Consider the following 110,649-nt stretch of genomic DNA (forward strand, 5'->3'; position numbering starts at 1 on the left):
ATTAAAAGAAAACATTTTTGAACTCTCGTTCAGCAGTTTGGGGTCAGTAAATACTTTTTTATTCAGCAAGGATGCATTAAATTGATCAAAAGTGACAGTAAAACATTTATAATGTTACTTGAAAAATAAATGCAGTTATTTAAACTTTCAATTCATCAAATAATTCTGTTGTTTGCACATAAATATTAAGCAGCACAACTGTTTTCAACATTGATAATTATAAATGTGTCTTAAGCACTAAATTAGCATATTCAAATGATTTCTCAAGGATCGTGTGACACTGAAGACTGAAATAATGGCTGCTGAAAATTCAGCTTTGCCATCACAGGAATAAATTACATCTTAAAATATATCCGAATAGAAAAGAGTTATTTTAAATTGTAATAATATTTCACAATATTAATGTTTTTACTGTATTTCTGATCAAATAAATGCTTGGTACTTGGTAAGATACCTCTTTAAACACATTTAACTTATTAACCCCAAACTTTGCATCTGAAACTAAGATTAGAGATTACTAAAAAAGTGAAGACAAAGATATCGCTAGCACTTTATTTTAGTCTTGTTCCCCGTGTATACTATTCGCTTCTTATAGTTATTACAATAACTGGGTAATATCTAGGTACAAACCCTGAACCTACCACTAACCATAAGCCGTAGTTACCTTATATTAACCAGTACTTTCTTAGTACACACATTTACAATAAATGGCAAATAGAATGGAACGAATGTGTAAATAACAAATTATATGAGGTGAATCCAGTTTTAAATCAAGGAGTTATAAGTTATTATTTTGAAAACAGATATGACCAGGTTGTATAAATGAGATGCTGAATTGGACATTCAAGACTCGCTCATTCATATTTATTGAAGGAAACCGGTCTGTGATTTGTGTAAGGATTTCACGAGTGTAAAACATATTTTAATAGAATGTCCTTTTTCAAATAATATTAGACAACGGTTTTATACAGATAACTTTTTTGAATTTCTGTCGAATATTCAATTGAAAGACTCTATGTGGTGTTATTATTAATGTTGTTGTTATTGATATATATGACTGATTTTGTATAGTGATTGTTTTTAAGACAAAATTGTTAAATTATTGTAAACAATGTATTGAAGTGATACTGCTGATTGCCATGAATATAGCCATTGCTGCTGATATGGCATTAAATCATAAATAAATAAATACGTTCTTAGTACACTGTAAGTTCACATACTGTAAAATAAAGTGCAAACAAGATGCCAATCTTAATCCATTTAATTTGTTCAGATTGCCACTTGATTTTCATGTGCAATTTTACTTTTATATGGGCTTTTTTTTTTTTTTTACTAACAGTATTAAAAAAAAAAACCTGATCTTTTTGTGTCAACATTTATCAACTTGTAACAATTATGAATCCACAGATGCATAATCCTCTCCAGTGATATTGTACATCAGAATGTGCTGGAAAAGGAGACCAGCCAAGCTTGGGTGTGCAGTGATTTATAACCATGATTGTCTGCCAAACTGATGTCTGAGGTGTTGTGAAGCCCTCAAGTGGTGAGGTGAGGTAGTGTAGGTGTTAGGTTGCAAATGACTTTAAAGCCAGTGAACCTCACCACTCACCTCTGCCATGCAATAAACACTTGAGATCAAAGAGACTTCGCTCCTTTAGAGCCAGTGAATCTATGTCTGATGAAATTCTTTCAAATAATCTTTAATGTCAATATTTCACTCATCAATCAACAAATTTGACTTCTGACCCTTATCTCTTGAAGGCACTGAGCACTGTTCACAGCGAAGTCTTTTTTCACAGGCCTCTGCATCCCTCTGATGAGGCACTTAGCCCACTTCTATTTATAGCGGCAAGAGTGGCACGATCGATTATTCAACCTGACTCTGATTCTGCCTTCTCATGAACTGTTATTCAATAACCATGGATAAAATTAGACATCACCATCCTGAAGGGACAAATGGGACAGAGAGAAAAGGGAGAGAGAGAGAGAGAGAGAGATGGAAGAATGTATGGCTGTGATTTAGCAGGTCAATGTTTCTTCCTAGGGTTGTCTCAACAGGCTAAACTTCACAAACTTAAAGCTTCTTCATCCTGCACAGCAGGGCACCATCATTTACCTCAGTGCCTGAATGTGTAGCTAACATGAAGCATGCACTTACTTTATTTCACCCCCTCATTGCTGAAACAGCTACAAGAAGGAAAAAACTCAGCAGAGGCAGACATAAAAAATGGAGTTCCTGCTGCACCCATGTATAATCAAACCAAAACATCAGCATGAAGTAACCTATAAAGTAAATTCTCATTGTCAAAATGACAACTTGTCACCTAGCCAGTTTATTTTCCTTTAAGCCATCAATGCAAATTGGCAATAAATTATATTCAAACACTGAATGGGATGATGAACTACCGAAGTATTTTAGGATAGTATTCTAATAGTAGGCCTATCTCTCTGGCACCGGATTAATGCCAAGATGAACTTCATCATCTGTATTTGAAGTGGCATAGCCACTGACATGCTAGCTGCATCTGGACTCTAATTGATGGGTCTGGCCAAGGCACTTGCTGTTGAACTACGACCAGGCTTAACTTAATGAGAAACAGATGAATGTCAGTGACAAGGCTTAAGACCAGCACCTGCTTCTATCAAAGTCATCCCATGCTACAGACTACAAATCTATTTTTTTTTTCATCTGGCACAAATAATCTTCAACTTATGTTTTATGCATACATATGTTTATCTAATTTCTATTATCATCATTATGACTTTATTGTTATTATTGACACTGTGAATCAAAATCTGAAACTATGGACATTTTGCAATAAAATATTTGTATTGTATATTTTAAAATAATTTTGTTTTAGGAATTTTTTTATTTTATTGTCTCTTGATGTATATCGTATCTTAAAGGCACAATATGTAAATTTCGCTGCATTTCAATCTTGAAATGACAAACACGTGATGTTATATTCGGAGCTGTTCACGTCCTTTTGGTCCTTTGACTGTGAATAATGCGTTTCCATGGCACCACTATCAACGCCTATGAACCTACAGCGGTCAGGTGGTACAGCGACCACGTGGTATTTGTGTGAGCTTTCAGAAAACTGTAATTATAAATTTATTATAAACTAATTAATATAACTGTAACAAACTATGAGCTCTACGAGGACATGAATGCTTTTTACAAGCTAGAATCTCATAACTACAGGAATTACGAGGCCGCGTGAACGTACTTTTATTCAAAACAAAGGCGTAGCTTGATGGCGCCTAGATTTTGCGGAATCATGGGAGGTGTTGTCTTCATACCTACAGCCGGTGGAGAAGAATCCGACGAGACTTGGGCAGAAATCATATTCATGGATGAGTTAATGTATTAAAGATTTATTAACATTACTGTAGTAAGAAGCAGGGTCTGGCCAAAAGCCGCTAGAGCGGGACTAAGCCGCTGGAGCGATTGCTAACCAGCACTATACACAGCGTTTCCGCTTCTTCCGGTCATGCATATGTGGAGTAACACCAGTGTTGGGTGTAACGCGTTACTAAGTAATGTGTTACTGTAATTAAATTACTTATCCACTGAAAAAGTATAGTAATTAAGGGATTACTGTTCATTTTTAGGTAATTTAATTACAGTTACTTATAATGTACTTGCGTTACATACTGTAAATTAGTTCAACAGTTAAATCAATATTAAATTTAAAATCTAAATTTGTCATCCAAATGTAAAAGTGAATCGTTAGCTGTAGTGCAGTTGCGCGGGAGTTCTTCGCAGAAGCGAGTGGCTGTTTTGCAGAATGGAAATATTCCAATTACTTACATTTTTTGACAGGTAGGCAAGAACATTACGGTAAAATGTAAGCTATATATGTCCTAGGGAGAAAAAACTGTGCGCGCTCTCAACCGAAGTACGCACACACAGCTGCCTCTCACGAGTGTGAGATTTTCGTGGTTTATTACACATAAACGTTCAAATACACACACAGTTATGTCAAAATGCCCGTCTTGTCGTATATTCGCGTTGGTTATGTGAATGTGTAACAGAATTTTGTCTCCGTCCATTAGGTCTTAGGTCTACTAGCTGTCTGTATTATAAATGATAATCAAACAACAAAAGAAAAGCTTTAATAATTATTAATCTATATTTAATTTATACACTTATGTCTATGCAGAGTTGTTTTATATTTGATTATTCAATTTTTGTGGTATTTTTACTTACTACTATTAGAGCTGAAAAAATAGGCCTATAGCATTGTTTAATTTTTATCTTTAAATATTTTTACTGTGGTATCGACTTTGGTATCGAGTATTGTGCACTTTTGGTGGTATCGGTACCAACTACTAGATTTTTGGTATCGTGACATCCCTATTTGTTACTAAAAAAAATTAAAGTATAATATGTTTTAAACGGCTAAACTATTCCATGTTTGACTCGTATTTAAATTTTTTAAAAGAGTTTCCTTCCTATTGTCTATCCGGTCAAGGTTTATAGTGATTTTAAGAAGTAATTAGTAATGAGTTGAATTACATATTGAGTAATTAAATTACTTTTCAGAAAGAGTTATTAGAAAAGTATTTTAAATACAACATTAATGATGTAATTAGTAATTAATTAGTTTTTTGAAAAACTTACCCAACACTGAGTAACACAGTGCTGTTTTATCATTATATTACATTTGTGTGTTGAAAGTTGTTAAAATGCAACTCTGTGCATTTGCTCAGCGGCTACTAAGAGACAATTGTTGCAAACTACAGTAAGCTAAATTGATATTGGTAAAACATGGTACTCACGGAAAACCAAGAAATCGAGATTTGAACATTAAGACTTGCTGTGTTGAGCTATATAACAACACTCTAAAAAATGCTGGGTTAAAAACAACCTAAGTTGGATCAAATATGGACAAACCGAGCAAGTTGGGTTAAAGGGCACCTATTATGCCCTCTTTCACAAGATGTAATATAAGTCTCTGGTATGGTCAAGTTTCAGCTTAAAATACCCCACAAATTTGCCCCTATAGAGTACCTTAGGGATGACACGTTTTTGTAGGCCAACCCGGAAGTTAGCGGCGCACGGGTTCGCTCGGTTGAAAGCCTATGCATTTTTCCCATAGACTTTTGGAAAATCACAGAAAATAAGCTGTGTTTAACAAAGGGTTATGACACTTACACGTTTTGTCTATCAAGATAATCTTTACAAGTTAAAACAACATAAATACATTTTGAAGCCTAAATAAAGTGGTTAGATATAAAAAGCTAACAGTAGGCTATAAACGGACTACAGCACACCATGGTTGCGGATCAACGTCGTCACCACCAAGCTTCCTCAAACTGTATTTAAAAAACAAAGTTATTTAAAAACATGCTCGCTGATTATGATCTGTGCTGTTATGAATACTTTTTCATGAGAAATGCTGTCCAAATGTCCTGTTTATCATGATGACGTCTAAAGTCCCCGCCAAAGGAAGTAGTCCCTTTTAGCAATTTGTTAGCAACCGCCATTTTTAAGACATAGTAAAGGTTTAAAAAATCACAAGTGGGTTATAACTGGTGTGTTTTATGTCATAGATCAAAACGTGAAAATATTTAAATGCTTTATTAACCACAGACCTTATTTCAGGTGATTTAGCAAAAACCCTTTTAAAAAACCCATAGACTTTACGGCGTTGGAACCGGAAGTCCTAAAATGCTAACTCGTTTCCGGGTTTTGCCTACAAAAATGCGTCATCCCTGAGGCACTCTATTTGGGTGTGAGCAAAAGCATGCCTTTTACTATATTACTATATTGCTGGCTAAAAAATAAATCCAATATTTGGTTGAAAAAAAAATGGCTGGGTGAAAACAACCCAATCCCTGGGTTTGTCCATATTTAACCCAGCATTTAATGATTAGTTTTCTGTCCATGAATGTAGCCTAAACAGTTGCTCACTTGTGTAATAAAACACATAATATATTAAAGCGTCTTTGGTGTTTTCATGGTTTCTACAAATTAAAACCAGAAATCGAGGGTAACGTGGGTATGATGTCATTGAGCGACGCATGGACACGGTCCTTGTCCTGGTTAAAATTGCTTATATCTCTGGATTTAAACATTCTTGGAAACATTTGGGATAATGTAAGTACACACGTCAAGAAAATATATATCACTGTTTTAGTGGTTTTTGGATATTTTAATCCAAAAATCTTACATACTGTGCCTTTAATTAAACTGCAAAGCTTAAAGCCAGTTGAAGTACCCACATGCCGCCAAGGAATCATTGGATTTATTGTTATTATTTTTTTTTTTTAAAGAATTATGTGATCGAGTTTTGTCATCAAAAGCATTTTATACCAGCTCAAGTAGGCTAATTTATGGTTTATGGGTGTGTAACCACTCTTAGAAAATAAACTCTCTGGTTTGCCGTTTGTGGAAATTGTTTGTTAAATCCACTTTTTTATGTTATAGTAGTTTCAGACATACAGTAATTTGTAGTTTATTTTCATTATGAGTATTTGTGTGCGTATTTATTACAGAATGTTGCGGAACAACTCTACGATAGAATATGAAATACAGCAACAATAATCACCACCAGTATTTTTCAATACAGCGGACGAAAAAGAAAAGGCCATCTTCCGCTATATGATTTACCTATTTGTGTTTCGTTTTCGTCCGAAAAGCTGGAGCCAAAAGCGCGAATGCTTTGAATACCTCAAACAGGACGTGACGTCAAATCCTCGCAAAAAAAAACCCAGAAGATTCGTGTTGTTTCCGGACGCTTCGTTGCTTGTCACATCAGCTCGATACAGCGTCCCACAGGCTGAGGTTAGTCGACCAAAAACAGAGCAGCTGCCTCTGGCAGTTAAAACACAAGGTAGGTTAAGCGTTCAATATGTTTTCCAGGCTTACGTGAGAGCTTTTCTTTATGAGATGAATATGAATATTTACTGCTCGCGAGCTCATAGCATTGTTGCTAGCTGGCTAGCTCATCTAAAAGATGACAAGGTTGCCAAGTCGAAATATGAATAACAGCAAGATATATCATTGTTTAAACGTTTTGTTCTGCTGAAAGTGTGGGTAAAAAAACACAGTTACCTTTTAATTAGTCATAAAGAGAGCATTAATAGGATGTGTTAATAGTATTGTCCGTTGTTGGCTAGCTTGTTGACATAGCGTAGCTTTAAAGAGATAGTTCACTCAAACATAAACAGTCTTTTTATTATTATTATTTACTCACTTTCATTTTGTTCCGAACCTGGATGATGTTCTTTCTTATGTGAAACATAAAAGAAGATACTTTTCAGAATGACAGCCTCAGTCATTGTTCACTTGCATTGCATCTTTTGTCTATGAAATGAAATTGAATCATCTTTTGTGTTCCACTTATGAAAGTTGGTCGTACAGTGTTGAAACAATATGAAGGCGAGTAAATTTTTATTTATTTATATACTCAAGGTGAACTATCCCTCTACTACATTTATTCAATGCATTTTAGTGGCTGTCTATTTGCACCGCACCAAAATACATTGCTTATTTTCATAAATGTATATTTTTTAATTTTGTTAGCAGCTCTCTGTCTCTTACTTTGCACATGCATCCTTACCAACACCCAAAACAGTTTCCATGTTGCCCCAAGGTGTTTTTCAAACACGAATGAGTCCTGAGTTTGATTCTGGGTCATTGAGGGACAAAATAGAGGCATCACATGCTGCTGTCTGGGATTTGAAATGAAAACAGCCTGGTAGTATCAGGCGCTGCTGCTGTTGTGAGGAAATGTGACCGGCCTACAGGGTGATTTCAATTAGGCGTACATCAAAATCAGATTGAGTACTTCTTTTTTATTTGCATAGACTCATGCAGACACCAGATTTTTCATCAGGTGTATATATTCAGTTATTTATTAATGTTTTTCATATATTTCTAAGAGATAAAAAAAAAAATTAATACAATAGATCTCTATCATGCTGAATTCCTGTAATAGGCAGGTTGTCAAATTGCAGTTAACATGCAAAACTTATAATACAACACAATGCAACACAATACTTTAATTGTAGTAAGTGTGTATAACAATATAAAAGTTATTTTTATGTTTACTTTATACAAATCATTAAAAGATTTCACTGCTAAATGTAACATGTACCATGACTTGAAGGTGGATATTCTTATAATTATAGTAAATTGCTAAAAAAGTAAAATTGATAATTCATACAAGGGCTTGACATTAACTTTTTTGCTCACCAGCCACTGTGGCTAGTGGTTTTCCAAAGTTTCTAGCCACTCAGCATTTTCACTGGCCACAGTTTTGACATCAGTACCATGGGGGGAAAACTGCCATATAGATATTTTATAATATTATCTCATAATTTGGCAGCAGGTATATTAGGCTGCTGTCACTTAAAGACCTGACGCACGGATCCATTATACTGTTGCACATGCATTTTCTTTCTCATCTGTTTGTTTACTTAAAACATAACTGACTGTGTTTACGTGAATACTCTCCATGACCAGACATTATTTTGTGTATATTTGACTCTTAAGCGCAATAAGCAGTGAAAAATAACTAATTTAGTACTGAGAGGTGGCTTTATGTGCACGCACTTTGGGTGTGAGCACAAAATCTGCGGAAATTAGTAAAATTATGTGCAATACATGCAATCCCATGCCAAAATACAAGCCCTGTATCACCAACAATATTCATCCAGAGCAAATGAAACAAGTGAGTGAGGAGAGGCGGGTATGTCGACTCGCTGTCGGAAAGATAGAAGAGCGAGAAAATGCAGCTGGTATTGTGTATCTATTCTGCAGAAAATGAGTATTCGATGCGTTTCGGATATTTCAGTATCGATATGTGTTGAAAAATCTATATTTTTGACAGCACTACATTACACTTAGTTTTTATTTCAGATGCTTTTTTAAAATAATACAATTGAAAAATGTATATATTATAAATAAATGGGTGTTGTTGTCAAGTCTTGGTTCATACTAAAACTGAGCTGTCAGTCAGATGGCAAAAGGCATGTTGAAGATCATGTTTTTCAGCAAAGTTTTAATCTTGTTGATAATATAGGGTCCGTAGAAATGCATCAAATATGATACAATGGTTAGTGCCTGCAGATATGTGCTAATTATTCTTATTTTGTTGTTGTTTGTCCCCCATTTGTTTGCCAGCCATTGTAGTTTGTGGCCATGGATGATGACTATTACCTGGTTCTAGGAGTGCAGAAAAATGCATCTCCAGATGACATCAAAAAAGCGTAAGCTTCATCTTTGGTTTCATTTAGTCCTCTTTACATCCTTAACAATGCATGTTATTCAAAATTAAAGAGTAATTCAGCTGTAGAAAATAGTAGCACTAATTTCTTTTTTCAGTGGTGAATATGATCATTTGCCTAGGCTCATGTGTCATGCTGTGTTTCCCTTGCAGTTACAGGAAACTAGCTCTGAGGTGGCACCCAGATAAGAACCCAGATAATAAGGAGGAGGCAGAGAAGAAGTTTAAGGAGCTTTCAGAGGCGTATGAAGTCCTGTCTGATGGTAAGTCTTAACATTCACCAGACTAAAATAGGGTTCAACAGGGCACATGTGAGAGAAGTCCAGGCCAGTCGACGACCATAACTGATGCATCTACTCATAATGATGACAAACAGTGACATGCAATACAGTGGCCAAAGACAGTTTACAATGTCCATCGTTGATCAAAAGTTAAAAATAACACAGGAATGCATCCTGTGTGTACACCCCCTTCAAACTTTGCTGGTTTTATGAAACTCAGCATCTTGTTTTCTGTATAAATTACATGTTTTTATGAAATTATCCTTTAGGGTGTTATGTTAAAACTGTATAACATTACAGACAGGTGGGCTAAATTGGGATTGCTACTAAAGGGTGCAGAAAACTGGCCTTCCAAGACGGGTTGAAGAGCCCTGGGGTCCATTCTTGATTACTCAAATTAGCTGGATTACATTGTCAATGATTTGACATGATCCAGGATTGTTAGGTTCTTCGAAGCTCATCACGGATTTTTTGTTTGTTTTTTAAGCCAAATGTGACAGCTGATTACACAAATTGTTGAAAATCACATGCTAAACATATGTCAAACATTCCCTGTGCCCTTATGGACCTCCCAGCCTTATCAGCCTTGCACAGACTCTGCACTTTTAAGACACTCCTTCAAAGGAGAGGTTGTGTTCAGAGGTTAGCGCTGCCACTCTTTATGGCGGACTTTCCTCAAATTCTGAAAAATGAATCATGATTCATAATACAGCACCAACTGTGCAGTGTGACCTACTATGTGTCTCTGGCGCTTTCCATGTGTGATTCAGGTCTGGTGCACGAGTAATGTAATTATGAAATTATGGACAACTGCTGTGCAATAAATACGTTTGGTCTCTCACATTTTACGTTGATATTTTCTTCTTTACTATGAATCTGAACAAAATTTAGTTGCTTAACTCCTGGTTTATTCTCCTTCAGCAAACAAGAGGAACTTATACGATCGATATGGAAAAGAAGGCTTAACACCAGGTGGAGGTAAATTACATCTTACAGTGATTTATTTATTTTTTAAATGTTGTTTGGTCAAATTCTTAATTTGGATTAAAGAAATGTATATAAATATGCCAATATGATGTCAGTGAACTATGTTTAAACCTTTAACATTTTTATCATTTGGACAGGAGGAGGAAGAGGGCACTTTAATGGCGACCACTTTGGATTCACATTCCGAAATCCAGAGGATGTCTTCAGGGAATTCTTTGGTGGACAAGATCCATTTGCAGACTTCTTTGGTGAGTTTGCATTTACCTCGCTTTTTTGTGATCATTGAATGGCAGAGCAGTTTTTTAGGCAGTTCTTTAAATGCTTTTTTGTTTTACTTTTTTAGGTGGAGATCCCTTTGGCAATGACTTCTTTGGTGCCAGTCGGCGGCACCACCATCACCACCACCAGCGGGGCATGAGCAGGAGCCGGACAGGAGGGTCCTTCTTTGGGGGCTTTGGAGGATTCCCACCTTTTGGGGCAGGGTTTTCATCTTTTGATGCAGGTCAGACGATGCAAATATGTCCACTCTTCATTTCAAAGTGGAAGTGGAAACACAAACAAAACTGCTGTAAATTAAAACCAAAGTCAGGCTAAAAATTCTGAAGCTTGTATAAAGTCAAACATCAAGGGTATATGATATCTTTCATAGGCTTCATTACTTATATATTTACATCCATGTCCATCAGGACAGCTTGACAAAAATTAGAAAGCTTTTGAAATTGTATTTTTGGTGCCATTAAACATGTTTCCAAAGTATTTTGTGCAGATGTTTTGCAGACTAACATAAACAGTATGAATATGTATATATAATTATTTTTATTTTTTTTAAACTGTAGGTTTCACGCCTTTTGGGCATATGGCAGTCGGAGGTGGCTTTACTTCCTTCTCTTCAACTTCATTTGGTGGAGGCGGGGGTGGAGGTGGAGGTGGAGGCGGAGGCGGAGGCATGGGTAGCTTCCGCTCTGTGTCAACCTCCACTAAATTCATCAATGGGAGGAAAATCACTACAAAAAGGTAGGCACCTTTCTAAAGCTGTATTTTATACATTTGAGATATAAAAACAACAACAAACTAATTACATAAGCAACATAGCCTGAAACAACATTTCAAATGATTCGGCAATATAAGGATGCCAACTGCATAAATTTTGGCACAGGTGTGTATTTTTATTGGAATTTTACTATTTCACCCCCATTTCCTTGAAGGAAAAAAACTATTTTGCACTAGGTACACAAAATAGTTCCTCTGAGGATCTTTTGGACAAAAATGTCCTCATTGAAACCCATAAATTTTTAATCCCAGAGCCATTTAACTATAAAATGATGCAATCTCTGTAGGCTTCTTTTTTATTGGCTTTCAATATGTTGGCAAGGCTTCAAAATTTTAATTTCTATTATTTTTTTACCAGATAGTGCCATTTTCTCATGTTTGACCTATAAAGCAAATATTCTCTTTATCCTTGTTTTCTGCTTATGCATATTATAGAGCCATTTGGATAAATTATGCAGCTATAATTGTGTGGGTGTGTTGGTATGGATGTCAGAGTGTAGTGAAAATCTACTGCAAATCACAAATCCAACCACTGTGTATACCAGTTGAGTTTTGCTGGCATTTAATGGGGAAAATTTGGTACTGCGCCCAAACAAAATCTTACTGAACATCAACATCAGACGTCAACCTGAAATTTTGAAAACAACTTCTTTAGATTTATGGCTTTAGCAGTTTTAGAGTTCAACATGTTTAATAAAATATATATTTTATATGAAATAATGTTTTTGACATGGACATTTTTGTCCTCTATGGACCTATGTGTAACTTTTTTAATTGACGCACAAGGGTTAATGTTAAAGAACATAAGGAAAAGAGAAAAAAAGCACTTACTGATCTTGACTAAATAACTTGTCTAACTTTTATTAAGGATTAATCTATATATTATTTATAAAGTGAAGACTGTGAAGTGTTATTTTTACACATTTGATTTCTATTTCTGTATCGTAAGGTACCAAAAGATTCCCGCCCCTAATAGATGTGCTATATATTTGTTTCTGTAGAATTGTCGAGAATGGACAGGAACGGGTAGAAGTGGAAGAAGATGGACAGTTAAAATCTCTAACCATAAATGGTAAGGAACAGCTCCTGCGATTGGAACACAAGTAAGATAATGGAGCCCTTTCAGCACAAACTTGAGCTCAAACAATGTTAGTACTGTCGTTCAGATGTCTGTACATTGCGTTTTTTTTTTTGCTTGTTGTTTTTTTCCTCCTTTTATCATTTTTAGACTGTTGTTTCTGAACAATTTTTTTGGTTTATATATTTATAAATGGGGACTGTCAGTATTTTGAGCAGGATGCGTGTAATTTTAATTTTACTTGGGACCATAATGTGAGATTAGTTTTTGTTTCCGCTAGCACTTTGTGTTGCAGTGTCCTCATGATTGCACATTGCCTTTTGAATAGTGCTTTGGGCTAAAAGGAAAAGAGAATTGTGCTTTGTGCATGACTTGACCAACTGAGTGTGGATTTGGAGTATGTAACTTACTGTTCAAACCTTATGGCAACTTGTCTAATTCGTTTGTTAAACATTTGTAAATGCTGGTAGAGTGATAGATCCATTGTACTGATATGCAATTTTTATTATTTTTAATTGATGAAAATGTTTTTTTTTCCCTCATTGTTGCATGTAAGAACAAATGTTGTTTATAGTTGTAATGTTATTACTTAATAACCTGATGAGTACCGGAGTTAATAATACAACTGATTTATGACCATTCAAGGAACTTTGTGTACTTTGTAAAATAATTTGAACCTAAATAAATGAGTTTCATCCTTTTTGGGGATGTGGCAGCTCTGCAGTCTATGTAGTTTTGCTTTACCTGAGAGTGATCTTTGATTTTCTTCCAAATCCAATCATTAAGGGAGCGTGTTGCAGCTTGTTTGCTTAAACTAACAGTTTTCTACTCTTTTCTAACAAAAAATGTTTAGATTCTCCAGCATTTTCCAGAGTTTAGAGTGAGTAATATTTTTTACCTCAACTTAGCTATGAGACTTAAATTTAGGATTATTGATATTTTAAGCAGATCATCATCAAACAAGTATATTCTTACATAAACAATGCAGAGTTGCAGACAGGGTGCAATTTATCAGAACATAGTTCCTTAAGCCATTAATAAATGTTATGTGATAGTACAGAGTAATGTAATGTACATTCCGAGATGAAAACGTATGAAAGAAATGAACTTTCTAACTATTTGAATGTACATTAATAGACTGCGTTATAATGCAACACTCTTAAAGGATTAGTTGACTTCAGAATTCAAATTTCCTGATAATTTACTCACCCCCATGTCATCCAAGATGTTTGTCTGTCTTTCTTCAGTTGAAAAGAAATTATGGTTTTTGAGGAAAACATTCCAGGATTTTTCTCCATATAGAGGACTTCAACATCTACCAACAGGTTGGATGTCCAAATTGCAGTTTTAATGCAGCTTCAAAGGGCTCTACACGATCCCAGCTGAGGAGTAAGGGTCTTATCTAGCGAAACGATTGGTCATTTTCTAAAAAAAAAAAAAACAAAAAAAAAACAAATGCTCTTCTTGCACTAGCTCTGCATTTATCTGCACTAGCATTTCGTAATCATGTTGGAAAGGTCACGCATGATGTAGGCGGAAGTATCGACCCAGTGTTTACAAAGCGAATGTGCAAAGACTAAGTCAAACGCCCTTTACAAAAAAAAAAAACAACATAAAACAACGATGTCGGACGATTTTGAAGTTGGAGGACAAAAATGAGATGGAGTTTTTCGAGCGTGACCTTTCCAACATGATTACATAATGTGTGGCGCATCGCAGTGCAAGATGAGCATTTGTGGTTAAAAACTATACAAGTTTTTATTGTTTTTTTTTTTTAGAAAATGACATTGTTTTGCTAGATAAGACCCTTATTCCTCAGATTGGATCGTGTAAAACCCTTTGAAGCTGCATTGAAACTGCAATTTGGACCTTCATACCAGTTACTGTTAAAGTCCACTATATGGAGAAAAATCCTGGAATGTTCTCCTCACAAACCATAATTTCTTTTCGACTGAAGAAAGACATCTTGGATGACATGGGGGTGAGTAAATGATCAGAATTTTAATTCTGAAGTGAACTAATCCTTTAATGTTATTAATCAAAGATATTAAAAGTGATCAGTGGAAGTGTAATTTCTTTAAAAGAAAAAAAGAAAAAATAGTTGTAAAGAGAAGGGTTTGATAACTTGCTTTTTTTACATAACTATTTTGAGAATGTCTCAAACAATTTTGTCAAATCAGGGATAGTGATCAATTGAGGCTATCTTGAATCTCTATTATGTAGAAAAACATTTTTTAACTGTTTACTGCCTTTCGCCTGCCAAATAAAGCGGGCTGCAGTGCTACCAGAATGCATGGCTAACAAAACTAACAAGCTTTGTGATTTTGTTTTATGCTCTCTAAATGCATCTCTACCTCGGAATGTCAAAAGGTATTATAGGCATAATGTAGAATTATCATCATCAAAACAGTTTGGGGAAAAACTGCCTGGTAATAGAAAGTGTAACTGGTCTGCAAAACATCTTTTTATATTAGAGGCAGATATTATTACACTTATTAAATTAGTTTCTAAACTAAACCGCACCCCTCTCTCTAGGAAGAGCCCAGGAGATAGGCATGCTGGAGGGTCACAGACAGAGGAAGGAGCTTCCTGACTCCTCTTCCTCCTCCTCCTCACACTCTGCAAGGCAGTCAGCTCAGAGAGAGGAGCAAAATAAAACTGCAGGCAAAGGTCAGAAGCCCCTTTCATGTTACGTGTTAGATTCCTGGAGCTCGAGCATGATGCTTGTGATACTTAAAATTATGTATCCCAACAGAGCAAACTGGAGTCAAGAGGAAGAGAATGACGGTGAAGGGAGAGACCAAAAAGGCCAAAGAGTCCTAAATTTGTTGCTGCATCTGAACTCGTATTACTGATAGTCTGACATACTGTAGCTGTGGATATTCTGTGTTGAGGTTGGAAAAACACTCTAGCGTTTTCTTGTTTGTTTTTTATTTTTGTTTTTTTTGGATGCAAAGTTACAATTTATAATTTTTTTTTTTAAATTTTCTTTTCTGCCACTACTAATCAATAGTTATTACAAACAGTAAGTGATCACTGCTCTGAAGAACTGTGACTGACACCTAAATAAAAGAAAGGATGAATAGTTTTAATGCAAATATGTGCAAGCAAGCGTTTCTTATTCGCATGATCCACACAATTTATTAATGAATGAACAACCAATTTAGCTTTTTCAGTAATAAAAACAGGTTTTACCTTTGGTTGAATTTATAGTAATAATGACCAAATGTTGACACAATACTAGATTCTTGGTATTTGGTTTTAGCCTTGATTGTTGTACAGAAGCAAGGTCATACTGAGAAATATTAGCCATATCATCACAGTTTATGAGTAAATACAACAATTCTGTTGAAACATGAAGTTCATGACGTTTTTGAAAAACTGCAGAGTCCCTTCTTTCGGGCGGTAACTGCCCTGAGCAGCGGACCCCATTTGCTCCTGGTGAGGAGTTTCTCCTTCAGCTCCTGAAAGACTGGGGGTCCGTCGTGTTCTTCAGCCTCTGAGCTGATCTCCATCTTCTGCACTATGAGCTTTAGCAGGCTGTGTTGCTTTTCCATAGTGTCTGATATCTCCTTCAGCCTGTGAAATTACACAGCACATGAAATGACATGAAGGGCTATTGGGTTTAATTCAGGATTGAATTGAATCACTTAAAGGTGCTAAAGAGGATCTTTTCGTCGACTGTGAATCCAAAGACTGTTAGTGAGTTTTTGAAATGAGCGCATGCGTAAGAACAACCCCTTTCCTTCACAGCTCATTTCAAGGGAATGCCTCCCAAAACTCGTGAACGACTATTGGAACACGAGTGTTTACCACCGGCATTCGCTGTGCTGTGTTGTGTTAGTGGATTCATTATGTCGGACTCACCGCAGGTAACTCATAATCTGCAGTTGTTACTCCTGTCTCCTGACAAAAACATTGCATGCAGCGCTTGTAGAGTGTGGAAAGTTACTGGAGAGTGCAGCCACGCTTGTCTCTCACAAGGAATGTCACGGCAGTGATTGACAAGCCAGAGGGCCAATCGCGTAAACGTTTGGCTGATGTTTTTAAGGCCCTACCTCGTGCACAGATGATGTATATTAATATTATTCCTTTCAGTGCACCTAATAAATAGTCTTTTATCAGTTAGTAAAGACAGTTTCAAGTAATATTGCAAAAATGTATAAAACAAAACATCCTCTTTAGCACCTTTAAAATGAAAATTATCCAATGATTTACTCCCTCTCAAGCCATCGTAGGTGTATATGACTATCTTCTTTCAGACGAACACAATCGGAGATATATTTAAAAAATATCCTGGCTCTTCCAAGCTTTAAAAATTGCATCCATCCATCATAAAAGTAATCCACACAACTCTAGGGGGTTAATAAAGGCCTTCTGAAGTGAAGCGATGGGTTTTTGTATGAAAAATATCCATATTTAAAACTTTATTCACTATAATAACTAGCTTCCAGCAGACGGCCGTACGCATCGATTTGTGGCAGAAGAGTAACCTCTGACACGACGCATTATGCAATGACGAACGCGGAAGCGCAGAGGAAAGAGCACAACAAAACACTGGTCACAAACTAGAAATCTAAAACGATAATTTTTAAAGAGAAATTTAGGAGAATTTCAATATAAGAGAAGAGGAGCTTGAGTTTGTTGCCCAGCCTTATGTGTTTAAACCGCGAGAGGCGTCAAAGCTTACGTTACTCCTACATCCTCTGTCACTAATTGCGTCAGGGGTTACTCATTTGGTGCAAAATCTAGTTCTTTGAATTTATAAAGTTTTAAATATGGATATTTTTCTTTAAAAAATGCATCGTTTCGCTTTAAAAGGCCTTTATTAACCCCCTGGAGCCATATGGATTATTTTTTATAATGGATGGATGAATTTTTTTGGGCTTCAAAATCTGCCCCCCCTTTCACAACCATTATAAAGCCTGAAAGAGCAAAGATATTTTAAATAGATCTCTGATTATGTCTGAAAGAACACCACCTAGAATGGTTTGAGGGTGAGTAAATCATGTGATAATTAATAATAACTAACCCTATAAGTTTGGGATATCCCTCACTGTTTATTATTTGTCAGATTGGTGTTACCTGTATTTCTGTTTGGTTAGCTCCCGTTCCAGTGGAGTTAACTGCTGGATGGTAGGACTAAGACGGGTCCTTGACTTCCTCACCTCATTGCCTCCAAAAAACCATCTTTTCTGTTCACAAGCACATTATATTAGCTTTAATAACTGTTGGAAATTGCAATTACCAAGGTTGAACTATAATGTTGTTGTTTTTTTTAACCAAAAAATATTAAGCATTTTACAGAGAATGCTTTATGGAGCTGTTCACAAAGCTCTAATTTGTATTAATAATTACTCAATTGCATTGTGTTTGTAAACTAGAGAAACATGTTGGAGTTTGCTGCCATTCCAAGGCATTTATTGGTTTACAATCTACTGCACAATTATCAGAGTTGCTTTGCCCTTTGAAACATCAATATAATCTTATCAATATCATGTTGGGCTGTCAGACCTTTCCACTGAAACATCTGTTTGGGAATTCTCTGATGGAGACCTGGTCCACCCGCTTCATAAACCAATAGGGAAGCCTCTCCTCCAGATGAGTGTGAAGTTCAATCTGTGGAGTAGATTGACAGTAAGCCATTGTTTGTAGGGAGAAATGTTTTATTCTTTTTATTAGGACACAATATTAAGAGTTGTGTGGAATCACCTGCATTGCAATCCTCTTTAAACATGCGTTTGTCTGAACCTCTGCTATGTCGCCAACAGCCAAACCGATCTAAACTCAAAATACATTGAGTTTGATTGCAATCTGACATACTGGACTGTTGTTATATATTTAATTCAGACCATATGTTTTCTTTTGGACTTACCAGAAGGTTCATGAGAAGAATAGGCACGAGTAAGACAAACCAAATAAAGATGGCCAAAGTCAAGTTTGGAAAAGGAAGGTCTCCTTTCAGGTAGGGTTTCAAGAAATTGTCCTGGTAGTTGATTTCTCCAACCATCATGACAAAGGTTTGCAGCAGTGAGAGGAACATCCTTCCAAAATGTTGCTGTAAAATAAATTCATATTTTAAATTGAGCTTTAAAGCATTAAAGCTAGTTTTCCTAAATCTATGTTAGTCATATGAATCATTTTACGTCATATACTCACCTGTTCGATCATCAAGGAATAGAAGGATAAAGCAAATCCCAATATCAAGTAGAAGAACAACACGATAATGCTCAGCAGTGTCTGTGAGATCTCCCGAAACATTACCACATATATACCAATCCGTTCAAATCTACAACCATGAGAGATTACAGATGATAAATCATTAAAATGTTATGAAATGCTTCTGTTACATAATTCTGTTCCGTGGATGTATTGTCATTCAGTTCAATACCGCTGAAGATAGAGGAGGAGATTCATCCAGGAGGCCAGAGCTGCCAGTGCTCCAGCCTGCCAGTGCCAGGAACTCTTCGAGTTCATCAGCAACGGCACCACGAACACCAGAGAACAGATTGCAGCGGACCAGTCCATGTAGTTAGAAAAATCTCGCAAATAATTCATCCGCTTCCAAAGGCAAGCCACAGTTCAAATGATTAGGCATACTTAAACTTTCAAGATACAAATCTTTTGAAATGTATAGAATGGAGAGATTTAAGTCCAGTTCCTTATTCATGTTTATAACTGTCAATAGTCTGTATACACAGTATGACGCTTTGAGATTTTTTGTACAGTATGTGTGTTGGTGGTCTTAGAGATTATAATGCATATAATTGAAATCATCTGTGCATGGGAAAATATATAAAAAATTAAGTTGGTTGCAAGCATTTATTAGTTTGATCAGTATTTATCTACATATGAGCCTCCCTGACAGATTTCCTCACAAACTGCAACTGTTTAGGACCATTTATTTCTGTATTTATTTGGCTTAATACAGGTAAGTGCAGCATAAACAAACCTGTTGAAACATTTGCAGGATCTCTTTCCCAACTGCATACATGTTCATGGCAAGAACCAGGAGCATGCATGTTGTTGTTATATAGGACTGCTGTGTAAAGCAAAGAGAATTTGCTTCAGATTTTTTTTCTTGAAGCATACAGTACTACATACTACACCTTTGATGAATTCCCTTAATATATTGTACCTTGTACAAGGACGTGCAGACCATGTTGACTGATGTGACATTTCTTGCAGTGACCAATGTGGGCTTCAGGTTCACAATGATATAAGTTAAAGGAAACACCCCCAGCGCATACACAGTCATATTGAGCAGATGTGCTTTGATCCCATAGGCACTCCTGTAGAAAAAAGGGTTACAAAAGCTCAGGATGTTTGTTGAGACATCAAACATGCCAAATTCAGGTTTTAGCAATAGGTAACTCACCATTTCATCTCCAAATATTTCTTGCAGACTGGATGTTTCAGCAAGCTGACATGATTAAATTTCACCATAGCCTGTAGGGGAGACGGTTTCTGAACATGCCCATTCACAATGAACTAATATATATATATAGAGAGAGAGAGAGAGAGTACAGTCCAAAAGTTTGGAACCACTAAGATTTTTAATGTTTTTAAAAGAAGTTTCGTCTGCTCACCAAGGCTACATTTATTTAATTAAAAATACAGTAAAAAACAGTAATATTGTGAAATATTATTACAATTTAAAATAACTGTTTTCTATTTGAATATATTTCACAAAGTAATTTATTCCTGTGATGCAAAGCTGAATTTTCAGCATCGTTACTCCAGTCTTCAGTGTCACATGATCCTTCAGAAATCATTCTAATATGCTGATCTGCTGCTCAAGAAACATTTAATGTGTACAATTGTACAAAACATTTGTGTACAATATTTTTTTTCAGGATTATTTGATGAACAGAAAGTTCAAAAGAACAGTATTTATCTGAAATCTAATATTTTGTAACATTATAAATGTATTTACTGCCACTTTTGATTGATTTAATGCATCCTTGCTGAATAAAAGTATAAATTTCTTAAATTTCTTTTTAAAAAAAAATTAAAATAAAAATTCTTACTGACCCCAAACTTTTGAACGGTAGTGTATAATGCTACAGAAGCTTCGTATTTCAGATAAATGCTGTTCTTTTGAACTTTCTATTCATCAAGGAATCCTGAAAAAAAAAGTACACAACTGTTTTCAACATTGTAAAATAATCATAAATGTTTCTTGAGCAGCAGATCAGCATATTAGAATGATTTCTGAAGGATCATGTGACACTGAAGACTGGAGTAATGATGCTGAAAATTCAGCTTTGCATCACAGGAATAAATTACTTTGTCAAATATATTTAAATAGTACACAGTTATTTTAAATTGTAATAATATTTCACAATATTACTGTTTTTTACTGTATTTTTAATTAAATAAATGTATCCTTGGTGAGCAGATGAAACTTCTTTTAAAAACATTAAAAATCTTAGTGGTTCCAAACTTTTGGACTGTATAAATAAATAAATAAATATATATGCTTTAATGATCATCCACATTTATTTTTCAGTCTCTTTATTATGATACAAACAGAAAATGTAAAAAAAAATCTGAACAAAATTATTTCTTCAAGCAAAAGTCAGTATTTAGTGTGCCCTCTTGTCACATGTCTCCTGGACTTCCATTTTCTCAAAGAAGAAACTCTGAGAAACTTTTCATCATATTTTGACGTTTTCTTGGCCTTCCAGTCCTTTTCAGTTCCATTTAGGTTTAAGAGAGCAGGTTCCTGCTATTGCTCAAGTGTAAGGGGAGTTTACTATATACTTGCCACTTTAGCCTATAAAAGCTGTTTTTGGTTAAAAAAAAAAAAAAAGGTTTTTTAAATATTGCATACACATCTGGTTATGTTCTAATAAAGAGACTGAGAACTAATTATATATGGTCATTTTATCATTGCTAAATCAACATCTAATGGTGGCTAAGACTTTTGCACAGTACTGTATATATGTATACCTACATTTAGTGCACTGAGAGGTTTGTACGTGTTGTCTTTTTCCATGCCATCTTTTTTAAGATTTTGCAGTGGATGCTGAAGCCACCTGAAGTTGTACTCAATCTGGTGAACATAAAAGGTGTTAGTTGAAGAGGATCGATGTTACTTTAAACATTCAATACGAACGGAAACTTACATAGTAATTGGTGCTGTTGACATCTTCCTCTGATTCCCTTATGCAAGTGTCTAGAAGATGCTGGGGAAATTGCATTACTTTGCTGGTTAGCGTGTTAACCCTTCAATTTAAATGTCAAGCTTAAGCAACAGTAAAAACTCTTACTTTAAAGGACTCTGGAAGAAACTCAATCATGTCCATGACAATGCAGCGTTTTGTTGAGTTTGGTTTATACGATGTCATCACTTCTTCACATCTATATTCAACAAAGATGAAATACTGTAAATGAAGAAACTGGAAAAGACATTTCTAAAATTTATAAAACTGGTACAGCTGACCTGTCACTCTCAATCACAGTGTTGGTGACCTCCTTCCTCCCATTATGTACAGCCTCGTGCAAGAAAGTGGCATCATTCTTATTGAGGATGATCTTGGCCCCTCTGTATAACAGAAGTCTTACAGCTGCCACATGACCTGCTCTAGCAGCCAGATGCAGTGCTGTGTTCTAAAAGAGATTCAGAGTAACATGAGCAATAATATATTCAATGTAAGTGTTCCCAAAATCATCATGTTTAAAATGTTTTGAAAGAAGTCAATTATGCACCCCATTCTGATTCATTCTGAAAAACAGTAATATTGTGAAATATTACTACAGTTTAAAATAATTGTTTTCTATTTGAATATATTTTAAAATGTAATTTATTCCTGTGATGGAAAGCTGAATTTTCAGCAGCCATTACTCTAGTCTTCAGTTTCACATGATCCTTCAGAAATCACAAAAGGACAAACCAAATACTTCAATATTATGAAATTCGTTACAATTTTTGATTCAGCCTCATTCACTGCTACTAAAATAGTTAAAGAAACTAAATTAAGGGATTAGTTCACTTCAGAATTAAAATTGTGCAATCTGATAATTTACTCACCCCCATGTCATCCAAGACATTTATGTCTTTCTTTCTTCAGCTGAAAAGAAATTAAGGTTTTTGAGGAAAACATTCCAGGATTTTTCCCCATATAGTGGACTTCAACAACTACCAACGGTTTGAAGGTCCAAATTACAGTTTCAGTGCAGCTTCAAAAGGCTCTACATGATCCCAGACAAGGAATAAGGGTCTTATCTAGTGAAACGAACGGTTATTTTCTTAAATATATATATATATATATATATACAGTACAGTCCAAAAGTTTGGAACCACTAAGATTTTTAATGTTTTTAAAAGAAGTTTCGTCTGCTCACCAAGGCTACATTTATTTAATTAAAAATACAGTAAAAAACAGTAAAATTGTGAAATATTATTACAATTTAAAATAACTGTGTACTATTTAAATATATTTGACAAAGTAATTTATTCCTGTGATGCAAAGCTGAATTTTCAGCATCATTACTCCAGTCTTCAGTGTCACATTATTCCTTCAGAAATCATTCTAATATGCTGATCTGCTGCTCAAGAAACATTTATGATTATTTTCAATGTTGAAAACAGTTGTGTACTTTTTTTTTCAGGATTCCTTGATGAATAGAAAGTTCAAAAGAACAACATTTATCTGAAATACAAAGCTTCTGTAGCATTATACACTACCGTTCAAAAGTTTGGGGTCAGTAAGATTTTTTTTTTTTTTTTTTTTGAAAAGAAATTAAAGAAATGAATGCTTTTATTCAGCAAGGATGCATTAAATCAATCAAAAGTGTCAGTAAAGACATTTATAATGTTACAAAAGATTAGATTTCAGATAAACACTGTTCTTTTGAACTTTCTATTCAAAATAAACCTGAAAAAAAATATTGTACACAATTTTTTTGTACAATTGTACACATTAAATGTTTCTTGAGCAGCAGATCAGCATATTAGAATGATTTCTGAAGGATCATGTGACACTGAAGACTGGAGTAACGATGCTGAAAATTCAGCTTTGATCACAGGAATAAATTACTTTGTCAAATATATTCAAATAGAAAACAGTTATTTTAAATTGTAATAATATTTCACAATATTACTGTTTTTACTGTATTTTTAATTAAATAAATGTAGCCTTGGTGAGCAGACGAAACTTCTTTTAAAAACATTAAAAATCTTAGTGGTTCCAAACTTTTGGACTATATATATATATATATATATATATATATATATATATATATATATATATATATATATATATACACTTTTTAACCACAAATGCTTGTCTTGCTCTAGCTCTGCGATAAGCCACGCATTATAAAGACTAAGTCAAACGGCCTTTACAAAAAAATAAGGTAAAACAACGTTGTCGGGCACTTTTAAATTTGGAGGAGAAAATGTAATGGAGTTTTTCGCCCTACCGCAGTATTTCCGCCTACGTCACACGTGACCTTTCTAGTGTGATTATGTAATGTGTGGCGCATCGCAGAGCTAGTGCAAGACAAGCATTTGTGTTAAAAAGTATATAATTTTTAATTTTTTAAAGAAAATTACCAATTGTTTCACTAGAAAAGACCCTTATTCCTCGTCTGGGATCATGTAGAGCCCTTTGAAGCTGCACTGAAACTGCAATTTGGACCTTCAAACCGTTCGTAGCCATTGAAGTCCACTATATGGAGAAAAATCCTGGAATGTTTCCTCAAAAACCTTAATTTCTTTTCGACTGAAGAAAGAAAGACATAAAAATCTTAGATGACATGGGGGTGAGTATATTATCAGAAAATTTTCATTCTGAAGTGAACTAATCCTTTAAAGGTAATGGTCTCATACATTTGGACCCCAGTGAACTTTATAAAAAATCAGTAGCTATGACCAAATTGTGTCATAAGTGTTTGAGCAAATTAGACAGACTACCCCATCTCCATCGGTTTTGTTTAGAAGTTTGATGTTAGATGTCAGCAAAGTGTCCATGGTCTGAGTGTATCCTTCAGATGCAGCATGATGCAGACAAGACCATCCTCTATAGTCACTACACAAAAATATACATGACAATAGTACAGTTTTATGTTGCTCATTAGGATCAGTGTAAAGCAGGCTTGTTGTTGAATTCGATTTTACTCTGGACAAAAAGTGAACTGTGCAATCACTTGTACCTGTGAAACAGCGCCCCCTTGCGTAGAAGAAGCTCAACTACTTTAACGTGACCTCCACGAGAGGCCATATGCAGAGGTGTCAGTCCTTTCTCATCCCCCTCATTCAGCAGTCTGGTGTCTGTCACCATCTCCAGAAGCCTGTGGCACGTGTTGATCCTCCCAAATCTCAACAGATACAGAAAACGATGCACATAAGTACAAGTATTAGACTGTGTGTAAATGCAGCTTTCCTTCAATTTGTTCAGAAGACTGGCAAATACTGATTTCTTAATGCCATTTCTGAAACTCACAATGACAACAGACTTACTCGGCCGCAAAATGAAGCGCAGATTTCTTCTGTTTGGACTTTTGGTCCAGCGAGACCTCTAATCCCAGCATGTTCTTCACAGACTCTGGTATTCCCAGTCTACAGGCGTAATGGAGAGGAGTACAGCCCTCAGTATCTTCATCATTGAGGAGCTCTCTCACACTCTCGTGCTGGGGATAAACCAAAAGAGCCTTTCGGTGAACTTCACACAGTCTTCAAGCTCTTTTTTGTGACACTAACAGTAGAGGGCAGCAGTGACTTTTCTTTTAGGATCCCTATAAGGAAGCTGTGGGAATGAGAACTACAGTGGCAGATGGGTACAGTCTCGTAAAGCCCTGTACGTTTTACCTGCAGTACCTCTGTAGGCAGGTTTTTCAGACCCCTGGGCTGCAGGATGGCCAGATGCAGGAAGTTGCATCCAGATGTGTCTTTTTTCTTCAGATCAGCCCCTAAAAAACAAATGAGTTTGTAAGCATTATTCTTATTTAGATTATTATACTAAGTAATATTGTTAGACAGTAGTTCTAAACCAGGGGCCGGGCCCCACTAGGGGACATCTGATTAAATATTAAACAAAGGAAAGGGCTGTTGAATATTGTTGTCTACTTGGGGTCTAAAAGGGAAGGGTAAGAACCACTGTAACAATATATAGTAATAATAATTTTTAGGGCTGGGTTAAAAATAGCCGACAGATTTCTCTATTTTAATCGATTCTCATTCTGATGAACCGATACTGATTCTTAAATCCCGAGAAACAATCTTTTGGTTTATGCTGTTTTCAGCTTATGAATGAAAACTCCCATCCATTTAATCACAATAAGCTTTGTGCTTTGTTACTTTTGATATGAAATAAAGTCTCGGATTTCAAATTCTGTCAAGTTTGTTACAAAATTCAAACAATAAACCCTGTTTTGGTGCTCTTTAATATGGTGAATCAGATCACTGTAGTGCCTCAGTTCAAGCAAAGTGGCAGCGCTACTGTACTACTAGATACAGCACGAAATAAACATGAATAGAAAATATGCTGAAAGATACAGTACAACTTACCGAAATCCGTATCATGTTTCATGTAGTCGCTCAATCAGTGTTTCAACTCAGAATAAAACAGTTTGTAATCTGTTTTATTTTATTTCATTGTAGTTTTACTTAACCTGTTCTTCAATATTTAATGTATGTTTGAATAAAACCCAAATGTTTTTATGACAGCCACTATTTAAATGTTTATATTTCAAAGTAGAAAACATAAAAATGTCATTTAAAAAGTTATTACTATAATGTTGATAATATAAAAAACTAAGTAGCATATACAAATGAGTTAATTTTAAGCTTTAATTTTATATAATGTACCAACTGGGGTTCCCTGTATAGTTTACAGCATTAGTTGAGAGATAATCAATCAATTAATCAATATTAAATCGATATCTAAACTAATTCGAACCACAAGCTTGTGAGTCGAAATACTGAGCCATTATTATTGTTATTATTATTATAAATGATAATGAAATACTGTATTATTAATATTCATTTATTAAGGTTACCATGGGAGAGGAGCAGATTGACAGTTCTCCATGCTCCGCAACTTGTTGCCAGAAGGAGTGGAGAATGGCCTTTGCAGTCAACAAAGTCAATGTCAGCACCCTGAAACAATAATGTCTGGGTTTACAGTAACTGTCAGGATATCAAGTATAAGTATAGTTTATTCATTTAACAACTGCACTTGCCATACCTGTGATATAAGGTACTCAGAGAGTTCAAAGTGATCAAAAATCGCTGCTCTGCAAATGAAAAATAAACAAGAGGAGGTCAGTTATGCTAGTTTGTTTAGTCTTGTTAAGTCTTGTTTAGTCTGTAAAGATGAAGTACTTATGTAGAGGTGTCTGGTTGGCCCCATCAGTGATGTTGATAAGGTCACACACTTTATGGTAAGCAGAGAGCATGAATTTAACAACCTCAGTGGCACCTTGACTACATGCAAAGTGGAGAGCAGTGGATTTATCACACTGTAAAGAGAAAAAGATATGTTACAAATGGAAATATGCAATTAGAACTCATTCATGACAAGATTATCTTTTACCTGCTGCTGATCAATTTTTGCTCCATATGCAATGCAGAGTTTAATGATGTCAAGATTCCCTCCACGTACAGCCAGGTGGAGTGGACTGCTGCAAGATTTATCCACATAGTTTATATGGCTGTCAATGGACAGACCAACTTCTTCTCCTGTGAAAAATGAGAAATACAAGACACTCGATTTTTAGGCTCAAAGTACTAATATAATGTTTCATGTTCAGTGATACAACATCTCACCTTTCAGAAGAATGACCTCCATGGATTTCTTAGCTCCAGCAAAAGCAGCAGCATGAATTGCAAAATGTCCAAGTTTGTTCTGACGACAGAACTTTGCACCATGTTTGTACTGGAGGAGAGAGGTTATTATTATTAAATTACATTAAAAAACAATAGTGGGTGGGATTTCAAATAAAAATCAACTTACCAATATGACCAGAGCCTCATGGTTATCCAAAGAAGCAGCTAAAATAACAGGGGTGTTTCCCATGTCTCCTTCCAGGTTCACATCAGTTTGTTTATGTGAGACAAGTTGCTATGTAAACCCAAAAGAATAATCATGTTATCTACATGGAGAGAATAAGTAATAGGCTATGTTTCTTCCAATGATTAGGAGCATTTGTGTTTGAAGATCCTATGTGCAGAATGACCCACTTCTACCACAAAATTTTTGCCCAGGCTGACTGCCATATGTAGCGGTGCCTGCTGGCTGTTATTTAGGATGTTAGGATCTGCTCCCAGAGTCAGCAGCACAGAGCAGCTCCCTGGCTGGTCCTTCTGCACGGCCCAGTGAAGAGGTGTATTCCCCTCCTCATCCCCGGCATTGAGCTCTGCAGTGTCAAAATTGTTTTTATTACAGCAACAGATATTTTATTTTTTTATTTTCATTAATTCAAGCTAAATGTCCGAAGGTGGTTCTGTTACCTTGCTGTCCAATGACCTGCACAATAAGTCTGATGATGCGAAAGTATCCCTTGGATGAGGCGTAGTGCAGTGGGCTGGCACCGATCTGGTCGCGTATGTCCAAGTACTTGGAATGCTTCTCCAGAGCAACAGCGTTTCCTTGCTTAGCCCACTGAAACCAACAGATTTTAAAATTCAGCCATGAGGAACATTAGTCCACCTGCACAAGCTGTCATCTCACAATATCAGACAGGGGAAACTAAACCCAGCTCAAATGCATGGCACAGAATTTTCTCTTTCTGAAAAGTTATAAAATATTTTGTTACATTTTATGAACACACTATCCAGAAGCTTGTTTCCACCACTAAATAAAAAACGACTTTTTATCTCACAATTCTGACTTCTTTTCTCAGAATTACGATATAGCCTGTACACTCGCAATTCCCAGTTATAATTTCAGAATTGCGAGATATAAACTCACACTTGCGAGAAATAAAGTCAGAATTGCAAGTTATGAACTCACAATTGCGAGATATCAATTTTTTTTCAGAATTGTGAGATAATGGCAAGTTATAAAGTACAATTCTTAGGGGTAAAAAATGAGATTTTTTTCTCATAACTTTATAACACGCAATTGTGACATTATATCACGCAATTCGGACTTTATAACTTGCAATTGTGACATTATATCACGCAATTCGGACTTTATAACACGCAATTGTGACATTATATCACGCAATTCGGACTTTATAACACGCAATTGTGACATTATATCACGCAATTCGGATATTATAACACGCAATTGTGACATTATATCACGCAATTCGGATATTATAACACGCAATTGTGACATTATATCACGCAATTCAGACTTTATAACACGCAATTGTGATATTATATCACGCAATTCGGACTTTATAACACGTAATTGTGACATTATATCACGCAATTCGGACTTTATAACACGCAATTGTGACATTATATCACGCAATTCTGACTTTAGGCTATAACACGCAATTGTGACATTATATCACGCAATTCTGACTTTAGGCTATAACACGCAATTGTGACATTATATCACGCAATTCGGACTTTATAACACGCAATTGTGACATTATATCACGCAATTTGGACTTTATAATTCGCAATTGTGACATTATATCACGCAATTCTGACTTTATAACACGCAATTGTGACATTAAATCATGCAATTTGGACTTTATATCACGCAATTTGGACTTTATAACTCGCAATTGTGACTTTATAACACGTAACTGCGACTTTATTTTTCAACGCGGAAATTGTTTTCTGTGAATGTGCGAGTAAAACTGTAAAACAGTTTGCGCTACAAATCAGCATTAAAACAATTAAAACAATACATTAAAATAATATGTTAAGAAATGCCAGTTTGCAATATCGAGCAGCATAAAACGCCGTTTTGTACAGCTAAAAATAACTGGAAAACAAAGGAGACAGGAAGCCGGGCATATTAAAAGAAAAAAAAGAAAAGAAAAAAAAAAGAAAGAAAGAAAAAATACAAATGGCCACGCCGACTCTAACCTGAAAAGTTTGAGGTCAGTAGTTTTTTGTTTGTTTGTTTGTTTAAATAAATTAATAATAATAAACAAAATAATAATAATAAATAAATCCTAAAAAAAAAAAAAACGCATCACGTTTTCCACAAAAATGTTATGCAGTACAGAACTGTTTTCAACACTTGTAATAATAAGAAATGTTTCTTGAGCTGCATGACTTATTTCTGAGGGATCATGTGACACTGAAGTCTGAAGTAATGGCTGCTGAAAATTCTGCTTTTCCAATACAGAAATAAATTACATTTTAAAATAGAATGTAATTAAAATAGACGACAGACAGTTTAAATTGTAATGATATTTCACAATTTTACTGTAAACATTTAGTGACCCAAACTTTCTGAATAAATGAGTGAATAAGCAGAGTACCTCAAACACATTTGCAGATATCTGGTTGCTCTCGTCCCCATCCATGACACTGTCGAATGACTGCTGTCTAGATTTTGACTCCATTTCGGAGATGTGTGTCATTTCTATACCTTTTTTAATCATCCTCCAAGTGGACCATGAAAAACAAGAGGAAAATTTGTCCTTTATTCTTATGATATTAGCCCTTTTTTTTTTTCTTTTTTTTTTTTTTTTAAAAAGAATATTGCCTGATTGCCTGAAGCTTCAAACAAAAGAGCAAATATATGAAACATATAAGAACATCAGATATAAACAACACAAAAAGACGATGACATTGAAGAGGCTTTTGATAAGGCCCATTCTTACCCATTTGGATTCTCCTCTATATTGGCTTGTACGTGGATTCTTTGCTATTAGTGAGAGGGTTTTTATAGTGTGGTTAGATGTGTCCTGATTATCAGATTACACTATTTCACTGAGAGAGAGAGAGAGAGGGATAGAGCCTTTACTATTTTTCTGATGCAACCAGTCGGTTCCTAATGAGACTTACTGGGCACTTAGAAAAGGGCAAATATGTATGTTTATAGATGCTGAGAATCAAGTTCCACTAGATGCATTACATTATGAAGTTTTATGTATGAGATGATATAATTGTGATTCTGTATAATACATATTATAATTATATTTTATTTACATCAACCTTCTTTTTTTCAGCTAATTCAATAAATGAAGCATTACTTGTGACATTTGTAATATCAATCAAGGATTTAGGAGTTAAAAGGTTACATATTAGCATCAGAGTGGTCCGTTTCAGGTCTAAGATCATTTCCTGTGGGGACCACAGAGGCATAAACCCCCTGATTGCGTTCATGGGCCATTACTGCTCATGTCCTCATGAAAAGCATTATTTATAAGCAGTGGGACTTATTGAAGCATCACACAATATTGTAGTGTCTCCATATAAAATATGCCAAAAACTGTTTTATTCAAACATTTAATTTGGAGCAGAACTAAATAAAATGAGGATTATTTTAGTTATTACCATGTCTAATCTAATTACGTGCCTGTGACATTTAGTAACATGTAGATGTTTGCTTTAAAGGGTTAGTTCACCTAAATATGAAAATGTTGTCATTAATTACTCACCGCCATGTCGTTCCAAACGCGTTCATCTTCGAAACACAAATGAAAATTTTTGAGCTTTCTGTCCCTCCATAGACAGCTACAAAATTGCAAGGTTCATTGATGCACGTGGGGAGCTACTGTAGCTCAAATTGCTCAAGAAGTTAATGCTGGTTCTGATAGAAAGGTGGCCTGGTCTGAGGAATCATGTTTTCTTTTACATCACATGGCCGGGTGTGTGCATCGCTTAGCTGGGGAACACATGGCACCAAGATGCACTATGGGAAGAAGGCGAAGGCAGTGTGATGCTTTGGGCAATGTTCTGCTGGGAAACCTTGGATCCTGCCATCCATGTGGATGCTTCTTTGACACGTACCACCTACCTAAGCATTGTTTCAGACCATGTACACCCTTCATGGAAATGGTATTCCCTGGTGGCTGTGGCCTCTTTCAGCAGGATAATGTGCACTGACACAAAGCAAAAATGGTTCAGGAATGGTTTGAGGAGCACAACAACGAGTTTGAGGTGTTGACTTGGCCTCCAAATTCCCCAGATCTCAATCCAATCGAGCATCTCTGGGATGTGCAGAACAAACCTTTCCTTCAAAAATATATTACATTTCCAAGATTTAAAGGCATATTTGTGTTATATTTCTTGAAACAGAAAACACATGGCCCCGAGTGTTGAAGGTACTATCTCACACACCAGCAGATTTTCAGAATGGTTTAGGAAGTGCCATCGGAAGACAAACCTCTCAATGGGATGTACCACTGCCAGATACTGTAGCTGGTATGGCTGACTTTGGGAAATTGGTTTAAAATAGCAGGACCGATGGAAAACACAGAGGCTCTAATCATGGCAGGACAAGAACAAGCACTCAGCTCTAAATCAATAGGGATGATCCACCTGAGACATTCCAGCACCTAATAGCAGGATGCATGATGCAGACAGGAACAGCGTGCGCTTCTGGCACACCAGGATTTTACATGGAAGCCCCAAGCCATAACCTGAAGCTACAATATCCTGACATAATAATTTATGATGTCTTATAATTTAATGATATTTAAATTTGATTATTAATATTGTTGTCAAGTATATATAACACTGTATATTTATTTATATTCATGCCGACTCATCTTGCTCTAACTAATTAAAGGCTCTTTCTCTCTCTTCAGAGACAAGTTGGTATTGAGTTACTCTGCATAATCTGTGATTGAGTTTCTGCATTGTGAGAGCTTTGGGTGAATCGTCACCACCACAGTTGGTTCTATTGTTACAAGTACAATAGGTTATCTCTCCATTTTGTCAGAATCAACACTCAAGACATCATGGTGTCCTTGCATCTATTTTATTCCATTGGTGCATCGCTAATGTACAGTGACTGAGACCTCTCAGACCAGACAGACGGTGACCATCTGCCTGAAGGTTTTGTTCCAATGGCATCAGTGGCACTATGTAGAAAGCATTAAACTGTTTCCAGTGAGACACAAGACTGACCAAGATAACCTTTTTAGTGACAGTGGCCTGTTCTTTTAGAAAGAAGAAGGAACAAAAAGACATGGTCAACAATCTCATATCACTGTAAAAATGTATATATAATCTATTAAATCTAACCACAAAATGTATCACCCTAATGTCCATGCAATGGAATCACTCAGAGGCTTCTGTAAATGTCCTTTTGGTGTATTTCACTGTAAATTATAAGGTGCCATTTACAGTAGGCTATTTTTAACGAATAAAGACTTCATTTTAACAATAATCTACTGTAAGAGTACTTGCTTTTTCTTTATAGATTTGAACTACATTATATGGTAATTCATTATTTTTACTTCCAAAATCATGTATGCATTTTAAAATGGCATGTGATGTTAAACCATTTATAAGTTTTCACTATGGTATGAAAATGAGGTATTTTCTGTAGCATCTTTTGAATTATATTATTTAAACAAAAAATGCTCTGCTTCTTTCTGTGCATGACTTCTCAACTTTGTAAGTAACCTTCATTCAGCTGGGAGTGTTTGGTTTGCAGGTCTAAAACCATATCCTCTGTATTTTTTAATAAATTTGCCTCTATCTGAAGCTTTAATAGGTTCAGGATCAGAGAGCACAAGAAGGAGAGAGGAGAAAGAGTTTCTCTGTTGACATGGACATCCCAAAGGAACTACTGTCCTACTCAGGTTAAGTTGTCTAGAAGAATGCTGTCAGGAAGTGTTGAGTATATTGTAGTGGAGGGAGGGTGAAGGGGTGTGAGAAAGTGCAGAGAAGAAGGATCATATCTCCATCCAGTGGCCAATTAAAATACAGCACTGTCTTATTATTACAAATAATGGCCATATAGAGGTCTTGTGTTTAATACCTTAAAAAATCGGCTGCAAAGCTCTAAAGTTTGTCATGTCATTAGTCTGTCATTAAGTTCTCAAAAGTTTTCAAGTCTGCGTGAAAGTGCCTGGATATCTGAATACTAAAATCTATCTATGTATCTATCTATGTATCTATCTATCTACATTTTTGTCATTTATTACTCACCCTCATGTCATTCCAAACCCGTAAGACCTTTGTTCATCTTCAGAACACAAATTAAAATATTTTTGATGAAATCCAAGAGGTGTTTTTTTTATCCTCAATAGAAAGCAACCACATTCAAGGTCCAGAAAAGTAATATAAACATCATTAAAATAGTCAACGTGGCAGTTAACCTTAATGTTAGGATTCAACAAATTAGTCTCACCCCTGTACACAGTTGACGAAGTGAACACAGTTCAGCGCTTCCTCGTTTACGTCTGAACGGCGACCAGTTATTGGCTCCAGCATCGCACACATATGCGTCGTGCTGCTCACGTGAACAGGCGTCGGCCAATACTGCATCAGCGTTCTTGTAAAAAAGGAAGCGCTGCAACGAAAATAGCGTAGGAGAATGACAGGCGAGAGACGGATTTGTTGTATAAAGTCGTTATTTTCAAATAAAGTCGCACAGAAAGTATCCTCGTCGCTTTATAACATTACAGTTGAACGACTGTAGCCACGTTGACTATTTTAATGATGTTTATATTACTTTTCTGGACCTTGAATGTGGTTGCTTTCTATTGAGGATAAACAAACTCTTGGATTTCATCAAAAAATATCTTAATTTGTGTTCCGAAGAAGAACGAAGGTCTTACGGGTTTAGAACGACATAAGGGTGAGTAGCTAATTAATGACAGAAATTGAATTTTTAGGTGAACTAACCCAAGCCTATACGTATATTCAATAGGCTACACAAAGAATGCATGTTATATCCGAGACAATAAGCCCGCTCACGATGTAAATCTTTTAATCTTTCAGTTATGTTATCCCTGATTAAGTTCTATAAGAGAATCTTGAACATCATCACGCAAATTATCACGTTCCTTATTATGCTCTATATTAAGCCTTTCGATCATTGTGTTCCATTGTGTCATGTCCCCACCTCATTTGAACTTGCTACGACAGAGAGCTAGAGATCAGTGACACTGACTCCTGTACGGGACGGAGGGATCTGATGCTGCTGCTATCCTTGGTGATGTACAGCTCAATCCAATTAGGCTTCACCTCCGGGCTGTGATGCAGCGCGCGGGGCGAACACTCCTGCTCAGTCGAAGCTCCACTGAGCGCTAAGTGTGACAGTCCTTACACGCGCTGCTTTTCAGTTTAAAACATACTGTCATGGCTTCGTGGCGAGAATAATCAACAGTTTCGGGGTTTTCTCCCCTAAACTTCGTATTTCTGCTGAATTCGCGCGAGTTATTTGTGAGGTTGAGTCCACACAGAATGAAGAGGAACGACTGCCCTTTCAGCAGGGGTACCACTGATGCCTCTATCCCTTGAGCAGATGGAGCGGGAAATAAGAGGCTAATTGACTTCTTTTTGGTTGTAGAGGTGAAGGAAGAAGAGGTGAACGGCGGGAAGGTGAGAATTCATTGCTTTTATTCGCTTTAAAAGAACCGGAGGACGTTTGGATAGTTGTGCGTAAGATTGTTTTCATTGGGCACAGTAAACTCCTCGGACAGGCATGCCAGAACACCACAGTTCTGCTGCTCTCAGCGTGTCCCGGCTATTTAGTCTTCACTCTTAGAAATAAAGATTCCTGACAAGGGCTTTGCAGCTTGGTGCAATTGGTTTTTACATGAATATACAGTCTCAATAGCTTTATATACAGCAAACGTGGTTCATGATAAGAAGAACCATTGAAGAACCTCTGTGTTTAATCAGCTGTCCTGAAACAGGTGCACTGGAAAGTACAGACTCTACCTTCCCTGATTAAGGATTAGTCTGATTGTACTTGAACAGCTTGAAATGCAAAGTTTATATGGAGAAAACGCAAGTGCTATATACATGTTTATTTAATTTGTGAGAATTATCTTTATTTTTTAGCTACAGATGTGTCTCACGTTAGTGTTTTTGTTTATTTCTTGACCATGGATCTTGTGAACCGTAGTTGAGTTGATTTTTCCCCTGTAATTTAAGTTTATGGAATGAGCTGGTAATATTAGGGCACACAAACTTAACCTTGTCGGGATAAGGCATAAAGCTGCGGATATAGGCTATGTGGGAGGGTGTTAACGCAATGCAAACTACACAGCGGGACATTATAGTTTTGATACATCGCAGTGCTGCAGCATTATGAAATGCTGGCCTATATAGTTTCCTCTCTGGTTGGGAGTTTTAAATAGCCGGCTGTTACGAAGTCTTTTAAGAGCAGGAAATAGAAGTCCGCTAAATAGTCCTACCGGGATTTATCATCAAGACATTCTTAAATACTCAATCGCATTACCGTCTGTCCTCAGAGCCAAAAGAATAGCCTGCTTGACATCCAAATGTTACAATTGTCATTGTCATTATGTTGAATTTAGCCTACATGTTCGAGAGTATTGAAAAATAATTATTGAGTCCATTTATTGAAAAATATTTTTTAAAAAGTCATTTAGTAACTCTGTAAATGTCAAAAGGTGTAATAGTAATGTTAAGTGGCATACAAATAATAGTTATAGACATATTTTCCAGATAACAAACATCATCAGTACACATTTTTGAGTATCGAGAAGTTTTCTTAATGTACACCGAAACATAAAAACGTCAGAATATGCCGTTAAAAAAACACCTAATGACCTTGACACACACACACACCCACACACACACACACACACACACACACACACACACACACACACACACACACACACACACACACACACACACACACACACACACACACGTTTTCTTGTCACATGACAACAAAATTGACTCCTTGAACATTGATTTAGTGGATACAACTTTTTCAAACATTTACATTATTTGAAAATAAAATAGTTTCAGTACTTATTATATTACTCTTTTTTATGGTCTTAGGAAAGTCACACCACCTAGACATTTTTTTATTTAAGCCCCACAAATATTGTAAAACTTTTTATTCAGACGTTGATAACATGTTCGTCATATCAGAGCAGTATTTAAGTCATAATAACTTAAAAAATCATGTTGCTGACAATATTGCAACTAATGAAGTACAGGGCCCTCGTTAAGATTCCTCCTTTCATAATCCTCTCCTTTCTAAAAACAGTGTGCTTTTGGAGACTAGTTTTAGCCTGCAAAGTTTATTGGTTCATTAGTTTTTTGGAGCATAAAATAAGGTCATTATAGTGTTGGAGTTCTGAAAGCACTAAATTCCATAAAAATGATTTTTTTTGTGTGTTTTTAATGGTTGTATTATTTAATTAAATATTTATTTTTTATGTATTAATGGATTTATTTATATATTTAATCCACTTTTATATTGCCTATTTACATTCCTGTAAATTGCTGAAAATATTATTAGAGTAAATTTTTTTGTTCCATGATAAAACGTCCTGAAATGTCTTTTATTTTCAGGTGCAATCATGGAGGGCCTTGTCTGAAGTGGATTCATCATAATACTTCTAACTGATATAACATATAACATAACATTTACACAGCAGCAGTCATGGCTGAGAGGGCAAACTTTGGGGCTCAGAGGGTCTCACGGCCACAGGGCTCACTCCCGCCAGAACCCATCGACATTATCCGGACAAAGGCTAGATCCAGAAGAGTCCGGATCAATGTGGGTGGGCTGGTCCATGAGGTGCTATGGAGAACCCTAGACCGACTGCCGCGAACCCGTCTGGGGAAACTCAGAGACTGCAACACCCATGAAACCTTAATGGAGATCTGCGACGACTACAGTCTAAATGACAATGAGTATTTCTTTGACAGGCACCCCGGTGCCTTTTCCTCCATTTTAAACTTTTACCGGACTGGCAAGCTACACATGATGGAAGAGATGTGCGCTCTGTCTTTTGGCCAGGAGCTTGACTACTGGGGCATTGATGAGATCTATCTGGAGTCTTGCTGCCAGGCACGGTACCATCAGAAGAAGGAGCAGATGAATGAAGAGCTAAGAAGAGAGGCTGAAACTCTCAGGGAGAAGGAAGGAGATCAGGTGGACACAGGCTGCTGTCCAGACAAAAGGCAGAAGCTCTGGGATTTGCTGGAGAAACCGAGCTCTTCTGTGGCGGCCAAGGTAGGGCAAGCACATGGTCCACACACTACCAAATATCAGAGTATAGCCACACAAAATGATCACATTATGATATTTCCACTTAGGATGTTTTTTTCTGAGCATCTGAGAGAACATTAGATCAACAAACTAGCACTTAAAAAACACCAAAGAATGATAATCCAAATATTCAATTTGAAATGAATTATTAATTTGTTTTAGAATGACTAGGGGCCAATTCAAGGGTAAAGTTTGGGCTGAAAAATTGATGCCAAGACTGATGCCAGCTGTGATATGATGAAATATGAAACCCAAAGATGAATTTATAAATATACACATCCCATATGCATTTTCTCGGCTGTCATGATTGACATATTAGCCCAGGCTTTTATGCCACAAAAGAAGAGGCATATTTTTACGGTATATAGAGGGAAGATTTATGGTACTGAATGTCGGTGTGTGGAACTATTTTGGCTGCATTTTCCATCTGAGATTGTTGCTGTTGCTGATGTGGGGAAGTGCTGCATGGATGACTAATATGTGCACATCTTAAATAAGAATGATTAAGAATGATTCATTAAAACAATAAGCCTGTACAATTAAAAAAATAGCCCTTTAAATATCTCTCATTGCGGGTTTAAGTACGTTTTGACTAATCATATTTTATTACACATTAGTAGATTGTCCCGGTAGAAGGTTGTTGAGAGTATTGAAATGCTTTTTCACAGCTGTTCAGGAGCTTTGTCTCCACTCACTGCCCAGTCCCAATACACAGATCGCCTACTTCCCAGAATACAGACAGGGAAAGCAGTCAGAAGAGCCATTAGTGAAATGCTTTAATGTACAGCATTTTTTTTTCTTGCCCTTTGGCTCTTGAGAAAAGAGACTTTCCAAGGGGTAAATAAAAAAGTATTTTAAAGAAATGAAAAAAGGTAATGCATTTAATAAAACTCCTAAACATCCTAAAAAAATGCATTTTGCATCGTAATCAGTGTTGGGGAAAGTTACTTATAAAAGTAATGTGTTACAATATTGTGTTAAAAGTAACTAATTGCATTACTTAGTTACTTTTTATGGAAAGTAATGGGCTACGTTACTTTTGCGTTACTTTTTTTGCTTAAGCTGGCCTTGCTTATTTGTTTTATAATAACAAAAAAAAAGTTCTATTTTTGCAAATGTAATGGCCCTTTCACACCAAAAGCCTCAGGCTATTCACACCTCAAACAAACCTCTTAGCTGTGCTGCCATTCTGGATTGCAGAAGAATAGGACGCAGGTGAAGAAACTTTCACACACAGCAATAATAAGAAGAAAGAAACACAAATGTGGTTTAACTAAAGCAAATTTTGCTTATTAGTATGGTTGAATTGTACTATCAAATGTCAGCAGCAAAGACATTGGTTAATAAAGTGAGATTAAATACACAAAGTATATTTGTTATTTAACATATTTAATTATTGCAGGTTTGTGAATATTCTGAGTTTGCGTTTCATTGTTTTTATTCATTATGAGGAATACTGAGATGAGTAAATGCATGCTCACATTTAGTCCATCATGTTCACACAGCGCACACAACACCTCTGCACTTTCACCCGATTTCTCTCAACATGGGGAAAGAAGAGGTGTCAGTCAATAAATAGCAAAACAAAGTAAATTGTATTACTTATTTGAAAAAGTAACTCAGATATTTTGTTGTAAACTTAAAAATAAAGCGTTACTTTACTAGTTACTTGAAAAAAGTAATCTGATTACGTAACTCGCGTTACTTGTAATGCGTTACCCCCATCACTGATCGCAATGCTATCATCTTAACAGTAAAGACGTTACCACTGCAATCCTGACAGCTAACATTCTCAATACATTGATCATACATAAAGTGATTATAGATTATATTTTAACTACCTTTTGTAACCATATGTTACACCTTTATTCCAAACATTTAATGTTAAACATTTGGTGCAGAACTGCTACTGAACTCAGTGTAACTGAAAGTAAAGGCTGATGGAAAGAAACAAAGGGAACATTGGAAAAAGTGAGGAGATAATGGACAGATGGTAATCCTCATAAACATTCCCACTATAGCTGACTCAGTAAACTCTAAGTATCAATTTACACTGCATTCATGTGTTTGCTAGGGCATATTTGTCAACAACTGTTACCTGACCAGAAAGGACAAGCTACATCATCTTGCTCTGATTCATTGTGTCTGACAGATTTACTTTAGCATAATATGCGGGAGTGAGACTGGGCAGGTGGAGTTTCACGTTCTGCTCTTAGAGAGGAAGATGAAGGTTGAGTCACTGCCACTATGATTTGTTGCCAGTCAATCGTTTGAGTGAGTCAGCACAAACACACAACATCCATTCAGCTTACACCTATCGGCTATAATGTCCGCTCTGACAGGCAAGAAGCAGCTTTGTATTGACCGAAATCACCTTCAACTTAGTTCAGTTTATCATATCACCGCTGTGTTTACTGGAGGGAGGTTGAGATGTGAAAAAAAACTGGCAGGATTGCAACAAGCCTATTTAGATGGTATGGCAGACTTGTGATCACAATGTATAGCAGTATATTAAATACAAAGCAGTTCCCTTCAATAAACCCCAATTTACTGTCTGGTAATAAATGCAACTCTGAATTTTAACATGTTTGGATCTGCGTTTTGGGGAAAACATGAGCTCCTAGATTAATGGCAAATGGTTCAAAACCTTGACCTCCACCTTCACTTCTGTGGGTTCAGTGGTTTGGTTATTGGACACTGCCTTTTGAGCAGGAAATGACTAGTGGGTTACTGAGGAGGTATTTCCCAATGCGTGTTGATAGCATATTGCTGGCAGAATATTGCCAATAATACGATACTTTGATGCATGATCAGTTTCAGTACATTTCCGTTATACAGTGTATATATATATACAGTCAATACAGACATTTTTTATATATTTTTACTAGTGGGTGCAGGACACTATAGTTCATTTATGTAAGTAAGGATATCAAAATAAAGTAAACTGTGACGTATTGTAGCCAAAAATTCTCCATACAGTGGACTACCACTAAAATTGATAAAAATTTGGAACCAAAAATTATTCAGACACTTTGACCTGACCATGTTTTGCTTAAGTGTTATCTGACATAATTAAGATGAATTTTTCGGACTCAGTTTAACTCGGAGATCTTGTCATATTTGATTACCATTTTTTTAAACTATAGTGAATAAACTGTATTAATGAATGAAATGTTCAATGAGTCTGAATAAATTTTGGTTTGACTGTATATATGATTTTTATATTGTATACATAATTTAGTTATAAAATAGTTATATATAATTTTCTTTATAGGTTGGGATGGTCTTCCCAGCAGTAACATGCTTTGCAGAGCCTATTATATTATGGCAAATAAACTGTTATAAGTAAACTGTTACATTTTTATTGTTATTTTTATCATATTATACAAAAGATAATATATTTGCAACTGGACAGTTGCTATGTGGTTGAAAAGATAAAGCTAACAGTACCTAGTTTAGTGGTCAGCACACTGCTCTCTGTGAGGCAATGGAGACTTAATCTCCTTTGGTGATTTACCTAGTCTGCTCCTACAAATAGACTGCTGGCATTCTGTCTGGCTTATGGCTACAGTGTGTAATGTGGTCACGTGTTTAGCCAGAGCAGTTAATCAATTAGTGAAGGCAGTTTTCCACCCTACGGAAGTTATTAGGAGCATTAGGGGACGCTGACTTTTCCACATTGTTTCCGCTGTTTCAGAATGCCATGCAAACATTGTTAAAATTCCCTAGGAAGATGAACTTTTTCCATTTAAACCAGCTATTTTCTTGTCTTAGAACAAAAACTTTGTGACATCTCTATGGTTTAATGTGCTGGATGAGGAGTGAGGTATCTGGTGTATCTGGGGTTTTCCATTTTGTTTCACCTTGATATTCTTCTTATTTCAGAGGACTTGTGTGGTGTGTGTCCTCTCAAAAGGTCAGAGGACTCTAACCCTTTTTATCATATGATCAGGCTGAGCTAATTTAAAGAGCTCTGTCACATCACCTTGGTTTGTGTTGCATGCATAAACATCCTGAGCCTTTAGTAAGCAATGCAAAGAAACATAAAAATATAGTATAACTACAATGGATGAAGGTGATTAATACTTCAGGAGATGATTTTGGTTGTATTTGTCTTCCTCTCATGTTCATTTCAGCTGTTATGATGTCTTCATTTGGTAGTCTAACCATTAAATTTATTCTCAGAATATTAAACAAGATTTCTGCTAATGAAAATACAAAATGAAGTGCCTTATACTTTTGCGAGGGAAATATATATTTAAATGTCTGTTCCTCTACACGTGTCCCACAGAGAAAGTGAATCATCTCTCTTCTAAGGGATACTTTTACATAACTATAACTAAAATGCTTAAATAAAAATTAATTTTAATTATATCTTAATTATTTCAAATTATTTAAGATATATATAGTATATCTAATTATATATATATATATATATATATATATATATATATATATATATATATATATATATATATATATATATATATATATACACACAATCAAACCAAATTTTATTCAGACACCTTGAACATTTCATTCATTAATACAGTTTATTCATTACAGTTTAAAAAAATGGTAATAAAATATGACAAGAGTTATACAGTTATACTGTGTCAAAAAACACTTAAGCAAAACATGGTCAGGTCAAAGTGTCTAAATAATTTTGGGACTTCAAAGTTTTATTGGTAGTCCACTGTATGAAGAATTTTTGGGTATAATATGTCACAGTTTACTTAATTTTGCTATCCTCACTTCCATAAATATAGTGTCCTGCACCCACTTTTAAAAATATATCAAAAATATCAAAAATGTCTTAATGATTTTTGGTTTGACTGTGTGTATATATGAATGTTGGATAGCTCCAAGATTATATAGTGCTGTCAAACGATTAATCGCGATTAATCGCATCTAAAATAAACGTTTGTGTTTACATAATAATGTTTAATAAAATATACACGGTTTATGTGTGTGTACATGTGTGTGTACTGTGTATATTTATTATTTGTATATAAATACACACACATGCATGTATATATTTACATGTATACATGTACAAATATTTATATTTACATTTATTATAGAATTTATATTATATATAAATACAATATGTTTTTGTTAAATATATGCATGCATGTGTGTGTATTTATATATAACTAATAACACAGTACATACACATATATTATGTAAACACAAATTTTATTTTGGATGCCATTAATCACAATTAATCATTTGACAGCACTAATATATAATGCATTCCTGGAGCTATCCAACATTCATCAAAAAATATATATACATTTATCTATAATAAATGTGATCTCTATGTAAAATGCAATAAATGTTATTTTTTTACATTTTTATTGCATTTTTATGAATGTCACATAGCTAGGATTCATACTCGATAATGAGAGACTTCTAATCAGATACCATAATGTGTAAAGAGGTGTTCACTGCAGATTGTTTTGATGAGATCACTGTTCCTCTGAAATGTCAGTGGTGTTAATAATTTATGTTTATTTACAGTAATTGATCATGACATGATACTCTATGCTCTCAGCTATAGAGCGGAAAATCTCTGCACAAAGCACAGGGATGGGAAAGGGGGAGAAGGGGAAAAAGAAAGGAAAAGCTCTTTGTCTGTGGAGGTTCTGTTACTAAATAAAGAGGCTTGGTTTCTGGCCGAGACTCTGAGTGCAAGGAGATACCCGGTGAATTCCCCTCTTAGCCATCATGGAGGTCAACAGACAAAGTAAATGTGAAGAAGAGTAAAGGTTACATCCAGTGCTCTTTTAAGAGTCTGTTAGATCCTGTTAACTACAGTGAGATTGCATTAATCATTTTAAAACAATTCACCCTTTATCCACTTCAGTAAAGATGTTATTTCTCAATGTACTTTTAGAGTGCGGTTGGTAAATTGATCTCGTCTTACAATTATTATGGACTGAGCAGAGCTATGTTCATGTGAATAATGTGCTGTAAGTTGACAGAATGTTTAATGTGGTATTTCTACTTTTATCTTAATTTAATTACATTTCAAACATGAAATAATGGTGTTGAAAACAATTAACTGATTTTCAAAACAATGGAGACTATTGAAGATACAGGGTTTTCAGAACTTACTGTCTATATATTTATCACTGTGCTCAGATTTTGCCGGAAAAAAATCTAGAAAAAAAAAAACAAACATTTTTTCCAGAGAGTTCAGACGTAGGTTAAAACTATGAACTTCAAAGTTGATATATCCTCAGATGAGAATAGACTTTTCTGAATTGAAAGTAATTGTCATGTTATGTAATTCAGTGCTTTCAAAAAAGGAAGGGATGAGCTTGTGACCCAGAGGGAGCAAACTACTGTACATCAGCCCAACGTGGGTGTTGAACAGTGGAACAAGTCCTTTAGCCTCACTGCCGACTCAGAGGAGTTTCCATCCCCCACAATGTCACACAATTATGTAGTTAAGCCTGGGAAACCTAAAGGGATTTATCTTTAATCTGAGTAATGAACAAACAAAATAGCTACAGTTCCACCTTTCATTCCACTCCGATGGATAAAATCCCACATAGTGGATGTCTGCTACAAGTTATAGACAAGAACTGATCCTATAATTGAAGGTTCATTGAGGGTTAAAGCCAATTACTAATGTAGCGTGACCTACAGTAACCATTGAGTCCATCGGTAGTGCGTCTAATATTCTTTTAGCATGTATGACCTTGTCACATTTTCATATTCAGGATATTTCATAATCTGGAGGTTAAACGTGAATTTTATTACAATAGTAACATTTTTAACGCTTTTCCTTAATACCTTTTAATCCTAAAAGACTGCATACCGAGGGATGTTCAAATTCAGATACAATTATGAACAAGGCGAAAAGTGTAGTTTTGTGCTACACACTGATAAGTGCTCGGAAAAGACGATTTAAGACGATTATCTGCTGTGGTGAAACAAAACTCGTGCAAAGTCAAAGGTGCTCAAGGGGAATCTGCCAGTCAGACTCAGTTTTGAGCTGTGAAAGTATCACTAGCAAAACATTTTTTACATGACATAGCTAAAAATGTACTTTTCTGTGGTGGATCAATATTGAGAATATTCATTAATATCAAAACAGTCAATGGGAATATAAAGACTACAGGCCAGATGTGCTAAACAGGGCAAGTTAGCATGAGACCGCAATCCCGTAAAAACGCAAATGGTAGTGGAAAGTTATGCGGGTGATCTACTGATTAAAGAACACAGACAAAGCCATTTCAAGAGCAAAATGGGTTAAGACATGCTTTTTTGTTCTGGCATTAAATAATGGCGTAAATACTAGTAAATTGACTGGTGCAAACCTTAGTAAATCATGCTGCATGATTTATTTAAATTCTCTACTCACTTAAATTTTGCATCTGAAAATGAAACTCCTACAAATGCATAAGCAATAAGGTCAGCTGCAAAAATAACTGTCCACACCTTTTCATCGCTGATTTTTCACTGTCTCCTGAGTCCTGACAGTAGCGCTGGCGCAAGCTGTTAATAAATCTGCCCTATAAGTCAAAAGTGGAGTTATTAAAATACTGAACATTATAACAAATATCTGATAAAAATACAGTGATGTTTAAAATTTTCTTTCATTGAAATCTATGTAATAAAGACTTGATGCATTTTAGGGCATGCCAGATTTCCTCCTGTCTCTTCATGTTATAGTCTATATTGACCTTTGGGTCACTGATCAAGTAATTGGATTCCTTTTCATTGTTATGTGACTCTTGTGTTAGTTTACACACACACACATCTTTTTTGCTATCTTAGTTAGGACATTCCATAGGCGTAATGGTTTTTATTCGTTACAAACTGTACATCCTATCCCCCCTACACTACCCCTGCCTCTAAACCTACCCATCACAGAAAACATTCTGCATTTTTACATTTTTAATAAAACATTGTTTACTATGTTTTTAAAGCTGTTTTAAACTTGAGGACTCATGAAAGGTCCACATATTTCATGTTTATGTCGTAATACTAGTGTAATACCCATGTCATTATACAAATTTGTGTCCTCATAAATCTCAAAAATGCACACACACACAGATATCTATATACAATTTAGGGTGTAGTACTGAAAGCAGAAAGCCAGTTTTTTGTTTTGTTTTGTTATTATTATTATTATTTTTTTTTTTTTTGTAAAAGCAAATCCGATCCTATGCTGTTGTACTAATGATGCTCTTTCTTAGGCAATCTTTGTGCTATTCATATATTGTGACAACAAAATACATGCTATTAGCTTCACCTTCCCAACCCACAAGGGCTAAAACCCTGCCACGGGCAGGAGCACTGCCAGTCTTGTAGGATAAGACTTAGAGTTTTATCCTCTGTGCTCAACCTCACCTTGAACCCAGTTGTGATTTCCGTTCCGTGAGATGCTTTTTTGGGGGACAAATGTCGGGCAAACTCTCGTGGATCTGGTATGAGGGCAGATTTGTTAGATTGTGTTAAAAATAGACAGTGGCAGTTGGACAGACTGAATAGCAGGCTGTACACTGTGTTTAAGTAGAGGTTGCCTGCCTACCCCACTTGTGAGGCTGAATATTTCGCATGCGAGTAAGTGGTAGGCTGAGGGCTAGCCTGTAAATCACAAGCAGTCATCAGGGTCACATTATTGACTAATCACTATAATCACGACCCCCTGCTTCCTCCCACCCCCGCGCACGCAAAGACACTGTCAAACACAGAGTAGTCATCTTACTATCTTGTAGCTCAGCTCAGCTGCTTTCATGCGTGTTGGAACCTCCATTCGTTTCGCAAGCACATGGACGGCACATTGCGCATTATAGAGGAACTGGATATAGTGTGTCTCTTACTCAGCAAAAGCTACTTGACAAATGTGGGAGTTAAGCTCCAAATTAACCTGTCCTATAAAAAAACACACAATCAAACAGATCCCATGACATTCCTTTATAAATAACCCTTCAGTATCGATCAAGACATTCTTGGGTTTCCAGACAGGGTTTCTTCTTCCTCTCATGGCTGTAATGATAACAGTGTTCTCCAGAAATAATTTAACCTTCAGTTCCTCTCAGAAAGAGAGAGGTCTCTTCTGAAGAGCTGGGACTGGCTGAATGGGATGCTTTGTTTAGTTTTACAGTTTGAACTGCATTACATAACAAAATGTACTTCTCAATACGCAATTTGTTTGACAAAAGTAAGCATTTTTATTTAAATGCTTACAGCAGAAAAGCTTTTCTCAACCAGTCCAGCAGAGAGAAAACTGGAACAAGGGTCTGTCAAACAATAGATGGCAATATTGTTTGTGCAGGGATGTTTCTGAAAGAAGAGCTGAGAGCTTGGCCTGTTGTAATTGTTTGTGAGAGAACACATTACTGAGACATTTGAGCATCCAACCAAGGTTTGCAGATAAAAGAAGATGGATTTAGCACTCTAATTCCTGAAGCACAGGGCGTTTGCTGGATAAGTGGTTTGAAGAGTGAAGGAGCTGTCCGTGGTGCTGGTCTGACACATGAATCAGCTTTACCAAATATTCATTAGAAAAATAGAAAAATTCATATTTTTTTCCCTGGTCTTTGATTCGCATGTGAATCCTCCACTTTTTGTAATGCAGGTAAATCCACCTCACCATGGAGATTAAAAGGCAAATCCTCATGTTCGGCCAGATTGCCTTCAGTTTTTCCACATTATTTATTATTTGTGATTATTTTCAGATCCTCAGTTCAGTGCCAAGACAATAATTCTGAATGAGAAAAATCAACCAGATTTTTTGTACAAGCTCACCATAAAAGCCAGATGTTCCAAGGACCAAAGCAGCACAACCTCACACGAAGAGACCTAAACCAGCCTTACAATGCATTTCACTTGACCCATTTCACCCTCCCTTTATTAGATTTATTGTTTAAAAACCTTACACTCTGCTCATGTACATTGTGGTTCTGATTTTTTGCGGTCTAAAATTGTAAAGCGGTAAAAATTCAGTGGCTCCATAAAAGGACAATAAAATATGATGTAAAATTACTCACTAAAGACAAATATACGGAGCCCTGGACATGACATCCAAGAAAAAAAATAGTAGGCTAAATCGTGAGCACGATTTACTATTTCGTTCCATCAATTTATAAATCACATGATCGCTCAAATTAGTAAATCGAGAGAACGAATTAGTAAATCGTGCGCACAATATAATTTTTTTTCTTGCTTGTCATGTGCAGGGCTCCATACAAATATGTATTGTTTTATGTATTTATTTTCATTTATTACACTGCTTTCTGGAATTCTCGATTCCGCTCAGTAGCGCCATCTAGTGGTCAAATATTTCCTAATATTTGCCGTTGTCCATGGCAAATCCTCGCCATTACCGTTTGCGATTGCTTTAGCATTAATATTATCGTAATATTGTTACAGGTTTCTTCTTGTTGCCGATTATTTTGTACATTGTAATGGATTGATTTTTCTTTCTTAGCAGTAGCTCTATAATAATATACAGGTAAGATTATGAAATGATAACATATACCAATATTTCTTGTCCACATATTTATTTATTTGGCAAGTAGTGTCGGTTACACTCTAAAAAATGCTGGGTTAAAAACAACCCAAGTTGGGTTGAAAATGGAAAAACCCAGTGATTGGGTTGTTTTAACCCAGCGGTTGGGTTAAATGTTTGCCCAACCTGCTGGGTAGTTTTTATTTAAACCAACTATTATTTAAAAATTGCTATATGACGAGCTTAAAATTAACCCAAAATAGTTATAATAGAAATTAAAAACCAGATGCAATTAGAGACAACAATAATAGACAAAAGGTGAATGTTTATTAATAAGCTTTAATATTTTATTAATATAAATTTAATAGTTTAATAGTTTATTAATATAAATTTATTAATAAGCAATTTAATAAATGTTTATTGTTTAGTAATTCTTCATTGAACATTAATAAATGTTCATTTCCAACATACTTTGGGTTAATTTTAATTAAGCAATACAGTAATTTTTAAACAATAGTTGAGTTAAATAAAACTACCCAGCAGGTTGGGCAAACATTTAACCCTACTGCTGGATTAAAACAACCCAATTGCTGGGTTTGCCCATTTTCAACCCAACTTGGGTTGTTTTTAACCCAGCATTTTTTAGAGTGTATGTGTCGGGGGTTTTTTTTACTAAAAATATTGGTTCCAACTTCCAATTGTACAATTTTGGCAATAATTTCTGAGCAGTTTTGAGATATTGAACTTCAAAGTTTTTGCATTCCATACTCTTTCCATACTTTCTAAAATGTACTCAACTTACGACAAAAATGTCAGTTAGAACCTTATAATTCCAATGTGATGATTAGCTGCCAGACAAAAAAAAGTTTCAAAAATGTCAGTGCTTTTAGTGATTTTATTATTTGTTTGTTTTTAGTTTGTTCCAAAAAGTTTATGAATTATTTTGAACTCTACATCTATTCGAAAAAAAATTGAACATGCTGAAAATCTGTCAAAACAGTGGACTGTATATAAGTTCACTGTAAAAAATTGTTTAATAACATAACACGAAAATAATGTCATAAACATGGACTAAAAACATAAAAAATAAAAGTCAATGCATATTGTTAATAACAAAAATATGAACAAAGAAACTTTTTAAATAAAATCCATACAGGTAATTATGAATATAAATTATTTGTGGTTCACACTTACATTTTAACAATATTTTACATAGTTTTAATAATGTTTTACTGTGAAAATTCTTTACAGTAAAACGGCATTGTACTGTCTTTTAAATTATATTTTTTGTAAGTAACTTACAATTAACCAAATAAATATTAAAATTAACCAATATTGTATATTTTTTACATTCTTTTTTGGTCAAAATTACTTAATGTCTACATGCTGCCATCAAAAAGAGCTACTTTTAAATTCTGTGAAAACATCACAATCACCCAGCTATCATCATCTAGTGTCAGAACAGTGTAATGACACTAAAATCCAAGCAACATTCTGACTTTATGGTGACTTTAAGTTTGAAGGACATAAATTCCCAGCCCAATATGTCGCTGTGGTCAGCTCATTAATCAGTTTCACTGAGGTTCTGGGGGAAAAAACATTTAGGCACGTCATACAGGTCTCAGTTTAATGCCTCTGCTGACACATGTATTTGTTCTCAACACGAGATACAGGAGCGATAAGTACTGAAGGAGAAAGGCAGGAGGATTAGTTAACTGTCCTCATCTGTGGATCTGTATAAACGTGATTACATGGGCAGTGATCTCAACACAGGGAGATTTCTGGCTTTAGGCCAGGGCTTATGCGTATAGGGAAGCACAGGAAGCACCAAGAGATCCTTCAAGTCACCTAACCCTAATATAACTCTGTTTAGAGAAAGGGTACTACCTTGCTGATGTCACAAAAACTTTTGTTTATGTTTGTTTCATGGTTTCCCTAAGGGACGAAGCGGGTTCTTTGATTCTGTGGCATTTAGAAGTATTGCCATGTTCATTTTTATTGTCAGAATGACAGTTTGGAACTAAAAAATCAACTGAACTGGATCTCATTTGGATGGAATATAACATGTCCTGTAGAGTTACCTCAATGACCCTCTCTCCAGGGATTAAAATCAGCTCTTTTTTTACACTCATCATCGTGGTGCACCAACCTCTGACTGGACTTTAGGTATCTTGGTCACAGCCAGACGCTACTCAACCCTACCTGGCGGGGACAATCCCTGCGTCAAGCGATGGCAATTACAGCCTCTCTAGGGTCTATTCAGAGTCTGCATTACACAATGTAAAACACCTCTACAAACAAGCATATGCTTTTATTCGTGCCTACCCATTGACCCCGACATTTGTTTAGCCTGCCTCACCAGTTGTTTAACATACTCTAGCAACATTCAATACTTGGGTAATCAATGACAACAAAGCACTCTGGTGTAACCAGTGTAGAAATAGTTTCAGTGCAATTTTTTTGGTTTTACTTGCAGAGTTGACAGATCCATTGATGGTTAACTATTCACTGCATTATTTAAGCCCTCAACGAGACTTTTGAATGAACCTTCTCATACTGAAAGTGCGTTCATTGTAATGTAACGGTATTATTGCAATCGGAACATTGTGACATTTGTCGCTCTTGTTTGAGAACTGTATGAACCTTGTGAAAGGTGTTCACATTGTCATCTGTGTGGGAGGACATTTCAGGATAATTGTAATAGGATTGAGTTTCTATCTATAGTAAGGATATAGAAAGGTTAGGAGCTGTTACTCAGTCTTTCCCCTCCCCCCACAAGGGAAGAATCAACCTGTAATCTCTTTAGTCTTCCTTAAACATTGTAATATTAAGCACTCTAGTAAAGGATGATAAAGGAGTGGCATATTGCGCCATGGTACTGATCGTGTGAAATTAGCTAAATCATCCATTCCTCTGTGGATCATGTATTTTTAAGAGATTTGAACAATTTTAATGACTTTTATAGGTGTCAAACACAATTCTCGTGTAATATCGTGAAGAAGTGGATAAAATGTGCTGAATATGTAAAAGTGTGTTATTATATCTCTTTCATAAGGGTATGTGTGGCTTCCACAATAGCAGGACACTGTCAAGGTCAGCCGTTTTATTCTCCACCCAGGATCATTATTAATCCCCTCTTAATGCAGTTCCAGTGAAGGAGTAACAGTTCCTCAATTTATTGCTCAGTGTCTTTTGTAGTATATCATTGTTTGTTATATCTTTGTGGATGAGATTATAATTTATAAGGGCACAATGGCAGTACAATAATTTAAAGGTTCCCCTAATAACCTACAGTTTAATTTCAAAATAGTAAACTCAAAAAGTAAGTCAAAGTAAACGAGTGTTGTAACCTGAAGCTGATGGCATCATAAAAAAAAATCAATTTCGTATCATTTAAGGCTTTTGAAGAGGCCTAAAATTCATACAACAATTTTAAGTCTGGTTTTTGTTTTGTTTTTTCACAATAGCTATAGAAATAATGAAGTTGCAACGCTATCTCACTACCAATTCGTATGTATTTTACGAGGTGGCTAATTCATACAAATTACTTTTCCACATAACTAGTAATAGAAAAGTAATGGATTACTTTTAAATTTAAACAACAAAATATCTGAGTTACTTTTTCAAACAAGTAATGCAAGTTACTTTGTTTTCCAAATTTATTGAGTACACCTCTTCTGTCATGTTGAGAGAAATCGTAAGTAAGGTGCAGAGGCGTTGTGTGCGCTGCAAACATTATTGTAGTTCTAGACTAAAAGTAAGAATGCATTTACTCATCTCACTCAGAGTATTATGCAAACCTGCAATAATTAATGCCTATTTGAACAACGTTCACAGGCTGACATTGTCATACACGTGTGAAAAGTTTTGCTTTAATTTTTTTTTTTTTTTTTAAGAATGTGATGTTTTCTCTACCTTTAATGCAGCAAACAGGGAAATTGATCTGATGAAATGCAATATAATAGCCAGACAAGAAACTCAGTCTGATCAGGGTTATTTGATTACCTTGCAACATGATTTAGATGACCTCACGGGACAATCTCCATATTCTAACAAAGTAGCTGATCAATAAGTGCTTGTCAAAGCCATTTGTGAATTGTGCAGCAGGAGAATGAGAGAACAGGCGATGCAGATCACATTATCTTAATAAGGATAAGGGCATAGTTTATTTCACTCTCTCATTTCTGTTTCCAATCAGTCCCATTAGCTTTTGCATTATTATGAATTTTAAAGGTGCCCTAGAATAAAAAATTGAATTTATCTTGGCATAGTTAAATAACAAGAGTTCAGTACATGGAAATGACATACAGTGAGTCTCAAACACTGTTGTTTCCTCCTTCTTATATAAATCTCATTTGTTTAAAAGACCTCCGAAGAACAGGCAAATCTCAACATAACACCGACTGTTACGTAACATTAATATGTACGCCCCCAATATTTGCATATGCCAGCTCATGTTCAAGCATTAGACAAGGGCAGCCAGTATTAACGTCTGGATTTGTGCACAGGTGAATCAACAGACTAGGTAAGCAAGCAAGAACAATAGCGAAAAATGGCAGATGGAGCAATAATAACTGACATGATCCATGATAACATGATATTTTTAGTGATATTTGTAAATTGTCTTTCTAAATGTTTCGTTAGCATGTTGCTAATGTACTGTTAAATGTGGTTAAAGTTACCATCGTTTCTTACTGTATTCACGGAGACAAGACTGTTGTTATTTTCATTTTTTAAACACTTACAGTCTGTATAATTCATAAACACAACTTCATTCTTTATAAATCTCTCCAACAGTGTGTAATGTTAGCTTTAGCCACGGAGCACCATCAAACTCATTCAGAATCAAATGTAAACATCCAAATAAATACCACACTTACGTGATTAGACATGTTGCATGATGAACACTTTGTAAAGATCCATTTTGAGGGTTATATTAGCTGTGTGAACTTTGTTTATGCACTGTTTAAGGCAAGCACAAGCTCCGGGGGTGGGGAGCGTGAGCATTTAAAGGGGCCGCAGCCTAAATCGACTCATATTTAATGATGCCCCAAAATAGGCAGTTAAAAAAATAATTTAAAAAAATCTATGGGGTATTTTGAGCTGAAACTTCACAGACACATTCAGGGGACACCTTAGACTTATATTACATCTTGTAAAAAGAAGTTCTAGGGCACCTTTAAGAAACATCACTCATTCTTAGCTTAATGTTTTGAATATCTGCAACACTTCAAATATGTTTAAGTATTGTAAATTTTGATATGCTGTATGTTACAGTGTTACATGAGTATACAGTGGTTCCAAAGAAAAAAGTCAAATTAAATACATAAAATGTCTGAATATATCGATGTATTATATTGAATTAGTATTACTGTATATATGTGTGTGTTAATGTGAAAGTTTCATTTCACATCACTAAATGCTCTGTTTTTTTTTTTGTTTTGTTTTTTTGTTTTTGCAGATTCTGGCCATAATATCAATTCTGTTCATCATCCTCTCAACCATTGCACTGTCACTGAACACCCTGCCTGAATTACAAGTCATTGATGAATTCGGACAGTCCAATGACAACCCAAACCTGGCCCACGTTGAAGCCATTTGCATCGCCTGGTTCACTATGGAGTACATTCTCCGGTTCTTGTCTTCTCCAAACAAGTGGAAGTTCTTCAAAGGGCCTCTGAATGTCATTGATCTGTTGGCAATCCTCCCTTATTATGTCACAATATTCCTCACAGAATCCAACAAGAGTGTCCTCCAGTTCCAGAATGTGCGCAGGGTAGTTCAGATCTTCCGGATCATGAGAATCCTGAGAATTCTGAAACTCGCGAGACACTCGACTGGTCTTCAGTCTCTTGGGTTCACTCTGAGAAGAAGCTATAATGAACTCGGACTGTTGATATTGTTTTTAGCCATGGGCATCATGATCTTCTCAAGTCTGGTGTTCTTTGCTGAAAAAGATGAAGATGCTACGAAATTCACCAGTATTCCCGCTTCATTCTGGTGGGCAACAATTACCATGACAACTGTGGGTTATGGGGATATCTATCCACAAACACTCCTGGGCAAAATAGTGGGTGGCCTCTGTTGTATCGCCGGCGTCTTAGTAATTGCTCTGCCCATTCCTATAATTGTGAACAACTTCTCTGAGTTCTACAAAGAACAGAAGCGACAAGAGAAGGCTATCAAACGAAGAGAAGCACTTGAGAGGGCCAAGAGAAACGGGAGTATCGTTTCCATGAACCTGAAAGATGCCTTCGCTCGCAATATGGAACTACTGGACGTTGTGATCGAAAAGAATGAGGAGAAGGGCTCAGACAATCATCTTTCACCCAGTCGATGGAACTATCAGAAGAACCCAAACTCTGACTTGGGTTACAAAGGCCATGACGCAAAATATCAAGAAATAGGCCAGATGGCTTCTCCAGATCGGTTACTCAAACGTACTTCAAGCCCTCAGAGACTGAACGCAAAATCCCTTGAGCAAATGTACAACCAGATGACGGCTGCCTCATCCATGAGCAGCAGCGGACCTTCTGCTTTAAAAGTGAGCACTGTTGGTAGAGATGAAGAGATGGAGATGAAGGTAGTGCAATGTGAAAAACGGATCAAAGAGAGACCCATCACTGAGATCAGAAGCCTGTCCAGCGTGGACAGTTTCGCCAGCTGTGCCACAGACATCAGTGAGGTCGAAAGAAGCGCGCTACTGCCCAATTATGCAGGTGCGCAGACAAGACATCCCCGCGCTCCTCCGCCACTTGACCTCAGCCAGATCACCTCCCTGGAGAAACGAGCACCTGAGAAAGCTAAGCAGTCCACAATCATTAAAGAAGGCCTCTACGAGTTTGTTCAGTGCAAGTCAGACAACAGCACCATGTCGCAGGGTGAGGAGAACCAAAGCTTTGATCCGAGCGGTGAAAACGTGAGGAGCCCTCCACGAGGAAACCAAGTCAAAGTCAAGGGACTCAAAGTGAACTTCACCGAATCTGCAGACGAGGGGGCTTCCAGTTTGCACTTAGTCGTGACGGATGACGCGGCCACACTGACACCAAAGCTACCGGTATCTGACCCATTACTGCTGGTGGGTTCTCCTCGGCAGAGTCCCAGGTCCCCAGGGAAAGGCTTCGAAGGGGATGAAGCCACAAGCTCTCCAGGGTTCAGCTTGTCGTCTTCTGAAAGCCAAAGAGGGAGAAACCACGTCGACAGAGCTGCTGTTTCACCCACGTCCCCTAAAAGTGCACAAAACTGTGCTTCTGCAACGGTTGGTGCCGTTGGAGCAGAAGACAGCATTCAAAGTGGACAGAAGGTGGACAACCACCTCCTTTCCCCTGATATTCTGAAATCTTCAGGGGAGGGAGGTCGCTCACCACCGTGTGAAACTAGCATGTGATGTGCTGAGCTGCATTAACATGTTATCTGTGCAACGTGTTCACAGAACGACTGCATCCAAGAATGTGGACAGAAAGAGTAACTGATGTAGTGAAGGGGATTTTCTTTTGTCTTTCTTCGACACTATTGGACTGCATAGCCGCAGAGATTGACTTTATGATCCTGAGAGACAAGGTCTACACTCAACTTCAAGAGCTTAGTGATATTCATTCAGAGGGAGGACATTAAAGAACAAAACATAATCTTATGATAACATTATTATTTTTTAACAGTATGACCCTCCATGTGAAGGATTAGTTAGCTGAATTATATATCTTTTGAATCATAGACTGATTCAGGCAACTGTGATAAGATACCACAAATTCTTCATTGTAGATTTACAGCCCAGAGCAGATGTTGTAAGCATACCTATTTTTAAAGACTAACCACTGTAACATTTGTGTTGGGTTTGTTTAATAGTTCTGACCAAAGTGCTACCAGTGTAAATTGGCAGTCAGCATTTGACTTGAACGAATATTTTGACCAAAATATGCCTTCATTTGATGTTTTCTTGCTGAGTGATATTATTCCTCAATGGTCATATATGAAGCAACACAGTTTTCAGTTCTCTCTGCAAACGTGGATCAAATCAAATTCCATTTTTCTTTAACTGTCCCTTTGAGCAAGTAATACAAAGAAAAACTTACTCTTAACGAAAACAAAACGCGTCAGTACTATCTTTTCTTATATCTATACGAGCATGTCTGTTTCAGTAAAACGCAAGTTCACGTCTTTCCATTTGCATCACTTTATAGTTGAGCCATAGCCTACCTAGAAATACATTAATTCTATGAATAAATAGTTTAGCATGTTTACTGCTGTTGGGAAATCTCCACGTCAGTGAATCTGTATGGAAAGATCGTTGTTTTTAAAGTTGCCTTCAATTCAGAATCTTTTGAGGGTAAACTATGGTGGCCATAGTAAATCAACTATGCCCTCTGCTGGCTGAAGGAAATGGCACTTTATTTGTATGAGATGTCAGCTTGACTGGATGGGAATATTGTATATTTGAACAATGTTATTTTAACATTCCTCTTCCTGACGTGCAATACAGTTGCCCAGGTAACAAAGAGGTGAATGGATGTCAACAGCTTAAAGTAGAACCTCGAGTGAGTGTATGATTTGTATATTAACTGTACATTCAAGGCATTATCAGCTACATCCATTTAGTGTAAAAACACAGGTACACAAGTTGTAATGTTAATTGTACTCAAGTGATTTTTAAAACAAAATGGGCAGGAGCACAAATCCTGCTTTAAGTATTCAAATCGGTGCCTTTTCATAAACAGTAATTTATGAGAAGGCGTTAAGATCTATGGTTTGGTTCAGACAAGTCTGTACAGAAAGTCCTACTTTTTATAGAGTAAAATATGCAAATACAATTAAGTTCTCAGGTTTTTTTTATGTAATCTTTAAAGCCCTAATCTTTCTGTATGTGAAAATTCCTTTTTTTGCTGATGTCAATTCAAAAGGAACAATAAGGTGAGGGAACAAAACACCGGACAGAAGCGCTGCACGATCATGTACTTGCACAAGAATTGAGCAGATTTATCTTTAATACGTTGACTATTGTATGTACATTCGAAAACAGACTTTTTCTGCATATATCAAACTTTTTTCTTTTCTCCATTAAGTTTGGATCCTAGTTTGTGTATCAATGTGATGTTTATAGTTGTACATCTTTTCTTTGAAATAGTGACTGCATTGTTCCAGATACCTAGAACAACCATTAAACAAATAAATGTTTGTACAGGACACAATGAGCGTGTTCTTTAAAGTTAAAACATCGGTAGACCTTCAACCTCATCTTTTAAGTGGTTTAGAAGCTTCATTAGATGTGATGAAAGGACATGGTTGTAGCATATTTCTGATGCATTCGAGAACTCCGATACATGCTTTTACAGTATATAATGAGCAGACTAAAGCGTCACAATAAAGGGATGCCAAGAAATAAATCTCCAAACCAGTGTTTGTGTAAATGATTTTATTTTCACACAGACCCACAGCAGAAATGTTCCAAAACACCTGTAGAGACAAATCAAAAACAAGTTTTAGATAAAAAAAAAAAAAAAAAAAAAAAAAAAGACATTCTTTCCCCCCCCTAACATTTACTTTAAACAGGTTTCATTCCCAACAGGTCTTTTAGAGGATATATCCAAACCTATACCCTACTATGGGATAACCAGTACAATTATGCATAGCATCAGTATCAAGGAAGTAATGCCTAAAGGCCATGCTTCTGAGATTTATAAATGCAATAAAAAGCCCACACAGTATGCAAATTAACAATGAACAAAGTACTACAACACTACTATAATTATGTTGCTTGATGTATTAATGAATGTAATAGTTATTCCATAACACACAAAAAAAATCACTCATGTAACACTTTGATTCTACAAATAACCTGAATCTCACAAATTGCAGGTATGCAAAGTTGAATGCAAATAAGTAATCGTCAAACTTATAAAGAACTAGCCATCTGTTGCCGTCAGGTGCTCACCTAGTGTTCTTAGTTCATCCTTCTGACGAGTCTGTTGATCTGGTCCTCCCTATTTCCTGCATCACCTCCCTCAACAAAGTGGGTGGTCTTCTTGTTCATGCCACCACGAGGAGAGGACAGTTTGAATGGCCAGAGGAAGTTGTTTGCAGCCTTGAAGTTCTTTCCAACAGTGTAGATCTCATGGATGAGATCCTCAACGCAGATGATTCCACACTGACCTGGATATATGCAAATCATGTGACTGAATCCTAATAAATGCTACTACTGTAATACCTAGCGTTCAATAAGGGTGTGCACTGCCTGGTCTTACCAAGGGTCTTCTCAATCAGGGAGTTATCTGTGAGTGCAATGCGCTGCTTCTTGATCTTGCCGAATCCACGCTTGTAGATGAGCTCTCGCACAGATTTAAGGTTGGGGTAGCTAAAAACAAACACAATTGGGCTTTAGCAAGCAGGTAAAGACAATTTTAACATGTTTGTGTGACAGTTGCTGTATTCGGAACCACATACTAATTCCATAATATCTTTCTATGGCAGAAATGGTAAGAGTGATATGCGGTTCCGAATTCAGCCATTGTATCTTGGCACACATTACATTTCACATAAGATTTGCCACAACCTTATAGTAATTTAGTCAATTATTCAATCCCATGTCATTCTAAAACCATTCATTCATCTTCATAACACAAATTAACATTTTTAAATGAAATCACAGATTTCTGACATTCCATTGAAAGTCTATTCAACCACATGTTTATAAAGAAATCAAAATAAAACTATGAATTGAGTGGTTTAATCTTTGGAAGAGATGACTGTTTAAGGACAAATCTGTTCAGCATAAAACAATCACTTCAAAAGACTTGATTCAAATAGATTTAATGGACAATCTCTTTTTAAATTAATTTTGGCTTTTATTCACAAACATTAAAAAAGTGTGTAAAAAAGGTTCCAAAAGGTGAACGAAAATAAAGAATGTCCCATATGACTAATTTTCATATTATGCACTATATTTAAAATCTTCTGAGGCCACACAAAAGCTTTGTGCAAGAGACAGAAAATGCATTCAAATTATGACACCATTGATGGGTCTGTGTTAGATCTGATGTCAAAGCCAACTGGTCATGTAATGACAAAAAGCTCTCAAATATGTGGAGTCTGGAAGCCAGAGTCCCCATTCACTTTTATTATATAAAAGAAAAGGCCAATACATTAAAAAGGTTAGTTCACCCAAAACTGAGAATAATGTAATTTCTCACCCTCTTGCCGTTCCACACCCATAAGACCTTCGTTCATCATCAGAACACAAATTAAGATATTTTTGTTGAAACCCGATGGCTCAGTGAGGCCTGCATAGCCAGCAATGACATTTCATCTTTCAAGATCCATAAATGTACTAAAAAACATTTTTAAATCAGTTCATGCGAGTTCAGTGGTTCAATATTACTATTTTGGGCACAAAAAACAAAAAACAAACAAACAAAAAAAAAAACGTATGAATATAGTGATGGCCAGTAGGCCTGCACGATAAATCGTTATAAAATCGCGATCTCGATTCACCCTGTTCAAGATTTAATTTTTAAATGACTTCGATTAAAAAAAAAAAAAAAAAAATCAGCCTTTATTTTGAAAGGACCGCTCTTCACCCTCAGCCAACGACAAAGCGCCTGTTCACACCAAACGCGAATAGAGCGTCTGGCGCGAATGATTTCAATGTTAAGTCAATGTAAAGACGCGTTTACGCGCACTGGAGGTCTCGCGGCGCGAATGAGGCGTTTCGCGCGAATGGTGCTTTTTGTGCATTTAGCGTTTGACGCGAATTCGCGTCTGACGCCCGAGTTGAAAAATATGAACTTTGGTTAACGCGGCGCGAATTTATGCCAATCAGGAGCCTGCTTGCTGCTGTGGCGGCAGGCCCGCCCGAAGTCACTCATTCAAAATGGAAGAACGACTGATATTATCAGTGAGCAGTCACACAGAGATTTATGACACAAGTTCATACTTCAGACAGGAATAAGAAGGACCTCGCTTGGAAGAGTGTCGGTGAGGAGACTGGGCTACCTGGTAAGTTGTATACACATTTCACTTTTGAGTCACGTAACGTACACGTTTATCGACCCGCAGCCTTCCCGCGACGCTGACTCCTACGCCGCTTTTCTGCTCTCCAGAGCAAATACAAACAAAGCGGTATCTCTCTCGATGAACGCACGATCAAATCAGCCATCTTGCAAACAGACAACCGCCTAGCACTTGCCCCTCCCACAAGATGCGGATTTCGCCTCGGACGCGTGTCAATTTCGCTTCATACGCTTGTTTTTTACGCGCGTCTATTTCGCTCTAGACGCGCGAATACATTCAAAATGTTCTAGCGGCAAACTAGACGCGGTAGACGCGAATTTGACGCTCTACTCGCGTTTGGTGTGAACGCTAGTCTCGTGTTTCACTCGTCAAGCGAGCGCGGTAGTTCTATATTGAAGCCTCTACAGGCTTGTGGTGATGTGCAATGTTCTATAGGTGCCAAAACAAATATTTTTGGTACTTCCAATTTGTTTTGTTTTGTCATGGTTCATGTGTGCAATAAACATTACATTTCATGAGAAAAAAAATCGTTGTAGAGAATCGTGATATCAATTCTAAGCTAAAAAATCGTGATTCATATTTTTCCCAGAATCGTGCAGGCCTAATGGCCAGTTTCAAAACACTGCCTCAGGATGCTTCGGAACGTTATGAATCTTGTGTCGAATCAGCGGTTCGAAGTGCCAAAGTCATGTGATTTCAGCACGTGATTTTTGCCTGTTTGACACGCGATTCAAATCATGATTCGACACAAAAGATTCATAACGCTCTGAAGCTTAATGAAGCAGTGTTTTGAAATTGGCCATCACTATTTAAGACGTTATTTAGTTTTTTTAAATATTCTCATCGCTTTATAATATTAATATTGAACCACTGTACCACTTTAAATATGTTTCTAGTACATTAATGGATCTTGAGAGAAGAAATGTTATTGCTCCCTATGCAGGCCTCACTGAGCCATCGGATTTCAACAAATATATCTTAATGTGTGTTCTGATGATGAAGGTCTTACAGGTGTAGAACTGCTTGAGGGTGAGTAATTAATGACAGAATTTTCATTTTTGGGTGAACTAACCCTTTAAACTTCTCATATTGGTTTGGAGCAACATGAGGGTGATTACAAACAGTAATTTTTGAGCCAAGTATACATTAACGTTCAAAATTGTTGGGTCAGTAAAATTGTTTTTAAAAGAAGTCTCTTATGCTCACCAAGGCAAACAAAAAAAAAACAAACAAAAAAACCTACTGACCTTAACTTTTCAAACAGTAGTTTACCTTGAAGCGTAAGACTGCTATAAATACACCATGGACAGTCACAGTTTTTACATGCTCAACCCAAAACACAGCTTTACGTACCCCCAGGCAATGTAGGGCTCTGCAATTCGGAGCATGTTGATGGTGGCCTTGTTAAGTTTGACAAAGACACCGTTGAAGATCTGGCGGAGACGGAGCAGCTGAAGCACCTTGCGGACTTTGGGGCTGACACCATTGATACTGAGGAAAGACAAGGTATCCCCATCAAAAACTTTCAAAAGACAGCTTCAATAATAATACTACACAGTAGTGGTTTCAGAATATTTGGCTTATTTTTCAAGAGGAATCACCATGGTCGATAAGACGGGGAAAAAAGAGCAACATCATTAACCACCATATGTGAGAAAGCATGGCAGATGATCATTTGAAAGTGGAAAATTTACCCTCTGATCCTGATGACAAATGCCAGCTTGGGCTCAGCTGGGACGTAGTAGTTGCCTGCCTTGCGAGCCATCCTGTTCATGCGGACTTCACGCCTGTACATCTCCCTGTATTCCTTATGGTAAGCTTCAGCTCTCTTGAAGATGAGCTTCCTGGTGACTTTGCGTGCCTATAGGTGAGAGAAGACATGCATTATCAATTCGGGCTCTATGTTGATGCTTTTTTAAAATCAACATTATGTTGACATCTGTTTATAAACAACAAAGCTTGCAAGTAAATTCTAAAACACCAACCTTCTTGTCAGCCATCGCCTTCTTCAGACGCACGGCCTTGATGGCAGCATACCTCTGTCGCCTCTTCAAGAGGCTTTCGGGGACTGAGGGAACCTTCTTCTTTCTAATAAGAAAAAGTAGCACATTTGTCATTTCCCTGGTGAGAGCATTAGGCCTGCATTTTTTTTTTTTAAATTGCAAAATTTGAACACACGGGATCAGGGAAATAAAGTGTGGTTGTGTCTGTTACAATGAATAATCATATATTGAAAATAGAAAAATATCCTGAGTTTGCATACATCAATATGAACTAAATAAAAGCACATTAGGTTAAAACACATCTTTAAATAAATCATAATGCATCAATTTTGCACTTTTTTGTCATTTATGTCTGAGAGATAAAATAAAGGAGTTGAATTCAGCAAGAAAAAGAGGAAAGCTTAGGGGAGATTTAAGCCACTTTGGTTTGTGAATTAAGAATTTTACATACAAGAAAAATAATTAACATATCCAAGGGATAGCAGCTTTGGGTTTTCATAGTAAAAAATAACTTCTTAAAGGATGAAAGTATGGGTAAAAATATAGGAACTTAAATCAGCCCAAAATGTATTGGTTAGCATTAGGCCTGCAGACCAGGCTGTTATAATGACAAACAACTATGTCACGCTTAAACAAAAGGCAACATGTATGAACTACAAAACCCATATATATATATATATAATACATAACATATGACACTATAATCTTAGAATAAAACTTGTGTCTATAAAAATACTAGCGGAATAGCATCATGCTTTCGCCTCAAGTTAGCAATCAGCTAATGACATTTAATAAATACTGTATTGGACGAGGTTATTTCATATCTACAGAACACATTTTGCTACAAAATGCTTATTCGGGAACTTTTTAATGTTACTACATAAAGAGGATTTTCACACGTTGCTCATCCCGGTAAGACTCACGACATTCATATGAAATTTATTGATTCATCATTCCCCGATACTGCCAATTTTCCAATCATTGTACTTAAACATACACATATTGCTCATTAAGACCCCGAACAATATCGTATGAGTTATATTTAATCCGATGTAAGAAGATTCAAATAGCACGGTATCCAACTTACGTTTCACCCGCCATTATCCCCACAGTAAAAGAGGCTTCTACGCATGCGCGGTGAGGTCTTATAAGGTAGGTCCTTCATACTTCCGGTTCCCTATTGGGTCTCTAGATATATTGCCTGAATTTTAAAAATTAATACCGTAATTATTTTACTTTTAGTAGACGTTCTGGTTGAATTGATGTTTTATCTTTAAAATCCATTGAGAAGTACATACGCTGGTAACAGCGCATATAGATATGACGCACAAGCTATGACTACTTTGCATAGCAGGCGGACACGCGCGTGGAAAGTTATGAAGTCAAGGGATTTCGATCATATTTAAAGAGCTGGAGAGCCACAAAAACACACTGTTATGGGCAGATTTCATCCCGTCTTGGAAGTTGAGGGGTCCGGATTTTATTTGCTGCTCGACAGGGTTTTTCTTTGAGCACATCTGCTGTTTGATTTCTTTCTTTGCTGTTGGAACTGAATGTTGCTGTAGTTTGTTTAGTTTGGCGATTGGAAACACAGCGGCACGCGCACATCATGAATATCGTTACTGAATTATTCGTGGTCACTTTTAAAATAATTTGGTCGTTTGTGCTGGCCGGTGGTAAATGGTTTATTCGTCCTCGGGAGAAGAGTGTGGAGGGGCAGGTGTGTGTTATTACTGGGGCTGGAAGCGGTCTCGGGCGGCTCTTTGCCCTGGAGTTTGCCCGGAGACGAGCGATCCTTGTTCTGTGGGACATCAACCGACAGGCTAACGAAGAGACCGCAGAGATGGTGCGGGACATTTACAGAGAACTGAACCCCTCCGCTGGTGAGTTTAGTTTAGAAACTAACGTTACCCTTTCTTCCACTTTTTTTTTTTTTTTTTTATTCTTCCACAATAAAGTCCTATTACTTAACATTAAAGCAATACATTCGTTACCGTGTTTATTACAACTGTTAGTTCGTGTTGGCTCAGTTCCATTAAATATTGACCGATACAACTTTTGGTTTTATTAATGTATTTGTAAATGTTGAAATTTGAAGTGCTTTTTAAGTACAAAAGCACTTCAATTAACCAATTTAATCCCAGGAAATGTATAACTCAATAAAACTTTAAAAAGTCTTAAACTTTGTTAAAGGATTAGTTAACTTTCAAATTAAAATTTCCTGATAACTTACTCACCCCCATGTCATCCAAGATGTTCGTTTTTCTTTCTTCAGTCGAAAAGAAATTAAGGTTTTTGATGAAAACATTCCAGGATTTTTCTCCATATAGTGGACTTCAATGGAGCCCAAACGGTTGAAGGTCATAATTACAGTTTACAGCGATCCCAGATGAGAAATAAGGGTCTTATCTAGAGAAACCATCGCATTTTCTAAAATCTTTTTTTGAATTTTGTACGTTTTAACCATAAATGCTCATCTTGAACTAGCTCTCTTCTTCTCTATTTGAATTCCAGCAGTGTAGACACTGCAAAAGTTTGAACTAAACTGTCATATACAATATGCTTGTGCAAATATATAACAATTAGTTCAGACTTTAACCTGTGGAGGGCAGTAATACACTTAGCAGTGTCTACACTGCCAGAATTCAAATAGAGAAGAAGTGAGCTAGTTCAAGAGAAGTATTTATTGTTAACTTAAATCTTACATAATTTTTTAGAGCAAATGGTTTCTCTAGTTTAGACCCTTATTTCTCGTCTGGGATCGTGTATAACGTTTTGAAGCTGCACTAAAACTGCAATTTGGACCTTCAACAGTTTGGGCTCCATTGAAGTCCACTATATGGAGAGAAATCCTGTAATGTTTTCATCAAAAACCTTAATTTCTTTTCGACTGAAGAAAGAAAAACATGAACATCTTGGATGACATGGAGGTGAGTTCAGGAGATTAATTTGAAAGTGAACTAATCCTTTTAAAGTATGTGTTTTATTACTGGTAGCTGATGAGAATTTAGTGTTTTGCTCAGTTGGTCAGTAATACCCAATATTAAGTTTTAAAATTGGTTTTATATTAAATGGGTTGAATGTTTGCAATACTGTTCTGTTAACACATTTATTCCTTTTTCTTACAGGGTCTTCAGATAGTGTTCAAGAGTTGCCTCTGTTCCAGCTGAAAGTTTACACGTATGTTTGTGATGTTGGTAAACGCGAGAGTGTGTATTCGACCGCAGAGAAGGTGCGCAAAGAGGTGGGCAACATCGACCTGTTGATCAATAATGCTGGAGTTGTCTCAGGACGTCATCTTCTTGAGTGCCCAGATGAGCTTATTGAAAGGACTATGATGGTCAACTGCCATGCTCACTTCTGGGTCAGTATGTGGCTTTGATCAGCACCATTAATGTCAAGTCTTTATTCACACTTTTTGTGTGCGTGTGTGTTAATTTTTTTGATTCTGTATACATTTATATTCGCAGACTACAAAGGCTTTCCTTCCCAAGATGCTGGAGCTGAATCACGGACACATTGTAACTGTTGCCAGTTCACTGGGCTTGTTCACTACTGCTGGTGTGGAGGTAAAAAAAAAAGTCACTTTTTTTCATCTTGTATATAAGTATAATGTACTACAATATGTTGCAAAGATGCAGTTCAGTTAATAACTTTTCTCCTTTTATTGTAGGATTATTGTGCAAGCAAGTTTGGAGCCATTGGCTTCCATGAGTCTTTGAGCCATGAACTGAAAGCAGCTGATAAGGATGGAATAAAGATGACGCTTGTCTGTCCTTTTTTAGTTGACACTGGCATGTTCAAAGGCTGCAAAATTAGGTTTGTGTTTTGTTGTTTTTATTAAATATCTTTAATTTACTTCTGATGCCAAGACTTCTAATTATAATTGTTCCCTTACAATCTTTTTAACCAGGAAAGAAATGGCTCCACTTTTTCCACCGCTAAAGCCAGAGTATTGTGTAAAACAGGCCATGAGAGCTATACTAACAGACCAAGCAATGATCTGCACGCCACGCGTCATGTACATGGTCACCTTCATGAAAACGTAAGTATAATATTTGATGATATTCTTGTTTTATTTAACGGGTATATGTGTAATGGTCTTTAATTTCTCATATCTTGCAGCATTTTGCCATTTGATGCCATTGTGTGCATGTACAGATTTATCGGTGCTGATAAGTGCATGTACCCCTTTCTGGCACAACGGAAGGAGTCCACGAACAACAATGAATCAAAGACTGGAATCTAACTGGTTCTGACTGAGCAGTGCTGCTAAATTCTGTGTAGTTCCTCTGGAACGATGAAAGCTATACATTATGAGTTTTTTCTGATTGACATTTTGCTGTCAAATTTGAGATTTTAAAAATTACAAATGTAGAACACATTTAGCAATTAACTTTAATTATTAAATGTTGTTACTGTAAGATTGCATAAGAAGGCCTGTCACATATTTATATGTATTCACATTTTATTTGTCATGTATTGTTGCTTTCCTCTCAGCATTCCATGACTTTGTCACTTTAGAGGGTTTTATCCTCCTAATAACACTACAACATGCACTACATGTATTGAAAGTATTTCTTCTTGTTGCCTTTTTTGGTCTTGATGTGTTGATGATTTGGATTACACCAATGATTAAGACAAAAGATTAGCAGAAAATGCCATAAGTGCTTATTAAATAAACAGTCTTCATATATCATGTACGGTGTCTTTTTTTTTTTTTTCTAGATTAAAGTAGTGCAAAGTGATAAAGGCATTCCCCCCTTTTTTTGTGCACAAACAAGGTGGAGGCTCAATCTAAAATGTGGTCATGAAAGTTTGATTAAGATATGAAAATTAGGAAAGTTGCAAGGGCTGCCTTTGTGGGAGGAAAGAAAAAACATTCTAGAGCTGTATTTCCCAGTTCTTTATGCATTTAACTGCAGGAAATATTCCAAAGCATTTTACCACTGATAAACTGCTATAATCTCAGTAAAAAAATGTTCCTTGTGAGGCCAGTTTAAAGCATAAAGCAGGCCATTAAAATATATTAAGTATGATTTTCATATATATAAATTCAGGTGAAAATATGGGCTGAAAATATTATCATGTAACTGAAAATCATACAAATTCTGTGAACATTATCACCGAAAAAAAAAATGCATTTAATGCAGAGAAAACATTGCTCAAATAAGATGATTATAATTTGTATTGCATAACTGTTGATTTAAATGTAAAAATATGTAAATTGTTCAACTGCAATGAACAAGACCATACATACTGTATGTATTAATATTTGTTAACATTTATAAAAATACAGATGAAACAGTTAGCCTTGGCTTTTGATACAGTCGATCCTAAAATTCTTCTATCCGACTAGAATGTTTTGTCTGCATTCAGGGAACTTTTCTCAGTTGGTTTAAGTCTTATTTAACAAATAGTAGTTTCTCTGTCAGATTGGGTCATTTTTCTTCATCGCCTGCTCAACTCTCTTGTGGAGTACAGCAGGGTTCAATTCTTGCACCCATTCTTTTTTCTCTGTATTTACTTCCTCTGGGCACCATTTCAGAAAGCATGGTGTATTTCACTGCTATGCAGATGATACCCAAATTTATTTACCTCTGAAACTCAACATAAATGCTGCTCTGGAAACTCTTTTTGCACGCCTAGATGAAGTGAAAATGTGGTTCTCTAAAATGTTTTTGAATGAATCGAAAACTAAGGTTATACTCTTTGGCCCCCATGAAGCATTGACCTAGACTACCCTGCTCCTTTTACCTCATCCTGCATTAAAAAACGTATTCGTGTTGTTTAGGATCAGAACATTAAATTTTAAAAAACAACTAAATTCTTTGATTACTTCTTGCTTTTTTCAGCTACGTCTAAGATTGAATCCTCTGTCTCTGAGAAAACCTTAGAGATTGCGATCCATGCACTTATTACATCTGGCTTGGATTACTGCAACTCTCTTTACTTTGGCATATCCAAATCCTCTATCGCTCGTCTCCAATTAGTGCAAAATGCCTCAGAAGAAAACACAAATTTGATCATGTTACTCCAATCTTGAAATCGCTTCATGGGTTACCTGTGCATTTTAGAATCTAAAATTCTTCTTTTTGTTTTTAAATCTTTAAATAACCAGGCACCAAGCTATTTGTCTGAACTACTCTATCCCTACAGTCCCATGCAAAATCTGAGGTCCAGTGATAAGAGACTTCTCTCTGTGCCCAGATCATGATTAAAGCATAGAGGAGATAGAGCCTTTGCTGCTGGCCCTAGGCTGTGGAACAGCCTCCTGGCCTATATCAGATCAGCACAGTCTTAAACTGTTTTTAAATCTTCTCTTAAAAAATATTTTTTTTCTTAACTTTTAATTAATTGAGAGTGTATGATGGTTTGCTTTGTGTTTTTGTTATTTTTATTTTTTTTTAGACTTTGGTCAGCCATTTGCTGTTTTAAATGTGTTATATAATAACTAATATAATGTTATATAATAACTGATATAATGTTAAAGTCACATGATGAATCAAAGCTCATCAAAAGCAGCTTTTACACAAGCTGAGAAGGTAAATATTATAGTATATAGAAGGTGCAGTGTCATTCAAATACGAAACACCATCATGGTAACACTAACACACATGACACTAAAGTAATGCAATAAACATTCATTTAACAACATAAGAGGTACATAAAACCCTACATTACTGATAAGAAAAAAATGAAAATACATCAAATGTGAATTGTCACGCATGTCAATTTACGGTTTTCACTGTAAATTATGACTTGTTATTTTTCACTTCCAAAACTGTAAATTTAACAGTATTTTACTGTAAAATTACAATAAATGTGAAGTTAGATCTATTACAGTTATTTTATATAGTAAGGATATCTCCCTTATCATTTTTAGTCTTTTACTGTTAAAATCACAACAATCATTTTAGCTCAGTTTTGTTTATTAATTGTATGCAAAAGTAATTTATCCTCTGCCACCCTACACCCAGTCCTATCACTAACACCCCTGTATGGATGTGACTACATAATGAATAGCCGACGAATGAGTCTTTCCCTGCCCACTCACTTGCGGAAATACCAGTGACCATCGGAGAGAATTATCAGACGTCCTTATCAATGGAATGAGAGAAACAGGGAATCACATTCAAATGCCATCAGACTGATTCTAAATACATACACTTGTTCCTGGCCAGAGGGAAAATGGGATTCCTCTCAATTGTCAGTGATAGTCAAATCAGGAATGAGCTCACAGTAGTTTGGTCTTTAGTTCACACTGCCTGCAGAAATACATTTACAGTAGGAAGTGTTTTTGACAATCTTTTTAAATATATAGCAAATAATGCTGTTTGTTTTTCAGAATCCTGACTACAAAGTGGATTTTTTTCTCTTTAATGTTGTGAAAGTGTTGAAATGATCCAAATGACATTACGTAATCTTGCTTCATACGGATTATTAAGATGCCAGTGTTACTAAACATTGTTTCATGTCACAGCCTAACAAAAAAACAGGAACATGGACTGACAATTCAGTGAATAAAAGCCAACAAGCAACGCCTGTCTGTTGGTTAGATAACTCCACTTTCAGCCTAAATACCACAAAACAATAATGAACCCCTTGTACAAACTCAAAAAGTATGCAGCATATCCCTAATTAGAGATGACAGCATAAAAGATTGATTGGTCGATGTGTAGCAGCTCATTGTAAGGTGTTTGTGATGTGCTTTCACTGGAGTCTGTTGAATCAGTTATTAATTATGCACTGACGATTATTTTGATTTACTATTAATTGCTTTGAGATTACATTTGACAAGTTACACATTCATCTTCACCTCCACCTAATTTAGCTGTGGGTGTTTGCAGCAAAAATCTTAAGAAACAACTAAGTTTTGTTATCATTAAAAATAGTTTAACATTTTTTGATTTGCAATACTCCTGTTTTATCAAATTAAAAAAACTAAAGAGTTTCAGTTTATACTTGCATCACTGCCAGTAATGTTGGTTTGGCAGACAGCTCCCCTGTTGGGCTCCCCCATTGGTAGACCCCTCTGACTAATAGGCTCAGACCTGCTCTGTTAACTCCCCTGGAAATGAACAAGCATGAGAGATCACTGATCCACAGTCAATCCCGTTCCCTTTACCAGGAAATGACACCCACTCCCACCGCTCATTTGGATGATACCATTACATTGCCAATGCAATGATGTCAGAGACATGTTTCAAGATATATCAGATATCCTACGAGGAAAATCCTAAGCATTGGAATTCCGTCTGACGGAAGAGAAAAAGAGATGACTGTACTGTTCATCAGACAGAGGACTTTAGAATCACATCTGTATAAACAGCTCAGAAACATTCCAGACAATTTTTTTTTATTTAGCTTGATCTTTATTTAGTTTCAACAGATGATTCACCAAAATAAGACGCACATCAAGAACAGAAAACATACCTCCAGCTGAGTAAAAATACTATAAGGATAATTTTTGATGACTAGCATGCGGAGGACCAAATTACTCAAAAGGAAATAATTAAATAAATAATGAATTCAATAAAACAACAATTAAATGTACAAGTTTATTCTGAAATAATTAAATAATTGTTATAAAACGGATAGTTCCGGCCCTTGATTCTGATTGGTTGAGTCGCGTTCGAAGCCGTTGTAAAATCCCCGAAAACACACAGCTGACCGCATTACAGAAGTATCGCTGCGCCACTGAATGTGTATGTTGCTAGAAACCACTCTTAGCAATGTAAATATGTTTGTTTTCTATTCATTTAGTTAATTAAAGCTGCATTATGTAGAAGAGTAAGTATTGTGAGAGAGATATTGAGTGACCGATTGTATTACCTCTATTCAAATTTAGCATTTTCCTTCAGGTCAGTCCTATATTCATAATAAAAATCAGTTTGAATGTTCCGTGCAATCTTGTTCTTTTAACATTTAATAGGTTCCCCCATGCCCTGCTGACACTGACAGCTCTAGTCGAAGCATTTGTCATTTGTGTCTTTCAATATACAATTCAATATTCAATTTTCAATAAAAGTCTTTGCGACTGAGTGACTCGCTCATAAAGACAATCTTTGCCGCCATCTAATGGCATAATAATGTAACTTCTGTTGCTGTTCACGTTCAAGGACTATTTTTTTCCAACGGGGGAAGTCTTTTAATGATTTTACTTCATGAAAGTTGCATTGATACATATTTTTTGGTGTTAATATTATTTGTATTGTGTGGTAACCATTTTATAAAAGCAATAAGCCCCGTGAAGCTGTGAGTCATGCCTAACAATGCCGCTTAGCTGTTATAAATTCACAGTAAACCATGTCTTCTTGGGGGTTATTGATTTATTAAATGATTAATTTAATTAATTATTAATTACATAATTAAATAAATCAATCAATACATTTATTTATTTATTTAATAAAATTCCATGAAAATAACATTTATTTCTCATTTTACATGTATACACAGACTTTTCATGGAACGTTAGGTCATGAATATTTGCCTCAAAAGTCATGGAAATTTATTGGTAGAAATGTGTATGAACGCTGTAAAAAGAGCTATCCAAGTAAAGTTGATTTGACTTGACTTTTGAGACGAAAAAGACACCCACAACCAGTGTAGACAGGGTGTAAATTAAAACCTCTACAAGCAACATTATTCATAATCTGTGTTATTAGCACTGTCATATATAACATAGCTGGTAAAACACCAGGTTGGACCTTAGTTTACCTGTGACTTTATCAATATAGATGGTTTCTATTGGAACAGTCAAGCCCTCATGTCATTCTAAACACATAATACCTTCATTCATTTTCGGAACGCAAATTAAGATATTTTTGATGAAATCCGAGGGCTCACATGTAAAGTGTCGGCCAATACTGAGCCACATAATTTAACACACACAAATTGGTTATTGGTTTGGAATGTGATTTTAACTTTAGTTGCATTGAAAAAGATCATTTATATGCTCATGGCTTATTTGAAAGCATTGTATTTAGAATTGGCTGTTTACTTGATGGATTAAGGGATGTTTGAGATGTTTAAAGCAAGGTTAAACAAAAATATAAAGTTATGAAACTTATCTTTGCCCTGAGTCAAAACTATTTGATCTGGAATAAATAACAAATTTGTAATATCATTTACACTTTCTACATTTCATTTACATATGTGGTCACTAAATACTGCTGAATGCAAATATTACTGCATTGTGGGACCACACATATCAGCCTCCTAAATGCTAAGCAGAGGGATGGAGCGGCCAAATATGGGAAATTCTGTGACATCCAGTGCAGGATCCTTTGGATTGGGCCGTGGATTAGGCAGCTTCCACATGAACTTCTGGGGCGGCCAAGAGAGCTCTGCCTAAAGTCGGCTGTGACAGGGGATTGTTGCACTGCACCGTTTGACAAGTCAGGCTCGGACCAGATGCCATCATAAATCTTCTCCAGGTCGTTGGGTTCTGGAAAGCGTCTGCACAACAACACGAATAACAGCACTCCCAGAAACCACACAGTAGCTGGTTTAACGTGATATTTGTGTAGCACTCAGGTGGGCAGTACTCCTCTGTGCCTGAAAGAAAGAGATTTCTGATGAGTAATCTTGAAATACTACAACGTGTTTTCTCTGAATCCAATATAGCATCATTAAATAATTTAGTTGTTTGATTCACAACATTGGTGCGTCAAAAGTGAGTTCAATCCGTGGCCAAACCAGGATTGACCAAGTCCTGAACTACAGGTTTGGTGCATAAAACATACCACAGAAGAGGTCATAGGTGGATTCTTGCGGGAGATCTACACACCCGAAATCGATCAGTTTGACCTCAAGTTGTTCTGTGTTGATCAGCAGGTTCTCCAGTTTAATGTCGCTGTGGAAAACTCCACAGCGACAGCACATGTGAGTGGCCATTGTTGTCTGTGTCATTATAAATCGTGCTGCTTCCTCATTGAGGAAGCCTTCCTGACTGTTCAAAAGAGCCAGCAGATCATGGCAGAATGGGGGATGCTCCAAGACCATGATGTATTGGTCAGGTTGGTCCTGCCAGTCCAACAGCTCAATGATCTCTGGAACTTTAGGACCCCTGTTAACAAGGGTTAACAGACCGATCTCTCATGGAAGGGGTGTGGGATGACCAGGATAGAAGAAAGATCATTGTTAGTTGGAGGATTTTTATAAAATTTTAGAATAAGAATTTATGTCCAGTTTTGCTCAAATTGAAAAAACACAGCAAGTGTCGCCTACTTACAATGTTGATGTATTCCGTGCTGTAGCGAGTCTTTCCTTCCACTTTAATACAATTTAATAGCATGAAAAAACATAGCCTAAACATAAAAGGCTGAAAGATGCAATTTACCAAAATCCGTATCATGTCTCATGTAATCGCTCAATCAGCGTTTCAGCGACGGAAAGACGTCAATAAAACAACTTATGTCACTTAACCTTGCATTTACCTGAAGAAAGTTATCCAATGTTCGCAGTTTGTTAGTTAGCTATAAAAAACACTAGAGAGGAGCTTACTGTAAATGATATGTATGCTTGAATGTGTCATAGTGTTTAAGAACCGTACAGTGTATGAGAGGGTTCCCTGTATTTACAGCATGGTTCCTCAATTAGTTTTCACCAGGGGCCAAATTCTGCCAACAATACAAAGCCAAGGGCCACGAGTGGTCGACCAATTAAGTTGTTGTTTTTTTTCGATGGCCAATATAAAGTCGATATATAATATGTATAATTTATATTTATTTTAATTCATATTTAATAAATTAGAAATATGAAAATTTAAACTAAATGAATGAATTAAAATTTAAATTAAAAAAAATAAATATATCCTTAAAATAAACATGCTTATATCTTGGCAACTTCTTGCCAAGGTAACACTAATTTTACAGCACAATGAAAATATAGGATGAATATGACATATTGGGCAACTGGATATAGCGCAGCATATTTTAAAATCAAGGATTTAAAGTTTGTCGATCGCGTCTCCAGTGAAGCTGAACTCTCCAGTCCGCATTCACTTCACACGGACCGACTGTCGTTATACACGACTTCATAATAGACAGATATTCAGATATTTGTTTTAATGATCAGTAGCGGCTCCTGGTCATAAATTTAGGTAGGGCAGATTCTGGGTCTTAGCGCTATTTATGATAACCATTTTGTAAACTTTATATTCTAATCGCTAAACGCATCAGACTTTTGGCACAATTCTAATGTCTTTGCGTTATTCAGCCTGAGGGTGGCGCTCTAATGACGATTGACAGACTTCAGTAGCTTAAACACACACGATAAACGCTTAGAATGCCATCTTTGAATTGCTTAATGTGTATTTAATCTTGTATTTACATTGTGTTTACACTTTGTTGTTCACAAATATATATATATGACATTCTATCAGATTGAATGCGATGATTTGAGGAACATTTTTTGGTCCTGAGACTTCCACATAAGATATTACGTATTTTTTTTTTTTTTATTTACGCCACTTCGATCAGGCTATTAATTGCCATCAGGATGTGAAGAGAGTGTCAACCAGAATAACAAAAGGTTTTTAAGAAAAAAATCGCTTTCCTTACCTTTAAGTGTTTTGGGCCAGTGTTTTCCAGGACTGGAAAAGTATTCATCAATTTTCCAGGTGTTCCAGGACGCATGGGATCAAAAGTAGTTTTTTTTTTTTTTTTTTTTTTTTTGAAAAAAATTAATTATTTTATTCAAACAGGAATCCATTAATGTTAGTGAAGACTGACATTTCTACAAAATAAATAAAAATATGTTGCTCTTTTGAATTCTATTATAGTCAGAAAATCATGATCATTAAGCAGTACAACTCTTGAGCACCAAATCAGCATATTAGAATGATTTCTGAAGGATCATGTGACACTGAAGACTGGAGTCTTGTGAATGATGCTGAAAATTCTGCTTTGACATTACAGGAATAAAAATGTATTAAAATAGAAAACATTTGTTTTAAACTTTAATCATTTTTGATCAAATAAATATAACTTTGAATTTAAAAAAAAAAAAAAATCTTACTGAGCCCAAACTTTTGAACGGTAGTGTAAATGAGTAGTTTACCTCTTTGCTGAACAAATATGAACGTGAATGTAAATATATCTGCTCACTTGACATTACTATACTTCCCTCTAGTGGACAGATCAGCATTCAATCACAAGCTACCATAAATACTGAAGTGTGTACTTTACATACTTCTCTTATATCAAACAGTCTGTTGACAATTTTGAAAATGACTTCATTATTCAAAACAATATACATTTATAAAGTAGTCTAATTAAAATACATGACAGGATTTCAAAATATATTACTTTAATAAGAACATTTGTTTTAAATAAAGTTAAATAAAGTTTTAACAAAACAATGAAGACAAACTTTACGTTTTCTAAAGCTAACTATTTAAAAGAATCTTACCCAGCACAGCAGGATACAACCAATTAATCAAACAGACCATTTTAATATAACTAGAGCTTTACATAAAAGATAAAGTGATTATGCCTAAAAAGTTATCTCGTTTTAACTACACAAAATGTGGGTCTATCTATAAAGCCAGTGCTTAAACCTTAACCCATAAAGCATTTCTTTGTGTAATTCCAAATTACCCTTAAGATCATATAATATGATCAACACCCTGCATCTAATCTGTACGTATCTGTAAATATGACATTTATCAGAATAGTACTATACAGCAAACTCAGCTACAAAATTCAACTTAAATGGCTTATTAGGGAAAAGGACCAAAGGTGCAGGACACCTATAGTTTTGTTTTAAAAGAAACTATGTTTTTTAAGTATATAGATAAAATATTCATGAACAAATGTGCCCTGTTTGAATTTCACAGTGCATAACCAAGCAAGGAAAAGATAAACATCTGTCTCTGCTTTTGATTATTGATCCATTACATTACAATAGTTTTCTTTTAAAGGGGTCATGACATAGATTTATTTTTATTTAATATGTTTCTTGAGGTTCACTTATAATGTTAATAAAGTGTTTCTGCACAATATATGGAGAGGCAGCTCCAGTTTTAGGGCGTGTCAGCAAACAGCCACTATTATGATTGGCTAACGTCATTGCATAAGAAACAGTATCAATGCCCATTCGCTATTGCATGCGAGTAAGTGTTGAAAACATTCATATAAAATCGACACTTAAAGACAAAGCATTGTGAAATAATTTACTTGTGTTTTGTGATGCAGCTACTTTCAGATCTAATAAAGTTGGCTTTGCAAACTCTCCATTACACCATGCTTTGCTTACAAAACAAAATGCTCTGAACAAACATAATCCTCAGACATGATCCAGGACGTTATTAAAATAAACCATTCACTTGTTTCCGACGCTGGGATCCTTGTGAAGTCTATACAGAGATCTTCCATTCGTCCTGTTGTCGACAGACTCAAGCACCTGGAGTATGTCAGAAACTGAACGCACATTTGTATACTGTATCCAGTGTAGACAGCATCAGTCATTAAAATGGGATCTATTTGCTTTTGATGCAACAACGCTGCATCCAGTCAGTGTAGGCAAATGTCAGCCATTAAGCCAATGAATGCCAGTGGGCGGGGCCTATGGTGCATTGACGTATAACTATAACTTTTGCCTGTGACACGTCACCTAATATCAGAACGAGACAGTTTGGGAGCTTGATTGTATCAATGCTTTGTTTATAACGAGGAGTACGTTTTAAGATATGAAACTTGCAGGATGTTTTAAGGTACAAAGACCTCTGATGTCAAAAGATCAAAGCAAATTTGATTTCTCATGTCATGATCCCTTTAATTCCAAACCCACATTGAAGATATTATTGCACAAACGGTGAAAACCCTTAGAAGTTTATGAAAGAAAACAATACAACGTAAATCAAATAACCGATTTAAAAAAGAAAAATGCCCACATCTTGCTTCCATCAAAATATACTTGCCGGGTGGGTTACATTCCTGCAGTTTTATGCACTTCTTGCAGTCAGCAGAAGTGTACGCCTAATCCATATATAAATCACCATCCCAGGGTCTGCTGGTTCAGTCTTAACTCAAAGACTGTATCATAAAGTACTTGATGCACTTGTAAAAGTCTGTTTATGTATCAAAATGGTGTTTATACTAGCATGTATCATCTGTAACACAAACAAAAGAAGGAGGCATGAAATAACTATACAGAGAGAGCAAAGAAAACGAAGTTATTTGATCTTATCTGCTTCAATACAAACTCACATGGAAAGAGGAGATAATTGGATACACTCACCATGATACCACCACTTAGTTTTCTTTGGATTCTTATTACATGTCTTTACATAAAATGAGTTATCTGGAGGACGTCTCTGAAACAACAGCAACAGCTCATTAGACAACCATAATGAATTTCATTTACCTTTTCCGATTTGGTAAACTAAAAGGTTAAGTTTACCTTTTCTTTGCAGCTTGACAGCATGCTGATAATGCTTAAACAAACAGACTGCACAGAGAGAGCTGGTGACCAGTCTTCCGTTAAAATAGATAAACAGATGTGACCGTTGCTATAGACGTGCGGATGGATGGGTATATTCTCTCCAGTGAACATTACCTATAGAAACAATATTTATTAGCAACAATCATTCAGCTTTGATACCAAAAAATACAACAACAACAACAACAACATATTTAAGAAGATTACCTGAGGTGAATCAAAAGGATATCGACCACTGAATTTGAACAGGAGTTGAAACTTCTCCCCTTCATAAAGAGTACCTTGAGCACCTTCCATATCTATTAACCACCTGGACAAACACAAAAATACAACCATTGATTCACTGCTTTGATTCAAATAAATATAAATGAAGCCATTCAATACAGAAATTAACTGGTTTAAAGGGTTTAAAGGCACCCAGACATGAAAATTGGCATAATTTACTCACCCTCATGTCCTCGTTTCAAATTCATAAAACACAAGTGAAGATATTTTAATGAAACCTGAGCAATTTCTGTCCCTCCATTTAGAGTACTTTCCACTTTGATGATTGAAAAAGTTCATATAAAACACGCTTTGCTCACACAAGCACGTTTAAAAGTCTGTTTATCATGTTTAAAGTGCTCTATTTTATGTGTGTCGGTCAAAGTTTAAAATAAAAGTTGTTTCTCTTCAGAAATGATCTCTTTATGAAAAATGTTTGGTTACAAGGACTTTCAATGGAGGGACAGAAATCCCTCAGGTTTCATTAAAAATATTTTCATTTGTTTTTTTAAAAGTGGGGGAAGATAAATGTGAGCTTGCAGAGGTATGGTTTAAGTGGACTAAATGATCGGAGAATCTGACATAAAGTCTTTTGTTTTCACCGGAAGATCCAGTTACGACAATTTTGTGAAACATTACAAGATCAAACTTAAAAAAGGAACATGCACAGATGAATTGTTTACAATAAGATCTATAACATGCATTTATAAAATAGATGATTTTTCATGTCTACTTCAAGGAAAGGTTGCAAACTGTCAAACATATAATCCAACTGACTGCTTAGTCTTGCTTATTTGCACATCTTACAACTTACTCAGTGATTGTGTTCTGGACACTTCTCTCATTTAGTGTCATTCCAGGAGGTGGATCACTTTGCAATGCCATCAACTCCTTTTGTAATCGCTTCTAGGAAGTGAAAATAACTTGAGTTAAGGCACAACTGAAAGTAAATACAGGACAGCCCCTTTACATCAATTTAAACGACTAATTCATCATTTTAACGCACAGTGTGTGATTTTAAACCATTCATCTTTATTAAATCCAAATGTCTGAAAAGTACTGGGAAACACAACTAGCAAAGCAGACTGCTAACACCGAGCTAGTCAAACAAACGATTCGCAATGCTATAGAAACTAGCGATTAAGCATCATGACGATTGTTTACAGCTCCGGAAGAACTCTGCTACATAATAATTCTCGTTTCACATCCCGTTTATAACTATCGTCTCCTACCGCCACAACTGTGATGTGACGGCACAGAGTTTGTTGGGCTGTCAGACTGACTGAACGTTAGCTTACAAAGTAAACAAATGTGCGTACGAATGAAACAGCTGACTTTCCTGTGTTCAGATCACCACAGGCAGGGACACAGGACGAAACCCGGTACGTGTCACTGCTATGTGTGTAAAAAAAACGGTTTACATTGTTATTTGAAAATAGTTGCTTGTGTATGTAGGAAGATACTCACCTGCATAGACGCCATGATGGAAAACCCCTGTAGAGAGGCGATTGGCCGAATGACGTCTGATCAGATCTTTTTTCTTTTTTTTTCACGGAACCGCAATGCAACAATATTCACAGTTTGAAACAATGTGTAGGGCAAGGCACTAACTTACAGGTGAACATACTAAAATCCTCTTTTATAAGATAAAATAGTGTAAAATACTATTTTTCATAAGAAACTACAAAACAATTGTATTGTAACATGATGCGTCATTTCAACTGGGAGACAGGGAAAAGAAAATAAATTTTAATTTTGCAACTTATAAAGCGTTAAAATGTAGCCTATGCTTAAATTATATGTTAAAAGCAGTGTAGGAAATAGCAAATGAAAATTATATTATTTAATCTGAAGTATCATTTTGCGACAAAAGTTGCACATATGGTATGAAAAATGTAAATTTAAATACAAAAATGCATGGAGAGATACGCACATTACATTGATGAGCTATCGCGTTAATGTATTGCATTGCACTCGACATGCGTCGTTAAAAAATGCCATATAGTGACTGCCTCAAGTGAACTATAAAAATGAAATAACGTCGCGTCTTAAAGTGGCAGTCGTTTTTTATTGGTTAAAATGAATGGAGAATATCTCATATTTTTTCCATGGGTGCTCAGTGCCAATATAGCCTAGTTCATGATAGGCCACATGAAAAAAATACTATAGTAATTTGTAGTATAGCTTACTGTATATATTGTAGTATTTACAACACTTGTTAATGAATGCTACAGCATACTGTAGTATTAACTATGAACTGATGAAATGTAGCCTAATAAATACTGTAGTAGGCTAGGCTATACTGTAGTTTTTACTACAGTAAACTGTAGTGTATTGTAATAATATACCCTATAGTTGTATAAAACTCAGTACAGTATTGGGTAATTTGATTATATTACTATAGTTGTTATATTAGCAGAGCAATTACTGAATAACCACCACAAATAAATTCAAGTAGAGTATGGTTCAAAAACATTTACTATAAATTGCTATAGTATTTTTTCAAGTTTGTGAATATTTTGAATAAAACATGAAAAACAAAATAAAAGTGATAAATCTGTCATACGGCACATTAATAATAAATGTGCATATTGTGAATTAATTTAATAAACTTAGTAACCTATAGCTTTCTTGGTAGCCTTCAGTAAATTAACTTTTCTAAGAAAATGATTCATAAAACATCAGCTGACCTTATGTTTACTTTCAATTTCATATTTCCATATTGATAAAAAAAAAAAAATCAAGAAATAATTTAGACAAAATTTAAAATTCAGTCATCATTTACTTAACCTCATGGTCCAAAGGTTTGTGTAATAAATTCTATGTTGAATCAAATAAAATATTTCTTTCTGAATCTACTTTTGTATTTGATGCTTTACACAATAATGATTTCAAATGATCTTTTGGGGGTAATTTCTCAGCCAAATTTGATGTATGATAAATGTGCAATTAATAAGTAATTAATTAGATTAAAAATTGTAATCACTTCCCAGCCCCAAATTTAAATACAAAGACTTTCAGGATTAAAATGAGAGCTTGTTCTCAGGTCAGGTATAAGAACTTGATTTGGCTTTCCTGAAGTAGTATATATACTATAGGCCACCCTGAAAATTGTTATTAAAGCAATTTATCTATAAACTAATTTGTTAAATCACTTGATAACATTAAAGTAAACATAATAAACATAAAAATAAGAAGAAGCTCACTGATGTATGCACCTAACAACCAAACCCCTGCAACAGAGTGTTACTGGCAGCAGATCAAGAGAAAATATAATTCAAAGTTGTAAGCCTTTTTTATTCTTTCACCTGCATGTTCTGCGTATCTTTATTTATTAGGTTGAAGCAAATAATGAAGAGACACTTACTGTTTACTCTGACAGAGTTGAAGATACACTGATCTATTCTTTATGGCACACATTTGAATTTTTTGTTACTGGCCCTTATTCTTTTGTCTCTTTTATTGTAGGATTTTTCACAACCTTCCCCAGAAACTGAAGCCTCTCCCTCCATGGGTTACATAAGAAATGTGAAAATGATGCTTAAATCCCGCTTTAAATTCCAACCAGCCTTATGTTTGTATGAACTTTTGCCACTTTCTCTTATTTAAATAACCGTAAAACAGATAATATTGGACTGTTCAGGTGAAAAAAACTCTTGTCAGGGCCTTTATTAAATAAGTATATTTTCTATATATGAACAAAAGTAATTGCAGTAGGAGTTTAGTTTAGGCCCTATGTGTATAATTAATTGTTTATTTTAAACTTGCACAGTCCACAGAAAGAAATCTTCAAGCTTAAAGCACATCAAAAACCCAGTTTAAGATTATTAAAAGAAGCACTTTTTATTAGGCTTATACAGATTTTAGCATCTTGAATTGTAGTCCTAACACATCATTCTAGTATTATTCTACAAACCTGGTCGCGACACAACAATATTGTACCTACAAAAGCAACAATGATTCTAATGTAATGTGCAGCTTAAAGGGTTAGTTCACCCAAAAATGAAAATTCTATCATTTATTACTCACCCTCATGCCGTTCCACACCCGTAAGACCTCCATTAATCTTCGGAACACAAATTGAGATATTTTAGTTCAAATCCGATGGCTCCGTGAGACCTTCATAGGGAGTAATGTCACTTCCTCTGTCAAGATCCATAAAGGTACTAAAAACATATTTAAATCAGTTCATGTGAGTACAGTGGTTTAATATTAATATTATAAAGCGACGAGAATATTTTTGGTGCGGCAAAAAAAACAAAATAACGACTTATTTAGTGATGACCGATTTCAAAACAATGCTTCAGGAAGCTTTGGAGCACAATGAATCAGTGTGTCGAATCTGCAGTTCGGAGCGCCAAAGTCACGTGATTTCAGCCGTTTGGCGGGTTTGAACCGCGATCCGATTCATGATTCGATACACTAAATCATAATGCTCTGATGCTTCCTGAAGCAGTGTTTTGAAATTGGCCATCACTAAATAAGTCGTTATTTTGCCGCACCAAAAATATTCTCGTCGGTTTATAATACTAATATTGAACCACTGTACTAACATGAACTGATTTAAATATGTTTTTAGTACCTTTATGGATCTTGACAGAGGAACTGACATTACTTCCTATGAAGGCCTCACGGAGCCATCGGATTTGAACTAAAATAACTTAATTTGTGTTCCGAAGATTAATGAAGGTCTTACGGGTGTGGAACGGCAGGAGGGTGAGTAATAAATGACAGAAGTTTCATTTTTGGGTGAACTAACCCTTTAATTGATATATGAAGTTTGTTTGCCATAATTTTCTTAAATGAATATTATGTATGATTATGAAGGATCTAAAATAAACAAACAGAAGAGAATAATCTGACTTAAGATGAATCCTTGCTCTGATCAAGAGGTATGAATGCAGCACTTTGTATGGCCTAAATGGAATCAACAACATCATCCAGATAGTCGTCTGCAGAACGAAGCATCTGCTTTATAGCGGAGAGAAGCAGAATATCACATTTAAGCTCCAGCTCCAGCTCCTGGCTGTAGTTCTTCACCGGTAACACACAAGACACCGGAACACCCAACCGAGAGCTCACCTCCTGCACCTGCAGAGACAAGCAACATCTCAGTCACTCTGAGCCCTGTGGGAACAGTTCATGTGATCATGTGACCATGTCTCACCTTCATCTTGATATAGGAACTTGCATAAATATTTTCAAGGTCATTCTGTACATGAGGACATGTTTCATCTACTTTTGTCATCACGACCATCTGAGGAATCTCTGAAATTGTTTGAATACATTTTTAGTTGGTCATGGAATGGCCAGGGCATGAGTCAAGAGTTATGCAAAGAGGTCTAAAAATGTTGTTAGTTAACTTACCAACTGAGTTCAATTGACTACGTACAGAACTGAGTTTTTCCTCTAGTTGGTCGGACATGAGGGAGATTTTTGTGGCGTCTATTACGTACACCGCACAGTGGATCTTCTCTTGTAAAGATGCAGGTTTGGAGACCTTATCCGGTTGAAATGGAGCTTTGGGGTTGAACTGAATCAAGATAATTTAACAGGAAGCACAAATTTAATCTGAATCTTCAATTCTTTCTTCAACGAGTTCAATCTGGAGATAAGTGAACTGTCTTTATGCACTTACTTTATAGCGGTCTGGTACGTGACCTTGAACAATGCTGCTGATGTCCTCAATATCCAGCCCTGCACCTGATTGCTCCTCAAGTCCCATGGTGTCACACAACACAAATGGCAATGGCTTTCTCCCACGACCATCCTTCACTGGGTATGTGCGAAACTACCAACCAAGAAGAGAAACACATCAAGATCTGACGTCAAGAGACTTTCCTCTTGTTGAAAGAGAGAAGAGACCCTTACGGAACAAAAATATATGGGAATATACTGTAAAATATAATGGGATATATTACATAGTAAATTTCCATATATGTGAAATTACTTAGTGCTTGTATTTTTCAATATACTGCAATATATGCATTGACATATACATGTAAATAATTATAAAATATAAGAAATATATTACATTATATATTTATATACAGTATGTGTGTTTATACTGCAAGAGTAAATATATCTGCAATATATTACGCATACAGGACTGAACACGTCTATATATTATAAAGTGTATTACTGAATATAAAATTACATTATGATATATTGTAATATATTAACACACTATATTATTCTGTATATTTTTTAAATATACCATTAAATCATTAAATATATTGATCATTCGTAAATAGGGAAATATATTTTGTTTTTGTGTGTGTAAGGGGAGACTTCTGTAGGAAACACTATGAATCCTGTTGAATCTGTACCTTTGTGGTGACACTAGTGCCTGCAGATCCTGACATTGCTTTGTTGGTCACATGACCCATGAAGATGGAGTTGATGGAGTTGAAGAAACTGGATTTTCCAGCACCTATAGGACCAATCATTAGGATTCTGACCCGACTCACAGACGCCATTATGGGTTTATGATTCCTGATCAATTCCATGAGCTCTTCTCTTTGTCTACAACATAGATCACAACTTTATTATTGAAAATTGCTGTATGAAATCATCAACAATGAAATAACACTGGAAACATGGAGTGGAAACATACTTGGCTGTCCAAAGAATATTCCTCCATGGCTTCTCTATGAAACTGACCTGAAGGCCTGGAAAATTTTGAACAAAGATTATTATAGAACTTATGTTGGGAGTAATGTTAACAAACAGAATAAGATAAATAAGTGAAATTTAAGAGACTGGACTCAACATGATACATATGATTGACTTACTCTGGTTGACTTTGTACACCTCACATTCAGTCAGCTCAGTGTTATTCCCATACAACTGTTCAGTATTGAATGTATGAAACGAATGATTCACTGGGCTGTAATTTACAACTGGTTGGTTGTTACAGCAAAAGAACAATCGGTTTAAGTTTGGTCCTCCAGCGTCATCAAGACGTGCATTATATTTGTTAACTTGAATGCGAACAGGGTTTCCACCTCGAAAACTAAACAGAAAAGCTTCAACATCTATAATTTGCTGGCCACTTTGAGCATAATCTACACTAGTGTATCCACCAAAGATGCAGCCTAAACTGTTGTAGGCTACAAGTAAAGTGGGGCCCTGATGGTCACATCGCTGGTGGAAGGCAGAAGCATTATATCCATGAACTGAAGCTTTGTAGAGAAGAGTCAGTTCCACATTCCCCAGCAAGGCACAGAGTTGCTTTCTCTTCTCCTCTGGTAAATCAGAAGCGATAGGAGCCATGTCTTCCCCAATTCTTTTTTTACATCTTTAAGGCAAAACAACATTGATAATGTTTCTTGAACACCTAATCAGCATTTTAGAATGATTTCTGAAGGATTATGTGGCACTGAAGACTGGAGTAATGATGCTGAAAATTCAGTTTTGCCATTACAGGAATAAATATTACAAAACAGTTATTTCAAAGGGTAATAATTTTTCACAATATAAATATTCGTTTTTACAGCCTTGGTGAGCAAAACAGACTTCTTTCAAAAACGTCAAAAACATTATATTTCCAAGTTTCAAGAACATACCTGATATTAACTTGATGAATTTGGCCTCTCTCTGAACCTTTTGCCTTCTCCTTTTTTAAAAAAAGTCATGGAATCGCCACTAAAGTTCATAAATGAACATGAAACATTATTAATAACGCTGTAAAGGAATATTCATTGTTAGTTTATAATGGGTTAACTAATGTCAGAGTATCTGCCCGTGTAGTGTTCCCTTTTTTTTTAAATGTATGCAGCTTTTTTATTATGAAACCGACCTAGGCTAATTCCACTAGGATGTTATTTACGCCTAGACTAGAGGTCTGCTGCTCGCCACATCATCTCCTCCCTCAGGTCCCAGTGGAAAGGTTCAGGATTAGCTATAGGGGCTATATTAGCCAATCATCAATCAGGTAGCAAACTCAAGAGGGTTTAATAGTAATCTGTCGGGGAATCGAAACTCGGCAGCAGAATCGAAACTGAAACTATACTGTAATAATGATAATAAAAGTTTATTCTGTTTTTCACAGTGATTCAATTATACTTAGTTAAAAGTTAAAGCCTAGTTTCAGATCAGAGAAACGCATTTCAAGTTTGAAACCGACTGCGTAAATTTGCCTACTTTCAAAATGTAGAATAATTAGCCTACATATATTAATAATAATATAATTATAATAATATCGGCCATGATGCTTACCTTTTCCAAGGTTTCGTTTCGCACTTGCAAATGTTGGCTACTTCCTGAAGCCAGAAGAATGTTACAAGTAGACCTAAGCCCTGTCTAAATCACATCTGTGGTCTTGGCCACTTGAGAGCGCGTGCACGCGACAGTAAGTAAGTGCGCAAGACTGTCCGGTGTCTTTAAAATGCCCAAGTGCAGTGCCCTTGATCCACACTAAACCCACACTATCTCGAATGCCGCTTCTGAGCAGTATTCGAGGCTAAGCGTATCCCATCATGCATTATGTTCGGGAGCTCACGTGCCCCTAAATCAGGAGATGTCAAGGAAAATGTATGGTAGTTAAACTGAAGGTGTTGCACATTTTATTGGTGCAAATAGGGGTAGGGTATGTGTATTTTGTACAACATTTGCAATTGCTTTTGGGTTATTCTATTGGGGTGGCAAATGAGAGGCAGAAATTGTAAAAATGCTTGTTTGTTTTCGTTTAATAAAATGTATTGCTATACATTTAAAATTAGTTTAATATGATATATCCATTAAAATTGAAGCTTAATAACATTTTGATTTTTAAATAATTTTAACCAAACACTGGTGAGACAACCACTTATGTCTATGGTGTTAACAATATTTGAAGTAAAATTTTGGTTTGTTCTAAAATGAGCAGGGATATGCAACTTTAGATAATAATTAATAAATAAATAAATTACTTTAAGGACTGCCTCATTGATCATTTAAATTTCATTTTTTAAAAGAAATGTTTAATTGTTCATCTTGGCCCCTCAGATCAGCCAGCACCTGCAATGACCTTTACACACAGGAAGTAGTCCAAATAGATTTCCCCCTTTTCTTAAAAGGCATTAGACAATAGAAACAAATCGCTCAAAGGTTGGAAAATGTATTTTTACAAATCCATCAGTCTGAGTTCGTTGCCATAACGAGTTGCTATGGTTTGCGTGCGTGCCTATGGCTTGACGGAAGAAAAAAATAAACCAAACAATTTTTTTTTTTTTACTTTCAATTCGCTTCCAGTCCGTTTCGTCTGATGCCTTTTTATCTGAGTCCGTTTCGTTTGATGCCTTTTTATCTGAGTCCGTTTCGCCTGATGCCTTTTTATCCGAGTCCATTTTGTCTGATGCCTTTTAGCCTGATGCCTTTTTATCCGAGTCCGTTTCGCCTGATGCCTTTTTATCCGAGTCCGTTTCGTCTGATGCCTTTTTATCCGAGTCCGTTTCGCCTGATGCCTTTTTATCCGAGTCCGTTTCGTCTGATGCCTTTTTATCCGAGTCCGTTTCGTCTGATGCCTTTTTATCCGAGTCCGTTTCGCCTGATGCCTTTTTATCCGAGTCCGTTTCGTCTGATGCCTTTTAGCCTGATGCCTTTTTATCCGAGTCCATTTAGTCTGATGCCTTTTAGCCTGATGCCTTTTTATCCGAGTCCGTTTCGTCTGATGCCTTTTTATCCGAGTCCGTTTCGCCTGATGCCTTTTTATCCGAGTCCGTTTCATCTGATGCCTTTTAGCCTGATGCCTTTTTATCCGAGTCCATTTCGCCTGATGCCTTTTTATCCGAGTCCGTTTCGTCTGATGCTTTTTTATCCGAGTCCATTTCGCCTGATGCCTTTTAGTCTGAGGCCTTTTGTTCAAGTCTGTTTCTAATGATGCCTTTTAGTCTGAGGCCGTTTTTATCTGAGTCCGTTTCGTCTGATGCCTTTTTATCCGAGTCCATTTCGCCTGATGCCATTTAGTCTGAGGCCGTTTTGTCCGAGTCCGTTTCGTCTGATGCCTTTTTATCCAAGTCCGTTTCGTCTGATGCCTTTTTATCCGAGTCCGTTTCGCCTGATGCCTTTTTATCCGAGTCTGTTTCGCCTGATGCCTTTTAGTCTGAGTCCGTTTTGTCCAAGTCCGTTTCGCCTGATGCCTTTTTATCCGAGTCTGTTTCGCCTGATGCCTTTTAGTCTGAGGCCGTTTTGTCCGAGTCCTTTTCGTCTGATGCCTTTTTATCCGAGTCCATTTCGTCTGATGCCTTTTTATCCGAGTCCGTTTCGCCTGATGCCTTTTTATCCGAGTCTGTTTCGCCTGATGCCTTTTTATCCGAGTCTGTTTCGCCAGATGCCTTTTAGTCTGAGGCCGTTTTGTCCAAGTCCGTTTCGTCTGATGCCTTTTTATCTGACTCCATCTCACCTGATGCCTTTTTATCCGAGTCTGTTTCGCCTGATGCCTTTTAGTCTGAGGCCGTTTTGTCCAAGTCCGTTTCGTCTGATGCCTTTTTATCCGACTCCGTCTTGTCTGATGCCTTTTGGTCTGAGGCCGTTTTGTCCGAGGCCGTTTCGTCTGATGCCTTTTTATCCGACTCCGTCTTGTCTGATGCCTTTTGGTCTGAGGCCGTTTTGTCCGAGGCCGATTCGTCTGATGCCTTTTTATCTGACTCAGTCTTGTCTGATGCCTTTTAGTCTGAGGCCGTTTTGTCCAAGTCCGTTTCGTCTGATGCCTTTTTATCCGAGTCTGTTTCGCCAGATGCCTTTTAGTCTGAGGCCGTTTTGTCCAAGTCCGTTTCGTCTGATGCCTTTTTATCTGAGTCCGTCTTGTCTGATGCCTTTTGGTCTGAGGCCGTTTTGTCCGAGGCCGTTTCGTCTGATGCCTTTTTATCTGACTCCGTCTTGTCTGATGCCTTTTGGTCTGAGGCCGTTTTGTCCGAGGCCGATTCGTCTGATGCCTTTTTATCCGAGCCCGTTTCGTCTGATGCCTTTTAGTCTGAGGCTGTTTCGTCCGATGCCTAATTGTATGAGACCTGACATGTGATGTTGTTTTTCCTGAGACATGAAGTGTTTTGGTCTGAGGCATGATGCCTTTTCTTTGTATGACTGAGGTCTGACTGTAGTGGGGTTATTTTTGAATGTCAAGTACATACCTTGTATTAATTTAACATTCCATCCATTATAGCACAGGAAAAAGACTGTTTGGGTATACAGTCATGTGAAAAATTAGGACACCCAATTGAATTCCATGGTTTTCAGGGCAGATTAAAAAATCATCTGGTCCTTGGCAAGTCTTAAAATTTGTAAAATAAAAACTCAGATGAACAACACGACATATCACACCATTATTTATTTAGCAAAAATAAAGCCAAAATGGAAAAGCCATGGGTGACAAAGTTAAGACACCCTTACTGTTAACATAGGAATTTAAGAGGATAAGTAACAGTCAGGTACTGATAATCAAATGTCTTTGATTAACTGATCACCAGCAAGTGTGATCACCTCTATAAAAGCAGAAGTTCTGGCAGTTTGAGTGTCTGGAGCATTTAGGTGTGTGTTAACACAATCCCAAGGAGATATCAATTTGAAGTCCATCATTTACAGTGAGAAAGATTATTCACAAGTGGATAACACTCAAAACAGACTCCAATCTTCCCATGAGTGAAGGTCCCAGCAAAATCACCTCAAGGTCAGACCATGCAATGCTCAAAGAAACTGCAGACAGCACAAGAGCTACACCTCAGACTCTACAGGCCTCAGTTAACATGTTAAATGATAAAGTTCAAGACAGTACAATTAGAAAAAGATGGGTCACGTATGGCATGTTTGGAAGGGTTTCCAGGAGAAAAAAACAAACAAAAAAACATGGCAGCACAGCTTAGGTTTGCAAAGTTGCTTCTGAACAAATCACAAGACTTCTGAAACAAAGTCCTTTGGACAGATGACACCAAACTGAAGATGTTTGGCCATAATGCACAGTGCCAAGTTTGGTGAAAACAAAGAGCATATCAGCACAAACACCTCGTAACAAAAGTCATTGTCATCAAGTCACTGGGCACTTCATAGTCATTGCGTTGACCATGAACTCCTCTTTATACCAAAGTATTCTAGAGTCAAATGTGAGACCATCCGTCCGACAGCTAAATCTTGGCCAAAACTGGGTTATGCAACTGGACAATGATCTGAGGATCACCACAAATCTACAAAAGAATGGCTGAAAAAGAAAAGAATCAAGTTATTGCTTCTGAAAGGAGATCTACAGGCCATTGAATCATAGGGTGTCCTAACTTTGTCACCCTTAGTTTTTCCATCTTGACTTTATTTTTGCTAAATAAATAATGACATGGTGTAATATGTCATGTGTTGCTCATCTGAGGTTTTGTTTTCCAAATTTTAAGACCTTTCAAGCACAAGATGATTTTTTATCATGTCCTGATTCTGAAAACCATGGAATTCAATAGGGTGTCCTAACTTTTTCACATGACTGTATATGGGGTAGCGTGGTGGAACCTGCCATTAAACATTTTCAGCTAGCCATTTTAGCTCAATGTAAACAGTAAAAAAGCAAAATGTTAAAGGTAACAGAAAAATGTCATATCTTTGTTATGACAAATAATAAGTTGTATATTTTAAATACATATTTTATATAATGTTTAAATTATAATTTAAACGTTTTAGATATTAATAGTGTATAATTGGATATTTTCTTAAAGTCTAATCACCTATATCTGCAGGGTCTCCCTTTAATATAGTACACTTAGCTTGACTTTATTATTTATTAATTATTTGTCACCCATGGAGAACACTCACAATTTAAAACATTAATTTGGAAAATTCACTCTTTGAAAAGGTTTAAGTGTACATATCTCCACAAAGCAGAATGAAATGAATGAACAAATTATTTTCAAGAACAACTGGATTTATTCATTAAACAACTGATGAATGAATTATAAGACTTCTGTCTGATAAATCCACATGCAGAAAAGGTATGACAAATCTATTTCAACTGAATTTTGAACTTAACACAAAAAGACACATTGTAAAATTACATGTCTGTTTGACTAGTCTTGAAAACATTTAATAGGAGAATATCACTCCAGGCATCTTTATTTTGCAATACAGAAATTATGTTATAAGTTAATACTGGGTCAAAGCTTAAAACAAAGTAAAAGAAAGAAAAGGAAGAAAGAAAAAAAAACTATTTTTAAAGAAATTACAGGTTAAATAGAACAAGTGACCAAAAACTCTTATACCTCTCATTTAGCACAGTTTCAGCAATTGTTTGCAAACCTAAAAGTATTTAAAAGCAATAAAATAAACCAATAATAATTTGCTTTTCATATTTATTCTGCAGCCAGACGTGTGTATGAGTGTTTCTTTTTAATGTTTAACAATCTAAGAAGTTTGCAGCCATCAGAAGCTCCAGCGCTATCTCTGGTGCAATAGGAAATTCAGGGATTTCTGTTGAACTATTAGTATAGCGGACTTTGTATGTGAAGTACATGCACACTTTAGAAAGAACGTGAGATGGGATCTCTCGAAAGTTGACTTCATTTGTTTCATTCTCAGCAAACTGGCCTGAAAAAACAGAGATAATACAATGTTACTAATCATCTTAAAACTTCAATAAGATAAAACACAAATACAGAAACACTACAATACACACTTACAACATGTAAAATGTCACGTTTTACAAGTATATTTAATAACTACTCTTGGGGAAAAAAAAAAAAAAAAAAAAATCAGGAAGATTCTATTTATAGATGCAATTGAAATTGTATTCATTTCATTGGTAAAAAAAATACTCACCAGGACCACTAAGCATAGCTTTGATTGTTCCAGATGTCAGAGCATGTTCTCGCTTCACAATAAACTCATGGCCATCAGAGGAAATCAATTTCACATACATGGCATCTGGCCCTTCACAGCCACCATAGGTTTTTTCTTCTCCATCTAAAATGTATTAATCATACATTGATCATACATACGAACCACCAACGTAACAATACAAATAAATACATCATACAGATATCGCACAATCTAAATAATGCATTTTAAAATGAATGGTTTATTCTCCCAATAACATGAAATGGCTGGGTGTAGAATTAGTTGTTAATTAGTTTACACAAACTTAGAATGCCTTACCCATTTTTACTGCCTTCCCTTGTCTCTCTCTGAAATATTAAGAGAGAAATTAACAATTAAGGCGTATAATGTTACGTTAGTAACGACAACACACAATGTTCATGAAAAGAGCTGCGGAAACCAAACAAGAGCCAAATATCTATGTGATCTGATTTATATTGAAAAAACGTAGTTTTTATTGACATTTGGCACAAGAATAAAACAAATACATTAGTCGTGTGGCAGTCTTGCATGTAGAACAGTAAATCATAGGCAGTGAGTTGCCTTCCCTGTTAGCACTATGTACAAATCGTATTTTTCCAAATATTTCAGTAGACAACATTCGCACGAATTAAGATTAAACAGTCATAACTATAAAATACACGATATAATGTCTCACCTCACTAGGATCGAGCTGGTCAGGGCAGTTTTTTCTGTTTTCACTCCGAAGAGCTTCTGGCTACTGCTTCTGTTGTCAGTGCGGACAACAGGAAACAATTGTCGGGCAGAGAATGAATGCACTTCCGTTACAGATAATACAAACTAAGAGTCCTCCAAATATGTTTTAATAATTAATAACACATCAGAATCGTATGCTTTGGTTGAAATGACATTAAATATAATATGTAAGATATATACTTCTTCACATATGTGAGGTCTTTGTGTCGTCCATCATCGATTAACGACTCTTTCACTCGCACATGCGTGCTCGCGCACCAAATTGCTTCCGGTGTGTAGTCATCTTGCGATCAAAGGAAGTGGGAAAACTCCACATGATAAAATGTATCAGATTGGGATTTTACATGGGTTGCGGCGTCTGTCAAAAAACCAAGAACAGATCATCAGGAAAATCCAAGTTGGTGTTCGTCCGGCATCACTCAGCAATGGGAATATTTGCCACACTCATGCTGTAGTTTTAAAGGGGCAGGATAATTTGCTGCACGTGAACCGAAGGTCATTTTTAAAAGCCCATGCGAAAAAGGTAAGTTACACGGTACAAGACCTTTAACTATGATTGTTTCTGTAGTTGTTTATACCTGTACAGCTTACTGGACAAAATATAATTTCTATCATGTTTTTATCATTTGGCTTAGAAGAACGTGGACCCTGTGCATAAACATAAAATGTTCTATTTAAATTGTGGTTTATTTTATTTTGAGCATTTTTAAAAAAAAATATCCTGCGTGTGACTGTACAGAAAAATATCAAAAGAAACGTGGAAATAAGTATATGTTAAATATTAACTAGGCCAGTGTTATATATTTCGTTCACTTGAGTAGCCTACTTATAATATCCCAAATGTTTCCAACTATTTGTAAATCATGAGAAAATTGCAATTTTAAGCAAGGCTCCGGACGTGTGAGGAGTCGCCTGTCAAATTGCGTCATACTCAAGTTACCCTCGGTTTCCGGTTTTATTTGGTAGAAAGCATAGAAACACCAAAGAAGACACTTTAATATATTACATGTTTTAATAGACAAGGGAACAACTGTTTGGTTACATTTGTAGACCGAAAACTAAGTGTTGTTATGTAGCTCAACACGTTTAGCCTTACTGTTTAAATCTAATTTTCTTGATTTTTTTTTTTTTTTTTTTTTTTTATTTTTGCGAGTACCATGCTTTACCATGCCTCAGAAAAACACTATTTTGTCAAGTAGCTAACAGCAAAATCAGATGCAGCTTTATTATTAGTAACAGAAATACAGAATTTTCTCCATCATACAATATGTTTTAAAATTAAATGCATGCCATTTATCAACACAAGCCATCCAGCATTTAATATGATATTCTAAAATCGATCTATCTTACTGCAGTGTGTCTCAAACAAGTGTCTCACAGCAGCCGCAGAGCGAACGCACAGAGTAACGTTATAACATAATTTTCAACACGCTCAAATGTATCTAATATGATAAACAGAGCTGCGTTACCTCATACTCATGACCGGAGAAGCGTGCCGGCGACTGTGTCATAATAAAAGTCCCGCTGCTCGTGAGCCTTGTGTTGCGCAATTGCTCCAGCGGCCTCGTTCAGCTCCCACAACACTCGGTCCTGCTCTGCTTCATACTACAATAATCGCATCCATGAACATGATTTCTTCCCGAGTCCTATCCCGATTCTTTCGCACCGGCTGTGAAGTGAAGACCACATGTCCCGAGATCCACACTCAAACTTGCCATCATCAAGCTACGCCTTTGTTTTGAATAGGCCTCTAGCGACCTCTAGCGGACAGAAATCTTACATATTGCACCTTTAATTGAGAAGCGGTTACTGTATCTCAGTGTTCAAAAGTGTTGCACTTAAAGTGTTCACCCAAAAATAAAAACTCTGTCATTAATTATTCACCCTCGTGTCGTTCCAAACCCGTAAGACTTTCCTTTATCTTCTAAACAAATAATATTTTAAGATATCTGAGAGACTTATGTCCCTCCACTGACAGTCCATGCAACTATCACTTTGACGCTTCAAAAAGTTATATGTGAATAAAAGCTTATATACAAAGCAATCGAGTCGATTCATATGGATTAGTTTTACAATCTCTTTTTATGAGTCAACTAACCCTTTCTTTTGTTTGTTCGTACTTTAGGTTCAACCATATCGTGCTGTTAGATGGTATACATCCTTACCTGAAGATGGAGAATTAATCTACACAGGCAACCTGGGAAAAGCCGTCCTCGGTAAATTGCCTGTCATTTATAGCACATACAGTATTTCTACTTGCAAAACACAACATGAACTACCAAACTGATATAGCTATCGATGGTTGCAGTGATTTTGATATGCTAGCTTCTAAAACCTAACCTAATGATCTAAATCTGCTTTTTTGTTGTTGCAGGTGTTAAGTTTTTCTCCTACTCCAGCAGTATGTTTAGTCTCTGTGTGATGCCATATGTCCTCTTGAAAACAGGCATTGGTGTGAACAGCTTGGCCCTGCAAGTGGCTTTTTGTGGCTTCATAGGTTTCTTCACATTTCTGACTCCTGTTCTCCTCCACTTGATCACCAAAGGCTATGTAGTACGCCTGTACCACAACAAGGAGACAGACATGTACACAGCCATCACTTACAGCGCTCTTCTAGTGGAGAAACGAACTGTTTTCCATCAGAGTGATGTCATTATCCCTGCTGTGAGCAGGATGTTCACTAGTTTTTATGCCAAGAAACATTCGATGTTGGTCAACCCAATGCTTTTTGCTCTGCCCCACGACTACAACCACCTCATGGGTTACGACCGGCCCTTTTCCTTTGACACGGATGACTTGAACAAACCAGATAAAAGTTAACTTGTACACCAACATTGGACAGATTTAGCTTGGGAAACCAAGATGTCTACATTTCAGTGGAAATATTGGCAGGCATGATATGTCATTCAGTATATTTGTGATGTTGAAACTTGTATAAAAGTGTAAATAAATGGATATTTACCATCTGCAAACATTATCTCAGTTCCCTGCCTACATCATGATATTATCTTGTGGCCCAACTTCTGTTTTCTTCCTTATTCTCATGACCAGTGCGATAGGGGGAACAAACAGTGGCCTATCTATCGAAAGGGGTTGTTTTAGAGTTACACTCTATGATAATTGGTTAAGAAGCAAAAACTCTTGTTAGTTATTTCAGACAGAGGTATCTGCCCACTAGTTTTATTCAGGAAAACATAAGAGTCATGATGTTTTTGTACACTTCAGTTTTTATTTTTTATATTATAGCTTTGCCTTCTATGTCCTCTGCCTCAGAAAAAAGATTAATCTGCTCCTCTGAGCAGCTATGAAGGTGAGTTGAATATATTTTTCTTAAACAATGTGCTGTTATATGATGCTAAATGATTCTGTTTGTTCAGTTCAAAGGCCTATATATATATATATATATATATATATATATATATATATATATATATATATATATATATATATATATATATAAACATTGAAACATAATGACTAATCGTTATCAGCAAAAGAGCAGATAAACATTTCCACAGGTGTTTACATTAATTTGGACATCTAGATTATCACAGGCTGTCTCCCTCAAGGGAAATAATATAGGAAATATAAATTGTGTTCATGTTGTATTGGAAAACTTTTGCTGCTACTGAGATGGGATATGGGTAAGGTTAGGTTTAAAGGGGACATATTATGCAAAAATCACTTTTTGAACATAAATGTGTTTCGCAGTGTGTACACAACCACTGTATGATGTTAATAAAATCCACCCACTCATCTTTTTTTTTAATACCCATAAATCATAAACAGTGTCTCCTAAGCATTTGTAGTTTCTATGCAATGTGACATAAGCAGTGAGTGTTTTTCTTTTGTTGTTTGGATCATATTAATAGCATATACAGCAGTAGGTAGCCTACTGTATATTACGCTGCTTTCACTTTAATACACAGATCTAGTACATGCGGTTTCTTTCCCTGCTGTTTACATTCACAGACATAACTGACTGTGAACTTTGTGTGTTTTTGACAACCTTGTGTGTATTTGACAGTTTAAGTGCAATAAGATGTAAAAGAGAAATCAGTTTAAAGGTGCCCTAGAATTAAATATTGAATTTACCTTGGCATAGTTGAATAACAAGAGTTCAGTGCATGGAAATGACATACAGTGAGTCTCAAACTCCATTGTTTCCTCCTTCTTATATAAATCTCATTTGTTTAAAAGACCTCAGAAAAACAGGCGAATCTCAACATAACACCGACTGTTACGTAACAGTCGGGATCATTAATATGTACGCCCCCAATAGTTGCATATGCCAGCTCATGTTCAAGGCATTAGATGAGGGCAGCCAGTATTAACGTCTGGATCTGTGCACAGCTGAATCATCAGACTAGGTAAGCAAGCAAGAACAACAGTGAAAAATGGCAGATGGAGCAATAATAACTGACATGATCCATGATATCATAATATTTTTTGTGATATTTGTAAATTGTCTTTCTAAATGTTTCGTTAGCATGTTGCTAATGTACTGTTAAATGTGGTTAAAGTTACCATTGTTTCTTACTGTATTCACAGAGACAAGACTCGTTATTTTCATTTTTTTAAACACTTGCAGTCTGTATAATTCATAAACACAACTTCATTCTTTATAAATCTCTCCAACAGTGTGTAATGTTAGCTTTAGCCACAGAGCATTATCAAACTCATTCAGAATCAAATGTAAACTTCCATATAAATACCATACTTACGCGATTAGACATGCTGCATGAGGAACACTTTGTAAAGGTCAAATTTGAGGGTTATATTAGCTGTGTGAACTTTGTTTATGCTGTTTAAAGCAAGTGCGAGCTCCAGGGGCGGGGAGCAGGAAAATTTAAAGGGGCCGCAGCCTGAATCGGCGCATATTTAATGATGCCCCAAAATAGGCAGTTAAAAAATGAATAAAATCTATGGGGTATTTTGAGCTGAAACTTCACAGACACATTCAGGAGACACCTTAGACTTATATTACATCTTTTGAAAACACGTTCTATGGCACCTTTAATACTCACAGGATGTGCTATCTGACAGTCAGCTTTCTATGCACGTGCTTCACATGTGTGCACTGAGAAAACCATATATCAGAAGTTTAAACTGATATGGCTTTAAAATGTTAGTGATATTTTGAAACACTGCTTCATGAAGCTTCTAAACCTTTACAAATCTTTTGTTTCGAATCAGCGGTTCAGAACATGCAGTGGTCTCTCTTTAACCAGGGCCATTGTATTACCTGTCAGTGACCATTTCCCCTGCTCTACAAAAGTGGACTTGTTCAGTTTAACTTATACAATAATCCCAAGTAAGTTTATTAAAATTGAATGCTCCTGAATATTATGTATAAAAATCTATGCATCATGCAACTTGGAATAATGTTTGAGCTTGCTATTAAAGCTATAATGCCATTTTTGCAAATTTGGCTTTCTAAATTTGAAATGATCTTTATTGTTATTCAGTGTTCACAGTTGCTCGTGCCGGATATCATGCTCAAATTTACTTCAAAGGTCTGCTCGTGCTTGAGTGCACGCAACCAGATGTTCCTTGTGAGGTTGTTAAAGTCTGTTACATCATTAAAGGAGGTACATGTTTAAATATGTGTACTGCACTGAGCTTTATCTTTCATAGTGGTGTTGAAGTTGTGGACATTAACTAGAGTGCCTCCTTGTTTCAGAATCACTGCATGAAACCTGTCCGTTTTATTTAAAAAAAAAAAAAAAAATACAGGTCTTTGGCTCTTCAGGTTAGATTTCATGACTAACATTGTACACATTTTATTAAAAATAAGATTTAATAAGTTGTTCCTGTATAGCATGGCAACACCAAGGTCATGGGTAAGATTCTTAGTGAACATGTAAATAAAAAAAGAGTACAGTAAATGCACTGCTGCCTTAGATGCAAGCAAATGCCAAATGAAAATATGATTCTTTGGAAGCTATGAAACAAGTTTTATTTGTTTTGTTTTCCTTCCCAGGGAAAATATCAGGTTTACTTGGATGTGAACATTATTGATGATGTTGAAAGAAGGCTAACATTACGTTTCAACATCACTTTGCAAGTACAAAGTACTGGTAGTAAGAATGCAATTTTTTGAGAAGGGTTGTAGAACAAGAAAATCCTATTCTTAAACATGCAGTAAAACCATTCATAGGTTTGGGGTCAGTAAGACTTGATGATTTCTGAAGCATTACGTGACACTGAAGACTGGAGTAATGATGCATCACAGGAATAAATTACATTTTAAAATATATTCAAATAGAAAACAGTTCTTTAAAATTGTAGTTTTTATTGTATTATTGATCAAATGCAGCTTTGGTGAGCATAATAGATTTCTATTATTTCTATTAATCACATATGACTATAGCTCAAAACTGATTTGTAAAAATCGCATTTCATGTGATTTTTTTTTTTTTGCTGTTCACTCTTGCTAAATCTGATCAGATTTCAATAGGATATGCACTTGATTTAGACTGACAGTCTGAACAATGCCTTTGTAATACTGAAAGCATTGATTGTCTTGTTCAGGTGTGTTTGATTAGGGTTGGAGCTAAACTCTGCAGGACAGCAGCACTCCACACTGTAAAAAATTACCGTGATTTTAACAGTAAAAGACTGTAAAAATGCTGCGGTGAAAAACTGTTAATTGGTTTACAGAAAGTTTCCGTACTTTATACGTTGAATAACTGTAATAGATCTAACGGTACATTAAATGTAATTTTACGGTAAAATACCATTAAATTCACAGTTTTTGAAACTGAAAAATAACAATTCATTGTAAAATTTACAGTGAAAAAACGTAAATTGACATTCCCACAATTCCCTGCGTGACACTTCACATTTGATATATTTTTGTTGAAATAACTCTGTTTCTTCTTAGTTTTTGAAAAAGAAAAAATGCGCACATCCCAACTAAACTCAGGGCAGGTGCTCGATCATAAAGTAACTCCAAAATAAACCAAAAAAGAACTGCACACTGCCATTGCTGCTCTCAGAATTTAATAAAAAGACAACGTTTCGACCAAAGAGGTCTGACCTGACGAAGACCTCTTTGGTCGAAACGTTGTCTTTTTATTAAATTCTGAGAGCAGCAATGGCAGTGTGCAGTTCTTTTTTGGTTTATTCTTCTTAGTTTTTCTCATTTTTTTTCTAATCATTTATGTACATTAGGGTTTTATGTTACATCTAATGTTGTTAAATTAATGCTTATTGCATTTTTAAAATTTCATGCATGTTACCATGATGGTGTTTAGTGTGTGTGTGAATGACACTGTGTGCTCCTTTTACATATCAGTGTTGTCCTTCTCAGCTTGTGGAAAATCTGCTTGTGATGAACTTTGATTCATCATGTGACTCTTATCACCACTGGGTTTGGTGACTGTCAGTGTATTATAAAGATACAAAACAGATATTAGTACTTCTTTAGGTTGGTAAATTAACATTATATCAGTTAATGAAATATATTATTTTACCGTAAATTTTACTGGGATTTTTTTTACAGTGTACTGAAATCCAATGTTAAATATACATATTTAAAATGTAAAATTCACATGTAACTCCGTAAGTATGTTTACGGTTTGATGTCATTTTTACAGTATTGTTCTGTTAACCACAGCTGCCAGTATTTTTCCGTAGAAACAACAGGATTTTTTTTACAGTGCAGGACCGTCGTTGCCTATCCTTGTGCTATAGCGTCAGAGGTCACAAAGTGTACCTTTAAGTGAAAGTATGCTACTTAAAAAAAAAAAAAATAGAAGTATACAATATAATATGACTCAGATAAGAGTAAATAAGTAGTTTGTTGAAAAACTGGGCTATTAGGTGATTATGAATGGCAAAATAATCTTATAAATTCATAGACTTTTGCAAGGTTTTTTTTGTCATTCCACTACATAAAGCTGTGTCAGTTGAAAGAGTTAGTTCACCTAAAAATGAAAATTCTGTCATCATTTACTCACCCTCATGTCATTCCAAAATACTTTCATGAAGATATTTTAATGGAATCTCAGAGATCTTCTATCAATTTCTATCCATATATTTTGATTTTTGGTTGCACCTAATGATCCTGGTATACAGTTGACGGTCGGCCCTCACCCCCAGGTAGTGTTGGACCTTTGTTAATCTTCGGAACACAAATTAAGATATTTTTGTTGAAATCCGATGGCTCCATGTGACCTGCATAGGGAGCAATGACATTTCCTCTCCCCAGATCCATACTAAAAACTAAAACTAAAAACATATTTAAATCAGTTCATGTGAGTACAGTGGTTCAATAATAATATTATAAATCGACCAGAATATATATATATATATATATATATATATATATATATATATATATATATATATATATATATATAGTGATGGCCGATTTCAAAACACTGCTTCAGGAAGCTTCAGAGCATTATGAATCAACGTGTCGAATCAGCGGTTGTAAAAAATTTCACTGTAAAACATCAAATAATCAAATAAATGTATCTTTGGTGAGCATTAGAGATTTCTTTCAAAAACATTTTAAAAACTTACTGAGCCCAAACTTTTGAACAGTACCTAACAGCAAAACTGACAAAAATTATTAAGACAGGTAATGTTTTAAGCACAAACTTTAATAATATTTTCTGTGGTGTGTGTGACTTAGGAAAGATGTTATTTTCTGTTCGATTTGTTTTTAATAATATCAAGTAATTGTCTTAGTCTCGACTATTGAGGAGAGCCGTGATATGGTTTTAACATGTCTGTATAAGTAAATGGCATTTAAATACACAAACTACTTCTGTTTACCAGTACTTCTTTTTTTTCACATAATTACAGGTACTTACAGAGAGAGAGAGAAAAGAAAAAAAAAAAAACATTCACGGTTCAATCCAAAAGAGAAGTTTTACAATAATGCAGTGCATTGTTGTGTCCTGCTGTTATTAGATCAGGATTTGAAGACCGATACACATTTGGTACGAAACCATTAAGGAGAGATTTTGTCACTGAATTGTTTCATTAAAGGAGAACAGAAATGGTGCTTCTGTACCTTTTAGCTTGTCTTTGTCATATTGTGGCATTGTCTTGTATGTCTTCAGCAGAGAGACAATTGGTTTGCTCCTCAGAAAGTATTATTATTTGGTTCAGCTACGATGGTAAGGTCTTTTTTTTTTTTTTTTTAAATGGTTTACTTATGTATTCACTTTGATTTGTTACTTCATGACCTTAGCTACCAGAAAAAGATAAGTTATACTTATTAAAAACTCAATGGATGTTTTTTTTAAATAGATTTTTTTCCCCCCGATTTTTTTATTTAAATTTACGTACTGTTCATTTTACAAATGATGTTCATGAGGGCTTTGAATCTCTTTTCATAATTCTATTTAATGTCACTGTTATGTAATTAAAATAAGTCAATGTTCTCTTAAATCAGGGCCATTGTATTACCTGTCAGTGACTGCATCACCCTGCTCTATAGGAATGACCACGTTCAATGTAACATATACAGTAATTCCAAGTAAGTTTATGAAAGATGAATGCTTTATATTGATTACATTATGCATATAATATAATGTTTACTTTATGGAACTGCCCATAGGAATTAAGCTTCACTATATTTATCAAGTAATCCATTCATCTACCTTGTTTTGTCATTGTTCAGTGTTCACGATCACACGTATGGGGTTTCGTGCTCTTGTTTACTACAAAGGTCAGCTGTGGTTGGATCACGTGCAGCCAGATGTTATTTGTGAAGATTTTAAAATATGTGACATCATAAAAGGAGGTACTACATATTAGACTGTTTTCCTGCATCCCTCACAGTCACAGTTCAGGGTTTCAGCTACATCTCACTAATGAGACCACATTCTTGTTTCAGAAACACTTCATGAAACAGCTCCATTTTATTTGAGAAAATTTTATGCCCCTGAGGTGAGAAATCAACAATAATGCTTTATCAAATGACCTTTATGATCCCAGTATATAGCAAAATAATAAAATAACATATGTCACAACACCTTTTCACTATAGATTTTTTTTTTCTGGTCTAGAGGTTTCAATACTAACCCTTTACCCATTCTAAACAATGTGACTGATTTTATTTATTTTGTTTTACCTTCTAGGGCGATTATCAGGTTTATGTGAATGCAACATTTATTGATGACCTTGAAAACTTGCAAACAGTCTGTGTCAATATGACTATCCAAGTGAAAAATCATAATGTTATGAGCAAAAGTTTGGGAGGGATGTAGGACAAGCTACCTATGGTATGCTGTTTCTATTTCTTCTTTTTTTTTTGAGGAGATATTCAATTCTGTGTTTGTTAAGATCAATTGATTGTCAGTGGTTAATTCATATTCATATCTGGAGTTCTCATATTAGATTTGGTCTCAATATAGCAAAGCCATCTCAAAGTATTGCTAGTACACTGTAAAAAATGACCGTGATTTTAACAGTAAAAGACTATAAAAATGCTGCGGTGAAAAACTGTCAATTGGTTTACAGAAAGTTTCCGTACTTTATACGGTGAATAACTGTAATAGATCTAACGGTACATTTAATGTAATTTTACGGTAAAATACCATTAAATTCACAGTTTTTTGGAAGTGAAAAATAACAATTCATTTTAAAATTTACAGTGAAAAACCGTAAATTGACATTCCCACAATTCCCTGCGTGACACTTCACATTTGATATATTTTCATTGAAATAGCTCTGTTTCTTAATTTTTCTCATTTTTTTTCTAATCATTTATGTACATTAGGGTTTTATGTTACATCTAATATTGTTAAATTAATGTTTATTGCATTTTTAAAATTTCATGCATGTTACCATGATGGTGTTTAGTGTGTGTGTGAATGACACTGTGCACCTTCTATATGTTAGTGTTGTCCTTCTTAGCTTGTGGAAAATCTGCTTGTGATGAACTTTGATTCATCATGTGACTCTTCTCACCACTGTGTTTGGTGACTGCCAGTGTATTATAAAGGTACAAAACAGATATTAGTACTTCATTAGGTTGGTAAATTAACATTATATCAGTCAATGAAAAACGTTATTTTACCGTAAATTTAACAGATTTTTTTTTACGTTGCTGCTGTATTTTTTACGATTAAGTTCTGGCAACCACAGCTGCCGTTTTTTTACCGTAAATTTTACTGGGATTTTTTTACAGTGTATTTTAGTGGCATTTTAATGGCAGTGAAATTGATCTACCTGGGCACTGGCTTTGATCAGACTTGTAAATACACCTCATACACTGCTAGATTGTTCTAATTGTTGATGGTTATTGATTTCTTTGTGCTTGATCTATAAAATAACCTATAGAGACATAAATGAACTTTTTATTTCCCTATAGGTGAGAGGTTTTGCCATACATTCTTATGAAAACAGACACTGATGTGAAGAGCAGGGAGACAGGAAATTCCATTTTGTTGTTTCAGTGGACTCTTTTATACATTCAATATTTGCAGAAATTGTATGTCATGATGTTTGTGATGCCGAAACATAAAACACTAAATAAAGTCATGCATATATGGTACCTACTGCATTCCTTGTTTCGTGATTTCATATCATTGCTAAACTTCCTTTTTTCAACAGTTCCCTGTTCACATAACCACTGGCACTAAACAAAAAAACCTGCGGTGGGTTTCAGAACCAAATGTGTTTTACAACAATGCAATGCATTGTTAAAAGCAAGAACTGTTTTTAGAGAATGGACAGTCCCAACATACATAATTGTTCTGACAGAGAGTTTTTACCACTAGTGTTGTTCATGAAGGAAAACGGATATGGTTATTTTGTGCCCTACAACTTTTCTCTGTTTTATTGCATTATCTTGTGTATCTGTGATTGCAGAAAGAAGATTATTATGTTCCTCAGAACAACTTAGTATCTGGTACACCTTTGATGGTAAGTGGGATGTCAAATATTTTTTTAAAAATCATACATATACAAAACTCTCTCTCTCTCTCTCTCTCTCTCTCTCTCTCTCTCTCTCACACACACACACACACACACACACACACACACACATACATGCAGTAAATATGTTTTTTTAAGTTAAAAAAAAACATATACACTGTACAGTATGTATATACAGTATATATGTTTTTTAAAAAACTTATGATACTTATAGATACTTATGATCACCAGGACTTCATTGTTTTGATAAAAATACAGTAAAAACAGCAATAATGTGACATATTATTACAATTTAAAATGTTTTCTATTTGATTGTATTTTCATTTTAATGTAATTTATTTCTGTGATGGCAAAGCTGAATTTTTAGCATCTTTAGTGTCACGTGATCCTTCAGAAATCATTTTAATATGCTGATTGGCTGCTCAAGAAAGCATTTCTTATGATTATCAGTGTTGAAAACAGTTGTGCTGCTTCATGTTTTTGTGGAAGCCATGATATTCTTTGATGAATAGAAAGTTCAAAAGAAATAGAAATATTTTGTAACATTTTAAATGTCTTTTATGATAACTTTGATGTGTCCTTTTTGAATAAAATAAATGAGTAAGTGTATATAAAAACATATAACTGGAAACTTACATAAATTTAATCCACAAAAATTATATTAAAACATTCAATATTTATTTCCAATGCTCTCTCTTTAATCAGGACCATTGTATTACCTGTCAACGACTGCTTCCCCGTGCTCTCTAGGAGTGAATTTGTTCTTGATAACTTATACACTAATACCAAGTAAGTTTATAAAAGATTTATGTTGATTATATTACATAATTTATCTAACTTATGGAACAGTCCCTGCTTAATTTATTCTTTAAAATTAACATAGCTTAACTAATTTGATGTGAGCTGATGACATTTGACTTTTGTTTTTCAGTGTTTACAACCGATCGTATTGGTTATCATGTTAGTATTCATTACGAGGGTCAGCTGTGGTTGGAGCACATAGAGCCAGATGTTCCTTGCGAGGATTTAAAAATATGCTCCATCATCAAAGGAGGTACTACATGTTAGAATATGTTTACTGCTTTATCTTGTACTGTTGTGATGCAATGAAACTGCTTCCTTGTTTCAGAAACACTTCATGCGATCTTTCCATTGTACATGAAAAAGTTTAATGGCCCTGAGGTGAGCAATCAACATAATGCCTTATCCACTCCAGTTTAAATGTGATGTATTATTTTAATTTGATTCTTCAGAAATAAAAATTTAAATATAAACTGTATATTAATAATACAGCATAGAAATATGATTAATATAATCTTTAAACAGATTTTGCTATTTTACTTTCCAGGGAGTGTATCAGATTTACCTGACTTTAAACATTGTTGATGACCTTGGAAACAAAGTGACATTACAATTCAATGTCACTTTAGAAGCAAAAAATGATGCCAGTGAGAGGAAATTTTTTGTCCCACAGCTGGGAGGGCTATAGGACAAACTACATGGAGTATATAGCTTCTTTCTTTTTGAGGTATATGTCTGTATTTTCGTTTTCGTTTTCTGAGCAGATCAAGCGATTGTCAATGCAAAGGAGTTCTTAAACATGGTGTCATTTAATTTCAAATTCTTGACATGCACACTTTCTGTTTTGATACCAGGTAGTATCAAACATTTGAATTATCATTAACATTTAGATTCCGCCAAACAGGAAAATCCACCCCTTCAGCCCATCCAGCAGCCTGACAGTTAGGAACTTGATTCTTCTTCCAAGATGGTGCATTATCAGCTGCTGAGTATTGTCATTCATTCAGAACTGCCCTCCTATTTGAAGTTTGGACAGACTAAAATAGTTAAAGGAGGTTAAAATAAGAGCCCTGGCACAGTGTCTGTCATCAGCCAAGAGTAGCTCATACTCATTTCTTCTAAATGTGAGACATTACCTTATAACACTTGATCACAGAAACACGAGTCACCACATAATATATTAAGTTAAAAGTTATAGTTATTTAATGAATGCAAATGCAAATGGCAATAATGGACAAACATGCCAAAACAGTACACTTTAATAGTTATTAAAGCATATATTTAAATATATATATATATATATATATATATATATATATATATATATATATATATATATATATATATATATATATATATATATATATATATACACTCTAAAAAATGCTGGGTTAAAAACAACCCAAGTTGGGTTGAAAATGGACAAACCCAGCGATTGGGTTGTTTTAATCCAGCAGTAGGGTTAAATGTTTGCCCAAGTTTTATTTAACTCAACTATTGTTTAAAAATGACTGTATTGCTTAATTAAAATTAACCCAAAGTATGTTGGAAATTAACATTTATTAATGTTCAATGAATAATTATTAAACAATAAACATTTATTAAATTGCTTATTAATAAATTTATATTAATAAACTATTAAACTATTAAATTTATATTAATAAAATATTAAAGCTTATTAATAAAAATTCACCTTTTGTCTATTATTGTTGTCTCTAATTGCATCTGTTTTTTAATTTCCCAACTATTTTGGGTTCATTTTAAGCTAGCCATATAGCAATTTTTAAATAATAGTTGGTTTAAATAAAACTACCCAGCAGGTTGGGCAAACATTTAACCCAACCGCTGGGTTTGTCCATTTTCAACCCAACTTAGGTTGTTTTTAACCCAGCATCTTTTAGAGTGTATATATATATATGTATATGTGTGTGTGTGTGTGTGTGTGTGTGTGTGTGTGTGTCTATGTTAATATCATTTAAGCTGAATTAAGCTGAAGTCTTCATTGTCACATGATCCTTCATAAATCATTTAATATGCTGATTTAGCATATTAGCATACTCAAAAATAATTTCTTATTATTGACCCTTTTCACATTTCCGGTTTTCTCAGAAGCAGAAGTCGTCATAGTTGGGTGAGCAGTGAATGAGAGACTACATTAAATATATTTTTTGTGTTCCCATTTGCTCAAATAGCACAAGAAAAACTCTGCTATAGTGTTTTCACAACTTTCAAAAAGAGGAAAAAAAAATAGAGAGAGGTTGATAACAGCAGTCAAAAAAAGGAAGATGTCAATTTTACTGTCACTTCCATAGCCGCTGTATTTGAAACACCCTCACAGCAGCGTTAACTAGTTTTTTTGTAATTTGATGCAAAGTATAATACAAAGTATAGTGTTATAAATGTAGCCTATAAATTTTTTTTTTTTTACGATGCTGATGACCGTTAGAAAGCAACGTAATTACTGTGATTCAAGGTCCAAAGAAGTAGTAAAGACATTAAAATAGTCCATGTGACTACAGTGGTTCAACCTTTACATACGTTTTGTGCACAAAAACAAAACAAAAATAATGACTTTATTCAACAATTTCTTCTCTACCCTGTAGATACCATTAATACCATTGTATTTTAACAATGTCTTTACTACTTCTCTGGACCTTGAATGATGGTAGTTATGTTGCTTTCTACAGGGGATAAAAAACACCTTGGATTTTATCAAAAAAATCTTAATTTGTGTTCCAAAAATGAACGAAGGTCTTACATGTTTGGAACAACAAGAGGGTGAGTACTTCATGACAGAAATTTCATTTTTGGGTGTACTAACCCTTTATACACATTAAAGGGTCCATTATCAAAGTTGAAAATAGTAACACGTACAATAATACATTTTTCAGGATTACATTTGTCATGTTGTAAATGTCTTTAATGTACACTCTAAAAAATGCTGGGTTTTTTTAACCCAAATTTGGGTCAAATATGGACAAACCCAATCGTTGGGTTAAAAAATGCATTTAAAAATTTAACCTAATGGTTGGGTTTGTCCATTTTTGACCCAAACTTGGGTTGAAACAACCCAGCATTTTTTAGAGTGTAACTTTTATTTAATTTAATTTGTCCTTGCTGAATCAAAGTATTTCTGTCAAAAAGTTGTAGTAGTATAGATAGACATACAGAGAGAGAGAGAGAGAAATTATTTGCAGCCCTGTATTCCTCATTTGACAAAAGACAAGTGAAATCTCTGGTGAGCACCACATAGCAGACGCATGCTGTATTTGTCAGTATAATATATACAGTATGTGGGCTGGAAAGTCAGCGTTGGTACAACTCTTGTCAAGAGGGTTGGGTGTGAGGTGGCATATTCGCAGTGAGGGAGTGTGGGTGTTACAGGCCTGACAAGAGAGAGCAGGTGTCTCAGGACGGGCTGACCTCGCAGCTTTGACCCTGGGGGCCTATCAATCTAGATCTAATGCCAGGGAGGGGGCAAAGAGGGTTAAGAGTACAGGGTTAATTAGGGAGCCTCCATATACATATACACCCCCAAAAAACTGTACTACATGTCATTTTGAACTAAGGAATGATCATCGCCTGTTTCCTCAATAAAGTTTTTGATAGGGTTACTTTAATAATTTAGTAATTTTTTTTGGTGGGGGGAAACATGTTGGGGTATGTATAAATCTAAAACAATTTGCTTCTTGTTAGAAAACTACTGTATTTGATAGTTAATGTTTGTTTTTGTTTTTCTGAAAAAAGAAAAATCTGCTCCGTTCATAATGGCTCTTTACCTCAAGCCTTTTCTTTAAAAGAAGTGATGACCTGTGAAATATGAGCCAGTGTATGTAGCTTGAGATGGTTGAGGTTTCTCACTGTCTCCCATTCACATGCCACGAATGTTTGACCTTGGCAATTCCCACCAAAATATTTCTCAAACTACACAGTTTCTAAGTTTGTCACAGCCCTTTGTGTGAGAGAACTTCTTCAAAAATGATGCAAACAATGACACATCATACTGAAGGTGGAGTAAATACCAACACGGCTGACTCTACGATGTCATGTGACTACGTGACATACAGTACCTCTGTGTGATCCTCTTCCTGTTTGTGCGTCAGCAGGAGGTTATTGAGGTAAAATGTCACGTGAGATCGAATGCTAATGGCTGCGGCTGATTAGAAACAGAAATTTGTTGGTCGAGCCAATATTTCAGGCTCTTTCTATATTAGCTGTAGTCCACTATGGGGTCCATGTTCACATACTAAAAGAGAACAACAAAGCAGCTGGTGGGTGACCTTCCACTCGCTCCAGTTAGCTCAGAGGAGGAGAGAGACGACATAGGCTGGCGCAACTCTCATGGTGCTCAAATACGATCCTCTCCCAGCCAACAGCAGCTGCTTCGCACTATTTTGGTCTTAGGATCACCACAGCAATCCTCTAGACAAGGAACAATTTTCACACTCAAGGGGGAAGGACTGCTCTAAAATAAAGCATACCTGTAAGCCTAGAGAGATGGTAATGGAAGCCCCCTGTCTGAGCTCGTCTCTGTCTAATAATTTTCTGAATTAATCTGTGTAATCATTTAAAACTCTTCTTTGACTTATAATAGGTTATTATCCCTTGTGCGGTCTTCGTTTGGGGAAGTACACTCAGGGTCTTCGGGGTCTCCACAGACCCCAGGCAACAAAATGCAATTTTTGTAACAAAATACTTGTTTATTTTAAACAATGTAATTTTATTCTGTTTATTAATGTTTTTACTCAATGTTTGTGCTCTTTTTGGAGGATTTCTTATATTTTTTAAATTTATATAAATAAATTAAAAAATATATATATATTTTTTATAAAAAAACAGCTTTTTATGTAAAATTCACTTTATAAAAGACCCACGTTTATAAATTTCATTCATGGGGATATGTTTTAGTGTAAGATTTTTTTCCCATCTTTTGGAAAATGCAGTTATAAAAGTAAAAAAAAAAACTATCATTTTTACCAGTAGATGGCTGCAGAGCTCCACTATTTGCTATGTGCTATTTGAATGACTGAAAGATGTCTTTTCACAAGTATTCTTCGGTTGGATTTATATCTAAATATTCTGAAATCACAATTATAACAATAAAGGCTACTTTTTGTCAAAGTTTAGTATGTTTTGTAATGAAAAAAATCAGTTTTTCAATATTGTTACATTCTGATCAGACTCCACTTAGAAAATGGACAAAATTCATCCTCAAAATCAACATTTTTGAAAAACTTATTTTTTCAGTACAAAAAAATGCTAAACTTTGACAAAAATTATTTTTTCAGTCTTTTATTGTCATAATTGTGATTTCATATTTAGATATAAATCCAACGTAAAAATACTTGTGAAAAGATTTCTTTCAGTCAGTCAAATAGCACATAATTTTTGTATTAAAAAAATATTTATTTATTTATTTATATAAATTTAAAAGATATGACAAATCCTCCAAAAACTGCACAAATATGAAGTATAAACATTAATAAACAGAGTAA

The 110,649-nt window shown here is 35.7% G+C and overlaps 9 protein-coding genes and 1 non-coding gene across 13 annotated transcripts; 4 read left to right on the forward strand and 6 right to left on the reverse strand.

Moving 5' to 3' along the window:
- The first annotated feature begins 6,709 nt into the window (after window positions 1-6,709).
- On the forward strand, window positions 6,710-15,720 carry dnajb6a (DnaJ heat shock protein family (Hsp40) member B6a). Of its 2 annotated transcripts, XM_067363321.1 has the most exons (10): window positions 6,710-6,842; window positions 9,137-9,222; window positions 9,393-9,502; window positions 10,442-10,498; window positions 10,645-10,755; window positions 10,851-11,009; window positions 11,344-11,521; window positions 12,559-12,629; window positions 15,171-15,305; window positions 15,391-15,720. In XM_067363321.1, exons 2-10 carry the CDS (start codon window positions 9,155-9,157, stop codon window positions 15,456-15,458), a joined length of 957 nt encoding a protein of 318 aa, XP_067219422.1. In that variant the 5' UTR covers window positions 6,710-6,842; window positions 9,137-9,154; the 3' UTR covers window positions 15,459-15,720. The 2 variants fall into 2 exon arrangements, with proteins under 2 accessions (XP_067219422.1, XP_067219423.1); XM_067363322.1 differs by lacking the exons at window positions 15,171-15,305; window positions 15,391-15,720 and having other exon boundaries at window positions 12,559-13,342.
- Window positions 15,721-15,947: 227 nt separating this feature from the next.
- trpa1a (transient receptor potential cation channel, subfamily A, member 1a) lies at window positions 15,948-30,137 on the reverse strand. The gene is made up of 27 exons (XM_067363320.1): window positions 30,036-30,137; window positions 28,096-28,246; window positions 27,826-28,001; window positions 27,599-27,706; window positions 27,412-27,520; window positions 27,179-27,324; window positions 26,968-27,104; window positions 26,831-26,879; window positions 26,643-26,742; window positions 25,453-25,553; window positions 25,105-25,274; window positions 24,798-24,962; window positions 24,559-24,673; window positions 22,084-22,250; window positions 21,911-22,001; window positions 21,767-21,826; window positions 21,595-21,693; window positions 20,014-20,084; window positions 19,774-19,927; window positions 19,588-19,677; window positions 19,027-19,196; window positions 18,795-18,924; window positions 18,511-18,693; window positions 18,348-18,416; window positions 18,150-18,254; window positions 17,721-17,830; window positions 15,948-16,214 (listed from the first exon to the last, which is right to left on the reverse strand). The coding sequence occupies exons 1-27, from the start codon at window positions 30,135-30,137 to the stop codon at window positions 15,998-16,000; spliced, it is 3,345 nt and encodes a 1,114-aa protein (XP_067219421.1). The 3' UTR covers window positions 15,948-15,997.
- A 6,938-nt stretch (window positions 30,138-37,075) lies between these two features.
- Window positions 37,076-55,581, forward strand: kcnb2a (potassium voltage-gated channel subfamily B member 2a). Its single transcript, XM_067363386.1, has 2 exons — window positions 37,076-37,687; window positions 53,656-55,581. Exons 1-2 carry the CDS (start codon window positions 37,112-37,114, stop codon window positions 55,579-55,581), a joined length of 2,502 nt encoding a protein of 833 aa, XP_067219487.1. The 5' UTR covers window positions 37,076-37,111.
- A 2,007-nt stretch (window positions 55,582-57,588) lies between these two features.
- Window positions 57,589-63,329, reverse strand: rpl7 (ribosomal protein L7). The gene is made up of 7 exons (XM_067362344.1): window positions 63,288-63,329; window positions 62,183-62,285; window positions 61,892-62,058; window positions 61,551-61,688; window positions 58,433-58,542; window positions 58,123-58,340; window positions 57,589-57,644 (listed from the first exon to the last, which is right to left on the reverse strand). Exons 1-6 carry the CDS (start codon window positions 63,299-63,301, stop codon window positions 58,132-58,134), a joined length of 741 nt encoding a protein of 246 aa, XP_067218445.1. The 5' UTR covers window positions 63,302-63,329; the 3' UTR covers window positions 57,589-57,644; window positions 58,123-58,131.
- LOC137003971 (small nucleolar SNORD12/SNORD106) lies at window positions 61,755-61,845 on the reverse strand. Its single transcript, XR_010892067.1, has one exon. It is a non-coding gene; the product is annotated as a small nucleolar SNORD12/SNORD106 (small nucleolar RNA).
- A 76-nt stretch (window positions 63,330-63,405) lies between the features above and the next one.
- On the forward strand, window positions 63,406-66,915 carry rdh10b (retinol dehydrogenase 10b). Its single transcript, XM_067362910.1, has 6 exons — window positions 63,406-64,083; window positions 65,329-65,564; window positions 65,671-65,769; window positions 65,874-66,019; window positions 66,114-66,245; window positions 66,326-66,915. Exons 1-6 carry the CDS (start codon window positions 63,810-63,812, stop codon window positions 66,447-66,449), a joined length of 1,011 nt encoding a protein of 336 aa, XP_067219011.1. The 5' UTR covers window positions 63,406-63,809; the 3' UTR covers window positions 66,450-66,915.
- Window positions 66,916-70,693: 3,778 nt separating this feature from the next.
- On the reverse strand, window positions 70,694-79,433 carry ube2wa (ubiquitin conjugating enzyme E2 Wa). 2 transcript variants are annotated; one of them, XM_067362770.1, is made up of 7 exons: window positions 79,379-79,433; window positions 78,726-78,817; window positions 77,855-77,957; window positions 77,609-77,764; window positions 77,447-77,522; window positions 72,949-77,318; window positions 70,694-72,760 (listed from the first exon to the last, which is right to left on the reverse strand). In XM_067362770.1, the coding sequence occupies exons 1-6, from the start codon at window positions 79,391-79,393 to the stop codon at window positions 77,305-77,307; spliced, it is 456 nt and encodes a 151-aa protein (XP_067218871.1). In that variant the 5' UTR covers window positions 79,394-79,433; the 3' UTR covers window positions 70,694-72,760; window positions 72,949-77,304. The 2 variants fall into 2 exon arrangements, with proteins under 2 accessions (XP_067218871.1, XP_067218870.1); XM_067362769.1 differs by lacking the exons at window positions 77,447-77,522; window positions 77,609-77,764; window positions 77,855-77,957; window positions 78,726-78,817; window positions 79,379-79,433 and having other exon boundaries at window positions 72,949-77,290.
- Window positions 79,434-82,612: 3,179 nt separating this feature from the next.
- Window positions 82,613-86,374, reverse strand: LOC137002853 (interferon-induced protein 44-like). 2 transcript variants are annotated; one of them, XM_067362767.1, is made up of 9 exons: window positions 86,132-86,374; window positions 85,480-85,558; window positions 84,706-85,211; window positions 84,528-84,582; window positions 84,241-84,436; window positions 83,550-83,702; window positions 83,279-83,444; window positions 83,079-83,179; window positions 82,613-83,002 (listed from the first exon to the last, which is right to left on the reverse strand). In XM_067362767.1, exons 3-9 carry the CDS (start codon window positions 85,184-85,186, stop codon window positions 82,829-82,831), a joined length of 1,326 nt encoding a protein of 441 aa, XP_067218868.1. In that variant the 5' UTR covers window positions 85,187-85,211; window positions 85,480-85,558; window positions 86,132-86,374; the 3' UTR covers window positions 82,613-82,828. The 2 variants fall into 2 exon arrangements, with proteins under 2 accessions (XP_067218868.1, XP_067218869.1); XM_067362768.1 differs by lacking the exon at window positions 84,706-85,211.
- Window positions 86,375-90,782: 4,408 nt separating this feature from the next.
- On the reverse strand, window positions 90,783-92,522 carry elocb (elongin C paralog b). Its single transcript, XM_067362683.1, has 4 exons — window positions 92,394-92,522; window positions 92,015-92,043; window positions 91,679-91,822; window positions 90,783-91,447 (listed from the first exon to the last, which is right to left on the reverse strand). Exons 2-4 carry the CDS (start codon window positions 92,016-92,018, stop codon window positions 91,257-91,259), a joined length of 339 nt encoding a protein of 112 aa, XP_067218784.1. The 5' UTR covers window positions 92,019-92,043; window positions 92,394-92,522; the 3' UTR covers window positions 90,783-91,256.
- A 140-nt stretch (window positions 92,523-92,662) lies between these two features.
- tmem70 (transmembrane protein 70) lies at window positions 92,663-95,815 on the forward strand. Its single transcript, XM_067362682.1, has 3 exons — window positions 92,663-92,975; window positions 94,578-94,668; window positions 94,827-95,815. Exons 1-3 carry the CDS (start codon window positions 92,775-92,777, stop codon window positions 95,270-95,272), a joined length of 738 nt encoding a protein of 245 aa, XP_067218783.1. The 5' UTR covers window positions 92,663-92,774; the 3' UTR covers window positions 95,273-95,815.
- Window positions 95,816-110,649: the final 14,834 nt, after the last annotated feature.

This window comes from Chanodichthys erythropterus, chromosome 16 (assembly GCF_024489055.1).
Source record: "Chanodichthys erythropterus isolate Z2021 chromosome 16, ASM2448905v1, whole genome shotgun sequence".
NCBI lineage: Eukaryota > Metazoa > Chordata > Actinopteri > Cypriniformes > Xenocyprididae > Chanodichthys > Chanodichthys erythropterus.

What these genes read in the sequence shown, in the direction of transcription:
- dnajb6a (XM_067363321.1), top strand. Translation starts at nt 9,155, where the DNA reads ATGGATGATGACTATTACCTGGTTCTAGGAGTGCAGAAAAATGCATCT. An exon ending in GTTTTCATCTTTTGATGCAG is followed by an intron (nt 11,010 to 11,343) that starts GTCAGACGATGC and finishes TTTAAACTGTAG; the next exon opens with GTTTCACGCCTTTTGGGCAT. An exon ending in AAATAAAACTGCAGGCAAAG is followed by an intron (nt 15,306 to 15,390) that starts GTCAGAAGCCCC and finishes GTATCCCAACAG; the next exon opens with AGCAAACTGGAGTCAAGAGG.
- trpa1a (XM_067363320.1), bottom strand. Translation starts at nt 30,137, where the DNA reads ATGACACACATCTCCGAAATGGAGTCAAAATCTAGACAGCAGTCATTC. An exon ending in TCTGCACGTCCTTGTACAAG is followed by an intron (nt 19,678 to 19,773) that starts GTACAATATATT and finishes TGCTTTACACAG; the next exon opens with CAGTCCTATATAACAACAAC. An exon ending in CTAACCAAACAGAAATACAG is followed by an intron (nt 16,215 to 17,720) that starts GTAACACCAATC and finishes GTAATTTCACAG; the next exon opens with GCTGAAGGAGATATCAGACA.
- kcnb2a (XM_067363386.1), top strand. Translation starts at nt 37,112, where the DNA reads ATGGCTGAGAGGGCAAACTTTGGGGCTCAGAGGGTCTCACGGCCACAG. An exon ending in GCTCTTCTGTGGCGGCCAAG is followed by an intron (nt 37,688 to 53,655) that starts GTAGGGCAAGCA and finishes TTGTTTTTGCAG; the next exon opens with ATTCTGGCCATAATATCAAT.
- rpl7 (XM_067362344.1), bottom strand. An exon ending in TTTGTCATCAGGATCAGAGG is followed by an intron (nt 61,689 to 61,891) that starts GTAAATTTTCCA and finishes GTCTTTCCTCAG; the next exon opens with TATCAATGGTGTCAGCCCCA. An exon ending in CCTGATTGAGAAGACCCTTG is followed by an intron (nt 58,341 to 58,432) that starts GTAAGACCAGGC and finishes GCATATATCCAG; the next exon opens with GTCAGTGTGGAATCATCTGC.
- rdh10b (XM_067362910.1), top strand. Translation starts at nt 63,810, where the DNA reads ATGAATATCGTTACTGAATTATTCGTGGTCACTTTTAAAATAATTTGG. An exon ending in ACTGCCATGCTCACTTCTGG is followed by an intron (nt 65,565 to 65,670) that starts GTCAGTATGTGG and finishes TTATATTCGCAG; the next exon opens with ACTACAAAGGCTTTCCTTCC. An exon ending in ATGGTCACCTTCATGAAAAC is followed by an intron (nt 66,246 to 66,325) that starts GTAAGTATAATA and finishes CATATCTTGCAG; the next exon opens with CATTTTGCCATTTGATGCCA.
- ube2wa (XM_067362769.1), bottom strand. Translation starts at nt 73,207, where the DNA reads ATGGTCTTGGAGCATCCCCCATTCTGCCATGATCTGCTGGCTCTTTTG. An exon ending in CACCTATGACCTCTTCTGTG is followed by an intron (nt 72,761 to 72,948) that starts GTATGTTTTATG and finishes TCTTTCTTTCAG; the next exon opens with GCACAGAGGAGTACTGCCCA.
- LOC137002853 (XM_067362767.1), bottom strand. Translation starts at nt 85,186, where the DNA reads ATGGCTCCTATCGCTTCTGATTTACCAGAGGAGAAGAGAAAGCAACTC. An exon ending in GGTGTACAAAGTCAACCAGA is followed by an intron (nt 84,583 to 84,705) that starts GTAAGTCAATCA and finishes AAAATTTTCCAG; the next exon opens with GCCTTCAGGTCAGTTTCATA. An exon ending in GCACTAGTGTCACCACAAAG is followed by an intron (nt 83,703 to 84,240) that starts GTACAGATTCAA and finishes CTTGGTTGGTAG; the next exon opens with TTTCGCACATACCCAGTGAA.
- elocb (XM_067362683.1), bottom strand. An exon ending in AGCTATGCTTAGTGGTCCTG is followed by an intron (nt 91,448 to 91,678) that starts GTGAGTATTTTT and finishes CTGTTTTTTCAG; the next exon opens with GCCAGTTTGCTGAGAATGAA.
- tmem70 (XM_067362682.1), top strand. Translation starts at nt 92,775, where the DNA reads ATGTATCAGATTGGGATTTTACATGGGTTGCGGCGTCTGTCAAAAAAC. An exon ending in TAAAAGCCCATGCGAAAAAG is followed by an intron (nt 92,976 to 94,577) that starts GTAAGTTACACG and finishes TTCGTACTTTAG; the next exon opens with GTTCAACCATATCGTGCTGT. An exon ending in CCTGGGAAAAGCCGTCCTCG is followed by an intron (nt 94,669 to 94,826) that starts GTAAATTGCCTG and finishes TTGTTGTTGCAG; the next exon opens with GTGTTAAGTTTTTCTCCTAC.